Source organism: Sminthopsis crassicaudata, chromosome 3 (genome assembly GCF_048593235.1).
Source record: "Sminthopsis crassicaudata isolate SCR6 chromosome 3, ASM4859323v1, whole genome shotgun sequence".
In the NCBI taxonomy this organism is placed as follows: domain Eukaryota; kingdom Metazoa; phylum Chordata; class Mammalia; order Dasyuromorphia; family Dasyuridae; genus Sminthopsis; species Sminthopsis crassicaudata.
The window spans coordinates 57908875-58053053 of NC_133619.1; the positions used below are offsets into that span (position 1 = coordinate 57908875).

General features: G+C 35.3%; 1 protein-coding gene across 1 annotated transcript; it reads left to right on the forward strand.

Moving 5' to 3' along the window:
- Positions 1-20326: 20326 nt before the first annotated feature.
- Positions 20327-99443, forward strand: AP1S3 (adaptor related protein complex 1 subunit sigma 3). The gene is made up of 5 exons (XM_074298601.1): positions 20327-20484; positions 82606-82784; positions 84493-84601; positions 93553-93690; positions 98587-99443. Exons 1-5 carry the CDS (start codon positions 20482-20484, stop codon positions 98620-98622), a joined length of 465 nt encoding a protein of 154 aa, XP_074154702.1. The 5' UTR covers positions 20327-20481; the 3' UTR covers positions 98623-99443.
- Positions 99444-144179: the final 44736 nt, after the last annotated feature.

Genomic DNA, 144179 nt, shown 5'->3' on the forward strand with positions numbered 1-144179 from the left:
TCTGTGAGCTAGCCTTCTTTTTAGTTGCAAATTTCTTATATTTCCTGGTTTCATTTAAATTGAGAACATACATATTGATGGGTTTCAATTTGTCCAATATTTTGTGGAGTTTGGGGTCACTGAGCAAGGATCTCATATTTAGAGTATTGTTATTACTATTATTATAATATTATGTATTATTATGATTATAATAATAATCATAATAATACCTGTACTATAAAGTAATTTATTTATAGTATCTCATTTGAGCCTCACAACAACCCAGTAGGGTTGTTATTATCTGTCTGCAGATGAGGAAACTGAGGTTAAGTGACCTGCCCTTGCCCACAAAGCTGGAATGTGTTGGGGTGAGATGTGAGCCAGGCCTTTCTTATTCTAAGTTGGGCATTCCATACACTAATGTTTTAACAATGGCTAAATTATTGTTCATAGATGGTCTAAAAACTGTGATTCTTAGTATCTCTATGCACTTTTCTACTTGCTGCAGAATTAAAATGTGGGACTGAGGACCATTTCCTTCCTTTCTTTATTTGATGCTTTGTTAAGGATGAAAAAAAGTCCATCACCAAATTGTGGTTCTCCTGGCAACAACATTCTCCAGACTCTGGAATTAATTTTGAATTCTGTCTCAGGCAGTGACTAGCTGTGTAACTATTGGGTAAGTTTCTTCCCTTCTCTGTTTTCTCATCTATAAAATGGGAATATAACCCCTGCTTCCCCTTTATCTTCGATGTTTCACTGTGAAGTGGAGATGGCCAAGAATTTTTCTTTTTTTTTTTTTTCTTTTTATTATTATACCTTTTTATATACAAAGCATATGCATGGGTAATTTTTCAGTATTGACCCTTGCAAAACCTTCTGTTCCAACTTTTCCCCTCCTTCCCCATCCCCAACCCCTCCCCTAGATGGCAGATAGTCCAATACATGTTAAATATGTTAAAGTATATGTTAAATATAATATATGTGTACATATTTACACAGTTATCTTGATGCACAAGAAAGATGGGATTTAGAAAGAGGATAAAAATAACCTGAGAAGAAAAAACAAAAATACAGGCAAACAATAACAGAAAGAGTGGAAATGTATGTTGTGGTCCACACTCATTTCCCAGTGTTCTTTCTCTGGGTGTAGCTGATTGGCCAAGAACTTTTCAAAGTTACTCTTTCAGGTCCTACCAAGGACTTTAGGTACAATCCTGGCAAAGTTTGCAAAGTGCTTTCCGTGTTATTTCTTTGGATCCCAGCAAGATGAAATTCATTTGACCACTACTTCCAAATGCTTGCGTTTTTAATTCTAGAAATTGTTGCTCTTGACGGCATGTAAGTATTGAGGCAGCTAGGTGGCTCAGCAGATAGAGCATGGGGCCTGTAGTTGGACCCAACTGAATTACTGAACATCATCAAAAGTATTGTAAAGTCCAATGAAAAAAAAAAGCATTGGCTCTGGAGTTCGAAGATCTGTGTTTCAATCCTACCTCAGAGGCTTAGTCCCTGGGTGACTGTGCTGAGGCACTTATTTAACTCTCCAGGTTTTAATTTCCAGCTCTATAAAATGAGGGGGGTGCAGTAGCTAGCCACTGAGTCCTTTCCAGTTCTAAATCCAGTTTCCTATGAGCACAAATTGCATATATTACTATAAAGACTCAGAACCTCCTCAGGACAACGATAGGCAAACAAGCCCCAAAGTCTGAAGGTGTTCATGCTTTGTTCTGATTCTTCTACTTACTTAGATTGTTGACTAATATACTCACTTAACATTAGGTGGTTCAGGTCTTCCCCTAGGAGACTGCCAGCTCCTCAGGAGTCCCTATTACTAATAGTCATGTCCTCTGGTCATTTCCTTTAGCAAGTTACTCTCCTGGGATTTCTGCTCCAGGGGCTCTTATTAATCTAACTTGTTTGTTCTTTAGGGGCAGATACCTGGCTCCCATTCAAACTCCAGAATCTTTGCTGCCAAGAAAAAGGATCTTAAAAAAAAAAAAGCCTAGATAAAGAAAGTAAATTTCTGATGACACTAAGTTGGGGAAGAATTTTTCAAGGTTCTGTTCTGAGTTGCAAGGTCCTGGTAAGTAAAAAGCTATGAAAGTGATATTCATCATAGTGATAGTCATCATAACCTGGCTGTGCTGGAGAAAGTGTACAGAAAATCAGAGAAGTAAGTAGAATAACCAGGGAGATAAGGTGATATAGGAAAGCATTCAGCAGCAAGGGAATTTTTAGAATGCATGGTTTTGAGCAATGTGAGTTGTTGGGAAAATGACAGTAGTAAAAAACTGCTGTATGGCAATTAAAGATAGAGTGATTCCTTGTGAGAAAAGATGAGGTGGATGGGAAAGTTGGTCTAGGAGATGAAGTTAAAAACAATAACAACAAAACTGCAACAAATCAGAGAACAATTTGAGTGTAAATGGGAATATGGGGAGGCATTGTCTGATTTATGGCTAATCTGATAGCCAGCATACATTATCAATAATACATTCTTCAAATGAAGCTATTTCTTAAAGTCAGGACATGTAGTTGCAAGAACCAAAACCCCAGAAACTAGTCGTTAACTTTGTCCTGTTGTATTTCCATATTCATTTCTAAATATTTTCCTTACATATCCTTAATTGAAAATTAGAACTGGGTTTTACCAACAGGAACTTAACAATGTTTTTGCAGGGGAGTAACATTCAAAACTACCTACATCCCAGATCAGACTGAGCTTGTTACTTGTCAATTACAATCATATTTTCTCATTATCAACATAATTGCTGGCCTGTGTGGGGTATAGCTAATACCATTCTTTCCCTTCCTTTTCCCCTTTTTTTCCCTTTTTCCTTCCCTTCTCTTTTCCCTTCTTCTTCCCTTCTCTTCTTTTTTCACTCCTTCCTTCCTTCCTTCCTTCCTTCCTTCCTTCCTTCCTTCCTTCCTTCCTTCCTTCCTTCCTTCCTTCCTTCCTTCCTTCCTTCCTTCCTTCCTTCCTTCCTTCCTTCCTTCCTTCCTTCCTTCCTTCCTTCAATGCAGATAATCATCAGCAGTTTTTATTTATGTTATCCTTTAAATGATATTCAACAAGGGGTTATTCTTGCTGAACTTGACTTATCTCTAGTTTCTAGTTAATTTGTAACCAGACCTTTATTATTAGTAGTTTTTTGTCTTTTTTTTTTTTTTTAATTTGAGAATCATTGACCTGAAAGATACTTTTTCTTTGCTTCTTGATGCAAAATCTTATTTACTGAAGCTAAGGGACCTAACTGCCAACCAAACTCCAGCCTGAAGGCTTCACCAGCCTGCTGGGTTGGTTTTGCTCGTTCCTTTAAAACCATTTTTATTTACCTTTACCAGTCAGATTAGCCATAAATCAGTTTTCTCAAATACTGTTTACAGTTTAAGTATAGTACACAAACTCTTAATGCTATTAATTCAGTTACCAGTTCAGTTGTTTTTTCAGTCATATCTAACTCTTTCTGACCCATTTGGGGTTTTCTTGGTAAAGATACTGAAATAGTATGTCATTTCCTTCTTTAGGTCATTTTATAGATGAGGGACAAAAAAAGTTAAGTACTTGCCCAGTAAGTATCCAGGCACTTACATACAGCTAGTAAATGTCTGAGGCTAAATTTGAACTCATGAAGATGAGTCTTTTTCATTCCAAGCCCAGTGCTTAATCCACTCCATTACCTAACTGCCCTAATACTATTAATCAGTTTCTAACATATTAGGACATGGAGCTCTTGGAATCTCACTGTGTCTGAAGCAAGGATAAAAGCCTCCTGACTGAAAAGTTGGTTTTTTGTGTGTGGTTTTGCCAAAGGATAAGTTTTAGCCAGCAACTTGACAGTGCACTTGCCATGTCTATAAAACACTATTCTGGAGGCTAATTTAATTAAATCTTCACAAAGTAAAATTGACATATTTTGAAATATCTTTCAATATTCTTCAAGTATTTTAACTAGAAAGTAATATACTGTATATTTATATATAGTATAAAATAAAGTAATATAATATAATAAGTCCATCTAAAGTGATAAGTAGAGAGATGGAGCCAAAATGGTAGAGTGATAGAAAGCCATGTATTTGAGCTCCTATTCACAAATGTCTCCAAATAGACTTAGAAAATGTATTAGTCCAAATCCTGTTGGAGAAACTTAGAAGAAAGTCAGTGAATTCTTTCTCTGACCCACATCTATATAGGGAAACAGAAAGATCTACCGACATTGGAAACTGAGTCTAGATAGGAACAAGCTGGTATGGAGAGCATTCTTGCACTTGAAAAGAGGCTGAACATCAGGAAAAACAAGAAATTCCATTGCCAACTTGGTGTATCCTTATGCCCATGCTTGGATGGATGTCAACAGTTTTATTGCCTGCATTATTTAGTTCTGGGTCATTAATCTAGAGCATTCAGAAGGATACCCTGAATAGTGTACCAAGAAAAGGGGAAGTTCAGAAGCAAGCAGAAGCACTCTAGTTTAGACTCCAGGCATAGAGCAAGATGACCCAGTCTGAGGAAGAAAAATCAGTTCAAAGGGGAAACTATAATTATGTCATGCTGAATCAGCAAAACTTCCTAGTGGGCTGATAGGGGTTGAGTCCAACAGCATTCTCTTATTGCCTTGATTGAAACCTAAGTCAGGAACTTGTAGAACTCAGATGAGGGGAGTTAGGAATCAGACTTAGTTCTGGATCAGACCATTTAGGGGAACACTGAAACTGTGCAGAGAACCTAGCATAACACAGTGCTTGCTACTCCAAGTAAGCAACAAGACCACTCCACGCCCTAATATCAAATCCAAAATCAGGAATGAGGCTGGAAGAATAAGCAAAAAAACAAAAATCTATGATAAAGAACTATCATGACAGTAGAAAACCAGAAAGAAGACAGAAACCCTAAAGAAACCTCAGAGAAAAAAAACACAGTTTGGACCCAAACTTAACTAAAATTTCTGAAGGAGATGAATTAAGAATTTAAAATGTTTTTTGTAAATGAATTAAGATTGCTTGAAGAAAAGAATTTGAAAAAAAAATATTGAGCTATAGAAGAAAAAATCGGAAAGGGAATTTATAGCTTGGCAAAATAAGTTAGAATGGAGCGAACAGAAGCCAATGATGCCTTTTGAGACAACAAGAAATAAAATGAAATCAAAAGGCAGAAAAAAAAGTAGAAAAATTGAAGATATCTCATAGCAAAAAAACTTCTCTGGAAAACAGATCATGGGGAAAAACATTTAGGAATCACTGGACTTTTTATTTTGGGGGGAGGCATTTGGGGTTAAGTAACTTGCCTGGGCTCACACAGCTAGCAAGTGTTAAGTGTTTGAGGCTGGATTTGGACACCAGGACCAGTGTTCTTTCCAGTGTGCCATCTAGCGCCTAATCATTGGCCATTTTAAGCACCAAGACCAAAAAAAGAAAAAAAGAGCCTAGACCTTCTCTTTCAAACAGTTTTCAAAAAAAAACTCCCTAGAACTCTTAGAAGTAGAGAGCAAAGCAGAAATAGAAAGAATCCACTGGTCAGCTTCCTGAAAGAAATCTATAATGAAAATTCTTTAGCTTATCGTAGTTGAAATTCTGAACTTTCAGGTTAAAGAAAAAAAAAATCTGCAAACATCCAGAAAGAATTTAAGGATCAAAATGTCATAGTCAGGATCACACCTAATTTAATAGGTGCCATTGTAAAGGCAGAGACAACTTGGAATATGCTATTCCAGAAAGCAGAGAATACAGTTCTGTGGGGTTTATAGTCAAGAATAATTGACTCAACAAAACTGAATATGATGCCACAACGAAAGAAAATGGACCTTTCATGAAAGAGGACTTCCAGGCATTCCTGATGAAAAGAAAAGAGCAACAGAGAAACTCTGAAGTTAAAACAGTTAAGAGATCCCTCATATCTTAGAGCCAGGGAATTAAGAATAAAAAACCATGTGATCAATCATCAGCCTAGTGAATTTATTTGTCTGTAGACCCTAATGAAGAGCATCCATGAAATATTCAAATACTATCAGACTTGAACATTATGAGGTCAGGCATTGCTTATTGAATTGAAAGAAAGAATCCTAGGGAATAGACAGTATGACTTTAAACTGACTTCAGAGCTGAATGGTTTCTACTCATTGGACATTTACCACAACCAAATCTAAAAAACAAAGAATGGTCCAGTACTAAATTTAAATCAAAAATATGCAAATGCCATTTAGCCACATGATTAGTATTAGGCCAGTAGAGAAGGTTCTGGCTTTGAAGCCTGTAAATTCTAGGTTCTGGCTTTGGAGCCTGTAAATTCTGGGTTCAACTCTACCTCTTGAACCTATTAGTTCTCTGATCCTGGGTGTTATTTCACCATGGAAAATGGATTAATTGTAGCTGTAGAATAGACCTTAAGGAATGATTGGGAAGATCAAGTGAGATAGTATGTTTAATGTACTTTACATATCTTCAAGGGATAGTCAATAGATGTCAATTAGTCTACTAATCCAATAATCATCTCTATCTGGATTAATCTCAAATGTATTTAACCAGTATCTATATCAGTACTTCTAGTCTCACATTTTTAACTACTTCTTAGAGATCTAAAACTGGATGTCCCAAATGCATCTTAAACTCAATGTGTCCAATACTTAATTTATCAACTTCTATCAAGCCCTGCCCTTTTGAAGTTCCTTATTATTATTATTAGGCTACCACTATTTTCCCAATAACTCAAGATCACAATCTAGGAGTAATCCTCAAATTTTTATTCTCTTACACTCCTCCTATCCTCCGTCCCAATCTGTTGTGAAGTTCTGTTGATTCTTCTTTTGTATAGATATAGACATAGATATAGATAGTTTTGTATACTAAAACTGCCACCACCCTGATGCAATTCCTCTTTACTTCACTCCTAGACTTTTGCATTCGCTTCCTGGTTAATTTCCCACTCTTAAGTCTCTTCCTACTCCAATCCACCTACCACTTCCTTACCAAAGGATTTTTCTTTAAAAAAAAAAAAGGATTTTTAACAATGTCATTTCCCAATCAGTGACTGCTAGAGGCTTTCTATTTCTTTCACAACCAAATAATCCAAACTAATGTTAATGCTAATATTCAGAATTTTTCATTAAATTCTTGAAATTTTTATATCTTGGTTACTAAAACTGAAGTTAGAGTGACTTTCATAATTAAATAGATTCTGAAGATACCAACTGAATTGCATAATAACCAGTTGAAGGATTTTGTAAACTATCTTCTTTTATTGCCATATTAAATTAGTTATCTATAGGTATTAGTCTCTTGGAAATAAATCACAATGGAAAAACCTTCTAAGAAAACATATTTGATATGCCTCTGGATATTTAAATAAAAATTATGACTTTATTTTTGGTTGTATCCTCCTATCTGGTCATTTCTACATTAATAAGATTTCTCATATGAAGTCATATCTTCTTTTATTTGACTCTTTTAGCACCCTGCAGCTGGCTTTCATTAACTCATAAAAGGACTATTTCAATAGCTGATGGGTCTCCCTGGCTTAAGGTTCTTCTCACTCCAACTATCAAAATGATCTCCCTAATATGCACATCGGATCATGTCATTCCTCTACTCAATAATCTTCAGTGGCTCCCTACTATCCCCTGAATCAAATATAAAATCTGTTGATATATATAAACACAGAGAGAGAGACAGACAGACAGAGAAAGAGGGAAGGAGACAAGAGAGACAGAAAGATACACATACACACACAAAAAAAAAGAGAGAGAGGGAAAGATCCCTTCCTTCCTCTCTGCTTTGAGTCTGTGTGCCTTCAAATTCCCTAAACCTTAGTCACTAGGAGAACAGCTAATTTGGTTTCTTGGCTACTCTCCTCATTCCCTTCTGATTTAATCAAAAAAAGTGAACATACTTTATAAAGAGATCACCAGATGTTGCCATAATTTGACAGTTACTTTAATATCTTATTACCACATTAGAATATCATTTATGGCTAAAACCTATGACTATTTCTGAGTTGGGGATGAGAGGAAATGAAGTCACATCCCGCCATTTCTTAAATTTGAGTTGAGCGAGGTTACATGATTTACCTAAAGTCAAGCATTATGCAGTATCTAAGGCAGGACCCCTCTATTATTCTGACTCCGAGCTTCACACTTTCCCAACTATAGTACATTGCCTCCATTCTATTACACACCACATTATGGTTAGCCTATTAGCCTTTATTTCTTAATTCTTCACTTATATCATTAACATTAATGCCCCATTGTCTTCTTTTAGCTAACCTAGGGCTTTCTATTTTTTTGGTCCCCATCTACCTGGATTCTTCTTTTGGGCTAACTTCCCACTGTCCCTCTCCTCTCAGCTGCCTGTTTTCTAGGTGATAAAAGTGGCAATTGATCTGTTAATGACGAGGGGATGAAGAGGAAGAAAATGGAAAGGTTGGGAGTCCATCAGAGGTAAGCTCCATCTATCAAATCCCACTTTGGGCTCATGTCCAATGTCTCCTAAAGCTGAAAACGGCTTGGCCATATGCCAGTTGGTAACAAAGAAGCCGGATTATTTTTTGAGCCAAATAATTTAGGAACAGAACTGGATTATCCAAAGGTGTCACAATGGGATTAACTAAGTATCTCCACTGGAATCAATCAATGTCTTCTATAGAATGGTCATGAGCTTTCATGATAATAAAGATTTAGCATGAAAGTGAGTGCCTATCTATTAGAAGGGAGGCTCAGAAAAAAAAAAAAAAAGTGGTACATGGTGTAAGAAACAAGAGAATAGGGAATGTACAGAATTCCTGAATATATTTAGATGATATAAGGTGAAGAAAGCAGAACAATGTATACAACGGAAACAAGAACTAATACAATGAATTAAAAACACATTAAAAAGTAATTGAACCTATACACAGAATCATGAAATGCAATGTTTTGTTTAAGGAACAGCACTGAATCATGCAAAATGTGGAGAGAAGGGTGGAAAAGTAAGAGGAACTAGGTAATGATGGACCTTCAAGGAAAAGGGAAAATTTATATAATTTATATTTGATCCTTGAGGTTATTAGGGACCCAATGAAGTTTCCTGAATTGGTGATGATATGATTAAATATTCTCTTTGAAAAGATTGGACTTTAAACCTCTAAGATCTAACTCCATTGTCTATAATCCTCTGATTTTATCATTAGAAGTTAGGAGTCACAGATTAGGGGGTAGCTAGGTGGAGCAGTGGATAGAGCACCAGCCCTTTTTTTTTTTTTTTTTTTTTTTTTTTTCTGAGCCTCCCTTCTAATAGATAGGCACTCACTTTCATGCTAAATCTTTATTATCATGAAAGCTCATGACCATTCTATAGAAGACATTGATTGATTCCAGTGGAGATACTTAGTTAATCCCATTGTGACACCTTTGGATAATTCAGGAGGACCCAAGTTCAAATCTGGTCTCAGACACTTGACACTTCCTAGCTTTGTGATCCTGGGCAAGTCACTTAACCCCAGCTTCAGAAAAAGGAGGAAAAAAGAAAAAAAGAAAAAAAAAAAGGAGTGGCAGATTAATGAGAGATAAAGGAAATGAGCAAGTGATATGCAGCAAGTCCAGGATTAGATACAAAAAAGAGAAAGGCATTAAATGTCACACTTTTATGGAACAGTGGAGCATGAATTATTTTGTGATCTAATTAGATAGCAAAACACTGTGTTTACTATGAAATTATATCATATTTTTGCTAAATGAATACAATATACATAAATATTACTAGAACACTCATTACGATATTCTTAACTTATAGGAGAGCGACGGTCAGAAAAATTTTAAAAATGTAAAATAGTATCTCATCACAGCAGGATTTCTTGACAAAAATTTAAAAAAAATGAAAATGAGGCTGCAACCAAAATACATTTCTGAGCAGCTCATTTGTTAGCCAAGCAAAGAAACCTGTGTACCAATGGTGAATTAATTAAATCATATTTGATTGCAGTAGTTGAAGAAATGTATCCAAAGAAAATAAACTTAATAAGACTGTTAGCCTTTAGGCTCAATTAAAATCATATGCTCATGGACTGATATAATCATTTGGCACTATTTGTCTCTGAGAAAAGATATTTAAAAGATGAAGCATGTAAAATTTTATTATTTTCATTTATTGTTTTATTTATTTTTACTATTACAAAATCAGATTTGATTTTGTTGACAGGAAACCTTAATTTTTCTCTCAATAGTATCTTATTTTCCCAAATCCATGTAAATATAGGTTTCAACATTCATTTTTGCAAAATTTTGTGTTCCATTTTATTCTTCCTCCTCTTATCTCTCCCCTCTTCAAGAAAGCAAAAAATTTAATATAGGAAACCTAACTTTGAATCCCAATAAAATGATGTTACCTCCACTCCTTGAAACAATATTTCTTCTCATTAGTAGATCTGTTACAAAAAATGTATTCTATTATTATCATTATAGTTTGAAATTCATCAATAAAAATTTTGTGGGGGGAAAATCATCAGTGACATAAAGATAATCAGGAAGTCATGACAATTCTTAACTCATCTCTATTCTCCTGTCAAGTCCTGCTCCAAGAAAAGGACAGAATTGATAAGCTGAGCCATGTTAATCTAAACCACAAATGACTAATCTTTGTTAGCTTTTGCTAGGGCTGTTTGTGCATCAGCTTTTTTCAGAGTAAATTCTTTCTTAGTTATAAAATGAGTAGGTTGGGGTGGATGATCCCCAAAATGCTTTGGAGCTCTAACTTATGATCTTCTTTCCCCTTCATAATCTGAGTAAAGTATTGAGCATTGAGTTACTTTAGCACTTGCTCCTGTTGATTTCTTACTCAAAAGCCCATTGTTTTCAGCAATGGTTCTCAAACTTTAGGTCACATGATTCCTGTACATTCTTAAAAGTATTGAAGACTTTTTCTGTCCAAAGAATTCTTGTTCAGCTGGGTTCTAACAATCAACATGTACCATATTGGAAATTTAGCGTCTAGTATTTTTTTGAGAAGAGTTGGATCTTGTGGAACCCCTGAAAGGGTCTTGGGAATCCCCAGGAATCTCCAGATAACACTTGGAAAATGACTAGTTAACAGAATGAAACAGAAATTCCTTCACCCAGAAGTCAAAGTGTTTCATAATATACCACATTTCTCTAACAAATTACAGTTAAATCAGATGATTGACCATTCTGTGAACTTATATTATACTTTCCCATCTTCATGACTTTATTCAACCAATCATCAAGCTTTAGTAAGGACCTGCTTTAATGAGATGTATGGGTTTGAGGGGAAAAGATGAGTTCTGTTTTGGGCATGTTGAGTTGGAGATGCTTATCCAGTCTGAAATGTCTAATGCCCAGTTAGTGATATAGGACTGTAGGAAAGAGATTGGGGCTCAAAGTATGGAACTAGGAATTATCTGTCAACAGTTGAGGCATCTAGTGGCATATTGGGTAGAGTTGAACTTAACTCTGTACCTTCTCTGCCTTAAAGAATTGCTTGGAAAACTGAAAGGTTTGGTTTCTTGCTCCTGAATCACACAGCTCAGCAATGGACTTGAATTCAGGTCTCCATGACGTTCAGGTTCCCTTTATCCATTATACTCCATCTTATTTTTCAGGCTGGGGGAAAAATTATATCTTTATCTTCACTAACCTGTAACTGAAATGCAGCATTTTTTTCAAATACCTTTTTTTTTTTTTAAATTGTGTAAAGGGTTAAATAGATTTCACAAATTTGACAGAGGAACCTATGACCCAAAAAAGATCAAGACCCTTCCATTACATCATGATGCCTCTCTCTTTTCAATTGATTATGGATAATATTATGGACAATCCATGTAACATTTTATAATCCCGCCAAATAGGCTATGTATGCCTTAGTGAGAAATTCAAAATTCTAGATTTTGTGATTTTTTTTAGTAGAAGTTAGCACTATATTTATATGTATGTGTATATATTAGAACATAATATATAACCCTTTTCTCTCCTCTCTCTCTCCTTTTTTTTCCTCTCTCTCCTTCTCTTTCTCTCTCTCTCTCTCTCTCTCTCTCTCTCTCTCTCTCTCTCTCTCTCTCTCACTATGAAGTTGCAATCAAACAATAGAGATTTAAAATCTTTGCAGTTCTTCTTGGTTTTCTTTCAAGAGAATCACCTTGGATTTCCTTATTGCTTTCATAATTTATTTTTCTCCTTATGGCCCTTGTCCACTTGATCCCTGACTTTCCTATGATAGCTCACTCTCTGATGTAGTGACATTTCCATGAAATGGACTAAGGAATAAAACCAGGCTTGGCCAACCAAATATAAAAAAGTTTCACTTTGAGCAAAAACTAGAAGTATGTATGGATGGACTCCCTCTTCCATAGGCCCAGGAAACAAAATATGGAATTAAGACAAGGAATATATTTGGCTCCAGGGAACCAAACAAGGTTTTGGGTCTATGAAAGAAATAATAATAAAGCGTGTGGTACGGAAATGGTGAGGGGTCACCATTTAATAAAAAAGCTGGAGAGAGCTCTAGAGAAAAGCAAAGTTTATTGTACATTGTCTGGAGAAGGGCGTCCCACCCTTGGAGTAGACAATTGAAGAGAGGAAGCACCTCCTGTGGGCAGGACAGCACCTTTAATCCCTAATGCAAAATGCCCCCTCCCACCACTGACCCTCATCTTCATTGGCTGAGAGTCTTACATTCTAAACGCGAGATCTACCCTTGAAATTGAACTTAACCAATAAGTACATAGTTGCCCATATTTGGCTGAAATAGGGAGGAGATATCATGAGAGGGGAAGGCAATTATGCCCTTGACTAGAGGTTTAGAGTCCTTTAGGCCTACTCAAACTCTGAAGTAGATGAAGCTTTACTAGATTTTCACAACTGTCTTGATCTCACCTCATCTCATTCAAAAGGATTTTGCTTCTAGACTGTTTCAGTTCTTAAATCCTACTTAGTTCACCAACAGTTTAATGTTGCCACTCCAATTTAGCTAGGCTGTTGGCTTTTTGGATATTTCAGAGTATCATCAGGAAATATTTATGAAACCCTGTATAGGAAAAGTAGAAGATATCTCTTGTATTTTGGGGTTCTTAAACTCATAGGAGTTCCAAATATTATTTTGCAACTTCTAAGAGTGTATATACTTTTAGTCTGAGATTGACTATAGCATGTTTACAAAAGTATTTCCATGCCCTATCACCTAGAACCACATTTCTGGGCTAAGTACCAGTGAGAATAAGACACCCGTTGAACAAAATCATAAAGAAGAAAATTATTTTCTTAGGAATATTTCCTTGCATATGCCCTTCTGTCTTCCAATTCTTGTGGCTACTCTGTGATCTCTCCTTTCCTTCACTATGGAAAGGTGAAAATGGCTAATAAGGCTTAATATATTAAGCATAAGGTTTAATCTTATGGAAGGAACCTAGAAAGTGGCCTCATTCAACCCCTTCATTTTAGAGAGAAAGAAACTAAGACCAAGAAAAGGTAACCGAGTCCAGAGTCACAAAGGTAATGAATAATAAACCGAGAATTTGAACTCAATCTTCTGACTCTCCCTTCCTTTCCCACTCCTACAGGCTATCAATGTGTAATTGAGATTTCAGGCACTATTCAACAAATATTAGTTACTGCCCTACAGAAAGGGAGGATGGATATTTGTAATGTTCAATACCTATGAATTTTCCACTTATGGAAGAGAGTATCTTCCCATATCTCTTTTTTTGGGGCCTTGCTTATTCTCCGTAATTTTTCAACATTCACTTTTGATTTTTTTTGTAGTTCTTCTTTCCATTTTAGTCATTATATATATTGTTTCCTGGCTCTGTTTACTTCACTACAGCAGATGATATAGGTCTCTCCATGCTTCTCTGTATTCATTATATTTGCTGTTTCTTTTAACATAATAATTTCATTACATTCATGTACCACAGTTTACTTGGCCATCTTCCAGTCAATGGACATCTATTCTCCTCCTCAGTCCCCCAGTTCTTTGTTATTACATGCTATAATAAATAAATGTCATGAATATAAATATACTATACATATTTTAGTTATATGAGGACTTTCTTTTTATCAGTGACCTCAGAGTATAATCCTATTAGTGGAATCTCTAGGTCAAAGGTCATTTTAATCACTAACAAATTTCCTCATTTCTTTTTAGGGCACTGACATCCTAGTGAGTCTCTTATTGACTTCACAATAAATTAGTTGCCAGTTCTTGTTGATTGTACTTCTTCAACATCTCTCATTTTCCTCCTCCTTTCTACTTATAGTACTACTATCTTAAATCAGGCCTTCTTTTTATATAAACTATTATATAAGCAATTAACTGGTTATTCTCTATGGGCAACGAATGGCTCTTAAACGTAACTGTGAATTCTTCCTATATTGGGAGTCTTTTGCAGAAGTACAGAAAGAGGATACTGACCCAAGATAAGCTGAGTGTGAGAGTGGATTTTACAATTTCAGAGAGAATAGTCTGAGAAAGACAAGCCCCTCCAGGCCTTTTGCAGTGTCATGTCAGAAAAAATTCTTGGTTTTGTAGTATTGGTTCAAAATTATTCACATTCAAAATTGTCTGATTTTTTCACAACTGGAGCTGTGGACCATTGTGCTTTTTAAGATGCGCAAAAACTAGATAATATTAAACTTCCCTCTATTTTTTTCCTACCTTCAGAAGGCAAAGAATTACTTCCACATTTTCTCTGTATTTTTAAGTGGTTTCAACTTCCTGACATTTTTCATATAAAACCATGAACTGTCATTTATACTTTTGTAGGTTTTCAATTGCTCACAGAAGGAGTTTAATGGAAGGAACTAGTGAATGGCTGCTAGTACACAGCTTTAAATAAGATAGATGTTTGAAACTCAGGCTAAAATATTTAGGGTTTTAGCTTAGCTTGGAGCCTTTCAATTGCAATGTGAAAGAATTTGATTTTAGCCTCATAACTTTGGATATATTTCTCCTTAGCTGAATTTACTGGATTAAGTCTTATGTCGCTAGAGAACCAATCTATATATACTCTTGTCTATATTCCCTAATATATATATAATTCTTGTGGAGTGAGGGTGTTGACAGAACTGTAGCTCTTCCCAGCTGGAGGGCAGAGGTGTGGTCTGGAGAAAATTCAATCTGCCCACATTCTTAAAGTAGGGGGCCAGAACAGTAAGTTCCTCCTTATGCTTTCTGCTTATATATCCAAATCTTGCCAAATAATGCCATCTACCTACTGGTAACAGTCTCTTCTTTCTCTAATCCAACCTCCACATAGCTGTCATAATTATCTCTCTAAAGTCATTTCTCTAGTATGTAAGATCTCCCATAATTTGGCTTTAACCCCAACTTTTTCTGACTTAATTCACATGCCTTCTTTTCACACACGCTCTCCAAATCAGCCTTTGTATGTTGACATAAGATATCCCTCCTGTCTGAAAAACAAACCCACTTCAAATCTGCAGAATTCTTATTTTCTTTCAAGGCTCAGGTGCCACCTTGTCCAGGAAGTCTTTCCAGAGCCTCCCTATTTTAGTTCTCACTCCTTTCATCAATTAGCTCCAAATTAACATTTTTAATTTTTTGTACATGTTATGGCCCCAAGCAAAAGGTAAGTTTTCTGAGGGCAAAAATGGTTTTACATTAGTCTTTGCAACTTTGTAGTCTCAGTCTTTTATACATAATATCTCTCTACTTCATATGTGTTTGTTGAACTGAACTTGAATATATGACACTGAGTTAAGGTTTAAGGGTAAGAGGAGAAATAATATGTAATTTCAGGTGCAGAAATCTTAATTCCCAATCCTGTTCATATCCAGAAATGTCAGGAAGCAAACATTGAATCACATTGTCCAGCACTAGCTAATGGCAAGCTGTTTGTAACAGACTTTTTCCTACCTTTGATACTGAATTGAGACACAGGGACAAAGAAAGAAAAAATCTTATCATTGGATAGATTCCTTATTTATTTAACACAGCCAGTAAATCTATGGATTAGGAGCTAGAATTAATTTTATTTTCTGTAAGAAATATTACATAAGCATAGTATCAGTAATATTACTGTTCTTCAGACTACCAGATCTGTGTACTAGGTCTACATTAGCATGTGGGGAAAATGTCTGCAACTTAGGAAAATATTTTGAAGTAAAAAGACTTTTAAGACTTCTTCCTCACTCATTTCAGTGGGAACATGTCATTCCTCACCTCTACTTCTTGAAAGCCCTTCTTTCCTTTAAAACTCAACTTGAGTTTCTTCAAGAAGCCTTTCCTGGCTCCCCTAACTTCTACATGGCTTGAGTTTAGTAAAGGAATATCTTCCCCAAACTACATTTAATTTAGTTCATGCATGTGTACCCATATCCATACATACACAATACATGTTCTGTATCTACTTACATGTTGCATATTGGACCCAAGTTCCTTGCTTTTGCATTTGCATCTACAGTGCTTAGTATGGTGCCTGGCCTCATAATAGGCACTTAATAAATGCTAGTGCTAGGTCCATACAAAAATCCTCACATAATTCATTGTAAAGTTAGGAGAAAATGAGAAACCAAAGTGATCCGAGGAATTGCAGACTCATCTGTGTCCTCCACCAAAGCCCTATGCTGATGCCTCAGAGTTGAAGGAAGTTAAAAGTCCTTGGTTCTCAGCTTTGGCCCCGTATCTACCAAGCTGGGCCCTGGACAAATCACTTAACCCTGTTTGCCTCAATTTCTTAATCTATAAAATGAGCTGAAGGATTACCAGAAGGAAATGGTAAACCGCTCTAGTATCTTTGCCAAGAAAACACAGACAGGTCACGAAAAGTCAGACATGAAAAACAACTGAATGACTTTGGACTATATGTTTGTTGTCTGAATTTCTGCCCAAATGCAGAGAAAGAGGTTTAGTACTAGATCATTCTCAGGATGATGAAATTTTCATCATAGCAACCTTTGAAGAGATTTTATTAAGTTATGGGGTCTAAAGCTGAGGATCAAATGAAATAACATTTTTAAATAAAGCTTTTTATTTTCAAAACATATCCACAGATAATTTGACAATTTTGACCTTTGCATAGCCTTGTATTTCAGATTTTCTCCTTCCCTCTACCCCCTCTCCTAGATAGTAAGCAATCCAGTATATCTTAAACATGTTAAAATATATGTCAAATCCAATATGTATAAACATATTTATACAATTCTCTTGCTGCACAAGAAAAGTCAGATCAAAAAAAGAAAGTAAATGAGTAAGAAAAAATGCAAGTGAACAACAGCAAAAAGAGTGGGAATGTTATATTGTGATCCACATTCAGTTCCCATAGTTCTCTAGAGTCTAGATGGCTTTCTACATTGCAAGATCACTGGAATTGCCATCAATCATAAGATAACATTTTTAAAGTGCTTAGCACATAGTAGGTGATTAATAAATGCTGTTCCTTTCCTCATCTTCCCTGGAATATTAAGCAACTATGATCTTTGTTGGTGGAAGGAGATTCCATTCAGATAAATTTAATCTTGAAGTACTGAAATATATTTGTTACAACTTCTGACCAGCAATTGGATTAAACTATATGGAAATTTAGCAACAACAGTAATTATTCCTTAACCTAAAAAATCAGTATTATTGGAGGGGGTGTTCCTTTGAGAACTTAGTTACCAAAATTAGATTATGCCTATATCCTCTTGATTACAGATCGAGTCTTCTGTGAACTTTTAAAAACAATAACTTAGAAACTATATTTCAAAATAATTGGTTTCCTTTGGAATCCTATGTATTTTATTTTTTACATTTGCAAATTTTATTATGAAAAGGGGTGTATATAGCCTTCACCAAAGGATCCTCACAAAAAAAGTTTAGCATGTTCTGAGCTATTAAAAGTAACCTAGGGAAACAAAATAAATGTGGGCATAATGGATCACTTTAAGCCTCCAGTCTTAGTTAAGTCTTGACTATCTTTAAATATACAAATTGAGATCTGTTGATCAATTCATGCAGCCAGACCCGTCAAACGCCCCCACATTTTTTGATTATTCAGAGATAAATCTTTTCCTTTTATAAGCTTCTCTCTGCAATATGTGACAGTTTTATTCTCTTTAGCTCTGTGTCAAGGCTGCCAACTAAATGGCCCTGAGGCCTGGGATTATCTGTATTTTTCCTCTGTGTGTGTTTCTTTTTACCTGTTGGAAACACAGAATATGCATTTTCCCTATTACCCTTAAGCAAGTGAGGAGGATTTCAGAAAAGTTTCTGAAACCACTTTCATGACCTGTTTTAATTTGTGAAAGATCCTTGCAAGTGTTAATTAATCATATTTTTAAATAGTAAAAGTAATGAAACATTTGTATATTTATGTAGCAAAGTGTTTTTAGAAGAGCCTTCCTGTTTATTACTTTATTAGCTCTGAAGAGCTTTATAGCAACTGTGTGGGAGGCAGAAATGGTATTATTATCCTTAAGTAAGTCACCTGCCCAAGCTTACACAATAGATAAACTGAAAATACAAGGGAGGTACCTTCATGGACCTTAATTTCAAGTTCTGCAAAGTGAGTGGATTGGACTAGATTCAGGGGTTCTTTACCTAGGGTCCATTGACCCCCAAAGTGTTTATAAATTTAGGAAAAATTACATATTTATTTTCACTAATCTTTTAATTGAAATTTAGCATTTCCTTAAGTTATTTAAAAACATGATTTATAGGTTTCCCCAGACTGTGAAAGGGGTTAACACAAAAAAAGTTAAGAATCCCTAAGAATATCAATATTTAGACTATGAGACACTGAGATTTTATACTTGTACGGCCCTGAGCAAGACACAACTTTTCTCTGACTTGGTTTCCTTAGTAGCCAAGTAGGGATAATAAACATAGCAGCACCCAACTCCAGTGTAGTTGTGGAGATAAAATGAGATGATAAGTGTCCCAAGTCTTTGTGAAGTTTTAAATTTTACTAGGTCACCTTGCACTTTTGTAAATTGCTCTGCAAACCTTAAAGTAGTATATCAATGCTAGCCCAAATCCACTTTATTCTCAGCTCTATGTGGTAGTGTGCCAAATTTGAAGTCACAGATCCTGGGTTCCAATCTTATTACTTCCTTGTGACTTTAGGCAGGTCATTTAGTGTCTGCACCTTGGATTGCTTATTTGTCCTATGACTTTAGTTCTGTGGTCTTTTGCACTCCTTTCTTTCATAACTCTTCTTCGCCACTTCTCCACACCCTGGGACATCATCCTTCCTTTTCACTTTCTTTGCTTGGTGGCCCATACTCTATGGCAACTTTCTTGGGATTTTCAAACTCAGGCTGGCTTCAGGGTACTCATTGGGGAACTGAAGGCAGGCAGGAGTGCTTGGGGAAACCGCCGCATTTAATCTGGGCTGATAATCTATTTTAAAAATGAGCCGTGCAGCAAAATGATTTACAAATGTAAACAGTCATTCCATGTAATATTCCCGTTGTGAGTAGGCTGCAGTGTATTTGTGATGGCCTCATCTAACAAGTAGCATAACAGAAATCCTAGAAGGTGAGCCGGTCACGTGAGAGCTGAGGATAGCAAGGTGGTGTTTCGCTGTTATCCCTGAAATATTCAAGGAGAGTTCTCTAGGACCCTCCTAAAGTCACTTCCACACCCACCTTGGTGCGAATCATTCCCCTCTCCAGTCTATCCCACGTTCAGCTGTCTAAGTGAATTTCACAAAGTGATGACTGACCAAGTTACCCTTATTTCAGTAAATTTCTGTGTTCCCTATTTAAATTGAAAATTCTGTTTGACCTTTGAGGCCCTGCGCATCCAGGCTTCTTCCGACCTTCCCAGTCTCCTAAAACCTTCTTCCCCCTCCCTTCCCCCAACACGCTCTTAGATCCAGACACAAAGACCTTATTGGCGTTCTCTAATACACACTCCATCCCATTCCCTCGCCTTTTCACGGGATTACACCTCCCACCCACACCCCCGCAAGCGGTCCCAGCGCATTTCCTCCTCTAGGCTTCCCAGTCCTCCCACTGACCTACTTCTAGAGGTCTTTCCCCGTCTCCCCCGTCTTTTGGTCTTTCTGTTTGAAACTCCAGTGCACGGCGCCGGGCCCGACAACATAGTAAATGCTGGTTGATTGCTTCCCTGATGCAGGAGATCCCCCTTCGTCCTCTCGGCCTTGGTACCCGGGAGGCCCAGAGCTCTCTCCTTACTCCGCCCACCTGTTAGATTCCGCCCCAACCTGCAGCCCCGAGGGCCGGGCCGGCCGGTGCACCCCCCGCCTTCCCCCACTTCCAGCTTCGGACAGCCCGGGAACCTGAGCAGGGGGAACCTGCAGGGGCCGGGGCGTGGAGGTGGGGATGTTAGAGTGGGAGGAGGAGGAGGAGAAAAAGGAGGAGGCGGAGGAAGGGAAGAGGTAGCGCGGGGAGGAGTTTGCTAACTTTCAGTTTAAGGGCATTGTGGGAAACAACTATGGTCTGAGACGGCTTCACCTGTCACCTCGGCAGCTTGCTGCTCCTGGAGGGGCGGCGGCCGTCGGCGCGTCCCGCTTCTCGTCCGTTCTGTCCGGCAGCCCCGCAGGAGGTGGCCCCTGCCAACATGGTAAGGGACCGGGAGGCTCTGCCGGAGGGAAGGGGTGCGAGGAGGGAAGTGCCGCCTCCTTCCCCAGGCACCTGCTGCTGCAGCCGGGGGACAGCGAGCGCGGCGCGGGGAGGCGCGTCCAGGCGAGCGCGAGCGTCGGGCCCCGGCTCCGCGCACCTGCCGGGGACTACGGGGCGGGCAGGCAACTTGCGCTCCGGGGTCCCTGGGGACTGGCGGGGGGCGGCCTCCCAGGGAGGTCAGCCCCCGAAGGGAGGTTTGGGAACCCGGCCTGGCCACAGAAGTTGTGGGTTCCTCGGGAAGGGTGCTGAAAGTGGTGGGAAGGAGCCCAGAGGGTAAAGCAAAGAACACTCCACTGGGCGGCTGCCGGTTCAGATTCTCCCCAATCCTTACTACTTTGTGACATTGCTGGGACGGAGTTTCTCTATTTGTAATTTCCATGGTTTCTGAGATGCCTTCCTGCTCCAGATCTAGAATCTTACCCGGTGAGAAACGAAATTTGAGTGGCATGGTCTGCCTGGCCACACACTCACTTTCTCCATCTCTCCGTAAGTCTCCTGAAGAACTGGTGAAGGTAGCGTGCCAAAGGAAGCCTGTGGAGTTCAAATAGAAATTGGGTAGGGGTGAATCTTGCTGGTGATAGAGGCTGTGGAAAGAATGTAAAGACTCCCGGATTTTGCCAAAGAGACTACTGGTCGTAGATAAGAAAGATTTATCTGCCCCATTTACACATCATTTAGAAGCTGAAGGCTTCCTTATTTCTGGGGTCTATTCTGCTTTAGCAGCACAAACTTTGGGGTTTGACTTTGCCCCTGGGCCTTAGAATGTACATAATGAAGACTTTCCCCGTCTCCTGCTTAAATTTTCTTTGGAATTTGTGGCGGGGCTTTCTTTTGGTAACGAGCTCGACTTTGAATTTTTGTTTATGCAAAGGTGAATTTAATGCTGATCAGAAAAAGAAATCAGCATCACTGAAGATCTACTGTCTTATTTGTTGGTGAAATTGGAAGATTAAAAGAGGCTACTGAGATCTAATTTGGCCTCTGACACTTTCGCCAGCTTTGTGACCCCAAGCAAGGTACTTTATCCTGGCCTTGGAAATATTTAGGTGGTTCAGTAGATAGGTCAGAAGTCTGGAAGTCCTGAGCTGAAATCTGGCCAATGACACTTACTAGTTCTGTGAGCCTGAGAACTCACTTAACCATCATCTCAATCCACTGGAAAAAAGAAATGGCAAACCCTTCCACTATCTTTGCTAAGAAAACCCCCTGCCCACTATTCCATTCTGTGGCCCACAAAGATTTGGACACTCCTAAACAACTAGGCCAAAAGTTGCCCAAGAAAGCCATCTGTTGCCAAAAAGGTCCTTCAATCTCAGGGAAACTACCCTAGCGGGCTAATGCCCTTTTATTCTTCTCTTTTTCCTGATTGTCTACTCCTGACTCAATCTTCAATTCCATCCCATTCCTTTTCTCTTTCATCTGAAGCATGTCAAATGTTCTTTACATAGTTCCACGTTTATAAACAAAAGTTTGATCAATTGGACTAATGAACTCAGATTTTTGATGGCTCAAATAGCTTGCAAACCTCAGTTATGTGTGTCTGGGTTCTGTAGATTGCAGCAAGTTTGAAGCAAGCTTGAGAATTTCTGTGGTTTTCAATGATAGGTTTATTTGGACAGTTTATTTGGCTCTTCCTGCCAAGTGCTTCAAGCCTTCCTGTAGATTTGCTTTTGATAGGTTGTTGAGGTGAAAAAAATCTTAGGGGTCATCTAATTACTCATTTTGCAGATGGGGAAATTGAAGCTTATGGAGATAAAGGTAATAAGTAGCAGAGCAGAAATTTGCACACAAGCTTTCTGAATCCAAATATCTGACTCTTCACTCTACCACACTTCCCTAAGGAAACCCACAAAGTTTGGGGGGCTAAGGTTTCACAGGTTTGGACAATAATTTTGTTGTTGCTCATATGGCGTTCAACTCTTTTTGACTCCAATTTGGGGTTTTCATGGCAAAGATACTGGAATGTTTGTCATTTCATTCTCCAGTTTATTTTACAGATGAGGAATTGAGGCAAATAGGTATAAGTGATTTGCCCAGGATTACCCTGTCATTACATGTTCAAAGGCCAGAGTTGAACTAAAAAAAAGGCGAGTCCTCTGACTCCAGACCTGATACCCTGTACTGTGCCCTTAACACTTTTTAGCTGAGTATATATTCAGTAGGTGCTTCTGAAAAGTTTGAGGGGAAAATTGATTTTTTAAAAAATCATTGTATATAAACACAGAGAAATCAACTGGGAGTCCTTTTTAAAGTGAATACTTAAATCCTTTGGGTTTGGAAACTTAGTTTTCATATTGTATATGATTTATGGAAAGTAAGGTGCCTCTGTGCTAAAAAGGAGAGGAAATTGTTTCTTTTAAGCATTTAAGGTTTGAATCTAATGAAATATAAACTCTCATATTTAAACATGAGTGCATTTATTTATAAGAATCTTCCTGCACTGCACTCTGGGTAATTTGTAGCTGTATTTCCCACCTTGATAATAATTCAGTTTTATTTCAAATATGTTTCTGAGGTAGGAAAATTACCACCTTCCATGAAAATGCAGTTATAGTTACCAGGAAGAAACCATGACTCTCAGTCTGTTGATATTCTCTCTCTTCAATTTATTTTCAAAATCTTAACCATAATCTACATTACCAAAATGTTCAGGGTAGTTATTTTTACTTTTTTAGGGAAATGTGAGGTTTGATTGTAGTATATTGAATGCTGAGGTATTATTCTCCAAATGATTTTTTCATGTACAGATAACCTTGAATTATTATGGCTGGCTGCCTTTTGGATGTACCTGGAATGCTAATAGTGGTACTTATGTGGGGCCATTTTTCTGAAATTTTCTTTAATGGTTTATCAGCAAATGTTTTCTGGCTTTCATTCATGGGATCCTGGAAGGTTAGTGGTCTAGTCCTCTGTGATTTTATCCTTAGTCCAAATTTGGAAATCATGGTTTAAATTCAAGGTCAAGGCAGTATTAATCTAGTAAGTAGTTCCTTTTTTCTCTGATGTCAGGCAGGTACTGGCTGTTTGCCAGTAAACTGTGTGATACTGAAGCTGGGAGGCAGGGGGGAGCTGACCTCTGCTCTTGGTGGTATTCTACTGCCACTGACTTATGACAAGAGGGGAAGCCTGGTCTTTGGCATTCCCACTAATCTAAAAACATCAACACAGGAATGATTTGTGTACACCCTTCATTTTGATGTTATCAGGTTACTATGTTCATTTCCATGTACAGAGCTGTGCAATGTTAACAATTTATGTGTGGTGTCTTAGTAACAGCTGGGAGCATTCTTGAGGGAATTCCTAGGAAATATTCTAAAAACTGAATATTTGCCCTATTGTATTTGTGATGATCATTTTTGACTGACCACATCGAATGTTTTATTGAGAAATAAGTGGGAAAAAATGAACCTGATTACCTGTATCTTCCCATCAACAAATAAGCGAAATTCTTTGAATGTTCCCAAGGACAGTATCTTTGACATATTCCCTTGTGCCAGTGTTTAAATTAAAAAAAAAAAAAAAATGTTCCTACTGTAGCAACAGGTTATTCCCCAGAGACTCCCTAAACTTCCTTACAGGTTACATTTTCTCTTGGGCTAGGGTGTGTCTGGAGGGTATGTGTGATATTCCTTTTGATGTTTTATTTCAAACCTCCTCTAGGATTTGTCTTTATGTCATAGTTATTCTTACCTTTCTAACTCCCTTCCCATCTTTCATTAGGAGGAAGTAAAACAGTTGAATAAAAATCATCTGATATAGAATGTTGAAAGATTCTACATTGGATGATTTTTTTTTATATAATAATGTATTATTACAATATAATTGTTATAACATGTGTATACATATCTATGTGAAATATTCTGTAATCCATCTACTTCTCTATCATGAGGGAGAAAGTGTAATTCTTTCTTTTTCAAGTTTTTGGTTTTTCCATTACTCTGAGTTAACTTCTTTTTGGTGATATATTTCATTGTTGTCAACCTGCTTATTGTTCCTTAACTCTATTAGTTTACTGGATTTGCCTTATATTTTTCTAAATCCTTTACATTCCTCATTAGTGCACAGTAGAAATGTTTTTAAAGAAGTTTTTTGTTTTTAGTGCTTCTTTAGTCAGTGGATACTCATTCTAGCTTTTGCCTATCAGAAAGTGTTGCTTTGAATATTTTGGTGTATATATTAGATCTTTATTTCTGTCTTTGATATGGCCTGCTGTGTGATTATTGGGTCAAAAGATATGAATGGTTTAGCTACTTTTCTTGCAAAATAGAAAGTTGAAATTCAGATCTACTGCATCAACAAACTGCTTATCTTCCCATCTCTTCTCTACAATGTCTGTTTTCCTCTTTATTTTAATTTACATGTTCTTTGTTTTTATAACTTGGAACTTCTTTCTTTTATAATTGTATTTATAATTGTAATTCATCCTTTGCATTTCTTTTTACTATTTATCTGTTGAAGATTGGCACTTGATGTTATGCATTTGAATCAATTCCCTTGTATTTTAGATCAATAGTTTTTAAGATATGGCCCAGGGACCCATGAGAGCTCTCAAGACCTTTTCATAGGATCCACAAAGTCAAGTCAAAACTATTTTCATAATAAATAATGCTAAGATTCTTTGCCTATTAAAATACTCCTCTCTTTCCCAAGAAAACCCCAGAAGAGCTCATGAATAATTGGGCACTACTGAAACAATTGAACAGCAACAATCTCTGTGAGGTCAGTTTTAAACAACATCATAATAGGTAAAATGCAAAAGTAAATGAGAATCCATTTGTCTTCCCTTAAGCTAGATATTTGTGGGATATGTAAAACTGCACCTCTGTTCTCATTAATTTTTTTGTTTTGGAATAATATAATAATTTTCTAAAATAAAAAATGCTTATATTAGTTTATAATGAGTTTATTAATTTAAATATTTTAAAAAATTATTAGTTGTATTTCTTTTTTCTTTTCTTTTTTTTGCTGAGGCAATTGGAGTTAAGTGACTTGTCCAGAGTCACACAGCTAGGAAGTGTTAAGTGTCTTGAGACCTGATTTGAAATCAGGTCTTCCTGACTTCAGGGCTGGTGCTCTAACCATTGTGTTACCTAGCTGCTCCTATCTATATTACTAATATTATAAATAATGACAGACAATACCAAAATAAACAAAAGCTCTTTGGGGGAGCCTCAACAAATTTTAAGAGAACAAAGGGATCCTGAGGCCAAAAATTTCAAAACCACTGTTTTAGATGTGAAACTTTTCAATTATGTTAGTACTTTCCCTGCTCTTTGGTTCTGCATTAAAATCTCCTTTCATTGAGTTTATTCATGTAAAATCTTTTAATTTATAAATTCTAATTGTTTTATTCTTCTATTATCCCCTATTAGATTTTTTTTCCCTTAGCTGTAATTGTGAAAGTTTTTGACATAATTTTCCATGATTCCTCATGGTTGACAGTATCAAAGGCTTTGGTCAACTCTGCAAATGTGAACAAATCTCTGTTTTTCTGGCATTTCTCCTAGAGTTGTAGGGCAGCAAGCATTATATCAGTTTCACCCTTTCATAAGCCATACTGGCTCTCAGGTAGATGAACATCTTCCAGGTGAAGGGTGAACCTATTAAGGAGGCTTCAGGCCAGAATCTTGTCAAAAATGATTGAGAGAGACCACACTGTGATTGTCACAGGACAATCTATTTCCTTTACCTTTGTAGAGATCACAGTGGAGATATCCTTGAACTCCAGAGGGATAACCTCCTTTTGCAATATAACCCAGAAAATTTCAGTCAGCTTTTGTATGAGCACTTCCTTCCCCCACTTTCCCTTGTAAGTCTTAGCTGGAATAGAATCAGAACCAGGTGCTTTGCTGCATGAAAAGGAGCCTAATGGCATTCTTCCTTTGGAACTTCAGCTACCAACGGTTTGACTTTAACCTGATGTAAATGGTCAGTGGTTTCAGCATTCATTGATGTTGGGTCTTGCATTGAAAATGAGGTTGACATACCTATCTGGGTGTTTAGGAGGCTCCAAAGGAAAGCACGGGAGAGAAGAGATTAACTTCCAGACTGAAGGTCTACAAAGCTGTTGTGCTGACCTTGTATCCCTGTGAAACCTGGACAGTCTATCCATGCCGTGCTAGGAAACGGAATCACTTCTGTTTGAATTGTCTTAGGAAGATTTTGAGGATCATGTGGCAGGATAAGGTACTGGATACTGAGGTCCTTTCTCAAACTAAATTGCCAAGCATTCAAACTATTGCAGAGAGCACAACTCTGTTGGACTAGTCACACTGTTCGAATGTTTGATTGCCAAATGTACAGTTTCCAAAAAGTTTATTTTATGGAGAATCCACACAGAGCAAAAACTCACAAGGTAGCCAGAAAAAAGCGATACAAGGACACTCTCAGATCTTTCCTATGAATTTTGAATTGATTGTGTGACATAGGAGACATTGGCACAGGACCACTCAGCATGATGTGCCCTCATCAGAGAAGGAACTGAGCTCTAAGTCTGATCAACCACAGCCTGACACACTCTAATTCTACTGTAACATAATGATGTCATTTTGGTCCTCTGAAGTTGTGAAATTTACCTGAAATTTCTCTTTTTTCTAATTAAAAAAAAAAAAGTCTTGGCCTTTTACTCTTCAGGTTCAATGACATTTTATTGTCTTGAATAGGAAATATGCATTCTTCACCTTAATATTTATTTTTAATAAAGCTTTTTATTTTCAAAACATATGCATGGATAATTTGACAACATAGATCCTTGCATGGCCTTGTGTTTCAGATTTTCTCCTCCTTCCTCTTACCTCCTCCCCTAGATAGCAAGCAATATGACATATGTTAAACATGTTACAATATATGTTAAATCCAATATGTACAATTCTCTTGCTGCACGAAAAAAAATCAGATCAAAAAAAGAAAGTAAATGAGTAAGAAAACAAAATGCAAGCAAACAACAAAAAGAGTGAAAATGTTATGTTGTTATCCACATTCGGTTCCCACAGCCCTCTCTCTGAGTGTAGATGGCTCTCTTCATCACAAGATCACCAGAGCATCAATCATATCATTGTTGGAAAGAGTCATGTTCATCAGAATTGATCATCATATAATATTGATGTTGCCGTGTACCACCTTAATATTTATATCTAACACCTGATTGAATCATATCTATACTAACTTCATATACTATATCTTCTCTTCCCCTGGCACTGGATTGCCAACTTCTTTCTGCACAAGGTGGTACAGCGGCTAGAGAACTGAAAGACCTGAATTCAAATACGGCTTCAGTGATGTATTAGCTGTGAGCCCTTGAGCAAGTCACTTAACCTGTTTGCCTTAGTTTTTGCAACTATAAAATGGGGACAATAAGAAAACCTGCCTCACCAAGTTATAATAAGTATTAAATGAGATAATCTTTGTAAAAACACTTACCATGGAGTATCACACGTGTTGATTAAAAATAAATTATGATTCTTTTCCTCCCTTCCCTTCCTCTTCCTGCCTCCAGAGTCCATTACCTTTTGTTTTGAAGTCTCAGCTCAGAGACTTCACTCCTGTGAAACCTTCTCTCATCTAGACTCCCTTCCATCTCCAGCCCAAAGTGGTCTTTCTCCCTCATTAAATTTGCCTACTACACTTTGTTTATTGCTCCTTCCCACGTGTCATAGTCCCTCTGGTAGAATGTAAACTCATGGAAGCCAGAAACTGTAGGATTCTAGTTTTAGCTAATAGATTTAGGGTTGGAAGGCTTTTAGAGATTATTTAATTCAGTTTGTCTATTATATAGATGAGAAAGTAAAATGTATAAAATTTAGTGGCTTGCCTAAAGTCACATAGATGGTGAAATAGTGAGACATATTTGTTTTTAAAGTGCCTAACAATTCTGTTATCAGAGCAGGTATTTAATAAACATTTGCTGAATTAAAAATACCTTTTTTGTTGTTGAGTTGTTTAGTCATGCTCCATTCTTCCTGACTCCACTTTTATAGGGTTTTCTTGGCAGATACTGGAGTGGTTTTCCTTTTCTGAAGTCCCGATTTTACAGATGAAGAAACAAATATACTTTTTAAAAAAGCAACAAATTTAAATGTTATTGTTTCAGAATTTAATTATACAAAAGAACTTTTCTGTGATTTCTCCCTCCTGAAAGTTATTTGATTAAACATATCCCAAGGCTAGTGAAAATACATTCTAATTTCTTCTTTTGATAGGCTTTTATTTTTCTATTCTATCTCTGGATGTGAAGGTCACTCCAGAAAGACTTTTTTTTTTTTTTTTTTTTCTCCTACTTGCTTTATTTCTGTTTTGTTTTGGAATTAGGATGGGGAGAAGATGTAGTGAAAGTATTTCCATTCCTTTTACCCACTTCTTAAATTAAAGAAAAAATGAGGAGTAAGGGCAGAAAAATAGAAAGTCTTCCTTATTCTTCTGGTTGAAACTAGTACTGGTAAGAAAGGTTGTAATGTATTTTCTTCTGCATCAAATTTGTGAAGAGCTTTTTGTTGGCTAAACAAAATAATATTTTGACAGATTAGCAATTATGTGATAGAATGATCATTCATACTTTTTTGCTTTCCAAAATATTCTTAGAGCTTTTCTACTTTTGTGTTTTGGAACTGATCTCATCATTATGTATGTATATGTAAGATCTACCCAGACCTTTTCATACCTGGTTTGATTTTATCCATTTCCTTCCATGAAGCCTTTACTAAAAACTTAGCATTTCAATGAATTTCGGCCTTAGCAGGGATCTTAGTGACCATTCCATTGAAATACCTGAAAAAAAGGTATGCATGGTATTTCAGCCATACCTAAAAAACAAATGAACAGCAGCCAGGTGACCAGGTGGTAGAGGATATTATGCTATACTTGAAAATCCGGAAGACCCGAATTAAAGTCTAGTCTCAGATACATGTTACAGAATTGAGCAAGTCATTTGCCTAAGTTTCCTTATCTGAAAAATGAGAGGGTTGGGCTAAATCACCTTCGAGGTCCCTTTCTGCTCTATATGCACTTGTGAGGTCTAATAAGTAGTGATCCAACTTTAGCTTGAAGGCTTCAAGTAAGGAGTTCTGCACCTTCAGAGATAGCTTATTTCACTTGGGATAACTCTAATTGCTTAGAAATTGTTGTTTGGATCACTTTTAAATTTGCCTCTGTAGTTGCTCATCATTCTTCCTTGGGCAGAAGAGAAAATTAAATGAGTACCAGAACTGTTGTAACAGCATTATCCTTTACCATCCTTTATCCCAGCTGACCTTGGGATATTATTATTATTGGGAATATCTTCTAGGGGCATAGGTTCATAGATATATAGCAAGAAGGGACTTTAAGGTCACCTTGTCCTAATCTTTCATTTTACAGAAGAGGAAGCAAGGCTAGAGAGTTTAGGTGATTATAAGAGATGAAGCAGCTTGCTGAAAATCTTAGGGGTGAGAAGTGACAAAGTTGGGATTCTCCATCAGTCAATTAGCAGCCATTTGTGAAGCACCTATTCAACTTGCACATTCGTTTTCAGGCCCAGATCTAACAAATTGGTCCCTTTGCTTCTTATAAGTGTAAATCATAAGTAATGATAGAGCCCCAGCACAGGACAAGGAAATCACCAATTTGAAAAAATATATAGTATTAGAAATATTTTGTGAACTGGCCAACTCTGGTTCCAAATTCCCTAGATTACTTAAAGGAAGTGGTTAAAATCCTAGATGGCCTGCTGCTGGTCAGTCACCCTCTGGCAGGTTATTCTCATGATAAACATCAAGTAGCCTCATGACTTTTTGAAATAATTTAATTTTCAATTGAAGAGTAGATATAGCAAAAGTGCTGACAGAATCAGGAAATATGAGCCGAATTTTTCCTTTGTCAAATACAGTCACAGTCAGTAAAGATTTCTGATTTATGTCTTGCCAACTGGTCCTAGATGACTCTGAAGGAGAAAGTAAATCTGGTGACTTTGCACAGCCTTCCCTCACTTCAGTCCACATCACTTGAAGTCATAGCATCACCCCCCCTGATGTTGGGGTTCTCTTCAAGAATGAAGGATAAACAACCTATTCCACATTCCCCTTTTTACCACTCACATGACCCTCACCCTAGTTCAGACTCTTTTCTATCACCCCTAGGATTATTCCAGTGAGCTTCTAATTGACTTACTTCCCCCCCTTTGCTTGAGCCATACATATGTCCAGGTGATTTTCCATAATCAGAAATCTGTTCATACTTTTCTCCAATCTAGTAAATGCCAGTGAGTATGATAATATTGTGCTCTGATTTGGGTGCTACATTTTTAGAAAGGAATTTGATAAGCTAGATCCAGAAAGCTATTAGGTTGGTAAAGAGCTTTGAGTTCATGTCATATGAGGGTCAGAAGAAAGACCATTATCCTGGAACAGATATGACTTTGGAAGGATAGGATAATTTTCTTCTATTATTTGAAATATGGGAGAAGGGTTAGATTATTTTTTTTTCTCAATAATATTTTATTTTTTCAGTTATGTATAAAGATAGTTTTCAACATTCATCCCCCCCCACCCTGAGACTGGGGTTAAGTGACTTGCCCAGGGTCACACAGCTAGGCAGTGTTAAGTGTCTGAGACCAGATTTGAACTTGGGTCCTCCTGCAACATTCATTTTTTAAAGATTGAATTCCCAATTTTTTTTTCTTCCCTTGCTCCTAAGAGCAAGCAATCTGATATAGATTATATTTATACAATTATTTTAAACATATTTCCATATTAGTCATGTTATGAAAGAAAAATCAGAATAAAAGGGAAAAATACAAGAAAGGAAAAAGCAAGCAAGAAAAAAAAGGTGAAAATACTGTGTTTCTATCCACATTCAGTTCTCCTTCAGGATATAGATGGCATTATCTCAGACTTGGTCTTTTTGACCCCACGGGCTAGGACCAGAAACAGTAGCTAGAAGCTGCAAAGAAACAAGAGAAATAAGTTCTGTCTAGAGGAAATGGGTTACTTTTTCATGGGTTGCTTTTTCTTGTAGATAGGCAAGTAAAAGTTCAAAAATTCCCACTTGTTGGAATATTGTGGGAGAGATTCCTGTTTACTAGGACCAAGATGCCCTTTGATGAAATCTTGTGATCCAGTGTTAATTTGTTTTCCAGTATTTCTTTGAATTCTTTTGTATTGTCTTTAACATTTGATATATCACTGTTGATTCAGAGACTGTAAATAGTAGAAACATAGTTTTAAGTTGTTAAAAATGGTGATGTTATGCATATTTTTATATAATTTTTTTTCCTCATTCATCTATAAGTTCCTGAGAAAGGGAAGATAAATCTCACAATGGGGATCACAGGGTCAAAGAGGATGAAGAAGGTTATAAATTTTATTGTATAATTCTACATTGCTTATTAAGATGTTTAAACCTTTCACAGCCTTGCTTTGCCACTGTGAATTTTATGCTCTCTTTCCCATAGTCTCAACAATAAAGAGTCATTCAGTCTTTGACAATCTTTGTCAGCTATAAGTAATCTATGTAGAGCATGGTCTGGGTGGGCATTTGTGTGGTAGAAGATGAGAATCTCGATCTTCTATTAAGTTGAACTTCTCTGTTTTTCTGTATCTGTCTTTCTCTCGCTCTTTTTTTCCTTTTTGATAAGTAATTGTTATTTGAAGCATTTTTAGATGGTTTGGTATATTTCTTTTTTTGAAAACTTCCCACTCCTAGCCAGTTGGGTCTTTTGATCATTCTGCTTAACCCATTTGATTCTATGACTGATAATCCTCTATTCCCAGTCATTTTCATTTTGGGTGGGGAGCACCCAGGTCACTGAAAAACTTTAAGTTATGGATCTTGAACATAATGTGTGTAATAAATATTTATATGAATTAAGTGAATCGGGGGAGAAAACGCATCTCATGCAATGTTATTAGCGAAGAAAAGATGTAAAATAGAATGATTAGGAAGCTAAGGGGATTCACTCAATTGAGTCAGGAAGACTCTTCCGAGTTTAAATCTGAACAATGACATTTATTAGCTGTGTGACCCTTAAGACTAAGGCTAGTCCCTTAAGCCTTATTTGCCTCAATTTCTTCATCTGTAAAATAAATTGTAGAAGGAAATGGCAAACCACTCCAGCATTTTTTGCCAAAAAAAACCCAAATTGTAGTCATAAAACATTGGACACGATTGAAACAAATTCACAAAAAGACATCACATTTGCACCCACAAAGTAGTTGAAGCTGTTAAGGGATGGAAGAGAGAGGATGTGAAGGACTGATATGCTTTAACATACCTTAAGAGGACACAAGGGCACAAGAACATGGCTCCTTAGCCACCTAGTCCATTTGTATGTCTCTTCTTAACGAGTCTCCTTGGGTAGAGCACCAGCCTTGAATTCAGGAGGACCCAAGTTCAAATCTGGTCTCAGACACTTAACACTTCTAGCTGTGTGACCCTGGGCAAGTCACTTAACCCCAGCCTCAGGGGGAAAAAAAAAGTCTCCTTGCCTATCATGTAGAATATAGATTGTGAGATCCTTAACATGGGACCCAAATTTTAGTCTATTTCCCTAGCACCTAACACAGAGTAGGGGCTTATTAAAGCTTGCTGGATTAGATAATACTATGCTTACATGTGCTGTTCTCACTCCCCTTCCCTGGAAAAAAGCACTTAAGAGCTGAGCATGTCTCTAGAGAATGGGAGGGGACCTATGTTCACTTCCTCATTTATAGGTACTAGTCTCCTGACTGTACTCTTAGAGTATCTTGAGATTAATAGGCTCAGATATTTGTACTGTTCTTCTCATTTCCAGCTCACCTTCTCCATTATCTTTATTAAGTCTTCAACCTCGTATTCTTAAATTTGGGGGCATATTTAGGCACTGTACACTTGTCTTGAGACTCTACCCAGAATCCTGAGAACAATTGTGCACATCCCAGAGGGCAGGAAATGGTCTTCATGGATGTTCTACTAATAGAGGAAGTTAAGGAACACACCGATCATTTCTTGAGACTCTGTCCTAAAACTGGAATGAAAGTCTAACAATCCATGCCCTCTAGAGACTTAGATTCTAATGGAAGAGATTATTTGCACTCCTATGACTGCAGAATGTATGCTAGGTAATTTGGGGAGGGATTGCCTTAGGATGATCAATTGTGACAGATTTGAATCTTTCAGCAATGAGGTGCTTCAAGGTAATTGCAATAAATTTGATGGAAAGTGTTATTTGCATCCAGAGAAAGAGCTATGGAGTCTGAATGGGGGTCAAAAATAGTATTTTCACCATTTTTTGTTGTTTGTTTGCTTGTTTTTTCTCCCTTTTGATCTGATACTGTTGATATCAGATATCTGATAAATAAGGCATGGAAATATATTTAGAAGAATTGCATGTGTTTAATCTAAAAAAAAAAAAAAAGAATATTGATGTTCTTGAAATTGATAGGGAAGTTTGGGAAAAAAGGTGGGGGGAAGACCATTTTCTTGTTTGGGACGTGAGTTCAAGATTTCTCTGGGATAGCCACTTTAAATTTTCAAAAGCCAGTTTTATTGGAAGAACCAGTGAACATCAGAACTGCAAGGGATTCAGAAAAATTAAGAATCCAAAGATACTCTCTTTGGCAGTCTCATTGAACTCCCTAGTAGGAGGTATGTTCCTGGGACCTTTGTGACATGTCGCATGCTTCCCTCTTACCTACTGATCTACTATCTTTTTTATTGGTAAACATGTTCTTCTAGTTAGTATCCTTTCTCTACGATTCAGTGCACTCACAACATTTTTGGGTACTTCCAGACCCTAATCAGAGAAGCCTGAATGCTCTTCATGTTTGGCTACTACTGATTGCTCTTTGGGAGCCAAGCTCTGATAGAGAAATGTAGAGATTTCCTTTCTTTGAGGCTTATCTACTTTGAAAGTTAGGGTGTGTCTGGAGGGAGGGCCGAGGGCCTTTGGAGTCAAGAACTGAGTTCAACTATTCCCTGGTTCATACTAACTTTGAGACCACTAATAAGTCACTTAAATTCTTAGTCACCTCCGGCAAAAGTTAGACTTGAGTTTATTGAATTGGTGTAAGAAGTACACACAGATGATTTCATAGTTCTGGATCTTCCCCCAACTCCAATCCTCTCTAGTATTTCTTTGCCTTTCTCTATATACACAAATTCCTTTATCTACCCTAGACCAAACAATGCATTCCTCTTAGCATTCCAGCTTAGTCCTCTTATCTTGTTGCTGAATAGATTATCTTGGACTCTGATCCTATACTTTATTATTTAATTTTTTTTTTCCAATTTCAATTCAATTCAGTGTACCACCTAGTTGCTACTTAACCGGCTTTGCAATGATCTATTATTGTCTCTATCTCTAAAATCTGAGGATGAGAGTCATTTGTATCTCATTTTTCTTTTTTTTTTTCTTTTATTTTTAATAAAAATTGGTTTATGAATAACGTCAGGAGAGAAAAATCCGAACAAAAGGGAAAATCCATGGGAGAGAAAAAAAACAACTGGAAAAAAGAAGTGAACATAACATTTGTTGATTTTCATTCAATTTCCATAGTTCTTTTTCTGGATGCAGACGGCATTTTCTGTCCAAAGTCTATTGGGATTGCCTTGAATCACTGAGCTGCTGAGAAGAATCAAGTCTTTCATAGCTGATTATCGCAATTCTTGCTGTTATTGTGTACAATATTGAATGAGATGAGGTGAAATCTCTCAGGACAGTTGTGAAAATTGAGTAAGGTTTCATCTACTCCAGAGCTGGAGTAGGCCTGAAGGTCCTTGAGCATCGATTCAAGGACATACCTAAGTTCCCTTCCTGCTATCCTCCCATGACATCATTTTCTCCCTACTTCAATCAAATATGGGCAACTATGTACTTATTGACCAAGTTAAATTTCTTGGGTAGTTTCCGAATTTAGAATGTAAGACCCTCAGCCTATGAGGATGATGGTCAGTGCTGGGAGGGGTGTTTGCCTTAGGGACTATTTAAAGTGTAAAACCTGTCCCAAAAGGTACCCCCTCCTTTGGATTGCTTGTTTGATGGGAGGGAGCTTCTTGCCAGAACGTACAACAAATTTTTGCTTTGCTCCTAGAGATCTCTCCAGCATTTTATTAAATGGTGACCTCTCACTATTCTGAGCCACACAGTATATTCCTGGTTCTGCTTGTTTCGCTCAGCATCATTTCCTGTAAATCTTTCCAGGCCATTCTAAAATTAGCTTGTTCATCATTTTTTATAGAACAATACTATCCCATTACCTTTATATACCACAACTTATTCGGCAGTTCCCCAATTGTTGGGCATCTATCCGCTCTTTTTCCAGGTCTTTGCAACCACAAAAAGAGCTGCCACAAACATTTTTGCACATGTGGGTTCTTTTCCCTCCCTTATGATTTCCTTGAGATACAGACCCAGTAATGGCATTGCTGGGTCAAAGGGTATGCACAGTTTGATAGCTCTTTAGGTATAATTCCGAATTGCTCTTCAGAATGATTGGATCAGTTTACAAATCCACCAGCAATGTATCAGAGTCCCAGTTTTCCCACATCCCCTCCAATATTTATCTTTATTTTTTCCTGTTATTTTAACCAATTTGACAGGTGTGTAGTGGTATCTCAGAGTTGTCTTAATTTGCATTTCTCTGATCAATAGTGACTTAGAGGTTTCATATGGCTACAGATGGCTTTAATTTTGTTATCTGAAAATTATTCACATCCTTTTACCATTTATTAATTGAGGAATGACTTGTATTATAAATTTGACACAATTCTTTGCATATTTTAGAAATAAGACCTTTATCAGAAACATATAGCCTTGTATCTGTCAATGTTATCTTCCTCTTTCTTCTTAGTGTCTAGTTAAGTTCTGTCTTTAGATTTTAAAAAGAGGTTTAGTTTGAGGATTATTCCACACTCTTTAACACCACAGATAGCCTAAGTATTCTTCCACTTGGAATCCTGTTACTATAAGCATTAAAGGAGAAGCACGATGGTAATAAGGTCAAGCCAGGAAATTACCATGAGTTAATTGGTGGAGAACCAAAACACCCTTAATGATTCTAGAGTAGGGAGGAGCTGAGTAAAAATGTACCCTCAGACATTTTATTAGCTCTATGACACTGGGTAAGTCACTTCACTCTGTTTGCCTCAGTTTCCTCATCTACAATGAGCTGGAGAAGGAAATGGCAAACCATTCCAGTATCTCTGCTAAGAAAATCCCATATTGGACACAACTGAAAAACAACCCAGCAACAATCACAAGACACGGGGAACAAGTTCCCTCTCTCTTCCTCCCTTTCCAGAAGTCAGACAGCATACTGAGGGAATGCTTCAATGGCAACCTCACTCGATGTCCACTAAGACTGCAATCCAGTTCAGTTAAATTTTCTTGATGTATTCCTTTTTTTTAAATTATTTTTTAAAATTTTATAATTATAAAATTTTTTTGACAGTATATATGCATAAGTAATTTTTTTTATAATATTATCCCTTGTATTCATTTTTCCAAATTATCCCCTCCCTCCCTCTACTCCCTCCCCTAGATGAGACAATCCCATGCATTTTACATGTGTTAACAGTTTAACTTAGATACAATATATGTGTGTAAATCCAATTTTCCTGTTGCACATTAAGTATTAGATTCCGAAGGTATAAGTAACCTGGGTAGATAGACAGTAGTGCTAATAGTTTATATTCACTTCCCAGTGTTCCTTCTCTGGGTGTAGTTGTTTCTGACCATCTTGATGTATTCCTTGGCAATAGTTTCTGTATTGTTTGCATTATATTAATCTCCTTTGATGTTGCTATAATGCAAAATTCAAATCTCCCTGATAACAATGGTATAAACTCAAATTTATTTAATGCTTTATGTTTCCCAAGGTACTTTTTCCCCCAATAACCCTGAAAGGAAAGCATCTGTGAGCTACTTTCTAGGTCCTGGTTTTTTGTTTTGTTTTGTTTTGTTTTTTTTTTTGCTTTGGTAATTTTGCTGTGATTTGGGTTTTCTGTGCTAGTAGGGGGCGTTCTCCATCTGCTTTTGGCTCTGCCACATTAATTCTCCTGGTTATATACTATCAGCTGTTTTCATTCTTGAAGCATTTACCCATTAATACTGTTTAAATCCCCCAGGCAACAAGGTGGTTCACTGGACCTGAAATTAGGAAGATATGAGTTCAAATTTTAACCTAGACACTTAGTAACTGTGTGATTGTAGTCAAATCATTTAACCTCTGCCTCAGTATTCTCAGCTGTAAAGTAATAATGATGATGATAATGATATTTATATAGTACTTATTATATACCAGGCACTTTGTGAAATGTTTTACCATTATGTCATTTGAGCTTCACAACAATCCTGGGAGGTAGGGGCTATAATTATTATCCCCATTTTACAGAGGAGGATAAAATGGAGATAGTAATGCTTATCTTCCAGGGTTGCTATGAGGATCAAAGGAGATAATATTTGTGAAGTAATTATCACAATAGCATAGGATAAGTACTTAACAAATATTTGTTCCTTCTGCTTCCTCTAGGCTCCCCCAACTTACATTCATCCTGGCAGATTGGGTCTCTAGAGGGGTGATTACTATTCAGGATTCCAGAGGGTGACCGTGTAAGGGCTTTGTCAAAAATAAGCTCCATGCATTTTTATCAGTTGTTTCCCATGCTACAAATGTTATCCCTCATCTCCAACTCCTGGCCTCCAGAGGGAAGGTGGGGGAAGAGAAGCAGAGGTTCTCCCTTTTTTCTGTAGACCCCTTTGTCCTCAGTTTGTCAGCTTCTGTTCTTAGCTGGGTGCTTGTCTCCTGCTGGTCCAGTTTCTTGAGGAATGTGGTCAATGGGGGCAGAATGGGGAGGAGAGGGAAAAAAAAAATATCAAAGTTTTCATTTCTCTCTCCAGTAATTCCTTTGAACTTTGAGTTCCTTCATCAATAAGTTGATCCAAGGCTCAACTGATTTACTGTCAAATTTAAATAATAAGATATATGAAGATTTTTTTTTTTTTTTTTTTTTATGTCTCCTGCCTTTCATTCAATGGCCTAGGTCAATTTCATCAAATTGATGAAAGTTTTGTTCACACATTGTGATGAGGTTATGGGAAAATTCCTTAATACCTTAATTAATACCTTAATATTACTGATTAGGTAGCTAAGTGGCCCATTGGAAAGAGCACTGCACTTGGAATCAGAAAACTTATCTTTTTGAATTCATAACCAACTTCAGGTATTTATTTGCTGTGTAACTCTGGGCAAGCCACATAACCCTGTTTGTTTCCTCATCTGTAAACTGAGCTGGAGAAGGAATTGGCAAAACCAGTTCAATATCTTTGCCAAGAAAACCCCCAAAGGGATCATAAAGATTCAGACATGGCTATAAAATAACTCAACCATAAAAAAGAATAGTATCAACATTTAAAATACTATCAATATTATCAGTTGCTTATTTGAAATTCTCCAAAAGCTTTCAGATTCTGCTATCAGTGGCTTCTCTAGATGCCTGTTATAATTTCTATATTGTATTTATATGTGTGTTTAAAATTTTTTTTCTTCTTTGTTAAGCTTATCGTACTTGAATTTTCTTTTATTGCTTATGTTAGTATTTTTCTGTTGTGAGCACAGGTAGGAAAACTTTTACAGCAAAATTCTGCTCTGCTTGTGATTGTAATTGTGGAAGTGAACTTTTAATGTAAGTCTATATTAGTGGAGTTCATCAAGCAACAAAAATATTTATTTTAAAAATTCAATTTTATTCTCATCTCAGAATTCTCTCTATTAACCTTCCTTGACCCTGAATTGGAAGAAAAAAAAACCCTAAAAAACATTAAAAACTCATTATAAACATGTATAGTCAAGCAAAACATTCTCACCTTAGCTATGTGCAAAAAAAATAAAATACTCAACAAACTAAATGCCTCAGTGCTTTCAGAGGACCTCACCTCTCTGTCTACTGTGAAGAGTGCAAGAAAAATTAAGAACCTACCCTGTTCCTTCTCTTAAGGATTTATAAGAGAAAAACATGCATATGTAGAAATTAGACAAAATGCATACTAAGTACCTATAAAGACATGATGACTTTATTAGACTTATAAGAAGTGATACTTAAGTGGAATTTTGAAGGAAACCTGAGATTCTAGGGGCAGCTAGGTTGGTTCATGGTACACAGAGCACTGGGGCTGCAGTTAGAAAGATGCTCTTTTTGAATTCAAATCTGACCTCAGACACTGTGACCCTGGACAAGTCACTTAACCCTATTTGCCTCAGTTTTTTTCATTTGTAAGATGAGCTAGAAAAGAAAATAGCAAACCATTCCAGTATCTTTGCCAAGAAAACTTCAAATGGGCTTTCATGTCTGAAAAATAATTCGGCCACAAAGAGAGGTTCTAAGGGGCAGAGTTGAAGAGGGAGGGTGCAATCTAGGACACAACATATACAAAAACAAGGTGATAAGTAATGGAAAATCATGGACATATACAATATAGTATAAGGGACAGCAAGTTCCTGAAAGATCTTGGTTCCAAATATGGTCCAAGTGATATATTATGCATCTAAAGCTGAAATTAGTTAAATTCTAAGAAAGTCATCACCAGGAAATGGACTACTATGTAGTTATTATTATTTTAGTATAATTTTTAGTATTAAATTTTTTGGTGTTATTATTATTAGTAGTAGTGTTTTTAGTAAAAATTATTATTTTTAGTATGTACTACCAAAGTACACAGGGATGTAAGCCTGAATTTGTGGAGGTGCATTAACACCATCCTTCCCTCTCCTCTTCCCTGTACCCCCATGAAATCCCAATCTTTGAAGTATTAAAGTGAGCATGAAATAGGCAGTATGAGTAGTGAGTCACTTTCCCTTCTTCTGGAAGTTTAGGTAGTGGGTTTTTTTTTTTTTTGGTAATTCACTTATTTGTGGATTATCTGCACCATTGCTCTCTTCCATCAGTGCAAATGCTTGAAAATAAACTCAACTGTGACTCATCATTTATTTCATTTGCCCTTTTAAAAAAATCTTCTCTTTGTTCCCAAAACATGGAATATTCTAAGTTTTAAGAAAAGAAGAAAGTTTTGGAGTAATTTTGGTTCACAGATAAAAGGTTACTGTATAATTCCAAGTACCAAAACAATGCATCTTAACTTAGGGGAAGGAGCCCAATTTTTAAGAAATATAGCTACCCCTTTTCAGCAATTTTATGTGCATTTTTTCCCCCACTCTAGTTTAATTATAATTGGTCCTTGTGGAGAAATCTCTATTTTTTTAAAAAGCTTAATATGCTTTGTTTTTAGTGTGTTTCATAGAAGTTAAATGCTGTTAGCTTTGGGTCTGTGAACTTTTAAAAAATATTTTGATTATTATATTTCAGTATAACTAGTTTTTTTTTTTTTTAATCTGATTTAATTTGTTCATTTAAAACCATTATTCTGAGTAGTCCTTAGGTTTCACCGGACTGGTACATTTCAGCGAAATATATTTCTGTACCCAACTCTATATATGTATATTCTTACCTCCCTTTGACCAGATAGAATGAGGTGCAAGTGTCATGCTCTCTACCTGCCCTTTTTTCTTTGTATAAATGTCCACTTATATATTCAATTATGTGAGATAATTTCCTCCAATCTTCCTTTCCCTTCTCACTTTTCTTTCAATATATATGTGTATTTATATTTCTCCCTTTCAAAATCATTGAGATATAACAGAACCCAAACCAGACTTTCTAGTTAATTAGACTAATATCACCATTAATGATGATAGAGTTCTGAAGGGATATGTTTATTATCTTCCTAGAATTTAAACACTTTATTTTTGTTTAGTGCCTTCGTTTCTTTTGATTTCTGTGTTTATATTTCAAAGTTTCTGTGCAGCTCTGGCATTTTCATTGGGAATATTTACAAGTCAAATATTTACAGATGTCCATCTTTCCTTCAAGCTAAATATACCCACTTTTTCTTCAATATTTTAACAAAGAAAGAGGTTTTCTTTGATCTAATATATTAAGATTATTTAACAAGGATATAATGGCACTTAGTTTTTCTGGACATAGATTCCCTTGTCTCCTTCCAGGCACTTGCCAAATCTGAGAGACCCAAACTCCAAATGAATAGGATTTTTTATGCCCCTAAACTTTCATTTTCCACATCCTTCATCAATTGTATGTTCCTCTTTTTCTTTCATTCTTTAAAGGAACATATACTTCCTTCAACTGATCATCTCGTGGCATGATTTCTAGTTCCCCAATCAGTTTGGGTACCTTCTTTTTGAATCCTCCAGTTGGTTAGTGTCTTAACTGATTTAGTTTACAGACTCGGAAGCAGTTAAGTGGCCCAGTGGATAGAGTGCCAGGGCTGGAGTCAAGACTCATTTTCTTGAGTTCAAATATGGGCTCAGATACTTCATAGCTGTATGACCCCAGACAAACCACTTAAACCTATTTGCCTCAGTTTCTTTGTCTGTAAAATGAGCTGGAGAAGGAAATGGCAAACTACCCCAGTATCTTTGCCAAGAAAACTACAAATGGGTCATGAAGAGTCAGACATGAATGAAAACTGCTGAAGAATAAGAAGTTTTGAGAACTAGATGACTTCAGATATCATATAACCAGGGAGGGGGATCAGCAGCTCTATTATTTACCTAATTCTGGACACTCAACTTCTTTGTGTTATTATTATTTGGCATTTTCATGCTGGACTTCTCATTACATATAGTCCACTGAAATCTTTTACATATGAAATGTTTTCTAACCATTTAAATGGTTAGAAATAATTATATTCGTATTATATCTTATATATAGTATTATTATATAATATAATATTACAATATTATATTTATATAATTGTAAAATAAATTAATGGTTATATTATAACTATTTCTAATTATTCTAACTAAAAAAGCCATATGGCTTTTGCTTTGTACCTGTGAGGTCTTTGCAAATTCCAGTGTTTGAATTCTCACTAATTCCTATTAAATTTATTTCATCTTGCTACATTTGTTCTACCCATCCTTCTAAAGCCTGATGAACTCTTGGATCCTCTTTATGTTATATGTTGTCCATTCCCCTCACAAATTAGATGAACATTCCATTTCTGTCTCTTGACCAGGTCATTGATAATTATTTTGAAAGAGAGAGCCCTGTGAAATTCTTTTATAAACTTTTCTTCAGGTTAATATTGACTCATTAAGTATCACTTTTGGGGTCTAGTATGTTACCTTGTTCCAAATTTGTCTTTTATCATCTTGTCTTGTGTTCTTGATTTTATTCTCTGCCTTTGTGGGATTTTGTTTCTTTAATATCACCTCTCTTTATTCAATCTTCAACATTTCTCTTTCTAGTCACAATTATCTACAAATGTGCTCATGTTTCCATGCCTTTCAAACTCTTTAATTTCCCTATATTCTTGCAAGTAATCTTTTTTCCTTCCTTTACTTTGCTGCCATACTTCCAAAAGAATAGTTTATTTTCATGAGGATTGGGGACCATGTTTTAGGCATCTTTGCATTCCTCACTGTATCTTACACCAAGTAAGAACTCAAATAATATTTATCAAATAAATATATTTTCCATTTTTATAAAATGAAAAATGAAGATGGCAAAAATTATGTGAGGATTTAAAAAGACTACCAATGGATCATGGAAATTTATGTAGGACAGCAGATATGTGGCCTGAAAGAAATGATCAGACATAGAAGAAAGGAGGCTGATAAAAGCAAGTTTCTTTTAAAGATAAGAAACATGACCTGTATTATTTTGACTTTGATAACTGTAAGAGACAAGCAGTGATGGAGAACTTCCTTTCTGGTTCGTATCATGCTTACTGTAGAATGGCTGACTGGCCATTGTCTTTGATCTTTTGATCTTTTTGCCCTATGTCAGATATCCCATTGGCACTGTACCTCTAGTAGCACTGCTTGAACATAGACAAGACATTATGAAAACTCTTATGGACAATGTAGGTGAAGGAGGGGCTTTTTCCTTTTGATTATCCTTTTGTGCGCTTACTCTGTGACTTCTGTTGCCTTCCTAATATTCTGAGCTCCTATGTGATCCATTTAATAGCCGTGCAAAAGCCCTGGATTCTGGCCTAACACACAGAGTGATTGAGAATCTTCTTGATTTCACCATTTTGTACTTGCTTAGGTAAGGGCTGCCTTAAAAGACTAGCTAAATGAATTTATTTATGGTTTAGATCAAATATTAGCCCTATACCTATACACGGAAGTGCCAATACAATACATGCATTGTAGAGTGAATTGCTCTCCTTTTAATGTGCTATTAGTCTGCCACTTTAAAATTAATTTTAGTGGGATTCTCTATCTAAATATAAATATCCTAGTTCAAGTATGTACTATACTCACTATACCGTGGCATTCTCCTGCCCTTTTCCTTGAATTCTCAGTTCAGATATGCTGGAATGAATTTTAAAGCACTTAAAAATCCCTTACTGAGTGCCAAGCACTGTGCTAAATTCTGGGAATAAAGATAGGAAAGGGGAATAATTCCTGTCCTCAAGGAATTCACAACTCTAATTAGGAGAGACAACATATATAGCAAGATTTAGCTGTCTGGAAATCCCAAAGGTGCAAGAGAGAGAGGATGAATATTTAGTAGGTTTTTTTTTTTTTTCTTAATTAAAAATATTCTTCCTTGGAGGCATTGATCAAGTAATATGCAAAAGTATTTAACTATATTTTGTACTCCATTTGGACACCTTGTAGTATATAATAGCAAACATTATAATAGTGATCCAGTAATATTCAAATTTATTTAACTATTTTTTTTTACTCATTTGGATACCTTATGACATATAATAGCAAGCATTATAATAACTATTTTAATAAGTGCTTTAAGATTTGCAAATATGACCTTTTTTAATACCCACAATGACCCTGGAAGATAGTGCTGTTTTACAAGTGAGTAATAAGGCTGAAGAAGATTAAGTGACTTACCAGGTCACATAGCTAATAAGTGTCAGAAGTTGGACTTGAACTCACATCTTCTTGATTCCAAGTCCACCTAGCTGCCTCTCATACATCTAATTTTAATAGGAAAAAAAAATCATTGGTTAAATGAGATCTTAGGAATGAATGTTTATTTTGTAAATTTTTATTGAAACAGGGTGTGATGCTAAAATTATTTTAAAGTGAACAGAATCCTTTATCTGTAAGATCAGATTGAGATATGTTTGTTCAGATCTTCCCATTGGAAATATGAACAATCTCTAGCATATATATTGCCTTTTATATCAAAATGCACTTGTAAAAGTTACTTGTTTAAAAAAAAATATGCTGTATTATCTTGTCAGGGTAGAACATTTGTTAAAATACTTCTGTGCAGATTATGGATATAAAAGAAATCAGTGACATCTTGGATAAGGAAAGGGGTTGTTTGATCACTCAATCAGTTTGTTATAGGTGATAGGTTTCTGTCAGAACTTTCAAAAATCATCTCTGTGTAAACATTGTGAATATCCTCATTGATGCCTTGTTGAAATGACCAGAGACCTCTCATTTAGGTGCCAGTCACATAGGCTACTCCCAAAATAATTAGTTGGTTTGGAATATCTCCTTAGAGTACTAGAGATTGGCTTTCTGTACTGGGGGTGTTCTAAAAGATCAATCAGATGCCTTGTACTTTAGTGGGAAGAACTATCCATTACCACAATGATTAGACAGAGCTATTCATCTCTTTTTTTGCCTTCTCCTTTATTCTGGAGAGATCTTAAGGGTAAAGTAGCCATCCATTACTAAAATAATCAGACAGAACCAGACAGAACTATTTATATCTCTTTTTTTGCCTTCTGGAGAGATCTTGAGGGTACAGTAATTTCCATTCTTCTTTCCACAATACATCATTTTCTTACAATAGACATATACTTAGCCTGCATGGCCTGAGAGGGAATTCTTGGACAGTGAGCTCCCCCAACTCTAGCTTTCTGATTTAAGGATGGAGGGGTTTCCTAAATAACTGTAGCCTTTGGGTTTAAGGGAAACAGTCCTTCATGTAGTGGACAGTTATCAAGCCAGTTTGACAGGAATGTGATGGGAAGTGATATGAAATGGCAGAAGAAAGGATTCATGTTTGTACAAAAGGGCTTTAAAGACCAAGCTGAGAATTCTGTATTTTGTCCTACAGTTATTAGGAGCCACTGAAGAATTTTGATGGAGGAGTTTATCATGTGGATCATCTAATCCACCTCCATTTTACAGATGAGGAAACTGAGACCTAACTTGTTCAGAATAGTAAATGGCAGTGTTTTTAGCAGTATCAGTACTATTTGGGGAGACTGTCCTTTGATTATCTTTTACTCTTCCAACATTATAAGCCCATATCCTATTTTGATTATACACTTTCTGATGACATACATTATAACATTTCATTTTTGGAAGGAATATGCCACATCTATTTAAATTTACTTTGTATTTTTACAATGATTTTTGAGTGACTAGAACCTTGATTTTTAGTGGACTTTGTTATTCTCTGAGTCACAGTTAAAGGCCATAAATGGAAGAATACTAATTTTTAAAAGATAGAGTTATGGTTTATTGAAAGAATTTTGAGTCATTGAAAGAATTCCAACTTTTCTAAAAGACAATATCCTAATCCTGTTCAAAACAATACAGTGAAATGTTGATTAAAAATGATTGCCCAAACTACAAATCCTAATGGACCAGATATACAGGTTGTTCATCCAAGGATACTTCATAGCTGTACAACAGCTTTCTTCTTTCACTTGCTATATTTTTTCCCCAGGGAAAACCATTACAATAATTTTTTTAAAGGAATTAATTTTAGAAGCTCTAGAATATTGGGGGGCTCACAAAATTAATAAAATGTGACTCCAGTACTATTAAAAAAAAGCGGAAAAACCATTAGGATGCTATTGCAGTGCTCTTGGTTAATGGTTTTCAAAGTAAGTCCAGTGCCCTGAGCGTCGTGATAGTTTCACCTGAGGGCTTTGGCTTGCCCTTACTGGATCAACCAATTAGAGGGTGGTGAAAGAGATCGTATCTGCAGTAGCCAGTTGTGGTTCATCATAGTGCAGTGGATAGAAAACTCCTAGATCCAAGTTTCAGGATCCATCTCCAGCACATATGTGGCTTAGGTGACCACAACAACTTTCCTAAAACTACAGATTATGAGCCCTGCACTGGTAAAGGAAGTTTCTTTAGGGGGAATCCAATGATCTCAAATGTGGTTTTACTCAACTTTTCCAACCTTCCCCACCCTCCCCCCAAAATCACCAATAATCATCAATAAGTGTACAATTCAATTTAATGAGTATTTACTAAACTTACCATGTGGCAGGACCTGAACTACACAGAAGACAAACATAAGAAGTGGGATGTGGGGGGGAGGGATTATATTCTACTTCGATATTTTAAAAGTTCATCCCTTTTCTCTTCTTTTATTTGTCAGTTGCCCAATGGTTGTTTTGAGACACACACACTGACAAAAAGAAAACGATATAATATTTTAAAATCTTAGCCGGGTTAGGCTGGAATCTCCCTTTGTCTTGTGTATACAATTTGCAGCCAACATTTAAGGCAGATGTGTTCTGTGAAGTCAAATACTTACCATGCTCCTTAGTCACATCATGTTGAAGCAGTAGGAGGAGGGCCTGCCAGACAAGGCTGAAAACAGGATAAAGCTTGAAAGGGGAGCTACTTTCCTCCTTCAGGGTGTCTCAATTTCTAAGCCAGTTGAAAAAGGCAGGAGATGAAATGGGAGCTCTCCCAATTATTGATGCCCTCCTGAGACTTAATCACATTAGCCAGCCTCAGGACTAATTTAAAGTACATTGCTATACTTTATCTTGGAAGATGGGGGGGGGGTTCTTAACAGAGCCTTTGGAATCCCTTGCTCTATTCTAAGAAGATTCAGAAAGTGTCATCTCCCTTGATTCTCTCCTCTAATTTATCAATTGCTCCCTTCCAGAGAAAAATTACTTCAGACTTAATTTGTTTATAAATCATATATAATTCTATATAAATCCATTTTTCCTTCCTTCCAGTAGGATGTAATATTATCTGCCTGGATATATCTGTTGCTGTCATTGTGGGAACACACCTTTTCTACCCCTTAGATGATTTTGAAGTGTTTCTGTGGCTGAAAATTCAATTTCCTTTCAAAAAGCATTGGAAATAGCTCCTGTCTGTCAGGCACTGTATTAACCTAATATAAATATAGCACTAGTTTTGATGTCTGGAAGACCTGAATTCAAATGCTATCTTAGAATAAATAGCTGTGTTGAATTTCAGCTTGGGATAATAATTGTAGTTACCTCTCAGAGTTTTTCTGAGGATCAGTGAGATGACTTGTGTAAAATGCTTTGTAAAGCACTATTTAGTTGCTAGCTCTTATTATTTGTAGATTCTAGGACACAGGAAAACAAAAGTCCTTCCCTGCAAGCTTATGATATGCTATTGGAGTATGTATGGTGGTGGGAACAATATGTACACACAGATGTAAATAACAAGATATAAAAACCTCATAAATTTAAATTAATGTAAATTTAAATATATTTTATATTACAAAATCACAAAAAAATCATTTGTAGGAATAAATTTAAATAAGCATAAATATAAATTTTGACAGGAGGTGATTAGGACATTGTATGATCCTGGGCAAGTTCCTTAATTATGTTTGTCTCAGTTTTTTTATTGGTAAAGTGAACTAGAGAAGGAAATGGCAAAACACTGTAGCATCTTTGTCAAGAAAACCCCAAATGGGCTCAAGAAGGGTCAGATATGACTGAAAAATGCCTGAACAAAGAGCAAATTAGGAAAAGCGTGATATAAGCGATGGCATTGAAGATACCTTGAAGAGAGCTAGGAAATGACCAGAAGTGAAGATTGCTTTCCTGTATTAAGGCTGGAAATGAAGAAGTGGGTATAATCAACCTAGAAAGGTAGGCTGTTGGGAGGGGCTGTAAATTCCAAACAGAAGACTTCATTTTATCCTAGAGGCCACAGGCAGCCTCTAAAGTATCTTGAATGGGAGAGGAAAAGAGAGTCAATAGTCTGATTTGTTTCTTAGCTTATCAGGTGTGGCAGCTATATGGAGGAGGAGCAGGAAAGAGGAAAGGTTGGATGCTGGAAAATAGATTTCTGTGGGAGGTAATGATGGCTTGAAAAAGGGTGGAGAATTCATCATTTTGAGACTTTTTTTAAGAGATTTAGGCCGGTCCTTGACACTCTGTTCATCACTGTCTCATGCTTGAAATCTTTGAGCTTTGCAGGATGTGCTACAGTTTGTTATTTCCTTGGGAAAACCTTCTGCAGCCCAGGATTTTTAAATTTAACCAAAGAGTGTTTTGGTGGAAGTATAAAATGAATGCATTTAAAAATGTTTAAAAAGGAAAAAGTTTAGTATTTCATAACTTGGAAAAAATCTGTGATTATCCTTATAGACATAAACTTGACCTCTATGGTCTGGAAAAAGACTTAGTTTATATTTATAATAAGAATTTCATTCAAATACAGTGCCTAGCTGAAGAACACTGAGTATTAGAGTTAGATGACTTCTGAGAAACAGTACATCTAATTTTGTCTTTTATTTCTTTAGCAAGCCTTTAAGACCCAGAACAATGTTGGAAAGTATCTTTATATGTAATTAGAAAAATAAAATAGTATTGAAATTGAGAAAAAAAAGACAAGTGTATGTTTTTACTTGGGACTTTTCCTGTTTCCCTTAGTAACTAATGCCCCAACCCATGAAATAATTTTGTTTATTTTTCACATGGCCTGTATTTACTTATCTCAGAACATATATCAATTGTAACTCTTTTGAAAGCAGGTATTGTCTTACTAGCACTGTGTTTGAATATTTATTGAATTTTTAAATCACTTTTTAAAAATTTTATTTTTTTGGTTACATTTTAAATTCTGAATTGTTTCTCTCATTCTCTCTCCATTCCACACTAGAGAAGGCCACCATTTGATTTGTAAATACGTGTAAAACTATACTATGCATACTTCTATTTATTACTGATCTATCATTTTTAATCCTTTTATTGAACCCTATCTACTGAATATAACAGTGATAACCTTGGTTGGTGCCCAATGATAGATTCATAATATGAATTATTATGGTGGAGGGTAGAATCCTAAACTCCTCTCAAAGCTTTTTTTTATGGAGGGCTCACAGGCTTTCTAATAACTTCATTTTCACCAGTTTTTACTCTGGTATAAGCTCCTTGAGGTAGAGACTGACCCTTTTTCTTAGCCCTTGGCCCATATAGTAGGCACTTATTAAATGTTTATTGAATTTAATTTAATTAGATAAGCAATAACACAAAACACAAAAGAAGCTGTTTCCAGTAGGGCAATGTGTAGTTACAACATTTCATCTTCTTGAATAAATACTAGACTATAGACCTTCAAGAAGCATTTGAAAACCTCACTGGCCCCTTCCCCTCCACGATTACTTTCCATCCAATCTTCTTGTATGCATGTACATTCTCATAGGCAGCTTGGTGGCACAGTGGATAGAGTGTCGGACCTGGAGTCAGGAATTCATCTTCATGAATTCAGATCCTGCCTCAGACACTCTCTTGTGTGACCCTGACCAAGTCACTTAATCCTGTTTGCTTCAGTTTCCTCATCTGTACAATGAGCTGGAGAAGGAAATGGCCAACCTCTCCAGTATTTTTGCCAAGAAAATCTGAAATTGGGGGACATGAAGTTAGACATGACTCAAAGTAATTGAACAAATATAGCTGGTGGCTTTTATCTCCTGCATTAAAATGTGAATTCTCATTTTCAGGAAATATGTTTTTTTTTTTTCCCTTTCTTTGTCACACGTTGCTTGGCGCCATGCCCAATATAGCAATAAAAGGTTTCTTGACTGACTGATACAACAGTGGACAGCAAATGATAGGCACTGTAAAGTTATAACATGACACACATATCATTAGTTTCATAAGATCATGGATGTTGAGATAAACGGACTGTCTTAGATGACCCCAAAGGTTACCTGGTCCCGTTTTACACAGGAGGAATTTTAAATTTTTGAACCTAGGACCTTTGAATCTGTATATACTATTTCTACTGCCCTTTGAAGTATAAAGTATAAAAGCATAAAAATGTTAGTTGTTTTTGCTAAAATGCAGGTCTTCTTTATATTCCATTTTTGATTCCTTCTCTATGTTTAAATCTGTTTGTAACACTATTTATGTAATCTTGGGTGGGTCCTACACCATCCTTGGGCTTCAATGTCTTCAAGTGCTAAATAAGAAGGCTGGACTAGGTGGCCCCTGGGGTCCATTCCAGCATCAAATTTAAGATCCTATACTTTAGTTAAGGAAATACTCTGTTTAAGTTGTACTTAAGGATGATGTCCTATTATAGTGTGTAAGTGACACTAGGTCTTCTGAAGTTTCTCCCATCAAGCTATAATAAGCTTTAGCAGGCCCTACTAATCTGGGAAGGAAATGAGTACCGAACCAGCCTGTTTACAGGCTTCCTTTTGTTCAAAGACTCATGTAGGTAAATATGGAAAGGCTTGATAAGCAGATTTTTCTAATTTCTTTGTCCATGGTGATCTACTATAGGATCGAAGGGTTATTATCATAACCTTTCTGTAATCTACTAAGGCATAGAGATTATCAAATATAAGTGAAATCATACATCTTGTGACATATTTAAGGACAAAATAGGATAATAGTTCTCATTTTATAGATTAGGAAACTAAAGTGCAGAGAGAGTAGTTAAATGAGAGAAAGTGTCTCTGTATGTAGAGGGTACTTTTGTAATTTCTCAAGGTAAAAATGTTTTAACAATATCAACCCAGTAAGGAAATTTTTATTATATTTTAGACTAAAATTTAAAATAAAAATAATAGAATAAAAAGAAGTTGAATATTATAGGGATGCACATGCACATGTACACACTATATATGTATACATACATGCATATATGTGTGTGTAGAAAGGTAAATAGATATACTTCAGATAGATATACTTTGAAATCTTAGAGCAGGAATATACCTTAAAAGTCATCTAATCCATGCCCTTCTCTTAACATATCTAGAAACAGATCTATAGAAGTTGAGATCAGTCTGATACAGTGAATGGAAAGTTTACTAAGTTTCAATCTGGAATCTCATCTCTGCTACTTTTTCCATGTCTGAGCTTGGCCAGATGAGTGTCTTCTATTGATTTCAACTTTATTTGTTAAACAGGAGGGATCTTCTCAATTCCAACATTTTAGGATTCTAAGTAATTCATTCATCCAACTAATACAGATAGTGGCAGCAACAAAATCTGTTCACCCACCATCTTCTTGAGAGGTTGTGTATAAATTTAATAGTTATAAATAGAATTGAAGGGCCATGTTACACAGTGTATAGAGTGATGGCCTTGGAACTAGGAAGGTATGTAATCAGATATTGTTCTTTCCAAATGCTAATTGTGACCACAGGAAAGTCATAACCACTCAGTGCCCCTATATAATTCTCTAAAACTACAATTGATCTACATTATGGAAGGGGTTTCTAGACACTTAGCATAGTACTTGGCACATGGTAGTTACTAAATAAAATATTTATTGCTTAAATGAAATCACAAATCTGGATCCAAAAAATATATCTTGTTTGAGTGAATCAGGAGAAGCTACTATTTGAAGGAATGCTATGGGAAATTATAAGGAATTCTAATTTTAGTTTCTTTTTAAATGAGTGATGTATTAAATGCCTACTATCCATAGAGGTACACTCTATATTGTGAATTTTTAAGTAGAGCTTTTATACACATAGATCTTATTTTCATATGATTTTTTTAAAATAAAAAAGTAATTCATTGATTTTAGTCTAGACAAAAAATTATTGAAAACAGTATATTTTTCCCCCTCTTAATGACATTTTATTTTTTTCAATTACATGTAAAGGTAATTTTCAATATTTATTTTTGTAAGATTTTGGGAAAACTATGTTTTTACTTTAAAAAAAAATAAACACCGATGGACTGGATCTCCTTTAACTCTTTGTTTCTACAGAAAGTCACATAGCTGATTTTCTATTACTCAGAGTATATTTGATTTATTACTATTCATTATATATGCAAGTTCTAAAGCAAAACTCCAATTATTTAGCCCTCCCATCCTTTTATCCCTCCTGTGGCAACTCTGTCTCTTTAAAAGTTAAAGTAGAAAGAAAAATGTTCAAGAGCAATCATTGGTCTGTAATATAATCAGCAAGAAGAAATGGAATGCCAAAAATGTAGAAGGGAGGGGAGACCATCAGATAAACACATCAGATTTCCCTTAGATCTGCCTTGAGAGGAATGCTGTATGCAGCTTTTGAAAGCATTTCAATTTTAGAAGCTGCTCTGTAAATAGCAACTATATTATTATCAGTATTACTTTAGATGGTGGTAATGGTGGTAGTAGTGGTGGTTTCCTAATAGTATATCACCAGAATCTTGATCTCAGGACCCACTCTGCAGGTTGTAAATGGATGTTATTATGAAGCCATTGTCTCTTAAGCTTTTGCAATTGTCAGATTTTAGGTTGAGTTCCCCTCCTCCCCCCAGCATGATTAATAGATCATCAGATCATCATCAGACAAGCCTTTATTAAGCAATTAGATGCCAGTTATCTCTCTAGGTGGGCATACAAATACAGTGGATAAAATAATCTGTTCAAGCATCTTTTAATTTATTTATCTGAAAACAACCACAGAGGGCACCCTGACCTCCATGTCAAAAGTAAAACCTTCTACAACTCTTCCTTAGAGCAGGCTCTAGGTAGGTCCTGAGGGTTTAAAGGTACTTTTTTGTTAGGGAATCCCTAACACTTTTTCCCCTTAATGCTGTTGGCTTGAGTCACAGTTCTCAGGGTTTCCTTCTTGTTAACTTTAAGAAATCTAGTGCCTTAGTCCATTTAACCAACTTTTGCAAAGGGATATTTACTTTCAAAATACAGCAAGAACAGACACATATACATCCTCCCAGCACTTTGGGGGCACATTCTTTTCCTCAGCCACCTTGCTCTCTAGGGAAAGTGGGCTCAGACTTAGAGTAGTTTCTATAGCAGTAGTTCCACCAGGGAAACATTATTTATAATCCCCTGTTTAACCTTCTGCTGGACTAGGAAGGAGGCAGAGGAAAGGAGGTTAAAAGCATTTATTAAAAGTTAAGGATTGTGCTGTATGAGGATGTATTCTGATGGAAGTGGATTTCTTCAACATAAAGAAGATCCAACTCACTTCCAGTTGATCAATGATGGACAGAAACAACTACACCCAGAGAAGGAACACTGGGAAGTGAATGTAAATTGTTAGCACTACTGTCTATCTACCCAGGTTACTTATACCTTCGGAATCTAATACTTAACGTGCAACAAGAAAATGGGATTTACATACATATATTGTATCTAGGTTATACTGTAACACATGTAAAATGTATGGGATTGTCTGTCATCTGGGGGAGGGAGTGGAGGGAGGGAGGGGATAATTTGGAAAAATGAATACAAGGGATAATGTTATAAAAAAAAATTACTCATGCATATATACTGTGGGAAAAAAAATTCTAAATAAAAAAAAAAAGTTAAGGATTGTGCTAAGTGCTTTACAAATATCTCATTTGATCCTTGAAATAATCTTGGGAGATGATGCTCTTGTTATCCCCATTTTACAGTGGAGGAAACTGAGGCAAATGGGCTAAGTGACTTGTCCTGGATCACACAGCTAAATAAATATCCAAGCCTGCATTTGAACTCAAAACTGATTCCAGTCCCATTGGGCCATCTAGCTATTGGGCGGGGCCCCAAAAGTGGTCACTGCAAAACATACATAGACTTGACTTGTGGATCTACTGATAGTTTGATCTGTTTAGCACATTGACCAGCGTATAATATAATCAATGTTTATTTTTTAATATCTTTTGCAACTCAAGAGGTAATGAAGTCTGCATCCACAGGCTGCCAATGTACCTCATCTGGGGAAGACCAAGGATTCTCTCCTTAGGGCATTATCTGCTCTCACTGGGATGCCAAACAGCAGAATGGAAAAAGGGGCTCTAGACAGCTCTGGACAACTGGTGCCTTTTGGATTTCTCCCACATGACTAAAACAGCTCATCACCATATGGTTAGAAAGTTGGCACCGGTTACAAAATGTTTACCCATGCTTCACTGTGGGAATTGCAAATTCAACAAAGATTTATTTATTAAGTATCTGCAATATGATAAGCATTGTGCTAGGGAGGCGATGGAGCTTCCAGATAAAAATGAAATAGTTCCTTCACACATGGTGTTTATATTTTATTGGGTGTAAAAAAATCAAGTATATAGAAAATTAAATTTGTAACCACCTGTCCAAATCAATCATCTTTTGCAAATCCCTTTTCCTGTCCTCATGGAATTGATAATCTCTAGTATGATATAACCAGAACACAAATAACTGTAATAAGAAGCACAATATACTAGTAGGAACCAAGAACTAAGATAAATATTTGAGAGAAGGAGAATTTTTTTAAAATCTAGGTTTATGTGATTAGACATTATGAGAAATCAAACAATATTTTAAAAATATATGCAATGTTATGAAATAAAATATAAATATGTTAAAACAACTATTCTCATGTTTTGATATTTTATCTTGACTCTAATTAAAGATTTTGCATTACAAAGAACTTGAAAACATGAGTATGTTTCTACAGCGCCACATTAATTGATCTTCCTTTCCTTCATTCATGCAAAGTTCTAATATCAAACTGCATGAATAACCTATTGCTTTGAAGTCATTTAAAAATCACTTGCTGTTGCCCTTTAAATTGATCCAAAATAGCAAAATTAATCTCCTTTTTGTAAATTTTCCTACTGTGCTTCACAAACACCTTCCTTTCATGACTTTTGGATTTCCTGGATGCCATGAGTGAATTGTTAATTAATGAGCCACAGATTCTGGAAGGAACATTTATCAACTGACATTGATCATAGACATGGGGATTGAGAAGGGATCTTGGAGATCATCTAGCCTAATGAGGTCAAACTCATAGAAATGGAGGGCATTAAACTATATAAGGATCTCTGGGATTGCATATTTGTGGAATATTTCCCAATTACATTTTATCTAGTCTCTGCCATGTTTGACCTCTTGATCAGTATCAGCCACTTTTTTTTTTAAACCTGTGAAGAAACTAAAAGATGGATTCTAATTTGAATAATTGGATATACTCATTTAGAGTAATTGAGACATTCCCATTTTTTAACAGGTATAAAGACATTTTGTTCTCATTTCAAGTACATTCTAGCAATGCCATCTGCTCTCAAAGTATTGCCAAAGTGAAGACCTGCTTCACTCAGCTGATAAATCATTTAAAATTGGTTCTGTATCAGCACCACAGTTTCATATACCATAAAGCCTATTATTTGGATAGCTTTCTCCTAGTAATCTTCTTTATGCTCTTGACTTACTCTCATAGCAAACCATTTCTTCAAAAATCACAAAGTAATTTTCATTGTAGCTTCAAAAGAATTCTGAGTAACTAGGTTACAAACTAATGTGTTCTTGTTATATTTAAGAAGATAGGATCCTGGATTTTGAGCTTAAAGAAACTAGTCAGATCCCCTCCTCCATTTTATAAATGAGGAAATTGAGCTCCAGCAAAGGTCACAGATTTTAAGTAGCAGAATAAAGAATTTAAGCACAGGCTCCCTTGACACCAAATTCAATCTCTTCTCCACTCTACAGGATAGTATTGTGTACCTGTTGGCCATAAGAGTTAATACATTTTCCAAAAGTTCCTAACTTTATTTATTTACTTATTTATTTTTGTCAATTCATTGTTTTGTTTTTAATATCCTTAATCTTTTGATGAAATTTTCTTTGTTGAAACTCCCCCCCCCCCAACTTTATTTACAGTAAAAGTAACATCAAGTTAATTATTTCAAGTGAAGGAACAATGATATAGCTAATGTGCATACACAGCTAAAAAAAAGTGGCCCTGTGGTGCAGTACCTGGCACATGATGGGAATTTGGTGAATGTCAAACCAGAAAAATTATGGAAAAATGTTTTTGATATGATTTCCAACAGTATAAGAAGAGTATTCCCTGCTTAACTGTAAATTCTAGTTATTTTCCCCTTAACTTTAAGAAACTGACTTACAGACCCAAAACACTTTAAATTTTTTTCTTTTTTAAAAATAAATTTTTTACTTTTTCCCCCCCTTTGTATCACCAGTTTTCCTATTCTCTTTCTTTCTTCCCAGAGAGTCATCTCTTATAATAAATATTTTTAAATTAAATAATTTTTTAAAAAGCAAAAAAGGGAAAAGATGAAAAAAAAAAAAAAAAAAAGAACAAAGCCAATCAACATATTAGGAAAAAAGTCTGGAAATATATGCCATTTTCCACTGCTGTGAATCTCCCAGCTCTGCAAAGGAAGAGAGATAGAAAAGTGTCTTCTTAGATCTCCTATTTGAAACCATGATTGTTCTTTGTAATTTTGCTCCATTCTCTTTTGATTATTTTGTCCGCTTTCCATTTACATTGTAGTCATTGAGTGCATTGTTTTCTAGTCTTTGCTTGTTTCATTCGGTGTTCATCATGTAAGTCTTTTCATCTCATTTCATTTCTTATATTTCTGTTTGGTATTCTTCACATTTGTATTTCTTGTTCATTTGTTCAGTTGTGTCTGGTTCTCTGTGACTCCATGGACCATCTTTTATCCTCCACTATTTTTTAAAAGTCTGTCCTAGCTTATATTCCTTGTCATCTCATCCTCTACAATCAATCCTCTTCTCCTTTTGCCTTCAATCTTTCCCAATGCCAGTCTTTCCCAGTGATTCCTATTTTTTCATTATGTGGGCAAAGTATATAAGCTTCAGATTCAGTATTTGACATTCCAATGAATAGCTGAATTAATTTCTTTATATATATTGACTGATTTGATCTCCTTGCTGTGCAAATGGCTCTCAAAAGTCTTCTGCAGTGTCACAATTCAAAAATATCGATTCTGTGACAGCTTTCGTTATAGTCCAGTTCTGACAGCCATAAATTGCTAACTGGAAAATCTAAGCTTTCATTCTATGGACCTTTGTTGGCAAGGTGATGTCTCTGCTTCTTAGTATGCTGTCAAGAATTGCTATAGCTTTCCTTCCAAGGAATAAGCGTCTTTTAATTTCATGGTTGCAGTCCCTTGTCTGCAGCAATCTTTGAGCCCAATGATATAAAATCTGACATTTTTATCAGAAAAAGTATGGTGAGTACTTTTATGGTGAATATACAGAAAAGGCTGCTGTGAATATTTTGAGGTATATGAGGACTTATCAATGATTCTTTGAATTAGTAGTGGAAGTTCTAGGTCAAAAGGTATGGTTTATTTTAATTATTTTTGTTTGCATAATTCCAAGTTGCTTTCCCAAATGATTTCATTAAAGAATGATAATAAGAAAAACAGGAATGCATTTTTGGGCTTACTTATTGTCACTCTAATTTGCCCTGCTTTGATTGTGAAAGAACACTTTTCTAGATGTTTTTGTTGTCCATTCTGCCTAGTATAAGAACTCAGTGCTGGGAGGATCATTTAGTGTCCTTTTTTTGAGACATATCCCAATTTAGGTAAAGAGAGCCAGCTGTCTACAAGATTCTTTAAGACAGTGTAATCTTAATTCTTTTTTAGTCTTCTTACTTTGAAGAATGTTGAAGTTTCTTTCTTGAAGGTACTTTAATTTGTAAAGAAGGGAACAGCCAAATCAAACTGGTTATTGTTAGAATCAGACTCATGATTCAATCTTGGAGGTTATTTCATGTGATCTGGTGGAAAGATGACTAAATTTTGAAATAGAGAGCCTACCTAGATTCAGAGATTCTCATCATCTTCATAACATCAAGTAAGCCACTTTCCCTCTCTGTGAGCCTGTTTCCTTATCGGCCAATAAGGTTGTTGGAACAAATAATCTCTAAGATCTTCTTCCGGTTCAGAATTCTGATTCTACTTCAAGTCCCTATTGCATATAAGTACATCTACAAAATCCCTGATATGTGGTCATCTAGCTTTTTTTTTTATATAATAACTTTTTATTTTTCAAAACATTATATATATAGTTTTCAACATTTACCCTTGCAAAACCTTGTGCTCCATATTTTTCTCTCTCCCTCTTTCTCTCCCCCCTCTGCTAGGCAGCAAATAATCCAATATAGGTTAAATGTGTGCAGCTATTCTAAACATATTTCCACATTTATCATGCTGTGCAAGAAAAATCAAAACAAAAAGAAAAAGAGAGAGAAAAAACAAGCAAGTAAATAATAATAAAAAAATGAAAATACTATGTTGTGATCCATATAAAGTCCCTACAGTCCTCTCTCTGGATGCAGGTGGCTTTCTCCATCACAAGTCTATTGGAATGATCATCTAGCTTTCTGAACAAGTTCAATGATCATCAGCTTCCCACTCTGTGAGGAAACCCTTTCTAGTTTTGGACAACTTACTGAATTTTCCATACAGATCCAAATCTCTTCCTGTATTTCTATCCACTGGTTCTCTTACAGCTCTCTGTCGCTGCACAGAACAAACAAGGTTGGGTAAAATATGAACCCTGAGGACCCTTGCCCCATAGCAATTTTGTAGCTCAGAGGAATAACCAAGGGAAATCTAAGGGAAACAAAGTTATTGCATAAGGAGGGCTAAATTCCTGAAGGCTAAGGTGGATCCATCTCCCCTATTCTTCAAGGTGGATTTGTTTTAAAAACCTGGCACCTCCTATTTAAAGATGGCAGTAATTCCTGGCATTGTTTCAAGCCCCTGCCTTGCTGTCTTTAAGTTTTCCAGTTAAGAGCCAGTCCATAGACCATCCATTTGTCCCTCTTGCCATCCATCCTTGGCTGACTCATATATCAATCTCTTTCCACATCTAGACTGCCTACTCCTGGGAGGAGTGTCCCTGTCCCAGTTCTTGACCAATTTTCAGCCCATCTTTGACTCTCAGAATTAATTGTCAACTTAATTGGTCCAAGTCTTTCCAGCCCTGGTTGTTCTCTCTCCTTGCTTCATTTCAGCATAACCATTACCATCATTTGACAAGGAGATAACCCTCACCCTCCACCTGAACAGGAAAGTCTGAATACCAGCTTTATGATCTTGGGCAATTTACTGACCTTTGAAGCTTTTGTTTCCTCAATGTTGGAATGTGGATAAAAATACTTGTAGCTTGGTGACCCACAGGGTTGTTATTAGAGGCTCCAAAGAGATGATTTATATGTGTGTGCATATATATATATATATATTTTTTTTTCAATAATAGAAAAATTTTTGCAAACTTTAAAATGCTCTGGGCATTTAAGTTGTTATCATTATTATTTTAGTACAATGAATACCTTCTCCTTAACTCCTTTGTCTTTGGGGTTTTAATCAGCTATACTGTATAACAATAATTTGCTTCTTTTTTTAAAGCTTAGGGGACAATTTAATGACCCAATAGGTTATCATAGGCCTCCTTTCTGTTGCTTAATGGAGTCTATACTAAGCAAAGGATTACTTGCTATCTAAAGGAGGAGGAAGGTAGGGAGAAGAATTTGTATCATAAGGTTTTACAAGTGAATGTGGAAAAATTTTTGCATTTTATTTTGAAAAATAAGAAGCTATTATTATTCTAAAAAGTTAGGAGTAACACTGGAATAGTTTAAACCCCCCCAGTTAGGAAAATTCCTAATATTTATGTAGAGGCTTGGCTGTCTTGTCCCCATTTAAATTTATGTTTATCATTAGCTAATCTTTGGCCTCTTTATGGGTGAAACAATTTTAGTTTACTGTAAACATTGAGGTGGAGAAGTAAATAGAGTATGTGTCTATAAATGAACCAGAAGAGGAGGTTGGGAGAACAGCAGACTTTTTTTTTTTTAATTTTCTTCAGACTTTGAAGATGTGACTGGTAGCTTCAGCCTGAATCTTCTGTTTTAAAATGCTTGAAGGGACTAAAGAGCCTCCTTAATATCCCTCTTTTCTGCTGCACCCTATTCCTACTTTTCCTTTAACTTTTTACCCTCCCCTCCCCACCTCTATCAGTGATTATTCCCAATTACATTTTTCAGGCCATCTTAGTTTTTAACTCTAGGAGATGGCTCACAGGATCTTGATAATCCCAAACTTCTCAGGGTTGACAGACAATGTATATTGCTTTGAACCACAAATACCAGAACAGCAGTTTCTGTTCCTCATTATAGTACTATGATGATATTAATATGAACCATCAGTTTTAGAAGAGAATATAAAAATGTGTGCCCAACATTTGGATGTAAATTAAAATTTGACTGAAATAATAAAATTATTTGATTGAAATATTCAATTTTTATTTGACTATTATTGTTGAAGCTGATTTATTTTCAGCAAGACTAGACAGAGCCTTAGGGCAATCCTGGGAGATTGACAGAGTTGGAAGAAACACATTTCAGGAGCCAAGAAAGGATCCTACGAATTGGCCAAAAGACCTAAATTCCTACTCTTGTGGTGCCCGCTTAATTTTTAATCTTTACTAAAGTGATTTCCCCTCTGACAGATAGTCCAGTGTTGGAAAGGTTCTGGATAAAAGGCAATTTGAGTGATACTGCCATTCTAGGTACCATTTTACCTAGTGGCACCATTTTAGATTAATTGAGAGATTTTATCACCATTTGGACCTAATTTTTATTCATGATGACTCTTGACTAACTGGTACTTCTTACTATTGCTCATCATACATGATCTTTTTTCTTTTTACCTTGGCATAGATTGTCCCCATGACTAGAATGTTGGACTTCCTCATTTTCTTTTTGAGTCCATAATTTTCATCCACTTCCCATTTTTTCTGATCTCTTCTCTCACCCCCTTATCTTATCTCAAAAATAGTTACATCTGTTTTGTCTACATAAGCATATTATTGTTGTTTTTAAAGTGATATCACTGTGTAAGAGTTGAGTTATTGTTTAACTATGACTGATCAGACTAATACAAGTTTGAAATGCTCTGCCACCGGTCAGATGCAGATAGTCCCTATCAACATTTGGGGTGGATTCTCTAATTTTATGTAGTTTGCATTTCCTTTGGGCTAATTCATTCCTGATTTGCTCATAGAGCACAGCACCTTCTCTGATGAGAGCATACCATGGTGGGTGGTTCTGTGCCAGGGTCTCCCATTCATACAATCAATTCTTAAATTTTAAAAATGTACCTTGAGAGTGAGTGTGGTTTTTCTGACCATCTTGTGAGTGCTTGCCCTAAATGAATTCTCCATAAAATAATTATTTTGGCAAGTGTACACTTGGCATTTGAATAATATGGCCAGCCCACTGGAGTTGATGCTTTTTGTGGTAATTTAATTCAAGAAAGGACCTCAGTGTTTGCTATCTTATCCTGCCAGGTGATCTTCAAAATCTTCCTAAGAAATTCAAATGGAAGCAATTCAGTTTCCTAGCATGGCGTTGGTATATTGTCCAGGTTTCATAGGCTTAGGGGTCAGCACAATGTTTCTATAGACCTGGAAGAACAACTCTTGTGAGAGAACTCAACTGGTATTGCATCCAAATAGCAGCTCTGAGCGAAATGAGGCTGGCAAATGAAGCCCAGCTCACTGAAGTTTTTCTGGAGTGACTGCAGTGAAAGGGAGCACCATGAAGCTGGTGTAAGTCTTGCAGTCAAAACTAATCTATTAAACAAGCTCACTTACCTTCCAAAAGGAGTGAATGACAGGCTCATGGCAATGTGATTGCCACTTGCAGAAAAATGCCAGGTCATAATCATCAGTGACTGCTCCCACCATGGTGAACTCTGATAGTCAAAAAAAATTTATGAAGGCCTGGAAACTCTTATCATCAATGTGCCAAAAAGAACAAGCTTGCTTTGGTGACTTTAATGCTAGAATAGGCTCAGACTACGGGACATGGCAGGGAATTCTTGGGAGGAATGGAATTGGAAATAGCAACAGCAGTGGTCACTCACTACTGAAGACCTGTGCATCTCATGATCTTCTCATCAACCTAAATGCAATAAAACTTCATGGATGCACCCTTGCAGCAAACATTGGCATTTAATAGACTATGTGATTATTAGAAGATGTGAGAGTGATGAAGGCAATGTAATCATAGACTTATCTTCTCCAAGCTGAATATTCACATTCCATAAAAGTGTCAGCTCCAAGGCAAAAAGACTCTTAGAAGAATTAATGTCTCTGAGAGAAAAGTTTGTTTTGGGGTTTTTTTTTTTTGCTCACTTGGAGAGTAAGAGGAGGAAACATACAGTTGGCAACAGATGGCAGAAAAGTACTGCTTTTACTTATCTGGGTCAGAACACTTTCAAATATCAAGACTGGTTTGATAAAAATGATGGAGAAATTCAGAAGCTGCTAAATGAAAAATGAGAACTCCACAGGCTGTACCAGTAGGATGCTTCATCCATTTCTAAGAAGGCAGCATTTAATTCCATCAAAAGTAAAGTACAATCGAAACTTAAAAGAGATGCAGGATTCTTGGCTCAGTAAAAAGGCAGATGAAATTCAGTTTTATGCTGATAGCAACAATTCAAAGTGTTTTTGTGATACACTGAAGGCTATTAATGGGCCAAAGATTTATATAAGCATATATATCTATGTTGTCTCTTCTGGTCAGAATATAAGCTTTTTGAGGGCAAGGACTGACTTAACTTTTGCCTTTTTATATCCATTCCTGATAGATAGTAGTTGCTTATAAATGCTTATTAATTGTTGACTAACTAACTGAAAACTATCTAAGGCATAGAAGAGGAATAATTATATTCATTAAAGAATTTTCTTTTGAAAGAATCTTTTCATAAATTGCTAAATCTTTCATAGCTTTTATCTGATCTTTTGGTAAATATGAATTTCCATATATCATTTTTGCTTAAAGTGAAAATTTAAAGTTAAGTATATTTGGATCAAATTTCAGTCCCCGTCCTCAAGGGTAGGGTGGATAACTACATGTACACTGAAAAAATTGATACCAAATACATACCAAAAAAAATTCAAACTCATTTGCTTAGGGGTAAAGATGGGGGTGAGGAATTATTGAGTTGAGCCTTAAAAAGAATACCAATATAGAGAAAAAGAGGGATAGTATTGGTGTACGGAACTTGAATGGGTATAATGAGGAATTAGTCTGGAAAGAGAATGAGTTTGTTGATTTTTGTCTAAAGGGGAATGCCATGTACAAACAGATTTATGCTTTAGGAAAAATATGATTTTGGCAGCTTTGAGCAAGATGAGTGAGAATGTGGAGAGACAGGATGAAGGTTGACTAGTGAGGTCTAGAAATGATGAGGGTATTAATTACCTAAAGAGAATTTGAGAGATGTGGAAGTAATTCCTTGTTTGCAGAGATTTTAATTGGGATTATGTTCTTTGTAATGGTATTTGAATAGTGGTGAAACTTTGACTTCATTTAAGTATGTGGGTGTGGTTGGAGTATGTGTAAATATGCTTATGATATTTAGCTATATTTTGTAATTCCCCTGATGAAATCCCCTGGAATAAACATTCCCAGTTTACTGTTTAACTTTTATGATTTGTTATGCCATTTGCCAGTTTAAAAGTATCCCATGTTGGTAGGCCCCCTTTTAAATACAGTTCCACTTTGTTTTATTGAGCATTCATTATGCTAATTGCATATGTTGCAATGCTGACTATAGTTAAATAATATGAGACAAACTACCTGTGGTTGCTGGTTTTCATTTTCTTTAACTAAACTGGCTGGGGTTGGGACATGTGTATGTGGGGGGTAGGTGGGAGGACAGGTTTTCAAAATAATTTGACATTAGTACATTTTAATACCAAGCTAACATAATTCCATTTTGAAATTTATGTCTTATTTCGCAATGTTGTTGACATGTTTATTAATTACATGGCAGCTTTGAGGTAGGTAGCTTTGCCTTCCAAAAGATAGTTGCCACTATTTAATGTGTTGAATGACAGAGTTGGTATAGAATTAATTACATTTCAGTGTACATATTAACTGGTCAAATGATATGCTTTGTAGCTGACTCTACTGTTGCAGTTGTCATTAGTTTGTGAATTATCTGGGAACCTTGTTTCTCTCCCCACTAACTCTCTCCCACTTTCATTATTCTTCCAACTTTTAAAATATTTACTAATGAATAGTTAATTTAGTTATAATAGTTATCTTGTATTGTGCATACTTGGAAAGAAATGGGCAAACACGGACTCCGGTGGCTATTTGATATGAGCTATTTATACAGTGAAAAGATGAAGCTATTAGTTAATTGAGAATTTTGAATTATATATAGATTTTAATTGGAAAAGCAATCTGGTGTAATGGCAGGAGCACTAGTCCTGGGGTCAGGCTAAATTGGATTAAAATCTCTCCCCCGACCTACACTTGCTCTGTGATCCCCGGTAAGTCTTTAACACTATAATTTGCAGAGTACTAATGGATCTGCAATGGTAGAAGAGAACTCTACTGAGGAAGAGCTTTCATGATTTTTAGGCAGTTAAGTGGTATAGTGGCTAAGAGTGCCGAACTCACACTTAGCATGACCCAAATTCGAATCCGGATTCAGATGCTTATCTTGTGAGCAAACAATTTATCCCTCTGAGCATCATTCCTCACCTGGAACAGTGGAGGTAATAATTGGGTTGTTTTGAAGATCAAATGAAATAATATAAAGTGCTCTGTAAATTTTAAAGTTCTATTAATAATAAGAAGAATAGTAAGAATAATGATAATTGTATTTATAAAGTGCTATATTTTGCACAGAGCTTTACAAATATTATCTTAGTTTACAGCAACTTGGGAATTAGGTTCTCCTTATCCCAGTTTTGCAGATGAGAAAATTTGAGGAAATGATTTGTCCAGGTTACATAGCTAGTAAGGGAATGAGTCTGGATTTCAACTCAAGTTTTCAAATATCAAGTTCTATCCATGGTGCCACTTAACTGCCTATGTAAATGCTATCACTTTTTTTAAAAATTAAATTATTCATTCATATAACTTGTTATCCCTGCCCTTAATTTTTTTCTATTACTCTGCTAATAATGTCAATTGAGTGTAAATGTTAATAAGATTGAAAAAATTGCAAATTTCAAAAAATTGAGGAAGAACAGGGTCAGGATGCTTTGTTTATCCAATTATTCAATAATTCATCAAGACAACGGAATGTTGGATAAAAGTGTTACATCAGAAATGTAGTAATAGCTGTGTTATGTTAGCTAGTTAACCTCCTTAAGTCTCCATTTTCTTATCTTTAAAATGGAATCTACCTTACCTACTTATAAGTTGAATGAGATGAATAGATGTAAAATATTTGAAAAACTTTAATATGCTGTAAAAATGTGAGTTTTCTTTATTAGAACACATACATATATGACTACTTTCTAGAGTCATCACTCAATGGAAACATCTTTCCAGTTACCAAACTAACCTTAATTGCCAAATCTGATGGATTTTTCTCAGTCCTGATTTTTTTACACCTCTCTTCCATGTTATGATTCTATTGACCATTGTTTCCTGCTAGATGTTATCTCCTCTATGTGTTTTTCTGACATTACTGTCTCTAGGTACTCCTGTTTGACAACTTTTCCAATTCTTGCTGATTCATTATCCACATCGTGCCCCCTGACTGTGAATATTGCCCATGGTTCTGTCCAATGTTCTTTCTTGACCTCATCATTTCCTATGAGTTTAACATTATCATCTTTTATGCATATGATTGAGACTAGCCCCAGGCTTTCTCTGCCCCCATCTCTCCCTCTCAACTTCCTTCCTGCATAAGAATATACATTATTATTGACTTACTCTGTCTGGAATTTTCTCCTTTTTCATTTCCTAACTTTCTTTAAGTACCAACTTCTGTAAGAGCTCTTTTCCAATTTTCTGTACTACTGATGTCTTCTTACTATGATTTATCTCATATCTTTTTTTGTATTTATCTTATCTCCTCCATTAAACTGTGAGCTCTTTGAGAGCAGCATGATGGTCTTCCCCCTTCCCCTCTTTTTTTTTTTTTTTTTTTTGGTGCCATTCTGGGTGCATTGTTGTCATACCAGTGTCTGGATTATAATGAGTGCTTAGTAAATGCTTGTTGACTTATATTATATTATTTGATTTTTAAATTTTTTTTTTGGCATTTGATATTTTGATATATTTGATATTTAAAACTGGATCTCAGACTTCTCAAATTTAACATATATGATCAGAATTAGTTGATGCAGTGATTACTTTTATTATCTTTTATATTCAGTACTAGGTTGAATGGCTTACTTCTGGGGTAAAGGAGAGAGGAATAACATTTATATGATGTGATATAAACCCAAAAGACAGCAATTATAATTTTTAATTAACTAGATGTTATTAGTAAGCATCTTAGAAAAAAAAAATTCCTTCCTGTAATTCTCTAAAATCATAATGTATACTGTGAACAGAGCAGCTTGCTTTACCTCTTACAATGGATCAGGAAAGGGTTGTGAGAGTAGCTACTGAAATGATCTGAGGCTAGAAAAATGGCCATTGAAAGATGGATTCAAAAGACTTGGATGTTTCCATTTTCTTTCCCCCTAAACCTCCCCTTCCTTCTACTTTTGAGGGCAACACCATGGCGCCAGTCCTCCAGACTTAAAACCAAGAAGTCATTTTGGATTCCTCACTGTCACCCTCCTTCCTATCCCCCTCCCCCAATATCCAATATCCAAACTATTATCATGACCTGCCAATTTCATCTTTGCAATATCTTTCTAATAGAACCTCTTTTTATCTCTGACACCGTCACCACTTTAGTGAAGACTCATATCTTTTCCCACTTTGATTATATTGCAGTAGTTTGCTGGTGGGTCTTCATCAGCCACCAAAGGGATTTCTTAAAACACACATCCAATTAAAACACCCTACTATTCAACAAATAATAGTGGCTTAGCCTTCTTACACCATACTTCCTGCCATGTACTCTTTGACCCAATCACCCTGGATTTCTGGTTGTTCCAGGAATAAGGTACTCCATCTCTTCCCTTCTGAAATTCTCTCTGACTTGTAGACCATGTCTGGAACACTTTCCCTTCTCTCTGACTCCTGAACTCCTTGGTTTTCTTTGAGTTTCAACTAAAATTTTACCTTTTACAGAAAGCTTTCTGAACTTCTTTTACTTCTGGTTCCTTACCTCTGTCCACTATTTTCTATTTATTCTGTATATAGCTTGCTTCATATATATTTACTTGCATTAGTTACTTTTCCCATTACATCATAAGCTCCTTAGGGACAGGGACTATCATTTGCCTCTTTTTTCTTTAAATCCCTAGCACTTAGCATAGTGCCAGGCACATAGAAGAGCTTACTAATTGTTTATTGATTTATATTGATTGATGATTGAAATCAAATGCAACATGAAGTCTGTGGGTACGGAGAAAATAGGTATTTGTAAAATCACCAGACCCTAGCTATTAGCAGTATGCCTTGAAATATAAGATATAAAATTGAGAAATAATTTTAAAACAAAATTTTTTCCTGAAGCTATTGATGAATGTTTTCTTTTAGGTCCTTTGTATCTTCCTCTTCCTCAAGGCACATAAATCATCTTAAAGTCTTAAAGAATGACAAGTTTTGGCAGATCCTGGTTAGCTTAGAAAGATTCGATTATAGGCCCCACAATGGACTGCATAGTTTTTTTGAGGACCAACCAGCAATGCAGGGAAATTCACCTACCAGAATGTTGGCCACAAAATGATGACATTTGGTTTTGAGTTAAGAGAGATACTCAGAACAAAAGCATAAAATGGCCCCTAGTCCTTTATGACAGTCTGGGAGACTTTTGAAGGTCATGTTCAGGAAGACAACATAACCTTCCCATAATACATACTTTGGTGCCACTATTGGAGACAGATTCCTGGACTGGATGTACCATGGTCATTCTTTTGATAGTATGGAAAATCTTACAATTGATTGATTGTACTGAAAAGGCAGTAGTATAAGGAGCTGTGTGTGACCATTTAATTTTAAAGGAAATAAAAGATAAAAGAATTCATTTCACTTATAGTACGTGTCCTTTATTTTACAGAATCTTCCAATCGTAGGCTTTTTGAATTGAAATGGAACTCAGTCATCAGTCTATCTAACTTCTACTTTAAAGGAATCCCCCACTACAACAAACTGGATAAAAGATTGCCCAGGTCCTGCTTGGCTTGGACTATTATATAATAGTTGGGTTTAGCTTTAATTGTTAGTTGTTTTTTTTTTTTTTTTTCCATCTGACATCTATTGTAAATTTTTACTTCTTTCACAATTTTTATGCATTGTTCTTGGCTACCATTGTCATAATGTCATAATTAGTTCATAATCAGAGGTGATGGATTGTACCATAGAAAACCTGAGTTCAGTGAACAATGGAAATCAGTGAGACAAAAATCAGTACTGCCTCTGAACATTACAAATGAAAGAAACCTACTTTATGTTTAGCCTGTGGACCACTGTGTAGTCATTTAAACCAGGGGTTCTCAAACTAAGCCCCGTGGGCCAGATGCACCCATTGAGGACATTTATGCGGCCCTCTGGGTTATGGCAAATGGGCTGAGGGGTGGAGACAGAGTGAGAGCTTTTGTTTTTACTATCGTCTGGCCCTCCCACAGTCTGAGGGACAGTGAACTGGCCCCTATTTAAAAAGTTTGAGGACCACTGACTATCTGAAGAATTTTGTTTCATTTATTTGTATATGTGCATATTTTGGCTTGTGCCTTTGATTTTATTGGGAGATGTTCAATGTAGAAATTTGTCACCAATGCAAATCTGTAACTTAGAGTTTTAGAGTTTTATCTGGGTTATTTAGAAATTTAAGAATTTGTCCAAGATCACACACACACACACACACACACACACACACACACACAATCAGAGGCAAGGATATCTATTTGTTGATTGCCATGCTAATTTTTATGGTTCTTACTGCTTCATTATAGAGCAAGGGTATATATTGTCAATTTAGGATTGCTGAATAACTCTGATGTTTATAAAGATCCCCAGGGATATATAAGGGAATTTGTCTATGTTAGTTTAAGGGGTTTGTCCACAACACTAGAGGCCAAGATGTAACTTTCACAGACAATGTATGATTCCTTAAGATCTGTCATATTCTAATTTTTTTTTTACTAGACCCTTCTATTATATGAGATATTGTAGGGGAAAAGATGCTCAGTGTTTTTCTTGGTTAATGATAATGACATTTTTAGGTCTGTTAAGAAAGTTAAAACGATTTAGATTCTAATGCATCCTTGTCTCTGCGTTCACTTCTGAAAACTCTTAGAATGAACTTTGGTTACAACTGATAGTGGAGAGAAGATCATAGAAGGTGAGGATATCATATAAGTTGATTGAGTCTCAGATACTGTACAATGAGTTGTTTAAATGTGGACTTAAGTCAGAAGATCCTGACTCTAATTCTAGCCCAAGTATCTATTATATATGCACTCTTCCAACTCTCTGAACCTGTTTCCTGATCTTTAAAATCAAGATAGAATAGTAATGTGATATTGGGGATAGAGGCTTGTTGTTGAGTCAATTTTTTAACTGAGTCCAATTATTTGTAACTCCCCCTTTGGGGGTTGTTTTTTGGCAAATGTACTAGAGTAGTTTGCCATTTCCTTCTCTAGCTTATTTTACAGATGAGGAAATTGAGGCAAAAAAGGTTAAGTGACCAGGATCATATAATTAGTAAGCATCTGAGGCTGGATTTGAAGTCGGGAGGATGAGTCTTCCTGACTCCAAACATGGCACTCTATCCACTGTGCAACTTAGCTGCTCATGGGATGAGGCTAAAATTTGAAATTGAGGTTGTCAAGTCCTGTCTCTGACACATATCAGCTATGTAATGATGGATGTCATAGTAACCTCTCAAGGTCTTAGGCAACTGTTTAAGAGTATAAATTGCCATCTTTCAGATTACAGGTGAGTACTTTCACGTTATTTTACTTTTCAGTAAAAGTGACCCAATAGATGTTTCCTATACATGCCAGACTACCATCCCCAAAAAATTCTTAGGGAGTTTTGCACAAGGGTCTTCCCTGTGTGGGATGTACTCCCTCCTCATCTTCAATTCATAGAATTCCTATTTTCCTGAAGAGCCTACCTGTGATGTCCCCCACTACCCCAGGAGGCCTTTCTCCAGACCTCCATTAATTAATAATTGAATGTTTATTTATTCAATATCTTGAATATTTAATCTATTTTGTATTTCCTTCATTGTGCAAATGTAATCCCCCTCCCCCCCCTCATAGAATGTAAACTCTTTGAGGGCATGGATTGTTTAATTTTCTTCTTTTTTTCTTTTTTTGGTCTTTAGATCTCCTACCATAATATCCTAGCATAATACTTTATGTTTATTGAGTTAATAATAACTAACATTTACACTGAAGATTTACCAAACACTGTATCAATATTATCTCAGTTTATCCTCATAAAACAAACCCTGGGAAATGGGAAGAAGGTGCAATTATCACTATTATGTTTTTGTTGTTATTTTCACTATCATCTTCATTTTATATATGAGGAATTGGACTAACTTGGCAAGGTTTATACAACTGTTAAGTGTCTGAGACTATATTGAATGCCTGCTTGACAGCTAGGTGCACAATACACAGAATGCATGGCCTAAAACTGGGAAAACTTGTCTTCCTGAGTTCAAATCTGGCCCTAGACAATTACTAGCTATGTGATCCTGAACAAGGCCCTAAACTCTATTAGCCTCAGTTTCCTTATCTATAAAACAGCCTGGAGAAGGAAATGGCAAACATTCCCGTATCTCTGCCAAGAAAAGCCTAGGTCTGCTAAAAAGTTATACGAGAGAATGTAAAGTACTGATATGTATAAAAACACCTTAAGAGGAGGAAAAAAAAAAAAAAAAAACAGGTGAACAAAACCGCAGGTACCTACTATGTGCCAGGTACTGGGCTGAGTGCTGGATTTTCACAAAAAAGGCAAAAAGCAATCCCTGTCCTGTAAGAACTCATAACCTAATAGAAGAGATAATAAGCAAACAAATTTAAGTGCAAATAAGCTATGTAGAAGATAAATGGGGGGCAGTAGGATTAAGAGAGAAGATGGAGGTTTAGCTAGGATTTGAAGGTTAACAGGATGTAGAAATGAGGAATGAGAATGTTTCAGGCATGGGGGACAACTAGAGAAAATGGGGGAGGAGAGAGAGAGAGAGAGAGAGAGAGAGAGAGAGAGAGAGAGAGAGAGAGAGAGAGAGAGAGTCTGCATATATGCTCCTTAAGGAAAATATATTTTAATGAAGGAGAAAATAGAAAGTGGGGAATAAGTTTATGCAGATGGAGTTCCTGATACCGATGGAATCCTTTTCTGGTTGCCTGAGAAGTCTGGAATGACCCCATCTGCCTATTTTACAGGCTTGTCTTAAGCATCAGGGGATTGTGACCCTGGGTTTAGAAGGTCATATAGAAGGACTTTGTCTTGTAGACAACCCAATCATTTTGAAAGATAAGAAAACTGAGTCCCAGGGAAGTTAGATGATTTGCCCAAACTCAAACAATTTGCAAATGAGATAGTGAACAAGAAAATAATTTGAAAACCATCAAATGTAACATAAATATAGTGAGACTTTACCAGTTAAATTGGTATCTTCTTGGACAGGGCAGCTTTTGGGGTTGTATCCCAGTTAATGCTGATTTTTCTTCTGGCATTCAAACCTCTCACCTGTGACCCACCCCAGTCCTGCTCGGCCGAGTCCTGCACCATGTAAGACAAAACTTCCTGATACCAATCACTCCCTAAGAGATTAAACATTAACGCTAAATACAATGTTACTGATCTCTGAATACCTGTTATTATTTTCCTTTTGCTTATATTGACTAACCAGGGTTTAAGCTTTTCCTGGCTTGATAGCTACTGTCTCGATGGCGATTCACCTGTGTCTGGTTAATTAAACTGTAACAGAACTCTTGAGGGATAGCCAGGATTCTTATCATATTTAACATTTCTGATTGTATAGCTGCTCAAAAAAGTGGGTTTGTGTGTGTTCCTATGGGGAAGGGGACGGGCAAATAGAGTTTTTTGTGGCAGCATTTGTTTATTTATTTGGCAAATATTATTGATTACCCACTATATGAAAGCCCTTTTCTAAATGTGAATAGCACATCTTTTTCTTATGGAAGACAGTTAATGTAAATATTTATTAAATACAAGCTATGTGCCATCTACCTGGCCTGGAGTCAGGAATTCTCATCTTCTTGAGTTTAAATCTGGACTCAGAAACTTATTAGCCATGTAACTCTCTTTGCCTTAGTTTCCTCATCTGTAAAATGAGCTGGAAAAGGAAATGGCAAATGCTCCAATAGCTCTACAAGAAAACTCCAAATAGGATCATGAAGAGTTGGACACAAAACTGAAACAATTGGATCACTTCAAGAACTGCCTAAGGGCTGGGAACATGACTAGCACAAATTAAGACTCTGGTTTCCTCACGTGTGAATTAAGGCAATGGAGCTAGATGTTTTTATAGTCCTGCTAAAAATTTCCCGAGTTCTACGGCACAGTAGTTCTTAAGGTTTTTTGTTTCTTAGACCTCATTGAAAGTCTGGTAAAGCCTTCTTACAGTAATGTTGGTTGTCTACATTCATAAATAAAAGGAGTTGAATAATTGTCCATGCATATGTTTAGAAAAATAAGAGGTTTAATGAAGGGGGAAAAAGAAAAGCCATTAAAACATTTTAAAAATTAAATAAAGAACGAGAGAGAGAGAGAGACAGAGAGACAGAGACAGAGAAAGGGAGGGAAATGCCATGTTTCAGTTACAGGTTAGTGAAAAGAAAGCTGTATTTTTAGCCATATTTAAGGTCGTGGACTCCCTGAATCTAAGAGGGCATCCCAGATAATATTCAAAAAAGGTAGGAAAGTGAGTGGCAAGTTACTAAGGAAACTAAAATAAAAGCTGATAGATAAGAACAGGGACCCTAGTTCTAGGAGCCATAGCATTCATATTAACATGACAAATATGAATTGAGGTTTCTAAGGTTTTATCCAGATAATGTCCAAGATATTGTTTAGTTGTTTTTCAGTTGTGTCTAGCTCTTTGTGACCCCATTTGGGGTTTTCTTGGCAAAGATACTGCAGTGGTTTGCTATTTCCTCCTCTAGTTCATTTTACTGATGAGGAAACTGAGGCAAATAGAGTTAACTTATTTGCCCAGGGTCACACAGCTAATAAGTGTCTGAGGTCAGAACTTTTTTGACTCTAGTTCTAGGTATTCTATCTTTACTATCTGCTCCTATTAAAACAAACCAACAAACTAACAACAACAGTACACTTCAAATAAAGGAAAAATATTTTTAAATTGTCAGTTTCTGTTCAGAATAATTCACATTTATTTATTTCACATTATTTTATTCTAAATACATTTTATACATAAGATATCTTATTTAGAGCTTTGATAAACCTTAACTAATAACCTGTAATCTTGTATTTAAGAAATATTCAGGTTAGAGTATGCACTGGGAGAATATACTTACTGGAAAATTTTATAGTCCAAAATCCCTCCCCAAAGAAATAGATAGGTAGTTGAGGTTTAGGAGATGGGATTGTAAAATCAAAGGATTTTCTAGCCCCACCTTGTTTCCACATTCATATTCTTCCCCTGCCTCCAACTTTAAGAAATTAAAAGAAGAGGCTTTTATTCTGATGTTGAAAATATCTCATTTTTGTGGCCAAATCTAAAATTGTGGTTCACAACCACATTGAACAGGATTCAGCCAATCATACTAAATATAGTGTTAATGGGACCAGAACTGAGAACAACAACTCATCAGGGAGGTATGAACAAATAACCCTTCCACTCTCTCAATAGTGGAAATGTTTTCACCTTGTATTGGCCAATCAGAATAAAGGTCTTACTTTTAACCTTGATAAATTGACCACTTTCCATTTGCTCATACCACCTCCATGAACATACATATTCTTATAAATCAAAAGTGACACAGAGCTAATGGGATACTCCCAAATTGGGAATTTTACAAGGAAACATTAATTTTCAGGTAACAATACTGCTAGCATTAATTATGATGGGGAATGGAACAAACAACCTAATACCTCTTTGTTAAAAGTTTAACTTCATGCAATGGAAAGGTTTTTTATATATCTTTGATATTTAAATTAGAAGTAAATTATAAAATGGGATTGTGTTTACAGAAATTAATTCAATAGTCATTGTTATGGGATGCTATCTATTGCCAGACATTTGTGTAATATCAACTTTCCAGAGCCCTACTTGGGGTTTTCTTATGGTTTTCCTTTTAAGGTTCTTATGGTTCTCCAGTTCATTTTACAGATAGGGAAACTGAGGCAAAAAGTGTTAAGTGAGTTATGCAAGGTCGTGAAGCTGCTAAGTGTCTGAGACTGGCTTTGAACTCAAGTCTTCCTGATTTCTACATTGGGTGTTCTATTCACCGCACTACTCAGCTACCCCATTCTCCCTTATATATGTGCCTTTGCTGAAAGTGCTCATTTCTCATAGGAAACCCTGTCTTTTTGTTTGTTTGTTTGTTTATTTCTTCTAGTCCTTTAAGGCAGAGCTTAACTTTTACTTCTAAAGAGTTCTGGGTTTTAAAAACCTATCTATGATTCTGCCATGAATCTGTTCTTTATTGCTCTAGCACAAATCCCTCTACTTTTTTTGAGCTCAAAGCACTTGAACCTTTAAACGTACCATTCATTTGTCACTTAGAGCATCTCATATTTTGAACTTGTCTGATTCTTTACCAATTTTTTGTTTTTCTTTTTCCATTTACTGCAGTGCAAATTCTTGAATGCAATTTCTTTTATCTCCTGCATCAAGATCATAAAAAACATATTTACACATGTACATATTATTATGTATTTTATTTTATTTTATTTTTTGAGGCAATTGGGATTAAGTGACTTGCCAAGTGTCACACAGCTAGGAAGTGTTAAGTGTTTGAGGTCAAATTTGAACCCAGGTCCTCCTGAATTCAGGGCCAGCAGTGCATTGATTGGAGGTAGATTGTTCTTACTCGAATTCATGAAGACCATTTTGGGGTCCAATCTTCTATAGGTGTGGTCCAGCATAAAAATCAGTTAAATTTAGTAATTTCTTGAATTGCTATTCATCTCTCTGTATTCTAAAGGTTAGCTTAGTTTCTATTTTAATATCTTGGGGTCCAGATTGGTATTGATTTAGCTTGTGGCTTTTCTGAAAGTTCATTTCTGTCAGTGGTGGCCATAAAGTTGATGTTCTAGAAAAAGACTTAATTCTGAGGGCCTCAGAAGTAGTATTGATTCTGAGCCACTATTGTGCAACCAGGATTAGGGTCTAATTTGGTTCAGGAACTTATGGAAATACTCAAAGCCAAAACAATCTTAATATACTGTTCTTGAGGGTACTTAGGATGACAGATCATTTAAAAAATTTCACCTATGTCTTTGCAAGTTGCTGATAATAGGAATGGCTTCCTCTAGGGATGATTTGATTCAACCATACGCCTAAATAAATTTGGGCAGAACTACACTTATCTAAGGAGTATTTTGTTCATTTACTGCATCAGATATAACCCATGAGGGTATTTATTGTCTTTTATAAAGGGATTTCTTGAAGTTTATTTTTGGAATAATTTCTCTAAGTTAAAAAAAATAATTTATTTTTATCATTAGTGTGAATTTAACCTCATTGAAAAAGTGTTAAATCAACTACAATTTTAAAAGAATTTAAATTTATTCTAGAGGAAAAAACCTCTCATTTTTAAATACTTCTGTAGAGAACTGCAAGCTGTGACTGCATACATTTTTGTGCTTCCTCCCTTAATGTTGATCAAATCATCTTTTTGTCTGTATCTTAATATGCGGTCTTTTGAGTTGCTATTTGCCAAAAAGAATAAATTATCACTGAATGGGGAGCATTCTGGGAAGATGCCAGAATAGGTCAGTAAATTTTAAGCTCTCCAGATTTCCTCCACAAACAAATTTGTGCCTCAGGGCGAACATAGACTGGTGAAACATAAAGAAGTTTTGGAGCAGAAAGGGGGACCTCCTGGTACAATCCAAGAAGAAGCAGGGCTCCAGGTTGGGGATTAACCCATATGAAGTACAGACACCTCTGGGCTAGCTCTGTAGAAACACCCTGGGGCTAGCTGGGTTTGGCTGGAGCCTCAGCAGGAACCACAGAAACTTTCACCTCCCACTCAGCTTGGAGTCAGAGTCTAAGTCCAGGAAGACTAAGAGAACCTTGGCTCAATAGGAATGCCAGGCCCAGAGATGTGACACTATGATGGACGGAGTCAGCATGATTAATGATGCTTATATTAATACTTCTCATTTAAAAAAAAAATGACCACTTCTGGCAAAGAAGAAAACACCTAAACACAGAAATTTTGTATGGGAGCAAGAAAGACCAGGGGTCATCATCAGAGGATAGTAAAGTACAAAGAGCTACCCCCAGAGAGAATTTCTAGAAGCATTCAAAAAAGAATTCAAAAATCAAATGAGAGACATTGAGGAAAAATTAAAAAAAAAAAAAGTCCCAAACAAGAAGATGATGGGGGGAAAAAGTTTACCAACTAGAAAAGAAGCTACAGAATCTTAAAGAAAATAATTCTTTGAAAATTAGAATTGGGCAAAGGGCACCCACTGAAGAAATAACAGGGCAGAATATAAAGAATGAAGAAAATAGAACAGAATGTGAAACATCTTTTAAGAAAAACAATAGTTCTGGAAAACAGATTAAGAAGATAAAATATAAGACTAATTGGACTACCTGAAAGCTGTGACCAAAGAACCTTAATACAATAATGCAAGAAACAATCAAAGAAAGTAGAAGTACAAGATAATTGTCCTGGAGTAATGGACCATGAGGGGAAAGTAGAAATAGAAAAAGACCACTGATCACCATCTCAAAAATGAATATAATTCCTACTACTATTATATATCCTTTCTTGAATGGAAATTTATTGTTATGTATTTTGAATCCTCCCTGATGTTCTGCCGGGCACATGACAATATTTTGTTTTGGTTTGTTTTCCTTTTCTGTCTTTATTTTTTTTAATAAACAAAAAATTGAAAAACAATTTTTACTGATAGTTTGAGTAGCCTAAGATTTGAAACAAAGTCATTGCCTATTAACTGAAGAAATGTTTAAATGGATCTTGATACCTGAATGTAATGGAACATTGCTCTGCTGTAATAATTGACTAGTTATTCTGAGCAGCATGGAAAAACTTAGACTGATACAGAGAAAGTTTTATCAGAAAAAAAAGTTACTTAATGTAAATGTATGTGATATTTGTAATAATGTAGTTCCTGATACATATTCGATTCTATATAAATGCTTATTCCTTTCTCATTTTCCACTAAATGGAAAGGCCCCAAAAAGGAAAATTAAATTCTTGTCAAATTTGGTCATGGATAAGTTGAAAAAAAAAATCTCCTTTATGGAGATTCAGTATTTTAAGATGAAGTACAAGGAAAAATGGACCATCACAAAATATAAGGCAGTAATGAGGAAAAAGAAAATAAAGGAAGCCAGCTGTGGGAAGGGAAATTTTAAGGTAATCAGGGAGGATGAGAAAAGGTGAGGTCAATTGAGAGATCTTTGGAAGGGGGAGCATGGAAGTATGGTAAAGAGAGTATGGAAGAGGGGAATAAAGAGGCTATATATATATATATATATTTTTTTTTTTTTTTTTTTTTTTTTAGTAGGATTCTTTTCTGTCAGGCAGAACCAAGCATGAGGGGCTGCGATGGGGAGCAAAGCAGGGAACCAGGATCAGATTGTGCACAGCCCAAATTTTGGGACTAGTGTGATTCATGGTAAAGAAAATTCATGATGAATTTGCCACTGGCTAGCTGATATTCAAAGGCAGGAAGAGCTGACTTTGGGCCATTGCTGCAGGCCTTCAGGAAGGTAACTCCCTAGATTTGAGATTTCTTCTGAAAGATAGGGAGGCTATTGGGATACTGAATAGTGTTGAATATATTGATTATATTGTCACTGCTATGGGAAAACTATCTAGTAGGAGAGCAGGCTTAACTGCTCATGTGATATTGCCCCCGACTCAACATGGGTAAACCTTCTTGTCTTGATATTCAAAGTTTGACTTCTTAGTTTGGGAGGCTTTGCCAAGGTTATCCAGAAGTAGTTTGGATGTCAAAACAATTTTTTTTTTATAAAAATGACTTGAGAGATTTTTGTGCCAGAACAGACTGAACAAGATGACCCCTTAAGATCTTGAAATTCTGTGATTCTTAGTGGAACTTAATATTTTGATCAAGTTTTGGAAAGCTATTCAAATATACTAACGAGTTATCGAAGAAAGTGCTTGGACTTAGGATATTTTTTTTTTTCTTCTTACATATGGTTATTCAGTTGTTTTTACTTCTGTATATTTAAGATTTCTCTTCCCAAGTTGTGAAATAGTTCAACTATTCTGGAGAACAGTTTGGAAATAAGGCCAAAGACCTATTTTTCATACTCTTGGATCCAGCAATACTAATTTTCAGTTTTTATTCCAATGAAATCAAAGAAAAGGGAAAAGGACTTGTTAATATGAAAATGCTTATAGCAGCTCTTTTAATGGTAAAGAATTGCAAATTGATGGGATGCTCATTAGTTGGGCATTGGCTGAACAAGTTGTGATGGAATACTTTTGTGTTATAAAAAGTGATTAGCATAATGATTTCAGAGCATAGGAACTGATACAAAGTGAAATGAGTAGAACAGGAGACTATTATACACAATAACAGCAATGTTGTAAGAATGATTAACTGTGACTTAGCCATTCTCAAGACAATGATCCAAGATGATTGCAAAGGACCCTTGATGAAAAATGCTATTCATCTCAAGAGAGAGAACTGATCTTATTCATGTCTGATTGCAGAGCAAAACATATTTTTCAAAGGAACTTTCTCTATTTTTTTCTTCTCCCCCCCTTCCCTCCCTTCCTTCCTTCCTTCCTTCCTTCCTTCCTTCCTTCCTTCCTTCCTTCCTTCCTTCCTTCCTTCCTTCCTTCCTTCCTTCCTTCCTTCCTTCCTTCCTTCCTTCCTTCCTTCCTTCCTTCCTTCCTTCCTTCCTTCCTTCCTTCCTTCCTTCCTTCCTTCCTTCCTTCCTTCCTTCCTTCCTTCCTTCCTTCCTTCCTTCCTTCCTTCCTTCCTTCCTTCCTTCCTTCCTTCCTTCCTTCCTTCCTTCCTTCCTTCCTTCCTTCCTTCCTTCCTTCCTTCCTGTCTTGTTTTCTATTGCAGCATAACTAATATGGAGATATATTTTGCATGACTTCACATGTATAATTGGTGTTATATTGCTTAACTTCTCAAGGGCTGGGGGGAGGGTTGAGGTGAGGAGAGAATTTGGAACTCAACATTTTAAAAAATGAATTTTAAAAAGTTTTTTTTACATGTAATTGAAAAAATATTTAACACATTTTAAAAAATATATATTTCTCTCCCCAGCTAGATTATCAGAGAGGAAGTATGAGTCTGTATATGAGATTTCATTTTATTCTCTGACAGAATTGATGAATATGTTTTCAGTACACTAAGGTCCATTTTACTAATGATCTTTCAGTTGAGTTAGTATGCTAATTGTTTGAAGAACTTACAGATTTCAAAAAATTTTATTATTTTTTTTATATATTTATTTATTTTTTCCTTCTGGACCAGACTGTATGCCCAGAATTCTGTTTTGTAGCAATTTAATCTATAAAATAAATAGCAAGCACATCTAAATATGGAACAAATTTTTATTTTTTCTTCCCCTTATAATTTACAGTTTGTATGTATGTATGTGCTAATGCTTTCTAATCATTCTTTTTAAATACATTTTGGTTAGGATAAATATTTCTGTTAATGTTCCCAGCCATGTGTAAGAATTAGTTTAAAATGGTTTGCTTCTTATTATACAATATTTTGAAAGTACCAAAGATTTACAGAGGGCCAGAGAAGAGCCACCATGAGGTAAGATTGCAAGAACTGGTATGATTTCATCTAGAAAAGGAAATTGAGGGCAGACTTATTCGTGTCTCCCTTTTCTATAGCAAAATGAGTGGGAAATTATTTTTTATATTTCCAGAGGACAAAATCCAGGGAAATAAGTTGAAACTGTATCATGAGAGATTTAGGTGAGCAATGTGGAAGATTTCCAACTAATAAAACTTGAGATTGGCTATTAACTAAAGTTGTAGACTCTGTTTTTATGGCAGAGACCTGACTAGCCTTTAAAAGAGTAAAAAATTAAGTTTTAAATAGATATCATTAATTCCCCTTTTCTTTTCCTGCATATCATTAATGTAATCAATAGAATGAAAGGATGATGACCAAGCCTTAAGAGTGTGGTTTTAGGGCCTTGGACTTTTGCTTTTATAGATTATCTGGTCCAATTTCTCCATTTTATGAAAAAGGTACTCAGTGCCTGGAGGTGAGATGATTTGTCTAAAATCAAACAAATATTCAATAGAATACAACAATTTTAACTTCAATTTAATAATTAACAATAGGGCAACATTATCTTTATTTCCAATGTTACAAAATGGATGCCTTACAACCTTTTCCTCTATACTCTTTGGAACCTGGGTTTTATTAACTTCAAAAAGAAATCAATTAATGATTGATTTTCTTTGCAATCCTATTTTATGTATTTTAAAACATTATTCTAGGGAGTCCCATTGGTTTCACCTGGCTACCAAAGGAGTCCAAGAAAGAAAATGTTCAGAATCTCTAAAACAAGAGAATGAATGAATGTAACTTTCCATCTCCAATATCTTGCTATCTCTAGACATTTCTACCATTCTACCTTAAAACCAATGTCTTGGTAGAAATGTTTCCTGTAGAATACTACCTCTTCCTAATTATATCCCACTCAGAGTTTCCCTAGAGTTTTGATTGCTTTAATAAGCCTTTTCATTTTAAAAAAAATAATAGGTTTTCATTTTCAAAATACATACAAAAATAGTTTTTTCATCATTCGCTCTTGCAAAACCTTGTGTTCCAAATTTTGGGAGATTTTTGGCCTTTCTAAACTAAGGTCTTTCCTGGATTTCAGTTTAATTGAAGCTCTGGCTCTGTCCAATCAATGATTTAGTCTAGGTAAGAAATAAGGCAGAAAATTGTCTCTTTTACCTAGTTAAAAAAAAAAAAAAAACAAGCTGAAAGGAAAAGACCATCAAAAGAGAAACAGTTGCTACTTATATTTATTCTGAACTAATGAGGGGAAACAATGACAAAATTGACCTATTATTGTTTGTGGATTTAGTAACTATCCCATCATATTTATAATCCTCCAAAGGTTTCATAAGAATAATTGAAGAAATAGTATTCTAAGAAGACTGTTTTACTAGATTGTTAAAGAAATCAACACAAAAAAAGAATAACAACACATTTTCTTCTTTCTTTTTGTTTTCTTAAGAGTACATTTTCAAAAACAAATCTATAGGCTTTAAAAAATCCCTTAGGAATGGGGAGAGAGAAGGACCCATAAAAAACTCTTTAAAATAAACTACCATATTTTAAATCTAACTGTTATTCCATTTCTACTTCTATTGTTTTAAAATTATAAAAACAAAACAAAACAAATTACAATATGATATTGTAATTGAACTTGATGCTTAATAGCCCAAATAAAGAATAGTATGTCATGTGCAATGAACATATAGGGCCTTTTTTCCTCTCCTTTTTTCTTTATGTTTGATTTCTTCTTTACCTTTCTCTTCTCCTCTTTCCTCTACATCTCTTTATATCCTGCCTTCTTTTCTTGTCCCTCTTAAGATATGAACCTTAAGCCATAATTTTTCTTTTAGTTGCTAAATTATAATTTGTAATTGTAATTTTAATTTTAAAAAGATGACTTGACCATTATATATTTCTCTCTTGAAAACATAGTATGAGGGAAGTACTTTTTATTTGTATATTGCTTTAATGAACATGTTTCTCCTAGTGGGTCAATGGGTTCTTAACCTGAAACAAACATTGCTACCCTTGCCATAGATAAATACTTAGAAATTGTATTTATTTTTATTTTTTTATATATATTTTCATATATATATAATACTGTTTTTTGAAGTGAGTTTCTATGCTGAATTGACAAGATAAACAATGCTTTTCTCAGTGTTTTGATTACTAGAAGAATTTCATGTGAATTCTACTTTCTGTAGTTTGCTGTTGAGAATTTGGTATTACCCATATGTGTTACTTTTTCTAGATCCATTTCATACTGCTGTTCAGTCGACAAGGGAAATTAAGGCTGCAGAAATGGTATACCACACTCCCTGATAAAGAGAGAAAAAAGATCATCCGAGAAATTGTACAGATGATTCTGTCTCGTGGTCAAAGAACAAGCAGTTTTGTTGACTGGAAGGATCTAAAACTTGTTTATAAAAGGTGTGAGTAACTTAATGAGAATTTTGGGGTTTTGTTCATGATTTTAATGATTTGTTCTAAATTTGAAATTTACTCGGTATTCCAAACCAATCCTACTTTTTGTTTAAAAACAGGAGTCAGATAGTTAAGCCATGGATAATGTTGTAGAAGTTAGAAAGAATGCTAAAGACTATTTAATTGCAGAACCCCATTTTGCAGATGAAAAAATTGAGGACAAAGAAGTTAAGTTGCTCTAGGTAGCAGAGCTAGACAGTGGAAGAACTAAGATTCACACATAATATTTCCAATCTCCCAGTTTAGTGCTATTTCCCTTAGATTAATATAGACCTTTCTTCTATCTTAAGAAGGAATGGTAGTCTAATTGCAAATAACCTTGAAAAAAATCTAAAATATGGAGGTGGTTGAGGGGAGATAGAGTAGGTGAGTTAATTCCAGCAGGATAACAAATAGATATCAGATAAGACCTACAAACTGAAAGACCTGCACTTGAAAGAATTCTAAAATCTCAGAGACTAATAAAGGAATTTTATAGGGCGTGTAGCACAGCCAACACCTCAATAGAAATTGGCACTAGAACATATTCAACAACTAGCCTTTGCTTGAAGAACTGGATAACCCATTTTCTATCAAGTTAGCCTATTCCACTTTGGAGAATTATTATTTTCCTCATGTGCTTCTTTGCAAATTTTTGCCCATTTTAAAAGAAAACACTGTCAAATAGAACTCGACTTTCCAGTTTTCCATAGCTGACTTGTTAAGGTCAGGTTGATAGACTATTGGTTTTTCTTCAGGGTCTCATTTTTAGTTGGGGGAGGGGGAGGAATAAAAAATAAAAGAAGAAATCACATTTCATTTTTCTGCTTCTCTTCCTTGTTACCTAGTAAAAAGTAGCATAGTACTTATCCATAATCCCCAAAGAGGTTATTAGCTCCAATAGAGTTTTATATTCTATAAGCCAAACTAGTAGAACAACCTTAAATTATGGGTACTGGGTGGGGCCTTGGAGCATATTTAAGTTGAACTGCTTTATTTTATTTGCTTTTATTTAAGACACATGACATACAAAGGTTAAGCTTAGGTTATGTACTGCTGGAATCAAATCATGTTCAGCATTTTAGTGCATGATGAATTTGAATGTATTGTAGACTTAGTTTCCTGGAGCAGAAAATATCCCCAAAAGAATGCTTTCCAATAGGAAATTTGCTTCATCTAGCTAGCCTCCCTAAAACTTTGGGTTTACTTGTGATGGATACAATTGTGTAAAACAGAAACACTCATTACCAGTGGAAATTCTGAAGGATTTCAACACTGTCATAGAATGTTAAAGACTATCTAATACAACTCCTTTATTTTAGAGATGAGGAAGGGGGGCCAACAGGGGTTAAATGATTTGCCATACTACTATTAAGTGGTCAAGTCAAGATTTGAAATCACCTATTATATGCACATGACAGCTACCTACATGATTGCAATTTTGCTCTATCTGAATTTGAACTCAAGTGTTATATCCACTCTGACACCTTACATACATAATTGAAATTTTGCTGGAAGGGTAGCGGGTAAACAAACAGTTCTTTGATTATGAGGGAAAGTTCCTTGGAAAGGAAGTAAAATATATGACCTTCCAGATTTTATTGGGAAGAAATTTTTTCAAGTTGTTCAAAATTTCAATGAATGAATTCTAATTTTTTTTCTTTCTCTATTCTAGATATGCTAGCTTATATTTTTGCTGTGCGGTAGAAAATCAGGACAATGAATTGTTGACACTAGAAATTGTACATCGCTATGTGGAATTACTAGATAAGTATTTTGGAAATGTAAGTTTTACTTTGTTATATTTGTGAAAATTAGTGGAATCTGTCTTATTTCTTTCTATTTTTGTCCTTATTTCCTCATCTTTGCATCTATTCATGAAAATGTCAAGCCCAGGAGTCATACATTCTAGCTTACATTTAAGCCATGATAGCCTAACACATGAGTGTTGTTCAGTCATGTCTGACTCTTACCCCATTAAGGATTTTCTTAGCAATAATATTGAAGTGATGTGCTATTTCCTTTAACAGCTCATTTTACAGATGGGGAAACTGAGGCAAACAGGATCACACAACTAGGCCAGTACTACTTTGGCACCATCTAGCTGCCTCAGAACAAGTATTATGAGTATTTTGTAACTTGATAGTTTTCCCCTAAATCCATTTCTTTTCCTAACTTCACTATTATTATCTAGGGCTTTGCCTTCCTTCAGTTATCCATGTTAATATTCTCAGTTTTCCCAACCCCTCATTCTCATTGCAAATATCCAGTCAGTTGCCATAATAATGAGAGTTAACATTTATTTATACTTACTATGTGCCAGGCACTATACTAAGCAGTTTACAATTATTTGATCCTTACAATGTTAATCCCAGAAAGTAGGTGCTGTTCTTATTTGAGAGTGACCATAACACAAGCTTCAGCTTAGTGGTGGAAAGTGGTCATAGAATCTCTGTATATGTTTGCCAAAAGAAAGTGCTATCTAAATAAAGATTATCTCCATACTATCAATCACAAAGCAAAACTTTAGATTTATTACTAGAAATACTTGAAAGGAAAAGACCATCATTTGTTTTTACTGTTTCTGAGCCTACTATTTTAAGCTGTTATCTGTATCTGCCACATAATAGGAGTTTAATAAATGTTTATTGACTTAATTATTGCAGTGGTTAGTGATAGGATAAGATTGCCTCCTATAGATCCACTTTTTCTCACACTTGTATAACCCAATGATTATGATTTGTCTCATAATTTATGCCTGAAAAGTTCAACATCACAATACCCCTCTTCCCCCCCCAAAAAAAAGGAATAAGAAAGAAAAAAAGAAACACTTGAAAATAATGCTGTATGAAGAAAGGCTAAATTTAAAATATAGCTTATTCAAAGTCATAGGTTATGCTAAATTATTTTTCCATGTAATATAAAGTAAGCTTCATATTGCTTCCCTGTTCTTCTTTTGTTCCTTTTGGAGGACTAGGGAATAATGTAAGACAGATTTCTATTTGTATAATTGCATTGATTATCCCTTGTAACTGCAGTTAAAAGATCTGGGAAGAAAGCTTAGAGTATGTATAACATAATTAGATCCCATCTTCACTTGGAAATAGAGGATTTCATATCCATTAACACATCCCATCCTTCTCTCATTTTCTTTTATGTTCACAGACTTGGACTCTCTCATATCCTTCCTCAAATGTCACTAAAACACTGGTTTCTGATGTCTTGTTTTTGTTGTCTATCTTTATAATATTGAAATTATATCACAATATAAATCATATCTGATTGGAAAAAAAAGAAGACATTTTAAGATTCAGCTGATTCAACTGAGCTTATTCTTTGTTAACTATAAATAAAATAACTTACATTTACGTAGTTATTGACATATATTATTTCATTTGATCCTCAAAACCGTCCTGTGAGCTCATTGATGTGGTCCTCCATCCAGTGATATAGAGATCAACCCTTCTATACACTCTTATCCTGCAGGGTGCTTCTTAATGTTTTTCCATATATCCTCCGTGGGAGGGCCATCCAAGATGTTCAGAATTCTCTATCTCTGTTGACATTGGCTCCTACCAGTGATCTCTCCATCACTTATCACTCACTCTTTCAATATACCAGCCTTTCTCCTTTTCCAGTCATACAACTCTTATATGATATTCTGTATGCATATTCTCCCTTATAATTTTTTCTGGGTCATATATTGCTGGGTTTTTATGTCTACCACATACTTCTTCATTTCCTTTTCCATTGATTTGCAACTTTAATTTCTAAAAGACTTGAAGCCTCACTAAATAAATATTGATGTTGAAAAGATTGGCCTTGTTTTCAAGAGGAGTCTGGGATCATTAAAAATTCTGTACTTTCTAAAAGATAATTCATCCTTTCTTTTCCCTCCTGTTTTATTCATCTTTACTGTCCATTGTATAGTCCAAAATAGACTGAGACTATGGGCTGTCTCCTTAACCTCATGTCTGAACAAGAGACAATTTTCCTAAATTTGGGTGGTTTTTTTTCCCTATTGTGGATTGTTAGACTAGCAATATTCTATTTTTTTAAAATAGCTTTTTATTTATAAGATATATGCTTTTCAGCATTGACAGTTGCAAAACCTTTTGTTCCAATTTTTCCCCTCCTTCTCCCCCCAGATGACAAGTAGTATATGTTAAATATACAGGTCCATACAGTTATTTTGCTGCACAAAAAGAATCAGAATTTGAAATAGTGTACAATTAACCTGTGAAGGAAATAAAAAATGCAGGCAGACAAAAATAGAGATATTGAGAATTCTATATAGTGGTTCATAGTCATCTCCCAGAGTTCTTTCTTGACCAGCAGTATTCTAGAGTCTGATACAGTCAACCCTATGTTGTCTCGTAATGGAAGACCCCTTCACTTGGGGCTTAGATGGGACTTTCCTTCATAACTGTGGCAAACACCTTTAAATATCCTTCTCCCTGTTTTATGCTTTGCTTGAACAATTTTATTTATTATGCTTTATGCATAATTTTTATTATGCTTTAATTGAACACTTATCTTAGTTAACATTTTTTTCAAGACATCTTATAGATTTTTTACATTCATAATATTCTAAGTAAAGGTTATTGTTATTGGTGATATCAATGGTTTTCAACTCTTTGTAACCCATTTAGTGTTTTCTTGACCAAGATGATGGAGTGGTTTACCATTTTCTTCTCCAGTTAATTTTAGACATGGGGAAACTGAGCAGACAGGATTAAGTGACTTCCTCAGGCTTACTCAGTTTCTAAATGTCTAAGGCTAGACACTTAACTAAATATTTTTTTTAAAAAAATAAGAATTTAATAGGGAACCAATTATTTTAAAATTCTTCCTTCCTACTCAAAATTCTTATATATTTTTACAATTAAAATACTGAAGTATTTGCATCAGTTTTATTTTTTTTGTGTTGAGTCCAATTAAAATGTACTCAAATGTACTCAAACAACAATTCCCCCCCCCCCCCCCCAAAATATATATATCATTGTTGGTCAGAGAACTATTGAGAATTATAAATGGAGCCTTTAGTAGCATGTATTAAAGTGAAATTCATGAACTTTACAAAAATTCTTTTGATAACTTTTTCAATATAATTGGTTTTCTTTATAATACTATGTATCTTGCATTTGAATGAACCTTATTCACTGAGAATCATTCTGAAAAAGAATGCATAGACTTTACAAGAATACTTAAAAAGAATTTCTGACTTAAAAATGGGTAAGAACCCTCACTTTAGATTTTGAAACATGACTCATCAAAACATTTTCCCTTGGTTTTCCCAACAAGGTAAAAATTTATTAGGTTCTTTACTTAGCGGGGGTGGGGAGGTTATTTTATGTCATTCCTCTTCCTTCTAATCCTCAAATACCAACATTTTGATATTTTCACTGACTGACCTATAGGTATTTTATATATAGATTTAATTGTGCTAATTTTGGACTATTGTTTAAAACTTTCTGGGCCTATTCCCAGTTATTCTTATTCATCTCCATCTTTTGGTCAGCACTTCATTTATTGGTATATTTGTCAAACACTTAGTAATTAATTACTTACTGTATGTAGACTATTGCTAGATACTGGGTGACCTACAGATAAAACAAACTTCAGACGCCCAAGGGCTTCATTCATAATCCTCTGCAATTTCTTTACAAAAAAAGTGCAAATGTTTTAGGAAAGTTTACTTGATGCTAACTGGATTAAGTCCCTGCCTTTGTGGAGTTTATAGTCTAGGAGGAGGATAAAATTTAAGAACATATTAGTTTCCTTACTGCTTAGTATTTTCTCCTTCCAAGATAAGCTTATTTTCAGAGACTGAGATTTCTTCAGCCTTGATATTCACATCTTATCAGTATCCTCACTTGCCTGTATTTTCTTTGTTTCCCTAAAAGGATCACGTTATCTGGGAGGGGATGCCATAACATGCAAATGAGTTGAATTTCAGTAAAGGGGTGTGCTCTGCAAAGTCACCTGCCTCACTCAACCTTCAAAGCTATCTGAGTACTAGGGCAAACTATCAGTCTGGATCACTGGAGACTATCCTCTGGAGGCTGAAGGCAAATCAAAAACAAAAACAAAAGGTGGACTCCCAAATCCTTTTAAATTGGGTTCAGAAGCTCAGCTAGTTCTTCCTTTCAATTCAGCTGCAGTGATTTGTTTTGACTTTACAATCACATTGCCTGATCACTGGGTACAATCTTGCAGGGCTCCATCCATCTCATCTTTCAATTTCCTTTTGTGTATTGTCTTTCCACATTACATTGTAAGCTCCATGAAAACGGGCTATCTTTTTTTTTTCTTATTTTTATATATTTTATATATATATTTTTTCTTATATTTATATCATATTTCTAATAGTACAGTTATTGGCACATAGAAGATACTTAATAAATGTTTATTATATTGTAAGTGATAACATAAATAATATGAAACTATATATGCATTAGATAGGTGAAAAATGTAGTTTAGTTTTGCCAGAGCACAGAATACTGCAAACTTGGAGAAAGTTTAAAAATTGTCATCTGTTCTCTACCTTGTTTTTGTCATATTACTTTGTCCCAAATTGACCTAGCTGTGCTAAATGTGAACTAGAATTGACTTTTAGTCTCTGCTTATCTGGAAAGATTTGAGTCAGAGTCCTCAAGACAATATGCTGGTTCTCAAGAGAACCTGACTCACTCTTTTTAACAGTAATGAATGTGAAAGCGCTAGAAGGGTCAGAGAAGAATGAACTCTTCTCTTGCTTTAATCTTCCATTTTATCTCCAAAGAATTCTAGCACTTTTTTCTTTTTTCTTTGTTTTGCTGAGCCAGATTTCAGAATGATAACAGTGTATTGGTGATTAAAGCCTGATATAAAGCTGCTTAATTTGATGCCTTTATGACCCTCAGATGTTCATTAATATTGTTGATGATGAGTAAAAGCTTCTGGCATTTCTCAACATTGCTCCATATCTGTAAAAATAAATTTCTTTTTTGTAGCCTTTTTCTCTAAAGGTTTCCTTTGAAACATTTCCTCCTTGTTTCCAAGAAAAAACTTTGCAGAAGCTTTTGGGACTTTTAAAAGCCTCAGAAATCTAATTAAATTATTAAGAATTAATAAAGAGTAAAAAATTAGCACCTTTGTCTGAGGGAGGGGAACATTGTTCTTTTTATAAATTATGTCTCAATATAGAGTATAAACATTCTAAGCAATTATATAAAAATTCAATTATTCCATCTTTACTAAATACTGACAAAATAAATCCTGGCCTCCTTTTGTAGAGGTTAAAATAATAAAATGTCTTAAAGTCATGAAGAAAGTGAAGGTTAGAACAGGGAAGAAGATTAGAGAATTAGAGCATCTGAAATGAATGTCAGCTGTATCATTTAGTGCCTATAGGCTTGTAGCAAGTTTACTTGATCTCTCTGGGGCTCCATTTCATCACTTGTAAAATTTAGGGGATTGGATTAAATGGTCTAATTCTGCATCTTTGATTGATACTCTGGGATCCCATGTGAGCTTTTAATCTATACTTTTAGTTATACCTAAGGTCTATGATTATGCATATAAGGGTTCAAAAATATTTTGGGGGATTTACCTTCTAGGTTCAATTCTATCATATTACTGTTGTAACCACCATAGTATTGATTCTGTACATTGAGCTTCTGTTATTATATACTGTTGGCTGAAAGGGACCCAAGAACACATCTAGTTTTACTCTTCCTGCCATCTTCCAGATGCAGAATCCAAAGCCAAGGGGTCACAATGATTGCTTTTGAGTCCTAAGAGAATGAGGCAGAATTATAACCCAGACCATCTAATTGCAAGTCTGAACTCTTTTCCTCTCCTTCATAATGGTTATCTCCTTATCTTGCCCAACCTTATTTTTTAGCTCTTTTGACTTTTGGTGATTGAAAATTTCTCAATTTTTTTTCTTTTTTCTAGTCTTTTGTTCTGTATATCTGCCTTGGTTTTAGATCCTTAGATACTCTGACTTCTATGAAGTGAGTTCATTAATTCATTTAAGAAATATTTATTAGGAACCTCCTATGTTCCAGATGGGCAGTTAGATGGTGCAGTGGATTGAGCTCAAAAGATTCCTCTTCCTGAGTTCAGATCCAGCCTCAGCCACTTAATTAACTGTGTGACCTAGACAGTTACTTCACCTTCTTTGCCTCAGTTTCCTCATCTGTAAAATCAGCTAGAGAAGCAAATGATGAACCACTCCAGTGTCTTTGCCAAGAAAATCCCTAATGGAGTCATGAAAAATCATACACAATTGAGATGACTGAACAACACCAACAAGTTCAAGATGTCCCAAGTTCAGAGAAAAGATTTTAGCTTTTATTTGTTTTCTGTACTATGCTTTTGCTTTAAGGACAGCCAAGTAACTGTTAATACAGTTTGTAGACTCAAGACTTGCCTGGGGCATTGAGTAGCTGAGTGACCTCATTGCCTGGGGGCAGTCTGCATCTTAAGGTAGAGATCCAGAGTAAATAAAATGGTCCCTACCTAGGAGGAATTTATATACTGTGTTGGGGCTATTTGACTTTTACCTTAGCTATCTATGAGCTCTGATAGCTCACAGTTCTGGTTATGGCTCTCTTCACCCTAGAATGTGGTAAAGACCCCAGCCCTGCCCCTGCATCCTGTGTCAGAGGGCTACACTGCCCTAGTCAGGAGGCAGGTAGACAGTGCCCCATGGCAGCTGAAAGAGCTGGATTTGGGATTCAGAGGGCTTCCTTTCCATTACTACTTGTACCCAATTTCCTCAGCTATAACATGTGGGATCAGATGATCTTTTAAGGTCTCTGCCTTATCTAGAATCCTGATTGATGATTCATCTGGCAGATGATAATGAAACAAGGAGCCTCAGAATGAGGATATTGCAGCCCCACTTAATCTTGTGGGTTAGAAGTAGTTCTTCCATTTTAAAAACCCTTGGTAAATGGAAAAATGCTATGGAAATATGAGGTGTCATTAAAATAGTAATTGTCAGTGACAAGCAGGTGGCCTAGCAGATAGAGGGCCAGTCTTAGAATAAAGCTTAGCTGAGTCCAGTTGCTGCTTATCACACATATTAATACTGGGACCATGGGCAAAACATTTAATTTGCCATTGCCCAAAGCAAATCAATTGCTAATCTATATCATAGAAAAGGATGTTCCCTACCAAGATTCCCATGGCTGATGAAAATAAAGGCTTGACAAAAAGAAGGGGGGAGTGGGAGAAGTGGGGGGGAGGGAGGAAGGGTAAGAGAGAAAGGAAAAAACAGGAAGGGAGGGAGAGGAGAGAGAGAAGGAGGGGAATAGAAAAACATGGGACAGACAGAAAGGAAGGGAGGGAGAGAGAAAAGAAAAAGGGGAGGAGGAGGAGGAGAAGGGAGGGGAATGGAGAGAGAGTGAGAGAAGGGAAGAAAAGAAAGTGGGAAGGAAGGAAAGAAAAGAAGAAAGGAACAAACAGGCCCCAAACAACTTTGAAAATAAATTTCCTATAGTTAAATAATGGGTCCTTATATTCCTCTTGAGCCTCTGTCAACTTGTTTCATTATATTTATGGTACATTCTATTCCCCATTGTTGTGAGGATCTTGGGTAGGAAGAATATTTTAAATATTTGTGGGCAGGCAGAGAGTCCCTGCACATTACACAAGCCTCCTCCTGTCAGTGATGAATAAAGAGGCAATAATACCAGCAACCAAGTTTTGCTGAAATGGCTGTTTGTTGTCATGGCCTTCTGTTAATTTTTTTAGCTGCTCTTTGATTCAATTGAATCTGTCAATGAAAAACAGCTTCCTCTTGGAGCATGTAAATTTATGGACTCAAATCTTTAAAATATTGAGCCATTTGCGGAAATATCTGTATCTAGTAATGCAACTTAATATGCTTTTGGAATCAGGAAACCATTTTTCTTGGAAACCATTTATTCTGTGTTACTGTGTAGATTTTGTTTCACTTATGTGGGCTTAGATGCCTGATGCCTGTGAAAATTTTCTGTCTGGTAGAATTTTAAATGAGAAGAATTGATGTTAGAGGAAATGACCCTACCTGCCATGCTATACTTTAGCAAGGAATTATGTCAGCCGTTTTAAGTGAATCCAAGTTTGCTTCAGCCCATTAGAGGACATAAGAAAAAATTAGTAATATGGGAATGACCTACTTCTGAAAGAAAATCAGTATTATTTTTCTTACCTATTTGATTTTAGGCAAATCCCAAAAACCTGCCCTTTTACCTAATGAAGATTAGGTGGCCTCTGGGGTCCCTTTCTGGCTCTGAATTTGTGATCTTGAGACAGGGGAGCAGAAAATATCAATCTAGGAAATATGTTGAGACAAGTTGATTCCCAGAGGAGAAATGAACATTTTTTTTGATCAAAAAAGTTCTCTAAACGTATCAGAAATGGTTTCAGTGGCAGTTTGAACCATGTCAGGAGGATGTCTGAGATGACAAAAACCTGTATAATTTATGATTTCCTGAGGGAATGTAAAGGAATAGCATTACCCCTAAGTGGGAGCTGCTGCAGAATTTTTTTTTTTTTTTTTTTTTTTTTTGCATTCATCCAAGGCCTGAAAGGCTGAAGGACTGCGTTTGACTGGTTTTGGAATGCTGTATTATTTTATAACCTCAATCTGCCACAAGGGTGCATCCGTTGAATAGGTTTGGTATTTGGATGCATGCTAACATGTGAATGTTGATGATGTTACTGCAGGTTTGTTTTATGTTTGTTTTCATTCCACCAGGTCTGTGAGCTGGATATTATATTTAATTTCGAAAAGGCATATTTTATCCTTGATGAGTTTATAATGGGTGGAGAAATCCAGGAAACCTCAAAGAAAATTGCTGTCAAGGCTATAGAAGAATCTGATATGTTACAAGAGGTATGTAAGGGCATAGAAACATGAAAAGCTTTCCTTATGTTGAGGAGGAGTGGGGAAAAGAGAAAAGAAGCTTAATTATCCCAGGCTCTGTTGTTTAAAGACAGGTTTTTGTTTGTGAATAAGGAGGCCTTGTAAACCAGGGGAAAATGCTGTCAAAGGTATAGCAGTTCTTTAGTGCTATTTTTAATAAAACCTATTTTAACAGCTTGAAAAATTAATCTTGGAAAAATGTCTTCTGCCCTGGGGAAAGAGAGTCATCATAAATCACCACGCCGTTTGTCAGAGGTATTAGGGCTTTATTATTAAAGGTGGAGTTTATCATTTTAATTAAAAATTTTCAGCACCTCCTAGAGAGAGCCAGTATGATTGTTCCTATTTTTAAATAAATTGGGAACCGAGTGGCTTAAGTGCCAAGGTATAAATAAACAGGGATCTGCACCCAAGCTTCTATTTCTACTCCTGTGGCTGACTCCACAGTGGCTCAGATGGAATATCGAGAAACCGATTTTAGAAGCTTGATGGGAAATACTCAAGTTCCTGACATTTCCCAATCTCAAGGCAGAGATGGCCACAAGGTGATGCCTTCTTTTGTGATTTACTTTTGGAGACAATTAGTGCCTTTTAAAACATCTTCCTGGGGTAGCTCTGCACTGTGTAGAGCATAGTTCCTGAAGCCAGGGGGACCTGAGTTCAAAGACACTTAATACTTCGTAGTTGTGTGACTATGAGCAAGGCATTTAATCTCAATTGCCTTGCCCCCCAAAAAAGGTACCTTCCCAGATATTTCTGTGCCAGGCTGTTTTTTCAACCTTCTCCCTACCAGAACTTTGGGCTCCTCACCTTGAACTACCCTGGGCTCAATTAGGTCAGTTTTGTCCTTAATACTGTCCAGATCCACTTAAAGTGCTATTTCTACTTCCAGCTCCCTTTTAGATCTAATCCCCCATTAGAATATAAGCTTCTCATGGGCAAGGACTGCCTCATTTGCTTGTATTTAATTGTATCCTTAGTACTTAGCTTAACTGTAGGAGGCGACTGTTGAATATTGAATTTATATCCTCCCAGCCTGGCATAGTGACTAGTACATAGTGGGTTCTTAAGAAATTGATTTGGAAGCAGGAAACCAATTTAGTTAATTGTCTCTTGAGAACTATGAGAAAGGAACCATTATTAGGCAAGGTCTTCCTAGGAAATAAATTTATAAATCACTGAGCTGACCATCAGTGATTTCCTGTCTTTTTAGTGTATCTATCCCAGGGTATAGTTATATCTAGCCTAAAGAAGGTTACTAAGTTGTAAATGCCCTGAAGGGATTGTTGTGTTCCCTAAGGAGGCAGTATAAAGTATACCTGATTTAGGTTTAGACCCAGTTTTGAGTTCTAACTCTTCCCCACTACATCTGTGGCCTTCGATTTCATTTTATTTGTTATCTCCTTAAGTAATAATAATATCTGTATTACTTAACTTATAGGACCATTGTGAATATCAGATGAGATAACGAATATAGGTAAAATGCTTTGAAAACCTTAAAGTGACTGGTATACATGCTACTTTATTGTTTTTTTTTCTCCCTACAAACAATTTCTAGAAACCTTAGCAAATATTTTGAAACATATCTTCTTTGTATTTATGCATATGCTATAAGAAAATAATTATAAAGGATGTTTCATGAACCATTTGGAAATCCATTGATTGTAGCCTTCCCTGAAACATGATGCTCTTGGGGTCCATCCTGTAGTATTTTTTAAAGGTGAGGTGAGCTTATTGAGGTGAATTGAGCCTTAGATGAGATTGGGCCAATTTTTTTCTGAGTGGCGTCCTGTAGGAAAAAAATAACCTTGTAGGATATTTGATAGTTTCACTTCCAGGTTAAAGTTAAAGATGAATTCTTTTAAGAGGTTACTTTTTTTTTTTTTTTTTTTTTTTTAAAGAGGTTACTTTCAGAGTTTTGTATTCAGGTTCCTAATCAAAATCCTATGTCTAGCAAACATTTGTTAGAGTCAGTAACAGTTTCCTGGGTTTTTTTTTTTTTTTTTTTTTCTTTTCCCTTTCCCTATCCTTGCTGTTGGAAGAGTCAATGAATTCATGCATTGACCTAAAAGGACTGGCTTTTCTCCAAGGCTGTGGACCCATGGAAAATATCTGGGTTGGGAGTTGAAAGAACTGAAGAGGATGGAGATGGGATTTTTGGTAAATGGGGCAATGAAGGAAGCCATAGCAGATGAGTAATCAAAAATGGCTGAGGCACATTGGGCAATGGCAGTTTGATGGTAACCAAGAATTGAAGTAAAGGTCTACAGTGAACTGGCCTTTGGACTCACCCTGCCACTGCCTCTATGCTCTTGGGACTTCACTTATTGCTGTCCCATCTTTTGGCAAGATTGTGATCTGAACTCACTGGCTCATTTGTGAATCTATTACCTGTATTTCTTTCCTTTTCTATTTCTTTTTTTTTTTTTTTTTTAATTTTTAATTTTATTTTATAATTATAACATTTTTTGACAGTACATATGCATGGGTAATTTTTTACAACATTATCCCTTGCACTTACTTCTATTCAGATTTTTTCCCTTCCTCCCCCAACCCCCTCCCCCTGATGGCAAGCAGTCTTATATATGTTAAATATATTACAGTATAATTTAGATACAATATATGTGTGTACCTTTTCTATTTCTTAGGGATTTTGTAATAAAGTAAACGAAACTGTTGAGATAACTGGTGATTTCAGAACATGAGCCAAATTTAGGTTTTAGAGGTGACTTCTGGAGTAGTAAAGGGTAATATTTATTAAGGAGCCTTTAAGATTGAATTTCAGTCTGTAGGTCAGTTTCTCCCCCCCACCCCAATTTGTGTCATGAGGCAATATATACTTAATTGTAACCAAATGTAATCTAATACACTTAAATTTCAAAATTAGTAAGTTTGAAGGAATTCATGTAAGGATTAAAAGAAACCTTTGAGCTGCCCCTTTCCCCCCCCCAAAAAAAAGAAAGAAAGGGCTTCAAAAGAATGGTCAATGGTAATAAAATCAGCATAGTGAAGTACCATTGGCTATGGAGATAGAGGACCTGAGTTAATCATATAAATTTGGCCTTCCCCCAACTTCTCTTTCTCTCTCTCTCTCTCTGTTTGTTTGTCTGTCTGTGTCTGTTTCTGTCTCTCTCTTTCTCTCTCATTGTCTCATTTCTGTTTCTCTCTCTTTCCATTATCTTTCCCCTCCATCCTGAGTCAGGTTTTTTTTGCACATATATTAAAAGATCATTGTAAAACCATAGGCTGCTTGAACATACTACTTACTCTATGAACAGGCAACTGTTTAATTCAGAGGAAGCAGAGTTAATATCAGAGAATATTTTTGTCACTTTTTTTTTTTACCACTTCTCCCCCTAACCCACAGCTCAAATCCTAAGTTGATTCAATCTGTGGATCAAGATATTAGTCAAAATATAAAATGGTCTTACAAAAGTTAGGTATTAAGGAGAATTTGGAGAAAATTATGACCCAGGGTCCATTTCAGCAGAAGTCTGCTCTCCTGAAAATAGGAGTGATGCTGATGAAGATTAGTAGTCCCTAGACTTTGGAGTAAGCTCTCCCTCAAAATTTTAGCATAAATTCTCATCATAGATTTTTTTTTCACACTCTTTGAGCAAGCTCTGAAAATGAGATAGAAGTATGGGTACAGACCTACAAGAAACTGTTGGTGATGCACAAGCCATAGGTACCATTTGAAGAATACTGACAAAGCAGAGGACTCTGATTATAGCAACAAAGATAACAGTTTTTTGAGGGTGAAAAAAAATTCCCTGGGAAGAAAGGCTGAAGGAGCTAAGGAAATTGTCACCTACAACCCAAGAGGTCAGGAAGCTGAACATGCTTTAAAATTTCAACTCAATTAAAAGTAAATAAAAGCAAAAACAAAACCCCAATAACTTCAATATGGTTTCAGGAACTTTTTCTAGGAATGTTGCTGGGATCAGTATCCATTCAGACTTTTGTCCCATGTCATTCACATTTTCATCTACATCTGTAATCATAATTTCAACCCTTGCTTGTGAAGAGGAAGACTCAAAAATAAAATTAAAATATGTTCAGTATCTGCCATTTAAAAAAGGAAAAGAAGAATATCACACCTTTTCAAAGTTTGGCATGATGGTGGGAAGTAGAGAGAGCTGAAAATTTTGTCATTTTTAAAGAGCCCTCAGTTATCTGCCAATTCCGGAGGTGTTTGAATAGCGAAGGTTTTACTATTTCAAAGTCCCTTGTTTGGATATGTCAGATTGTTGCCATGATGCAGGGCTGTGGGCTGAGTGTAGTTTATAGCAAAGTCCACCTACTCCTGCTCTTCCTCTTGAGTCCCCTTCTGCATTGTACTTTTATCATCATTATGTACATTCAGAGATCTGAATGATGGGAGAAAAAGTCAGGGTGTAATATCCTGAATGGTAGCAGGAATACCATTTTCATTAGAAACTTGCACTAGATGGTCTGTTATATATAGGTGATGACAGTTGTATGAATACCTTTGTGGCCTTCCTATTCAATATTCTTGGATGGGTCCCTCAAGAACACCTTAGATGAGATGATGGTAATAACATTACTACTAAAATTGATGTTGTAGCCCGCACATTGCTCATTAGTTGTTTATTTCTTGACTGTATTCAGAATGTATGATCTGGGAACATTACAGAGTTACTAATAAACTATTTCACCTCACATTTTTACATCCTTCTGTGTGTGTATGTGTGTAACTTAAATTTATAAACATGTCATCTCTTTATTTGAATAGAATGTTATCTTTTAAAATAGCAAGTTACCTTTTAGAATTTTTTTTAATAGTGCAAATTGAACTGAAAATTGTGATTTTTCTAATTTTGTTGACTTCATTTTCTTTTTCAGACAATGGAAGAATACATGAGCAAGCCTGCGTTTTAACTTAAAAATCTACTTGACAACCCCATAATGCTGCATGTCATAAACTATAATACTTCAACTGGATGTGGTTATTTTCTTATGTGCCAGAGCCTTATGCCAAAAATAACTTAAATGGATTGTGTGTGAAACTTCTTGGATACTTTGGGATACTGTGCTCCGCTAGCAAGATTTAAAACTATAGTATACTTGTAACAGGTGCATATTTCTATTTTTCTCTGTATATGGATTCTCTCAACTGTGGAACTTAAAACAACCATCATTTAGTAGACTACATATTTTGTTTCTACAATGATCTTTACCAGCAAAGCAATAATTTTAAAATATTTTTGAGAAATGAGCTGTGCTATATTTTTGCTAGTATTGTCAAAGAACAAGTTGGCAACTATTTTGTAAAAAATATTATGAATGTACTGCCTATTTTGGACTAAAATAATACTTTTTTCTCCTAACTAAATAGTTCTTTTTTAAAATTATGATTTCATAAGTATGTCAAAGTAATAGGAAAGGACAGTCATTAGACAACTGTAGGTATGTTATAGATATGTATGTGGGGTATATAACACATACATGTATAGATCCCTTCCCCCCATGTATGTATGTATGTATAGATATGTTTATATGTAAGATTTCAGCAAATTTTCAGCCCCTTGTGGCAGCAAACTTGATTTTCTTATCCTGAATTTCTTTTTTGGGTTGACTTTGGGGAAATAAAAGCAAAAGAGCACAGCTACCTATCATTAAAAACAAAAATGAAAATCTTCAAGAGCAGCTGTCTAGGATGAAATTATTCTAATAAAATTGTGAAAATCAGAATTGTAAAATATATGAAGTATCCCAATTTGTATTTTCATAAAAATCACAGAATTTCAGATTAGAAAGGAGTTAGCTGACCATTTAGTCCCACCTATACTCCAAACTTACCCATTTATAAGAATGTTTTTTATAACTTATTTTTTTTAACTATTCAGATCATTTGTATGACAATGTCTATGGCTTCTCTTGAGATGTGATAAGGTGATTGAGCTGGCTTCCCTAATGCACACAGTATAATACCCTGGGACTCCAATCAATTCTTGCTGTTGACTGTGGTGTCAACACTTGTCTCTTTGGATGCATAGAGAATTCATGTCCATCAAAATAAGACACCTGCATACCCATGGGTAGGAAAAGTCTCTAGTTAGTGAATATTTTGTAATTTTCAATCACAATTTTCTAACATCTTAAGATATTTCTGCCTTTTAATTTGTACCAAGTGTTTTCCTTAATACCTGGACAGTGTTAGTCTGGAGGTCTAAGTTCACTCATATTGCAGTGATAAGAGGGACAATCATGGTCAGTTTTCCTGGGAGATGAATCTACCTACTATGTGGGTGTCTTAGAAAATTTTCGATGGGATGACTTCTAAAAGAATTTACTAACACTATAAATTACTTTTTGTCTGCCTTAGTAGACATGCACACACATTTATTACACAAATTCCTGGTTGATAAAACAAAAACAGTAGGTAATATAAATTAATAGTTTGTTTCCCCCTTGCCCCCAAATTAATACCATTTATAAATAATAGCTCTAGAAATGCTTACTGATTTTCATATGTTTCCTTGAGTAATCACTTAACCTCAATCAACATATCAAGCTGAGGGGCAGCTAGGTGGTGCAGTGGATAGAGCACCAGCCCTGAATTCAGGAGGACCCAAGTTCAAATCTGGTCTCAGACACTTAACATTTCCTAGCTGTGTGACCCTGGGCAAGTCACTTAACCCCAGCCTTAGGAAAAAAAAAGAAAAAAAAACAAAAGACATATCAAGCTGAGATTCTGCTTGATCTGTTTTTCATCACTTGGTGTACTTGGAGTATTTGTTGTTCAGTTTTATAGTTAAAAAAAAATCATCATCCAGGGTTTTACTATTTAAAGAAAATAAAGATGAAATTTTGCAAAGATGGTCTCTCTGTAAATCCTTTATCCAACACAACTTTCCAGATTCCTGAGGAGGGAAGGAGGAATGGAGAGCGAGAGGAGAAAACAGTGAGCATTTATTAACTACCTTCTATGAACAAGGTACTGTTCTATGAGATAAGTAACTTTAAAGAGAGAAAGCTTAGCAATCAGAGTAATTATGGAATGCTTTGCAAAGAAGTTAAGTCTTGAGCTTAATGAACAAAAAATGTTAAATTTCTTTTGAAGGAAAAGTAGCATGGAAAAAATAATTCTTGCCCTCATAATAAAAAAAAAAAGGGGGGGGGTTGTGTTAAATCACTATAAAACTAAATGTTTAAAACCAAGAATTGAGAGTGCTATAATACTCTGCAATGGCCAGGCCAAAACTGGAATAGTGAGTTTGATTCTATGAATGGTATTTAAGAGGCACATTGACAAACCAGCAGGCTCAAAGTAGATGACCAGAATTGGGAAGAGTTGGAACCTATGTCATAAAAGGAAAGATCGAAGGAATTTGGAATGTTTAGTCTGGGAAAGAGAAGACTTCAGGGGAATGAGATAGAAGTTTTTAAATATTTAAAGGATTGTCAAATGGAAGAGGAATGAGATTCACTTAATCTCTCAGTTAACATAATTTTCTGACCATCCCAAGGGCCAATCTGTTTCTGTTATGTAATGGTTATAGAAATACAAGATGACTCCACTTCAGCAAGGAGAATGGAAAGGTACCTCTTGCCTCTTTTCCTTTGGTCTGGTGAGTGTAGACAAAAGCACCGTCACCTTATGAACAAAAAATATCTTTTTTCATAGTTAATCACCATATCTGCTCTTGGACTTTTATGACACAAATATGGCTGCACTATTTTTGTTATAATAGCTCGAGATTTCTCTTGTTCTATTTTTTTTTTCCAGCAAAAACCTGTAAAAATAAACTGAGGAACAACTCTAATACATTCTTGGTTGTGCTCTGTGGAAATGAGGAGCATACTAAATGACTACTGACTTGTCCTTATTCTAGCTCTAAGTTTATATGAAGATGGGCCAGACAGTATTTTTTTTTTTTAAGCAATGCTGATTCCTCTTGCAATTACAATGGGCTCAAATTCTGATGCTTTGTTGTTTCCATATGCCTGAATTCTTTCTGTCTTTATCTTTGCCTCCTGGCTTCTGTTTTGTGCATAATATCTTCCATTTCTTTTCTTTTGGGGGGGAGGGGAGGGGATTTTTTATTGCTATCTTCCATTTCTTACATTACCATCACCAGTATCTTTCCTCTTATCTTGCCAGAGATAGATCAAGTATTTTTTTTAAAGAGGAAAAAAAAGTCAGCACAACTAATCATTACATTGAAAAGGTCTGAAAACAAGTGCAATGTGTAAACCTATTAAAGGGTATATTGGAGATTTCTATTTATCTTTCTTCACTAATCTTTGTAATTTTGTTATATTTACTACTTTTTTGTCAGAATTTTTTTTTACATTTACATTGTAATTATTATGTATATTATGTAATTCTTTTCTGCTTATTTTACTTTGTGTCAATTCATGTAGCTCTTTCCATGCTTTTCTCTATTCATCACATATACCATTTACAGCACAATAATTCATTACTTTCATATGTCACAGTTTTCCCCTAATTGATGGGGATCTATCTTGCTATTATAAAACATTTTGCTACAAATATATTTATGTAGATGGGAACTTTCTTTTATTGATGGATTCCTTGGGTATTGTGTGGTACGGAAATAATAAAATAAAAAAAGCTGGAGAGATCTCTAAAGTAAAGCAAAGTTTATTGTACATTCTCAAGAGAAGGGCGGCCCACCTGTAAAGCAGACAATTGAAAGGAGGAAGTGCCTTCAGTGGTCAGGATCAGCACCTTTAATCCCTAACACAAAACACTCTCTCCTACCCATTCCACAACTCTTCCAACATTGATTATTGCCATTTTTGTCATCTTTTATCAATCAAGAATGGGAGGTGATACCTCAGAATTATTTTAATTTGCATTTCTCTTATTATTAATGATTTAGAGAAATGGTGTTAAATAATAACAGGGACCACTAACTTTTATATAAGGATTCCTGTAGCCCTCACATTGATGTAGAAAACCACATTATTTATCTTCTATTGCACTTAAATAATTTTGTTAAATATTTTCCAATGACATTTTAATCTGGTTACTATATTTAACTATATTTGGTTACTGGGTACTATATTTGACACCCCTGATTTAAAACATTCTTGCACGTGATTGTGAATATTTGGTAATTCTTTTTAGATCTGTTGATATCCTTTGACTTTTTATCTATTGGGGAATGGATCTCATCTCTTGCAATGCTGTTATTATATGAATTGTTCTGATTCTGCTCACATTGCTTTGCATCATAGTCTAAGGATAAGGATTAGTCTTCAGACTAGACCCAGTAGTCTGTCATAAACCATGGTATCATAAATTCGCAGAGTTGGAAGATATGTTTGACATGACCTATAGTGCAATCCATAGCTATATATAAAAAACCTTTCCTATTACTGCCCCATAAAAATAGCTATTCAGTCTTTCAGTGATAGGGCATTAATATCCTTTCAAAGATGCTCTTTGAAATTTTGGACATCTCTAAATGTTAGGAATTTATTATTTACTAAAACCTGCCTCCTTGCTAGCCCATTGGTCTTAGTTCTTCTGGTCAAGCAGAATAATCCAAATTAAAAAATAAAAACATCTTTAATATTTGAAGTCTTCCCTCTCCTCTTGCAAGTCTTGTTTTTTCAACTTTTCTTTAATTGTCCTCATATTAATTTTAGTTACCTCATCTTGATCACCTTCCTCTGGAGTCACAACAGTTTGTCAATATCTCTTTTATAACATAGGCCAAATGTGGCCTGATAAGGAAAGAGTAAAATGGGATAATGTGTGCCAGTCAGTCACAAGCATTAAATACCTATTGTGTACTGTGCAAATTGCTGTGGATATACATAGGAAAGAGAAAGGTAGTTTTTGTCCTCAATCTAATCGGTAAGACAATATAGAAAAGGAAACTAAAAAGCTGGAGTGGGGGAGGCCTGGGTACTTGAAAGTTAAAGAAGTCCCAAAATGTGGCCAGGTGAGAAATGAAATGTTTTGAGAGCTGAGCTCCTTCCTTTAAGGCAGCCCATGGTTTCATACTCCAATTACTGAGGTGGAGGGTAGTATTGAGATGAAGAACTAAGACTGATGGCATCTTACAGGATAATAAGATTTTCCCAACGAGAGGAGAACAGAAGATGGCATTAGTGCCTGGAAATTGAGAGTTACCCTAGCTACATTAAAAAATTTTTTTTTATTAATTATAATTATATATTAATTATATAATGTTATAATTGTATAATATAAATGTTATAATTATAACATTTTTGACAGTATATATGTATAGGTAACTCTTTACAACATTATCCCTTGTACTCTTTCTGTTCCGAATTTTTCCCCTCCTTCCTTCCACCCCCTGTCCTAGATGGCAGGCATTCCCATACATATTAAATATGTTATAGTATATCCTAGGTACAATATATATGCACAGAACCGATTTTTGTTGTTGTTGTTGCAAAGGAAGAATTGAATTCGGAAGGTAAAAATAACCTGGGGAGAAAAACAAAAAATGCTAACAGTTTACAATAATTTCCCAGTGTTCCTTCTCTGGGTGTAGTTATTTCTGTCCATCATTGATCAATTGGAATTGGATTAGCTCTTCTCTATGTTGAAGATTTCCACTTCCATCAGAATACATCCTCATATAGTATTGTCGTTGAAGTGTATAATGATCTTCTAGTTCTGCTCGTTTCACTCAGCATCAGTTCATGTAAGTCTCTCCAAGCCTCTTTCATCCTGTTGGTCATTTCTTACAGAACAATAATATTCCATAACTTTCATATACCATAATTTACCCAACCATTCTCCAGTTGACGGACATCCATTCATTTTCCAGTTTCTAGCCACTACAAAAAGAGCTGCCACAAACATTCTTGCACATACAGCTCCCTTTCCCTTCTTTAGTATTTCCTTGGGATATAAGCCCAGATCACTGCCAGATCAAAGGGTATGCACAGTTAAATAATTTTTTGAGCATAATTCTAAATTGCTCTCCAGAATTTGTTGGATCCGTTCACAACTCCACCAATAATGCATCAGTGTCCCAGTTTTCCTCGCATCCCCTTCAACATTCATCATTATCTTTTCCTGTCATATTAACCAATCTAACAGATGTGTAGTGGTATCTCAGACTTGTCTTAATTTGCATTTTTCTGATCAATAATGATTTGTAACACTTTCATATAAGTAGAAATAGTTTCAATTTCATCATCTGAAAATTGTCTGTTCATATCCTTTGACCATTTATCAATTGGAGAATGGCTTGATTTCTTATAAGCCATTAGAGTCAATTCTCTGTATATTTTAGAGATGAGGCCGTTATCAGAACCTTTAAACTATCCTATGTTCCTCTAATTTATTTATGATCTCGTTCTTTATGCCTAAATCATGGACCCATTTTGATCTTATTTTAGTATGTGGTGCTAAGTGTGGGTCCATGCCTAGTTTGTGCCATACTAATTTCCAGTTTTCCCAGCAGTTTTTGTTGAATAATGAATTCTTATATCCAAAGTTGGGATTTTGGGTTTGTCAAACACTAGATTGCTATTTTTATTTACTGTCTTGTCCTGTGAACCTAACCTATTCCACTGATAAACTAGTCTAATTTTTAGCCAATACGAAATGGTTTTGGTGACTACTGCTTTATAATATAGTTCTAGATCAGGTATAGCTAGGCCATCTTTATTTGATTTTTTTTTCATTACTTCCTTTGAAATTCTCGACCTTTTGTTCTTCTATATGAATTCTGTTATTTTTTCTAGGTCATTAAAATAGATTCTTGGGAGTCTGATTGGTATAGCACTAAATAAATAGATTAGTTTAGGGAGTATTGTCATCTTGATTATATTCGCTAGGCCTATCCAAGAGTACTTAATGTCTTTCCAATTATTTAAATCTGACTTTATTTTTGTGGCAAGTGTTTTGTAATTTTGCTCATATAATTCCTGACTTTCCTTTGGTAGATGGATTCCCAAATATTTTATACTATAGACAGTTATTTTGAATGGAATTTCTCTTTGTATTTCTTGCTCTTGGATTGTGTTGGTAATGTATAAAAATGCTGAGGATTTATGTGGATTTATTTTGTATCCTGCAACTTTGCCTTAGCTACATTTTAAAAGTCAGTCATGAAGAGTCCATTATGGAAGGAGTACTCAATACATAGATTTGTTACTTCAGTCAAATTGAAGGAAAAAAAAGGTAGTTTTTGCCTCAGTCTAATGAGGGAAAACAATATAGCCTAATGAGGGAAAACTAAAAAGCTGGGATGGGGGAGACCTTAGCTTAAAAAGGCCAACATCTCCTGTTACATCCAAGACCATCTCTACCTGTCCTGATCTATCTCTGGCTCCTGGACCCAAATGGTTCTGGAGAGGAAAGTGAGGCTGGTGAGTTTGCATAGTCTCCCTCACTTAAATCCAATTCATTTGCATTCCATGGAATCACCTCCCTGATGTCATGGCCTTCTTTAAGAATGAACAAAGTACCACAAACCATAGTGGTCAATAACAGAATGAATAGAGCAGAACTTAGTAGGTACTTATCATTATGGTTATGACATATATAGTACAACTTATATTTATGATTATAATTAGGAGGCAATATTCCATAGGACCATAGACTTAGATCTGGAGGAACCTTAAAGACCATCTAGTTCAATCCCCTTATTTTACAGATGAGGAAATTGAGGCTGATAGATGCTTGGGATCACACAGTGAGTGTCTTCTGCAGGACTTGGATTCAAATCCTACCTGACTTAAAATCTAATACTCAATCTACTTATCCTAGCTGCCTCATCAGAGCATTAAGTCAACAAGTCAAGCTAACAAGCATTTATTAAGGGCTTATTCTGTGCCAGATACTGCCAGACACTGGTATCATATAAATAGAAAAAAAAGACAGTCCCCGCTTTTGAGGAGCATGCATTCTAATGGGAGAAAGAAAACTTTAAAAAGGAATCTGAAAAATGTAGGGGAGATACTAATAATTTTTACTTTTTGTTATTTTAAATTTGACAAGTACCAAAAAATCCATATCCATACAAATAAAAGAACAATTATATATGAAACTGTGAATCAATGTTATGCACAGGATACTTTCTTCTTCAAAATAGTCACCTTGGGAAACTTGGTGCTTATTCTCATGAAGCTGCCATTAATTAAAACACAGCATAGCCTTCTCTTTTGGAATTTCTTTCAGAGACTATAGCATTATCTTTTGATCAGACTCATTAATAGCAGATCTTGGTCTTTTGTGCTTGAGTTTGATTTTTATAAATAGCCCCAAATCACTTGGACTGTAATAGCACTTTTGGTTTAAAAAAAAAAAAAAAAAAAAAGGTGTGATTGTAATGTGACTTTGTGTGTCTTGTGGCAGTTTTGTAAAGAAGAGTGTGAAAAATTTTGGGGGCTAACTATTTAGAAAAACTTGCCACTTGTAAATCCAAGCCTAAATATAAAAAGATTTAATGGGGAAAAACAATAAAATTTCAACTATCTTTTTTAAAAGGAGAGATGGATTGAGTTCTCTTTTGTTTAAATCTTAAATTTAGAAAAAGCAAGCCAAAACAAACATTTCCAAGCATAGTCACTGATTTCTCAAGTAATCATAGAATGGTAGGACTAAAGAACTTTGGTGGCCATTTAATTCCATTTCCTCATGTTTCAAAAAAGAAAATGAGGCTCATGGAGGTAAAGTTACTTGTCCAAGGTGACATAATAAATTAATGACTAGAGCCCCATTTTCAAGCCCAGACCAGAACTCATTTCACTATACATCTATTATCATGGATGCTTTTGTGAATGGAACTGAGCTAATTTGCTACAGTCGGGTGCTTTTCTCTAGCATAAATACCTGATATATAATTAGATGAAGGGTGGTGAGGGGGTAGGCAACAAGAGGGTGAAGGAAGTTTGCCAAACAGCTGGGGAGAAATATGTCTTTGCAAAATAGACTCCTATATAGACATGATGCAAAGAAAATGCTACAGACTCAGGTATGGAGAAGCAAGCAGGAAGAAGGAAGACGAGAAAGGAAGTGCTGAATTTGGAGTCCTGATTGCTGATCTAAATTAATTCCAATACCAAGAATAGATTTGAATGAATTAAGGGGGTAATAGGTCTGATTGGGCAATGGGTAGATAAGAAAGACTTAGATTTTTCACTTATTGAGTGTCCTGTATCAAATTTTTCTATGAATTTATTGTTAGCCAGGGAACATCACAATTTCCAAAGAATTGAATACTAGTGTCACCTCTGAGGACATTGGAAAGCTGCATTGTGGGTATAATTAAACTGCAACATACAACAAATAAATAGCTAAGAAGAAGTACTGGAGTGAAGGCTATAGTCAAAGAAGTATATGATTCTGAACAAAAGAGAGACAGGTTGCACATGTAGAATGAGAAAAGGATAAGCAATGAACAATCAGTGTGGATCACTGATATCTTCCCTATATTAGGAGAAATCAAGGAAGGCTGGCAGTGTGCAAGGTGGACCTTGTAGTGAATTTATGTGAAGATCATAGACTTACAGCTGGCATGATTTCTGGGGCCATTAGTCTAAAGCCCCCATTTTACAAATGAGGAAACAGGCTTAGGAAAATTAAATGGTTTGACTAAAGTCATACAGATAGTAAGTATCAAAGGGAGTATTTGGACCCACATCCTTCAGTGGGTTTTTCATTGTGCCACAATGAGTCACCCAGGATAAGCAGGCAGGTCTGGGTGGATTGCAACTTGTATGACTGGAGGAACCATTTATAGCAATGAAATTAAAGATCTATTCAAATTTTTGAGTAGTTGGAGAGCTTTAGCTCAAAACTTCCTTAGAACAATATGATGCTAGCACTGAAAGAGACTTTATAATCACATTCAACACAATTCATCTGCTTTGTACAAAGTACTGCTCAATCCCCTTATTTTACAGGAAGCAGAGACATGGAAAGTGATGATCCAGGCCATCAAGCATTCTGATGACAAAGACAGCCTTAGTTTCCTGACTCTCAGATCAGTGTCTAATTTTCTACACCATGTACAAACTAGCATTTACTGTTAAACAAAGATAGCCTTCTGCAATGGGAAAAATAAATACTTTATTTTTGGTCCTATGTCTTTACCACCTTCAGATTTTTTTTTTTTTTTTTTGGTGTTCCTCCTTTTGGGTTCATAGGTCCTGCTACATGTTCCTTACTTTTTCCATCTGTTCACTTCTGATCAAAACTTACCTGTTTCTGAGTCTCATTTATAGTTAATTTTCTAACGTGGTAATGGATATTCTTGTGATAGCTGATGCTAAACATAACATGATTTTGGAAATAGTGCCTTATTTCAATCAGGAATGAATCTTGTGATGAAAATTTTAGGCATATTGGTAGATCAAAAGGGGAGATTTTGGGGGGAATCCCTCAAATCATACCACCTAAAGAACTGGCTATCTCACTTAAATGCAAAGCTGGCTATAAGAGGGAACTCTGAGAGGGAGCGTCTGTGGTTGTTGCCAAGCACAATTTACCAACCTCTGAGGAAATAAGATTATAATGATATTATCTGGAAGTTATTTGGAATTTTATAGTTACATACCTTACCTCATTTGTTCCATACAATAACCCTGTAAGGTAGGTAAAACAAGTATTATTATACCCAAAGAAAGATGCAGCACTACTATTTAAATTCTAAGAACTATGGTCATTTGGTTGTTCCCATGTTCAGTTTCATCTGGGTATAAGTTATCACTGGGCTTTTGTCTTTGGGCTTGATATTTTAATGACTCATTATGGCAAGGTGTCACACCTTCATTTTCTGAGGAGAGCCTATGTAAAGTTGGAGAAGTTAATAACTGTTTCCTTGTAGGGAATCTCTCTCTAGATAAATGGTAAATAAATGGTTGGGCAATTGGCCCAGCCATGTCCTTTCTTGTGATAAAGTGGGAAGAGCATTTTAAAGTCAGAAAGCTTGGCTGAGTCATGTTTTCCAGCTATGTGAACCAAGACAGATCACTTTTCTGGGGCCTTTGTTTGCTCATTTAGAAAATGAATATAATATTAATGCTACTTACCTCACAGAAATGTAAGGAGTAAATTAAATAATAGTATATTTAAAGAACTCTGAGGTTGTAAAATTCCAAATAAATTTCAGATAACATCATTATTATTTTTTTTCCTTAGTGTTAGATCTAGTGTCAAGGAAACTCAGTTGACATTTTGAGTCTTTCTGTTACTACTTATATAATCCTGGGCATATTATTTAATTTTCTGGGTCTCAGTTTCCCCATTTATAAAATGTCAGAAGGCTTAAGAAAAAACTAGATTTGGTCTAGATGGCCCATGAGGTCCTTAATTACTGAATTTATGATCTTTAGGTCCTTTGAAAGATTTTAGAAAGAAAAAAGGAAAGAAATAAGATATTGAGAGGACAATATGGGGCATTTATAATCTTCAAATTTGTTCATTCATTTGATGAGCATTTATTATTTATTTAATTTTTATTTTATTTTATAATTATAACTTTTTTTTTTGACAGTACATATGCATGGGTAATTTTTTACAACATTATCCCTTGCACTTACTTCTGTTCAGATTTTTTCCCTTCCTCTCCCAACCCCCTCCCCCAGATGGCAGGCAGTCTTATATATGTTAAATATATTACAGTATATTCTAGATACAATATATGTGTGTAGAACCGAATTTTTTGTTGCACAGGAAGAATTGGATTCAGAAGGTAAAAATAACAGTTTACACTCATTTCCCAGTGTTCCTTTTCTGGATGTAGCTGATTCTGTCCATCATTAATCAATTGCAATTGGATTAGCTCTTCTCTATGTTGAAGATATCCACTTCCATCAGCATACATCCTCGTACAGTATCATTGTTGAAGTGTATAATGATCTTCTGGTTCTGCTCGTTTCACTCAGCATCAGTTGATGTAAGTCTCTCCAAGCCTCTCTGTATTTCTCCTGTTGGTCATTTCTTACAGAACAATAATATTCCATAACATTCATATACCATAATTTACCCAACCATTCTCCAATTGATGGACATCCATTCATCTTCCAGCTTCTAGCCACTACGAAAAGGGCTGCCACAAACATTTTGGCACATACAGGTCCCTTTCCCTTCTTTAGTATTTCCTTGGGGTATAAGCCCAGTAGTAGTACTGCTGGGTCAAAGGGTATGCACATTTTGATAACTTTTTGGGCATAATTCCAGATTGCTCTCCAGAATGGTTGGATTCTTTCACAACTCCACCAACAATGCATCAGTGTCCCAGTTTTCCCACAGCCCCTCCAACATTCATTGTTATTTGTTCCTGTCATTTTAGCCAATCTGACAGGTGTGTAATGATATCTCAGAGTTGTCTTAATTTGCATTTCTCTGATCAATAGTGATTTGGAACACTTTCATATGAGCAGAAATAGTTTTAATTTCATCATCTGAAAATTGTCTGTTCATATCCTTTGACCATTTATCAATTGGAGAATGGCTTGATTTCTTATAAATTAAAATCAATTCTCTGTATATTTTGGAGATGAGGCCTTTATCAGAACCTTTAACTGTAAAAATGTTTTCCCAATTTGTTACTTCCCTTCTAATCTTGTTTGCATTAGTTTTGTTTGTGCAGAAACTTTTTAATTTGATGGAATCAAAATTTTCTATTTTGTGATCAATAATGGTCTCTAGTTCTCCCTTGGACACAAACTCCTTCCTCCTCCACAAGTCTGAGAGGCAAACCAAATGAGCATTTATTATTAAAAATTTCCAATGTGCAAGGCATTTTGTTAGCCTTAGAGATGAAAAGACAAAAATAAAACAATCCTAACTTTCAAAGAATATATATTTTATTGGGAAAAACCACTTTTATGTAGAAAATTAAATATCATCCTTAGTTTAAATGCCAATATAATTTATAGGGGAGCATTAACAGTTTTGAGGCTCAGAATAAGCTTCCTATAGGAAATGGCACTTGAGTTTTGAAAGTAGGCAACAATTCTGAGAAACTGCAGTGAGGAAATTTCCATACATTCTAGCATGGAGAATGGGTCAGCCTGGATAAAGATGGAGGTGGGAAATGGAATTTGCTTATGAAGAGCGGCAAGATGGCTAGTTTGCTGTACTAGGGTTTTGTGCAACAAAGCTAAAAGGTGAAATCAGATTGTGAATGGTGTTAGAAGCCAAACAAAGGAGTTACTTTTTTTCCTTAGATGTGTGAAGGATGCTCTCAGGACAATTCCTCCCATTTTATCTTTGATTATAATCCTATATTCCATATGGCAAACTCCTAAGAGGCAAAGATTTGTTTAATATCTTTGTTTCTACAGTACTTAGCATCTTCACTATAGGTTATAGTTTTGGATTAAATGTTTGTTGAATTCAAGATGCAATGTAGAAAATGATCAGCAAATTGTAAACTATTGCCAGAAAAAAAAAAAAGTCACAGCACATACTGTTATGTTGCAACCCATCTTTTTGATTGCCAGAAACTTCCTGCAATTTTAATTGGCTTTTTACTTCCCAATTGCTGGCTTCCAAATTTGTTCTATAATCATTCCATCTGAATTTTGGCCTACCTACCTGTCAGAACCCAGCTTTCTTGCCATTGGCTCCTGTCTGTTTCCTTGGTTCCAGTGTCTGGCCCTCCCCCTTTCCTATTGGATTTCCTGGTTACTGGCAGAGGGCTATACTAACCTTGCCCACTGGTCACAGCAGCTGGTAACGGTTAATCTATCCCTTTCTCTGCATAGCAGAGGAGCTTGACAACAAGGACTAGATGGAAAGATCCATCTGGCCTCATCATAAAATAATTTTAAATTTGAAACCTCAGGCAAGACTCTAGTTCACTCAAATCAGATTCTTGCTTATTTATCTGATGTACTTATTCAGTACTATTTGGACTTTTAGTTGGATAACAGGACAGAGGATGGAAAGGGGAATTTCCACCAATAGCCTGCCTCTTAGCAAATAGAGTCTCTGACCATCATTCTAAAGAAAGAAACAAACAAATCATTGGAAAGAAAAAGACAAAAGAAAAAAATAAAAGAAACGAAACAGTGACCAATTTACTAATTTACTTTATATTTATTTTGTGAGGTAATTGGTTTAAGTGACTAGCCTAGAGTCACCCAGCTAGTATGTGTCAAATGTCTGAGATGGAATTTGAAGTTGGATCCTCTGATTCCAGGATTGGTGCTCTATCCACTATGCCATCTAGCTGCCCTACTACTTTTATTTGTGCAAGGTTTATTTCAGGAAAGGAGGAAATCTAGTTTTAGGAAGCTTAATTGTCTTTTTCAGAAAATGGTTTAAACTGTCCTATAAGAGTGACTTCTACTGGTAAAGTGTGATTGATGTGTATATTGTAAGTGAAAGCCCCTCAAAAACCAGAAGATTATATAGTGGATGCCATCTTACACCACATTTTTTTTTTTTTTTTTTTTTTTTTTTTGCATTTTTTATTAAGAATTTGAAGATTCTCATCAGTATTCAGAGCTACTAGACCTTGTTTTAGATCTGGGGCAGGAGTCTTTAATATGGGGTCCACAAATCTCTTAAGAGTCTATGGATAGATTTTAGGAAGGTTGTGAACTTAATGGGAAAAAATTATATCATTATTTTCACTGACCTCATTTTCTACAATTATAAATTAAAAAAAAGAAAAAGATATTCTGAGAAGTCCAAGAACTTTAGCAGATTACCAAGGTGACTATGATATATAAAGGGTCAAGAGTCTTTGACCAAAGGTTTGCCTCCTGTTCTATATCAAGTTTTCATTTCAGTCAATTCCTATTGTGCTTGCTTCTCTGAGCAGGCTTTATCTGACTAAACCAGGAACAAGAAACATTTTATTCAAGATTTTCTTGTTTCAGATAAAATACTTCACCTGTGATGTTGTATGCCTCCAGCAAATTCAAAGAAAGATCTTTTCAGTCTTCTTTAAATGGAAAATGTGCCTCATTAGCAGTGGGGGAGGAGAATATTCTCTATGACCCACGGGGCAGTAATTAAATCTGCTAATAATGTGATAGAACTGTTGCTAGGTCTTCCGTTTTTCAAAAAGAGATCCTTTGTCATGCTAAATGGGAAATTTTTCCTCTGTGGAATCTAAAAGTCTTGTGGACTGACTTGCTAAAGTCATAGTCAATAATTTATCCTGAGAGTTTTTTTTTTTTTTTTTGAGGCTAGATTTTGTTTTGAGGGAAGAATTGGTATGGGGAAAGAGGTCACTAAATCAAGAACATTTGAAACTTTGACCCTCAACAATCATACTGGTTTTAGGGTATCCAGTAAGAAGCAGGATGGATCAGTAGTCATACAATGAAGTGAACATAATTCTGACTTGATGCATCAGACTGAGTGGATCAGTTACATTTTTCCACCTTTAGTTTTTCAACCATTAAAATAAGTATGGTAGGAATGCTGCAGATAGTAGAAGAGAAAACTAATGGAAAGTGAATAAATAATCATGCAACTCCTTGCAGATAAGGATCAATATCCTGGTTAGCCTATTTCTTAAATATTTTACTAAAAATTTAACATTGAACTAAATTCAACCAACTAAACATTATCAGTAGCTATTAACATAGAAGTTAACCAACACATAATATCATGAAAATTTTCCAATTTCTCTCTCTAGTTTCCATCAGGATTCATGGTCTACCCATTTTCTTATGCTCTACGTGGTGCATAGTCTGCACTTTTCCTTCCATTTGATTTGGGAGGAGTAAAGCTAAAAGTCCATTTTATTACACACCTGCAGTAGCAGTATCCTAATACAATAAGCACATTTGAAATCAAAAGATACATCTTTTCATATTCTGTCACCTACAATACAAATGTTTCCCCTGATTCCCCCTAGACTGGATACTGAAGAAGTTATAACTTATGCACAGCACCTACACCCCCCCACACACACCTGAGAATGAATCCCCACCTCTATTTACATCCCCCATTGATGTTCACCTTATTTGGACATCGTTTAGTTTTTTCCCTGATTCTCTATTGGTTGGCTACTACAAAGATTACAGCTTAATACAAAGTAACTCATTCTCCCATATGAATTTTCACTCCTTATTACATCATTACATCTTCCTCCAGTAGTTCCACCTCTGATTCTATCTTCTCACCTCAGTATGAGTGCTTAATTACATCTTCCCTCCACTAAGTCTGAGTCTCCACCCTAATTACATTTTCTCTTTATTTGTAAGTCTGAGTCTTTACCCCATTACATTTTATAACCTGCTTCTTATTTTAATTTATTGCTTCCCTCCATAAGTTTTTGTTTCCTCTTTTTGGCCTAATATTTAGATTTCTTTTATTAGGTTTCAATTTCATTTTTTTCTGATTTAAGTTTAATTTCTCTAATTTAAGTTTTGTAACTGTGGAAATGAAACTCTCATCCAATTCTCACGATATGCATACGGTGAGACTAGACATTTATCCCAGTTCACTTAAAGTGTTTTAGATACTTTTACTATCTAAACTGAGAACACATCTTAATTGTATATTTATTTGATATGAGCCAAAGCTCAGATACCTCAACTAAATTATTTGATCAATTTATCATAGGCAGTAAGCTAAATTAAAAAAAAATCCTTTATCAGTTTAAATGTCTTTGAAGTTTATTGAATGAACTGGAGTAATGTCGATCAGGAAGTGTTAAGGTTTTTTGGTACTGCTGTGGGACCCCTGCATGAAGTAGCAAGACACTTATGAATGGAGAGATTCAAACAAATGATGAGCTAGAAAAGAGAAGTTCTTACTAGCCCCTGAGAAGGAGCTATTTTGGCTTAGGGATAAGTCCCTGACTCATTTTCTTCTCCCTACCCTACTGATCAGAGAAGGGGCTGGTGATCTTCAGAGGACAAGAAAATTTGGACTTTTTCATTGACATCTTAACTTCTTCAGTACACAAAGATTGATGGCATTTTCTGCGCTGAGAGTTACAGTCAGGAAAAGCAGTCAGTTTCTACCAGGAATCTAGTAGAAAAGAAAAAGTCAAATTTAATATTTAAGGCAAACATTTCGAGGACTCCAGCAAACACTCTTACTTTGTAAACAAGGAGGTAAGGTGACTTACTTAAGGTCACACAGGTAGTAAGTGATAGTGCTGGGTTTTAACCCCAGGGCTTTTTAGTACCTTCTTCTCTTTTCCCATCACTCTACCAAAAGTGGAAGGATGTGGTATAGGACTAAGAGCCATTTGACATTTTCCTATGGTTCATGGATTGCCATGTCCAAAAATAAGTCAACAACATAATGATGATGTGACTCTCCATAATTAGTGGGACTGTTTCTTAGAAAATAGACTTGGTCTGTTCCTGGTGCCATGCTACAGAAGTATATATGAAATAGATACAAAGAGGAAATAAATACATAGGTCACCATAAGGATACTAAAAATTTTGTTCTTTCTACCAGTTTCTCTTATAAATGTTCTTGGAATAATTTGACTTAGCTGGCTCACAGGCTTGTTCTCCCTTCAAATGTTTTTCAGTGTTGTCTGATGTAATCTTATAGCAATCATTTTTCATTTTCTTCCTTTATGCTTTAAAAACAGCTTACATATTTCTCTGTTTGGTAAACAGATACAATTTTTGCTGGTTAAGGTAGTTTTCTAACTCTTTCATCTGATTCATTATGAAAGCTATTTTGAATCCACTAGAGTATTCTAGAGAGGATACAAATACTTATAAAAATTAACAGATTTTATTATTACAAAAAAGTGCTGGTAGATTTTCAACAAATATTAACCCAAATGTTGGATTTCCAACTTCTGGAAAAATCTTACAAGAATATTATACATAAATATTGATGAGGACCCGATAACAGGAAAGGTAGTTTCTGCAAGTGATATTTTATGGTAGACCATATTTTCATACTTACACAAATAAGTCAAAAGTATGAAGGATATAAAATCCCATTGTGATTTTATTCTATAAAGCCTTATTCTGATGCTTTATCTTGATGAGGTCAGAGGTATGATTTTAAGAGACAGAAATAAATGGATGGTGAGGAAATGGAGGCAATGAGTGTAGGCAAATACTTTAAAGAAGTTTGGCCATGAAAAGAAAGAATGATATAATGCAATAGCTAAAGAATATGGCATGGTCAAGTAAAGGTTTTTTTAGGATAGAAGAAACTCAGGGATGTTTGTAGGCAGCCAGGGAGCCAGTAGTAGAAAGGGAATGAAGTGATGTGCAAAGAAATGAATGATTTCTGGGGAAACCTCTTAGCAAAAATGGGGGAGGTGGACACAACAGTGAAAATAGGGAATTTAGTTTTGACAAGGAGAAGGGTTACCTCTTCCTCAAAGACTTGAACAAAGAAGAGAATGAGTGGACATGTCAAGACTGTGAATGCAGGAAAAAAGGTCAAAGCAGTAATGAAAAACTTGAAATACAGGGAAAAAGGAAGAGACTACAGATCACAATGAGAATGAAGCACAGGTTTAGAAGGAATGAAGCAGACAGTGGAAAGACAGGATCAAGAAGAATTTCACAATTAGAGACCTAAGAAGAGGTATTGTTAAGGATGATCCAATGTATGATCATCCTTATTGAGTAGAGAGAAGTGAAGCGTATATAATTAGATAGATAGATAGATAGAGATATGTGTATATATTTATTTTGCAATTTGAGATTCATGATGTTCAAGGGGTTATCAGCAAGTATATTGAAAATTTCTAGTTTGAGGACAGGAATAAATGTAGAGAGACAGTGAGTCAGGTACTGAGAATGAAGGGAAAGTGATCTAGATGCTGGTATTTTTTGGTAACATTATTACTATCTATTAAGATACTATCTTCTAAGGTCTCAGTCATATAGGCTGGACCAGCTTTTCCTAAGGCTCTCTACTATGCAGGCTAGGTTTATTTTTCTGTAAAAGGTATTGAAATCATCCCCAATTAATTGGTCCAGAAGATTAGGTCTTGAACTATTGATGTAGTTTCTTAATGGCCTGAGTACAAAAGGCAGTACATAAGAAATCAGAGACTCCTCATTGAGACGGTACACAGACTTCTGACCAGTGTGGCAACATTGCTTACTTCAAGGCAGAGAAACCAACTGATTCAGACCAACTGAATCAATGCTGTGTCATTGCTGAATATCCTTTCTATGTCACTGTTAAAGTTCTTTTAATTAACTTTTTGATGGTTTCTGAGAATGTCAATTCATGGATTCCTAGATCTAGAGAACCTCAGAGATCAGCTGGTCTAACCGCCTATTTTAATAATTAAGAAAATCAAAGCCTAGGGAAATTTAGTGGCTTGTTTGAGGATACACAGGATGTAATCTTAGTTTCTTTGACTTCAAAGCCATTGCATTCTTATAACAGCCCAAGTCAGAGGTATAATAAAAAATGTGAAAAAATCAGGTTTATTACAAGAGAAATGATATAGACAAATGGAGAGAACTTTGAAGGAGGAAAGGATGTGGAGTTGTAAGCCCAATTCATTGATCTTCTCTTTTTCTATTTTATCTAGAGATATAAAATTTCCCCTAATAACCACTTTGGCTGCATCCCATAAATTTTGGTACGTTGTCTCATTATTGTCATTCTCTTGGATGAAGTTGTTGATATGTTGTTTCACCCATTCATTCCTTAGGGTTAGATTATTTAATTTCTAATTAATTTTTGCTCTATTTTCTCCTGGCCTTATATTGCATGTGATTTTTATTATAACATGACTTGGAAAAGTTCTTTTATTATTTCTGCCTTTCTGCATTTGATTTTGATGTTTTTATGCCCTAATACATGGTCAGTTTTTGGGTAGGCTCCATGAACCACCAAGAAAAAAGTAAACTATTTTCTGTCAAGGATGTGGAATAATGCTGGCAGGAAGAAAGTCTGGAATGGATGGTTTCTCCTTGCCTGGTATATTGAGGAGCATAAAAAGAGAAGATAGCCAAATATTTTTTAGAGAGTGCTGGAGCAAAAGTATTGTGAAAGACAGTTTCTTAGCAATTGATCAGGAGTCGTATAAGAGACAATGGAATAGAGGAAATCATGAACTTTGGAAGATAGAGTTGAGTGAAATAAAGATGAGAAGGATGGAGAGAGATAGCAGGAAGATTTCTGACTCAGCATGTAGTGATTTTGAATCATAGTTTCATGCTAGTTTATAAGAAATACTTTCTTTGGAGAGAATCAGAAGGTACTGAAAATACTAAACAGGAAACAATATCACAAAATATGAAACTGGCTCTAAGAGCAGGCAGGAAATGATTATTTACAGACAGTATTAGCTGCTTGAGTGCAGTCAGATCATCAATTGGTTAGTAAAGGTAAAAAAAATCAATAGTGAATTAGGAGAAAAAGGAAAATAATGAGACGAAAACACTATGTAATTACAGCAGTTCCAATTCAACTTATTTAAATAAGCTTTTGCTTTTAAAAAATGAGAAATGGACACAGGTAAAGGTCCCACACAATCAAATTAATTTGTTTGATATAGTGATTGCCATAGGATTTAAATAAAGGAGAAACAGATAGAAATTGGAGTCAGAATAGAAGATCAAAGTCTTGAGGTGGGTCAGTCAGTCAGCAAGCATTTATTAAGCTCTTATTTTGTTCCAAGCTCTTTGCTAATAGTTGAAAATAGGAATGAATTAGTCCCTACCTTAAAGGAGTTTACATTCTAAAGGGGGCTAGGAGGAGAATATCATGTAAATGACTAAGCACAGACAAGATATATAAGGGAAGGTGGAAGATCATCTCAGAGAGAAGCACAATAGCAACTGGGGAAGTTCAGAAAGGATGCCTCCAGAAGATGGGTGAAGTGATCCTCCCACCCAAAAGTTCCTCCCTTGTCTTTGTCCCTCAGTCTTTGTTTTCCCATCTGCACATCCCTCCCCCCTTATTTCTTTCTAGATTTTGGTCTCTCATAACTTCACTGGTTTCCCATGCCCAATTCTAATTTTCAAAAAAATATTTTAATCTTTGAGACTCTATACCTCCTTTTCTAGTTGGTTACTTCCCCCTCCCCCCCCATAAGCTTCTTATTTTTCTTGGATAGTCTTTATTTGTTTGTTTGTTTATAAAGTTTCCCCTCAATGTCTCTTATTTGATTTTTAAAATTCTTTTTTGAGTTCTATAAATTCAGGGGGCAGCTAGGTGGCGCAGTGGATAAAGCACCAGCCCTGAATTCAGGAGGACCTGAGTTCAAATGTAGTCTCAGACACTTAACACTTCCTAGCTGTGTGACCCTGGGCAAGTCACTTAACCCCAGCCTCAAAAATTAAAAAAAAAAAAGAGTTCTATAAATTCTCTCTGGGCAGGAATCCATTTCACATTACTCTTTGGGGTAGAAGCCTTTTTTTTTTTTTTTTTTTTTTTTTAAACTAAAGTGTCTTCCTCTGAAGATGAGTCCTGGTCTTCCCTTTTCCCATATTATGTTTCAGTGATGGGGTTCTTTCTTCTTTGCTGGTTTATAATAAGAGGTATTAATGTAAAAACCTCTGATCATAGGGTGGAGGGGATGGTGGTGTTTCAAGCTTTCCTTCAGCTGAATACTCTGATCAGGAACCCCAAATCAAATGTTCCATCCTCCTTCAAGTGCCCACAGCCAGCAGTGTCCCACTGCCTCTGCACTCATCAGGTGCTGGTTCTTTCTGGCCAACCACTGGGTCTCAGCAGCATAGCTGAGTCCAGAGATCCCAATCAGCCAAGATCACACTGTCTTCCCAGACTCAGACCCCAACTCAACAAATAGTCTAAGAGGTGGAAGTCTCTGTGGTTCCTGCTGAGGCTCTAGACCTACCCAACTAGCCTGAAAGGTCTTTACTAGATGTTTCTGTGGAGTTAGCCTAGAGGTGTTTGCACTTCAGAGAGGTTAATCCCCAGTCTGGGGTCTTTCCTTAGATCTTCTCAGATTGTATTAGGGAGACCCCTATTCTGCCCCAAGTTGATGTTCCACCAGTCTATGTTTGCCCTGAGGTACAAATTTGTTCTATTTTTTGGAGGGAAATCTGGAGAGCTTGAAATTTGCCAACTTACTCTGTCATCATCCCAGAATCCTTCTCATCAAACATTTATTGAGGGCCCATTATGGAAGCAAAGACATTCTCTATCATCAATCAATCAAACAAGATTTAGTCAAGTCCTACTATGTGTCAGGCACTGTGCTAGGGGATATCTAGCCATCTAGCTATCAATTCATCTATCTATTCTGACATCAAAGTGACACTCCATGTATGGAAAGCCTACCTGCTGTCTTTCCTTGATGTGGTAGTCAATTATAATTTCTTAAACTAGGCATTCCGAAACAATAAATCAAGCCTTACTTTGAAGTGACTGTAGATTTCTGAGATATAAATGCTCACACTGAAAATTTAATAATTCACTATCACAATTAGAACTGGCTCTAGCACATTTCTGTTTTAGAAGCAGTAGGAAGCCACTAGAGTTTATTGATTAGGGAAGTGACATGAAAGCTTCTTACCCAATTAGTTTATAATCTTGATAGTATTGCCTTCTTTCTGTTGGTAGACTTTGTTATTAGAATCTCTTCTCTTGTTCTTCCTTAAATACTAAGTTAGCAGGCTTAACTGTCTCATTTCATCCATGATGCTTACTCTGAACCCTGACATCATAATATATTTACTATGGATACTTGGAAATCAATACGAATAATTATGAATATCAGCAGGTTGGTAAATAACTTGGTTACTCTAAGGATAGGATGATAAAATGAAAGATAATCTTTTTTAGTCTAATGCTTAAGTCCCAAAATTAATTCTACTATTTACAAGTTTATGATACTAAAAGAAAACCATACCTAAAAATGGTAAATGATAAACTTTGGTTTCCTTCTTATGCCACTTTTCTGCACATGATGACCTCAAAGGTCTCAAATAATAATACAAAAAGTGGAATTTTATATTGGATTCCATCAAATCCATTTATCACAATTACACTAAATGTTCCATACAGATGAAGAAACAGTTGTCAGGAGACTTGGGATCTAGTCTTTGTTCTGCTACTAAGTCAGGACTTCTTTACCATTTTTGTCTTTAAGATCCCTTTGGTGGTTTGGTGAAGTGTATGGATTCATTCTTAAAGTAATGTTTTTTGTTTTTTTTTAATGCAGAGGATAAAACACATAGGATTACAAACAAAACCAAATATATTGAAATACAATTATTAAAATGTTTTTATTTTATTTATTTATTTATTTATTTATTTATTGAGAATTTTCATATATTATAAAAATCTTTTCTTTTAACAAATATTGTTTAAATGATGAAATTTACTAATTTTTGTGATAGTGACATCATAGTCCAGTCCCATAAATTGTACTTCTGGTTCTGGTGATTTTGCTCTGTAAAAGTTCATATAAATCTTCCCAGGTTTCTCTGAAAATGCCTCCTCATTTCTTATGTCACAACAGTAATACATTACATTCATATATTATAATTTGTCTAATCATTCCCCAATTGATGAGCACCTCTTCAGTTTCCAGGTCTTTGCTGCCACAAAAAGTTTTGTATATATAGGACATTTTTCTTTTTCATTAATTTTTTTGGATTATAGGTATCATAGTGATACCCAGTTTAGTAACTTTAAAGGGCATTATTCTAAAAAGCTTTGTCTAATGGTTAGAATAGTTTACAATTGGAACTGTGTGTCAGTGTGTCCTTCCACCATCTTTCAATTTTTTTTTTTACTTTTTAAAAAAGCTTTGCCAATCTGATGGGTGTGAGATGGAACCTCAGAATTGCTTTGATTTGCATTTCTTTAGTTATTAATGATTTGAAGTATTCTAAAAAATATACAGATACCTTGCCTTTTTTTCTTGAGAAATCTCTATATATTTAGAATATTTATCAATTGGAGAATGGTTCTTATAAATTTGAATAAGTTCCTTATATGTCTTATAATAGGACTTTTATCAGAGAAATTTAACTACAAAGTCGCCCCCCCTCCCCTTTAAGTGTTTCACTTCAAATCTTAGCTATATTGGATTTCTTTGTGCAAAGTCTTTTAATTTTTTGTAATTTAAATTGTCCATTTTATCTTCTGTGATCCTCTATATCCAAAAAGGAATATGAATTATTTATTGATCAGGAACTCTTTCTCATTTGTAGATTGAAAAAGTAATTCTCTTTTTTTTTTTTTTTTTTTTTTGGTGTGTGTGCCTCTAATGTTTAAATGATGTGACCTTTTATTTCTACTTAGTATTTTGGAAGTTTCTTTGGAGTTTATTTTGGTATAAGATGTGAGAGGTTGGTTTAAGCCTAATTTTTGCTATCCAGTCTTCACAATAGTTTTTATAAAATCATGAGCACTTACCCCACTAATAGGAGTAAGAGTTTATTGTATACCAGTCTATTAGGTTAATATTTGTTTATATTTTGTACTGAATCTGATTCATTAATTGAATTACTCTTACCTCCCTTTTTAGCTAGTACCAAATTATTTTGAGAATTGTTGCTTTGTATTATAATTTTGAGATATGTTACTGCTAGGCCTTCTTCCTTCTCATTTTTTATATTATATCTCCTTGAGATTCTTGACTTTTTGTGCCTCCAGATCAATTTTATTATATCCTGCAGTACTATGAAGTAATCTTTAGGAGTCTGATTGGTATGTCATTAAATAAGTACATTAAGTAGCATTATCATTTTTATTATACTAGTTCAGCCTATTCATGCTTATAACTAATGTCTCCCTAAATCTACCCTTTTTAATTCCCATTTTTCTTTTTCCTGTTCTCTCCTATATTCTATTGAGTAGACTGTACTTTTAAAATCAAATTCTTTGGTTATATATTTGTGGGTATGTATTCTTACTTCTTTTAGCAAGTTTGCATGAAAGTGAGATTCACTTTTACCCTTTCAACATTTGTATAGATTTCTACTTGTTTCTATATCTGATAAATGAGATAGTAATTTCCTTTATCCTCCCCCTTCTCTCTTCTAGAGTATACTCCCTTCTCCCATTACCTTTTCTTTCTTCTTCCAACAACATAAAAATACAGAAAGCTTCTGACTCATTTGATTCCTTTCATGACTCTTGATGATATTAGTTTTTTGAAAGGACCCCTGTATCATGTTTCCTTCCTCCATCCATTAGAATATAAACAATATATCCATATAGAGTTCATTCTATTATCTTTTAATGTTTCTCTTGACTCCTATATTTGTATTTCAAAGTTTCTAGTCAACTCTTGTTTTTTCATCAGGAATACATGAAAGTTCTTTATTTCATAGAAGATTCATTTTTCCTTTTCTAGAGAAATATACTCAATTGATTAGGGTAAATTATTTTTGGTTATGGCCTATATCTTTTGCTTTTTGATATATTGTATCCTATGCTTTTTATTCTTTTTAGAATAGTAATTGCTAAATTTTGTATGATCCTTATTGTGTTTCCTCTGTTTTTAACTCCCCCCCCCCCATGCTGTTTGTATTATTATTTATTTTTCTTAGATCTGCCTGCTCTGGATTTTAGCAGTGACGTTCTTAGACATTTTTATTTTGGGGTTTCTTCTAGTTGGTAACTGGTGGGTTTTTTCTATTTTCTCAATGCCCTCTTATTTTAACATGTCTAGCCACTTTTATTTTGTTTCCTTGAAATATCATCTCCAGGTTTTATGTATTTTTGTTTTGGTCTTTCATTACAGGTAGTCCAAAAGATTTTTAAGTTACCTTTCCTTATTCTTTTTTCTAGATCTTTTTTTTTTTTTTTAATATGAGATGCCTCTTTTCTTCTATTTTCTCAATATTTTGATTTTGTTTGAATATTTCTCATTGTCTATTGCAGTTATTAACTCCTATTTAGCTCATTCTAATTTTTAAGGAGTTTGTTTCTTGATTAAGGTTTTGTGCCTGTTGTGGTAAGTTGTTACTTCTCTTTTCAAATCTCTTCTTAATAGATTTTATTTCTTTTACAATTGTTTTCTCAATTGCTTTTCTTTAACTTACATTATCAATTTAAACTCCAATCATTTCTTATAGGGATTCAAACTTACCTCGTGGGCAAATTGCTTTTCTTTCTGATTTTGCCTAGTGACATTTTAAAGTTATTCTCTTCTGAGTTTGCGTCTTGTGCATTCCTGGCTTCTTAATGTATTTTCTCCTTTTTAAAAAAAATGTCTCATTTTTGATATTGATTTGCGTCTTCTGGGGAGTCCAATGGCTCCCTCTTGCCAAAAGGATCAAAAAGAAAACTCTCTGGCTTTTAAAATTCTTCATAATCCAGACTCCTTCCTACCAATCCAGTGTTCTTACATTTTAATCCACTCCCTATGTTCTGTGACCCCATTGATATTAGACTCCTTGCTGTATTACCAACATGTGGTAATCCATCTTCCTGGCCTAAGCATTTTTACTGGCTGTGCCCATTCCTGGAATTCTCTCCTTCCTTCTCTCTACTTCTTTGTTTCCCTGGATTCCTGGAGACTTATGCAAAATCTCACTTTATACAAAAATCATTCCCTATTCCTCTTTAATATTGATGCCTTCTTTCTGAGATTATATGCAATTTAGCCTGCACATGTCATTTATTAATAGTTACTTGAATATTGTCTTTTTCATTAGACTATAAATTTCTTGAAAGAAGGGATGTTTTTGTTTGTTTGTTTTGTTTTGTTTTTTAATGTCCTAAGTGCTTAGCATAGTGCCTGGTACTTATTAGGCACTTGGCTTAACTAAATATAACTAAGCTAATACCACTCTTATAGCTCCAAATTGATGTTTCTAAAGCCTAGTCTCACCATATTACTCAGGAAACTCCTTATTACTTATGAGATTGAATGCAAACTCCTTTGGGGCATTTAAAGTCCTTCCCAGTCTGTTTTCAGCCTAACTCCCTCCCATTGTCAGAGCCATGCCAGTTTATTTGGTGCCCATCATGCATAGCATTCCGTCCCACCCATTTATGCCTTTCAGTGGCTATCTTTCTTGTATTTCTTTATGATCTCTTCCTTTCAGAATTTTTATCTTCTTTCAAAGCTAGAATGAAACTTAGCTAATTTTATAGAATTTATAATTTATTCTCTCATTTTATAAATTAGGAACCTGAGACCCAGAGAGATAAAATCATTTGATTAAGGCCAAAGAATGAGTAAATGTCAGAATCAAGATTTGAACCCAGGCCTTTGGGGATCTAAAACTCATACTTTTTTGACTTCATTATGCTGCTGGACACCAACACTTGATCTAGGCTCATTTTTTGGCAGAATGAAAGGCTGTCTTTTGTGGCAGTCAATCAGCCAGCTAAATATTAGTTTTTGCAGTGAAAATTTCTTTGTATGAAACTCACGTTAAGAAGGTGGAAGCAGCTAAGACCCAAGGGGGGCCTGAGGTATATGGCATGAAGGCCATTTTCTATTCTCTTCCTCTGCGTCTGAATAGAGCTAAGGCTTTGACGTCAGCTACTGATGAGTCACTGTTCCTCATAGGGCTAATAGCAGGGATTTCTAACTGGAGCTATAGCAGCTGTTCTGTTAGTCATTCATTAAAAAAAAAAAAAAAAATGAATTGAAAAAGTTCTAGGAAGATACTTGAGTGAATAAGTTTCTATTTTCATGACAGAGAATTCCATTGCCTTTTGAAAAAAGTGATGTCTTCCAGTTTTGAGGGGCTTCCAGAGGCTCAAAAATACTTGTTGACTGATGGACTGACAGGTTAAAAAAAAAAAAAACCCTGCAGGTCTTTGATCCTTGGTGTGTTGTTATAGAACTCTCATATTTGTCTCTATATGGCTGATTATCTATGGCTTTGGGCATATTACTCTGTGCCAATGAAGTGTACTTGTTGATTGGACAAAGTCCCATAAAGAGATTATGTAATCTCACTAGGTTCACCTATTATGAGCTCTGTTTTGGCAGTTGGAAGAGAAAATGCAGAAAGCTATTTGTAGTATTGATTGGATTTCATTGAGAGGAAACTTGGAAGCCAGGAAGTGCCTTAGGTTTTGCTCGTGAAGTTCCAGATGATCTTGGACAAATTTCCTGACCTCTTTCTGACCCTGCTAAGAGGAGGACAAAAATGTGTCTTTACCAGCCTAGAATTTGAGAATACACAGGTATAATGGAGCCAGATTCATTCTTGTCCTGCAATCCCTCAGCAACACGGTGAGGATGGGGAGGATATAGTCCTTTCTGGCACCTTGGTGTAACACAGGGAAACTGATGCACCCAAGAGACAGCAAGATTTCCCAAACAGTCAGTTATGGAACCCAGAAATCATTATTTTCCAATTTTCCAGCAAATTCATTATTCTGTCTAGGGATTCTATTTGGAAAATGAATGAATCAATCAAACAACAATCATTTATTTAGCACATACTCTGTGTCAGATAACATGCTAAGCCTTGGGGATACAAGGACAAAGTAAAGGAGTATTGATGCAGCTTCTGAGAGAGAGAACAAATGACAATAGGATTTAATGAAAAGATTTGGCAGAAAGTCAGAAGTGGGTTCTATTAGGTTTTGCCATTAACTAAATGCAAGAATGTGATCCTCATTTTTGAAATGAGAAAATTGGACTAAGTAATTTCTAAAATCCTATCTACTTTTTTAAAAATTATGATTCTACTTAAAAACATGCATAACCTCAGTGGGACTAAGACATATTGTTCATTTTGGAGTTTAGTTTTACTCTTTTCAAGTTAATAAGGTAAACTAGAGGTGATAACTTATTGAAAAGGACATTTAAAAAAAATTACCTATGCATATGTACTGTCAAAAAAAGTTATAATTATAAAATTAATTAAAAAAAAAAAAGAAAGTACATTGTTGTACAAATTGAATTGACAATGGAGTTTTTACCTCATACCCAGTAAATTGGAAAAGTTGGCAAAAGATGGAAACAGGCATCATTAGAGAGGCAGCAGGACAGGCCCACTAGTATGATGATTGTGGAACTATGAGTTGGTCTAACTATTCTTGAGAGTAATTTGGAATTATAGTTACACATTCCAAATTGCCTGCTGTGGGTGTGGGTTTAGGTATGGGGAAGAAAAGGTGGGGGAATTAGGGGTGCTTTGCCCCTGCAATCTGAAAAATCCATGTAAAATTTTTTGGCCTTCCTTTTGTACCAGCAAAGAAATCTGGATTTTTTCTTTTTCTTTTATGGGGTATTTACAGCACCTTATTGTAAAACTTGGGTTAAGTATTTGATCATAGATTCTATGTCATCTGTTAACCTTCATTTGTCATCCTCAATTTCTGCAAACCCCACCCTCCTACCCCACTCCCCAAAATTCCCATTTAATTTCTTATGTTGAAACTGCAATGGGGAAAGGCACGATGTGAAAGGGATAACTATATCTAAGAAAGTGATTAAAATGTCCATGCCCTTTGACCCATGGATTTTATTTCTGGGAGCATACTCTCAAGGAGGTCAAAAAGAAAAAGAGAATCACATAAATATCAATAAGGTCACTTTTTTTTTTTTTTTCCTGAGGCAATAGGGGTTAAGTGACCAGTGTCTGAGGTCAGATTTGAACTCAGATCCTCTTGACTTCAGATCTGGTCCTCTATCCACTGCACCACCTAGCTGTTCCAATAAGAACACTTTTTGTGGGAGCAAAGAATTAAAAACAAATTAAATGCCCATTAATTAGAGTGAGGCTTAACAAATTGCATCGTGTGAATATAATGGAATATTGCTGCCATATAAAAAATTGATGAATCTGAAGAACTCAAAGAAGCATGGGAAGACACAAGAATGAGGAAAACACATAATGACCCTAACAAAATGAGTGAAAAAAAAAACAAAAACTTGAGATTGTATGCTAGATAATAATAACAAACAAAGCAGCTTTGGAGAAGAGATGAGAACATCCTCCTTTTCTTTATGGAGTTTTGGTATTATGAATGTGGAATATTACCTATATTTTTAAACTTGATTAATGGTTGTGTTTGCCAAAATTTTCCCTCTCTTTTAAAAATTCTTCATGACAAGAGGAAAGGCTATTTGAAAATGCAGGTGACATAAAAGCAAAAAGCATCAAAATTTTGTTGTTGTTGTTTAAAAAAATATCTTGGGGACTTCTGGGGGCAGAGCCAAGAGGGTAGAGTAGAGAAAGTGCATAGCTAAGTCCTCCCAACATTCTTCCAAACAACTTTAAAATAGCACCTCAAATTAAATTTTGGAATGAGGCAGCCAGCAGAAGCTTAGAGTTTGACATTCTTCCAGTCTTGTGACATGGGTGAAGAGGTTGGTCCAGAGCTCATGTGGATGAAACACTAGTGGTGGGACTAGGTGGTGACAACAGAACCAACAGCAGCTGTGGGAGCTCCTAAGCCAAAGATGGTAAAAGGATTTGGCAACTGGTCAAAAAGAAACTAAAGGGGACCTTTGCACTAGCACTAGATATCAAATGCTTTTGACAACTCTATTACCTGTCCCCCACTTCTAGGTCAAAGTTCAAAGGCAGGGAGGAGCACTTTCAGGCAAAAGGGAGTAGAAACCCTAAGGGACAGTATCATGTTTAGTCCCAAAGAGTCAGGGACTATGAGGAGAAGTATCTATTGAAATACAAATACTTTAGGGGCCCTTCCTGGATAATGAATGAATAAAAGAACCAGAGGGCATATCGGGAGAGCAGTGACCAACCTCTCCTAAGATCATACTATCTTGGAAACACTGAAAACCTCTAAACCTTCAGAACTATACCTGTACATAGCAGAGTAAAAAAAGGCCTGAAACTTGAACCAGTATACCTCTATCTCCCATGATTGGAACAGAGCCTAACATTAATATAAAGTTCCAAATCAAGAAAAAAAAGGTAGAAAAATGAGCAAATAACAACAAAAAAAAGAACATTACCATAAAAATCAAGAAGAGCAACACACAAAGTCAGAAGACAATGAAATTAAAACAGCTAAAATCAAAGTCTCAAAGAAACGTGTCTCCAGTTGATAAATGGCCAAAGGATATGAATAGTTGGTTTTCAGATGAAGAAATCAAAGCTATCAATATTTTTCTGATTAGAAAAATGCAAATTAAAGCAACTTTGAAGTACTACCTCATACCTGTTAGATCGACTAATATGGTTAAAAAAAAAAAAAAAGGAAAGTGATAAGTGTTAGAGAAGGTGAGGGGAAAATTGGGATATTAATTCACTGTTGGTGGAATTGTGAACTGATTCAATCATTCTGGAAAACAATTTAAAACCATACTTAAAGGACAACCACATTGTGGATAGCTTTTGATTCAGCAATACTGTTAGAGATCATTAAAAAAGGGAAAAAGACCTACATGTGCAAACATTTTTATCACAGCTCTTTTTGTGGTGGCAAAAAAATTAGAAATTGAGGGCCTGCCCATTAATTGGGAACAAGTTGCTAGGTATATGAATGTAAGGGAATACTATTGTGCAATAAGAATAATGAGCAGGCAGATTTCAGAAAAACTGGGCAGGCTTGTATGAATTGAAGTAAAGTAAAATGAGCAGAGCTAGGAAAACATTGTATACAGTAACAACAATATTGAGGGATGATCAACTATGAATGACTTAGCTCTTCTCAGAAATACAATGACCCAAGACAATTACAAAGGACTCATGATGGAAAGTGCTACCCAAATTCAAAGAAAGAACTGATGGATTCTGCATAAGGATCAAGACATACTATTTTCACTTTATTTTTTTTCCTTTGGTCTGTTTCTTATTTCACAACTATGACAAATATAGAAATTTTTATATGATTGCACATACATAACATATATCAAATTGCTTACTGTTTAAGAAGTGAGGAAAGGATTGAGGGAGGGAAAAAATTGGAACTCAAAATTGTGTAAAACTAAAATTGTCTTTATATAAAACTGTGAATGTTTTATGAACTCATGTAAAATGAAGTGAGAAAATTGTACCAGAATAATGTGGTATATAGTAACAGTAATATTGTAAAAATGATCAGTTATGAAATACTTAGCTACTTTGATCAAGATGATCCAAGATAATTCCAAAGAACCTATGATAAAAGATACTTCCAGAAAGAGAACTGATGAGCTCTGAATTCAGAGTGAAGTGTGCTTTAATTGCTTTATTTTGTTTGAGTGTTTTTTTTTGTTTTTTTTACAAAATGTCTAATATACAAAATCTGCTTTTCATGGCTTCACATGTATGATCAATATACAATTGTTTTCCTTTTTAAGGGGGGAAGAATGGGATGGAGGAAAGGAATTTAGATCTCAAAAATTTTTTAAAAAGCTAGTTAAATTTTTTTTACATGAAATTGAAAAATAGTTAACAAAATAAACAAATAATTAAAATATTAAATAATAGCTTGGTGATTCACAATGAATTAAGATTGACCAAGAACATTAGAATGTAAGATTTAGAAGAGACCTTAGTCCAATCATTTTTTTGGTAAAGATGAAGAAATTGTGATCCTGGAGATGTACTTGATCAAGGCCATCTATCTGGTGGGGGATTCAACTTCAGGTAATCTGATGAGATTTCATTTACCTTCTTACTAATAAGATGTACCCCACAGCCTAAAAAGACTTTTGATCACTCTTAATTTTAAGTGAAGGGATGAATTAAAAAAAAACACAACATATTTAATGATGCAGATTGTGGTCCCTTTGAGATTCCTTTCTGATTCCCAACCTCCCATGGCTGAAGAAGCTAGGACCTTTGATTCATAAATCCTGGTCAAAAGCACCCTTCTGAATTCTAATGGGAGATATCCGGGCTCTCCCAGCCCCCATCAGATCTGAGCCAGCTTGGGCTGTCCCAGCCCCCATTCTAATGATCTGCTCAGGTTTTCCAACCCTTACCTAGCAAATTCTAACCCTGGTTGGAACTCAGGCCAGAAGCCAACCTGGGACTCTACTCATGAGCCCCTTCAGATTATAAAAAGGGCCAAATTGGAGTCTACTCTTTGCAGAGATCCCAAACATGGCATCCTTATGCTGGCCATATCAGGATTTCTGCCCACTGGACCTGTAGCTCCGGTGCCCTTTTATCTCTACCCTCAACTTTACTAACTAAACTTTACTTCCAAACCCCACAATAAACCTCTTTTATCAATCTAAGTTTTTGGGTTTGTAAATTCCTTTACAGCGGACTCTTGTGCTGCTACTAGACCTCATTTAACTCTGTATCCTTGCACCGAATTTAAAGGGGTTGCAAGGAAGCTCTATTTGACTCCCTGTTCTCCAAACCTGCCACTAGACCTCAATTAAACCTAATTTCATTTAGGTACCTCTTATCTAGTTCTCATCATTTAGTCTTCTTTGGAAAGAGATTCCCTATAATTTCTACTGAAGCACGTCATAAATCTAGGAGCCAATTAAGGATCTGTTTCTGAAGTTCAATGAGGGTAATAATCGAAGCTTGACTCATAGCTATTTTTTCTGAAAACTTTAGCTTTGGATCATAGGATCATCATTGGTTCTAGAATGGGAAGGGCTGACTTTCCCAAGTTCTCACAGTTTTCCTGAATGATGCATAATGAATAGGCATGGTTTTGTTGAGATTTCTGGAAATGAAATTGCATCTCTTTACTTTCAAATGGTTCAAGCAAGACTATTTAAGAATTTTATTTCCTAAACAATCTCAACAGTGTTATCAGATCACTCATGTCAGAAAGTACTTAATTCCCCCATCCTCCTCACCCTTAGAAGTTCTTATCTGTCTGTGCTTTCTATTTCTCCTCTCTCCCCTAGTCTTTAGGTCATTATTATGATGGTATTTGAACCTACGCCCTCTGTCTCAAAACCCAGTGATCTTTCCATTGTACCATGCATGTGTGTTAATTTAAAATTGTGATCTTGAGATTGTCCTTTACCTTTTCTGAAATTGAATTTCATTATTTGTAAAATGGAGACATTAGACTTTAAAGTTTCTTCCTGACATTCTTTTTTCTAATGTTTCTTCCTGTGCCAATGGTCTATGTTTTAAGGTCCTTTCAGATCTCACATCTTATGATAATGTAATTGATATTATTGATATCACTCAATCCGTGAGCATTTATTAAACACTTAATATGTGTCAGGCATTGTGAAAAGTATTGGGGATACAGTACTGCTCCAAATAGCAATTGGCTTCAAGGCACTTACATTTTAATAAGGGATGCAATATATATGCTAATTGGTACATCCAAGATAAATAAATAGAAGAGAGAGAAAATAGTCTTGGAAAGGAATTTACTATAAATTGGGGATAGGAAGATTGGCATTTTAGCTCAATCTTAAAGAAAGCTGGGGATTCAAAGGAAGCATCATGAATGGAATGAGACAGTTAAGCATGCTAACTTAATATTTAAGGGAAGAATTCTATTAGTTAAAGATTTACATTCCAGGCATGGGAGATTGCTAATGGAAAGGCCCAGATTTGAGAGACCAGGATTATGTATAGGGAACAGAATATAAATGTTAGGATTATTACTAGGTGCTAAATCGGTTGTCTGGTATTTAATTCTCTAGCTCAGAGTTCACACCTTTAAAGGAGTTCAAACCTTTAAAGGAGTTTACACCTAAAGGAGCTTGCTCATTGGTTCTGTAAGGAGTTCCCACAAGCCCATGGAGTACCCACAAGCCCATATCCTGGGAGGATATAAGGAGCCAACATTGATTGAGTGGGGAAGTCAGTCTGGATTGGGTCAAGGAGAAGACTTCCCAGGAGAACTTCTGGGAAGCTCAAGGAGATTCAGAGCCAGGATTCAGTGAATTCACAAGTCTAAAGGAAAATTCTGCTCATGGACTTCCAGGAGATTCACATTTAGGATTGAATTCTGGGAAACCAACAATCCCACACTCTAGGAGATTCAGAGTCAAGATTTCATTCCCCCATCTACCTTCGTGCTGGCTGGAGGCTTTGGATTCAGAGGGAGCTAGAGACTGAAGCTGGCTGGAGACATTCTGACAGGAAAAGATTCAAGACTTTGAAGGATACAATATAGGAAAAGGACTTTAACTCCTGGCTGCATTTTGGGATTATTGAACTGAAACTAAAACTAAGGCTGGCTCCAGAAGCTACCCCAAGAAACCTGCCCCCCAAGAGAATGATTACAATCTAGAGAAACACAACATCACATATAAACCCAACTCAACAGCAGAATTTGGGGAGGGGGACTGTGGAGGGGAATAAATGCAATTGTACAATAGTTTAAAGTATTCAGCAGAATGAAACTTAAGACTGTGTATTACAACTTAAAAATTACAGTATCAAAAATCTAGTATATTGTATTTTAAGTTTTAAAAAGTGCATAAAGTTAAATTCAGTTGTGAAGGAAGTGTAGGTTGTTGGGATGATAATCACATAAATCTAACACCAAAAATAATAATGACCTAAAGACTGTGGGAAAAAAGGAAGTACAGACAGATAAGAACCTCTAAGAGTGGGGAGGATGGGGCAATTGGATACTTTCTGACATGACTGATCACATATACTGTTGAGATTAGTTAAGAAATAAAATTCTTAAATAGCCTTGCTTGTACCATTTGAAAAGAAACAGACGCAATTTCATTTCCAGAAACCTCAACAAAATCATGCCCACTCATTATGCCTCATCCAGGAAAACTGTATTTGATTTTCTTCTAAATTTGAAATGGCAAAAATGAGAATTTCCATTTCCCTTCACCCACTGGCACTATCAAGCTGACACATGAGGCAATATCAGTCTGATTAGCATTATTTGCTGACAGTATGTCTGGCACCATAAAAGCCAAAGAAGGTCAAGGTAAAAGAAACACTGAATGTCATTATTTGGTAATAAAATCCATTTAGCACTTTTCATGATATCTCAATTTTATTAAATTATTAATAAAATAATAATAGCTTTCATTCATCATGAACAAACCAAATGACATCATTAAACTGGCAAGATGTTATATTTTATTATTTATACAAATGATTTCTCCTTGTATTCATGAGGAAAGTAAGTCAGTTGCAGTGCAGTATGTATATTAGCTAAAAAGATGCTGACTCTAATCCATGATGGGATGTTTCTTTCATGAACATAGATTGCATCCCTTTCCTGCCATACTTAATGTGATTTTTGTCTATGTTTTCCTATAATTCTTCATAAGGATTCCTTCAAAGACTGTTGGATAAAGGGCTAGATTTGGACTTAAAAAAACGTGAATTGGAATCCTGTCTCAGCAAGTCACTTAATGTGTTTCAGTCTTAATTTCCTCATCTTAGATGGGGATAATAATAGCAACTACTTCATAGGGTTGTTGTAAAGATCAAAGGAGATTTATATATGCAAATTTTGCAAACATTTCAATGTGATACAGGATATCCCAAAAGCCTTAGTGTTAAAGTTATTGAGGAATTTTTTATACCATACACAAATTGGTACATATAAGATAAATAAAGAATATGTGGGAGATAGCCTTAAAAGGGAAATCAAAAGAATCTTTAATAGCTTAAAATTATATGAAGGTTTTAAGGACACTCAGTAGAAATATTAGTTATTATTATTTTAAATTTATAGAAGTATCTGCATCATTTGTATCTCATTTCCAAATGGTTAGACCTCCTTTCTTTTTGAGTTATTCATATTGTCAGTAATTTATTTTTCTATCATTTCTCCTTTACAGGAAAAAAAAAACAACAACCCATAGTTCTATATGGGGTATTCAACCACAAATTCAGTGTTTATTTTCTGAGTTTCCTAAGAACCTCTATCAGTGGAAAAATTGTTGAGAAATATGAGAGAGATCACAGTCACTGAGAATATAAAGACAGGAGGTCAGTCATCTCTGATGTCAGCATTGGTGTCATATACTGATTTCTAGAGATTTATTTTTTAAAAATTAAGACCAGACCTACTTAAGAGTAATCACATTTAGAATTAAGTCCTCTGCCAATTATTCAAAACATTTTCAGTTTTTAAAACATGAATGTTATAATTTTGAATGTGATTATTTTTTCCTGGAGTCCTTCCATTACGTTCAACAAACATCAAGTGGTTACTAGGTATTAGACAGAGAGGCAGTGAAATACATAAATAAATAGAAAGATTAGAAAGTGAATAGAAAGCCATCTTCTCAGTAAAGAAAACCTTAGTTCAAATATAATTTCTAACACCATTAGTTATGTGACTATTGGCAAGTGATTTAACCTGTCACTACTGAAGGCAATTCTCTTAGCTTATTTGTTGTAGAGAAGGAGCTGATCTGCACTGGTAGAAGGAATTTCCCTATCATGAGTTCCTATACGAAAGAAATCACAAGTTTTGTGGAATTAAAAAAAGAAGAAATCCAACACAACAAAATTAGATACAAAGCTCTGGTTATATAAAGACAAATGAAATATTCCCTGCCCTCAGAGAACTTAAATATTGGAGTTGGGAATACAAATGTAGATCAATAAAAAAAAAAATCTACGAATTGTGCGCAGAAAACCAAAGTATAAAATATTCTTCATTCAAGGATTGTGACACTTAAAAATATTTTGGGTAAGGTGAAATCCTGAGAAGGAAAGTAAATACCTTTGCAAATAGTTGGCATTTGTTTTCTGTATTACCATTCATTAAAAGTAGGGCCTTTAGAAGAGAAAGCTAGAATATGAGGAACTGATGAGAAAATATTTTAAAAATGGGATTTTGATTTCTGAGCTATAGAATTCTTTGACGTAAATAAGTTAATATACTCTGACCTCACATGTATAACCAACATAAAATTGCTTGCCTTCTTAAAGAGAGGGGAGGGACTGGAAGACAGAAAAAATTTGGAACTTGAAATTTTTTAAAAAAGGAATGTTAAAATTATTTTTTACATATTTTTGTTGTTTTGAGTAATTTTTCAGTCATGTCCAATTCTTTGTGACTCTATTTGGGGTTTTTTTTGGCAAAGATACTGGAGTGGTTTGCAATTTCCTTCTTTACCTCATTTTACAGATAAGGAATTGAGGGAACAGAGTTTGCCCAGTCACAATGGGTACTAAAAGTGTCTGAAGCTAGATTTGAACTCAGATCTTTCTGATGTTACATCCAGCACTCTTTTTACTGCATCATCTAGCTTACCATGCATTTGGGAACATTTAACAAAATAAAAAATATATTTAATAAAGAAATTAATGTTCATGGATAGGGATCACTATAACTGGTAAAGTATAAAAAGAATTAAAGACTTATGAACTGAGCTTCAAACAAATAGGGTCATGCACAATTACTAAATTGCTATTGAGAATATCAAGTATGGCATGGAAAAATATATGGTGCACAGGCTTCTGTGAATTCATAGGAGACATTATCCAGTAAGAGGGTAGTATTAATTGTTTAAAATATGTATGTAATATAATGAATTATAGACATGAACACCTTTCTATATTTCATTGGAATAATTAATGTGATCAATGATGATACCAACAAATGTAAAAATATGGCATTGACTTGGAATTCTTGTTCAAGGTCAAGTGAATCTGCTAAGTAACCATAAGTACAGAATTCCAACACAAGGACTATGTGAAGAACAACTCGAAAAATGGAGGCAATTAGGTAAAGTAGAAAAAAGCAATGGATTTGGAGGTTCAAATCTTGTGTGTTTCACTTACCACTTGTGTGACCTTTGGAGCACCAGTTAAACTCTCGAAGTCTGGGTTTTCTCCTCTGAAAAATAATAAGGTGGGAGGCTACGCAGCTTCTGATGTCTCTTACAGTTCTAAATTATAATTCTTTAGTCTCTTTGAACCTGTTTTATCAACCATACAATGAGATTTGGATTAGGTAATCCCCAGCTTTACATTTATGATCATATGATTAATAAATTCTCTTTGTATAGATTGCATTGAGGTTACATTATAATGTATTTCAAAGAAAGCATTAATAAAGTTCCCAAATAGTTGTATACTTCTCTAAAAGAGTCACACTAGATGTGTGACTTAAGGCAAGTTACTAATGATATCATTTACTTCTGGTAACATTTTCTTCTTTGCATCATTTATCATTGCATCTTCATTGCATCATTTTAGAGTGTTGCATTACATCTCTTGGATTTCTTCTAGCTCTATCATTCTATGGATTTTATTTCATTTTCTAACTTTGCCTTTCCATGTCTTCTCTGAGACATCTCAAGCAGGATAAGACTGGTGATATCACAACAGTCTTTTAAATAACTAATCCTAACTGAAATGTTACTTTGACTATAATAGGATGCATTTTTCCAACAAATTCAGATCTAGAAAGATCTTATAGAAAGAAATATAGAAAGATCTAGAAAGAAATTATAGAAAAATGATCTTAGAGACTTTCTGGCCCATTCCTTTATTTTACAGATGAGTTCACCCTGAGGAAACTTGCCCAAAATCACCCAAATTGTTAGTGGTAGAACCAAGACTAAAGCCCAGGTTTTTGACCTTTTTGGTTCCATGTTCTTTCCACTAGATCATGTTTTGGTCTTATTCAGTTGTATATAATTCTTCATGACCACATTTGGGGAGTAGTTTGCCATTTCCTTTTCCAGATCATTTTACAGATGAGGAAACTGAGGCACACAGTTTCCTGTGGTCACACAGCTTGCCTGGAGTCACACAGCTAAGTAATGTCTAAGGTCAGATTTAAACTCAGGAAGATGAGTCTTATTGACTTCAGATCTGGCACTCCATCCAGTTAGTCACCTAGCCGGATCATATTCCTTCTCATTTGTCTCTGTTTCATTGAGAAAAAAAACAACCTAAAATAGGTTTTGATGTATGGAAAAAGTTGGGAGCCCCCAAATTTTGCCCAGAAGGATACAAATTTCTTTTTTCAAAGGGCTCCTTAACCTGATGAATTATTCATTAGATTTTGGTTGCTATGTCCATAGATAAGGATTGGCTAATGTACTTCTATCATAAATAACTCCTCTTTTCAGAGAGAGAGAAAAAAAGAAAAAAGAGAGACAGAGAGACAGACTCACACACAGAAACAGAGACAAAGAGAGGGACAGAGAGACATAAAGAAAAAGAGATATTGAGAGAAACAGAGGGAGGTAAGGAGGGGGGAACAGAAGGGAAGAAATTCCCAAACCCTTAAGTGCTACATAGTTATCATCATCATTATCATCATCATCATCACCATCATCACCATATATTCACATTCAGTCAGTCTAGGATAGAGGCTATTAAACTTTTTAATATTCCTTTGGTAGTCTGGTGAAACCTATGGGACCCTTTCTCCAGACAATGTTTTTAAATGCATAAAATAAAATATATGATTATCAAGGAAAAAATTGCATTAAAATTCAGTGATTAAGATGTATTAAAAAACAGCATTCATGGACTCCAAGTTAAGAACTCTTGATCTAGAACATAATAACTGCTCTGGGGAACATATCTATTAGAGTTTTCCATCGGTCATTTTGGTTGGATGATTCCTTCCTTTTAATAAAGGAAGCCTTTATTGACTGCTTGCCTCCCGACTATTCAGTTCCAAAATACTGATGAAGATTAATTGGATAGCAGGGTTGCCAGGCAATTTGGCTTCCAAATGGGGGTATTGAATTCCCCAATCAAAGATGGAGTTCCTCTACTTTTGTCAAGGTCATAATTAGCTTCCTGTTCCCACTTTCATAATTTGTATTGGGGTGATGGAGGGAGGGATGAATTCTATTCCAGACAATGTTCTTGGCTTGAATATTTTTTCTATGTTGGCACATGCCTTCAGTTAACATTTTAGTATAGCTACAACTTTACCCAACATCTATTTTGGAGAATCACTGCCTTTCATTTCATTTCTCATTATGGGTTTTATGGAGTTTTTTATTGATCCCATAAAGCAATTTCATATTTCTTTGCCCTCTACTTGAATTTGGAATTATATTGTCTTGAATCTCAGAGGAAACTCAATGGTTGGCCCAATTTTGAAGGCATTTAGCTGACACTAGCACCCTGTAACAAAAACTCCTTTGTAAGTGTTTCAGATGCCAAAAAATAGAACACAGAAATTAAGAGGAGATTGTAGCCTGGGGCTGGAGGGGCTTCTAGAAATATAGTCTTTCTGGAATGCATGTTCTTCAAGACAATGACTTCTCAAGGTCCCATCAATCTTTACATAAGTTATTGTCATTTCTGAATATGAGGGAAAATGCTTTTCTCTTTTGTGAATAGATCCCGGTTTTTCTTCAAGACTCATCTAAGTATCACTCTTTGCAAGAAACCTCTCCCTTAATTTCCTCCTTCCTAAAAATCTCTTTGTTTTCATTTTGTGTATGTGTTTGCATATGTATATAGATTTTATTTTTAAAACATTTAATAGTATCTTATCTTTTCAAATACATGCAAAGATAGTTTCAACATTCATTCACTTTTGCAAAACCTTGTAATCCAAATTTTTTCCCCTTCCTTTTCCCAAGACATCAAGCAATTCAATCAAAATGATCATTGGAAAACTCTGAAAAGTATTCAGGCATATTCACCAGAAGCAGTTATGTCTTAGATCAAGAGTTCTTAACTTGGAGTCCAAAAATGCTGTTGTTGTTTTTTTTTTTTTTAATATATCTTGATCATTGAATTTCATACAATTGTTTTCCTTTATAATCTTGTTTCATTTTTGCCTTTGTTTTCTCAGGTTTAACAATGTCTGGTACTTAACAGGTATTCAATGAGCGCTCATTGACCAACTGACATATCAATCTTGTGTTTTTATATGAATACAAATATATTTGCCATATGAAGATTAATTGAACACAATTTGGGGAGGCTCAACAATAGGTTGGTTACAAGTTGGTAAATTTTTCAACCCCACAACTCTGGGAAAACTTTTACCAAGTCATAGAAAGACTTTGTATTAATAGAATTTTCAGGCATACAAATGATGTCACAGATCCTTGACCTGGTCTTTCTCTTCCCAGTATTTAGTGCATTACTTAATAAGTGCTTGATAAATATTTACTGAACTATTGGAATATTATGAGTATATTCTGTTTTAAGAAAGCTCTCACCTTTTCAGTCACATTTCATCTCATTTCCCTTCATATGTAGTCTCTTGTGGTCAGACTAATTTGTACATGACATTCCATCTTATATGTCTTTGCCTTTACAAAAGTGATTTTCAGTTCTGGAATGCACTTCCTTATCACCTCTGGCTCTTTGAATATCAAGCTTCCTTCAAGACTCAGTTTACTATCATCTCCTTTGTGAATGAAATTTCTCCTGATTCTCCAAATTGTTAATGGTATCCTTGAAATCACTTTCTATGACTTCATCTATAGATTCTATTTTCTAATTGATTGGTTATTGTGTCTCTTCTGTAGGTTATAAGCTCCTTGAGGCAGAGATAATTTCAATTTTATTTAGCTTAGTGACTGGAACAAATGAGCTGTTTGATATATGTTCATTGAATAGAATTGAGTTAAAAAATTCAATATGAAATCTTTTTTAAAAATCTTAGCAAGAATTTATAAAACATACAGAAGTATAATCATTTGATATACAAAATTATATTTTTCTTGAAGAATAATCATTGCATAGTTACTTAAAAAGTAAGTTTCCCTTATGTATTAAAATATTAATTTATTTTAAAAATCAAGTTACAGATGCTTTTTAGGACCATGTCATTTGACCATCATCAGTTTTCTAATGCTTCTGATCTTCAACTTCAGAAACAAAGCAAAGCAAACAAAAACACAAACAAGATGGTGACCTGGGAGCTTGTTGGGAAATCATGATTTATACATATGAAACTATTACAGAACAAAGTAAAAAAGGCATAGAAAGTAAAATAAATATGTTGATCAGACTTCGAATGCTTTAGAAGATAGAAAAGGATATTTAGAGAAAGCATCCTAGAGGAAATGGAAATTTTACCAGGTCTTGAAAGAATGGTTGTGATTTGGATAGGTAGAGAGGATGGTTGTTATTATTCTAGGGAGGGAAAGCCATGTGATCTAAAAGCATAAAAAGAAGAATGGGTGTTCAATGCTCTGAGCTTAATTTGAATCTAACATCTAAAAAGGGTCATATTCTAAAATGCTTTTATGATCAATTTCCAGTGATTGTATTTGAGTTACTTTGTGATGTGTTCCCATTACTACTCAGAGAGGAAGAGTCTAAAACGAAGTTGGCGTCATGGTTCCTCTGCTCATTTGGGATTCCCATTTGGATCAATGCAGGCTTAGTGTACATGAAAATGTAGAGGTCACAATAATTGGTCTGACAATCAATATGAGGTCTATTCTGGTATATAATTTCAACAGCCTCAGAGAAAGAATGACAATATAATGCACCTGGCTAATTAGCAATACTTTGTGGCACAAAAAAGAATATCTGTTTTAGAACTCAGCAAGTCTATCTTCTGCCTGGAGCTCCCCTTTTCATCCTAGCTTGCCACTTCTGAGTCCCAGAAATCACCACTAACCACAGGAAAGAGAAAAGTAAAAAGCAGTTGGATTTGAAAACATCTCCAGTGTCCTTTTATAAAAATGAGAGAACCTTAGTGGGAAAATTTGTGATATTTCCAAAAGGACCCTATTCCTAATTGAGTTTTAAAATAAAATTGAAGAGGAAGAGGTAAAAAAGGGCTCCCAATTTCAAAAGAAATCTCTTTGCCTCTACCCTTAAATATGTCTATCAAATTAGATTCCAAGTATTTTGAAATAATTGGTATAGCAAACTATATGCCTTTTTTTTTTTTTCCTAAAAGGAATCTATTGCAGCTTTTTGAGAGCAAGGGGAAGGAAGTTAAGGAGAAGAAAAATAACAAGGCTGAATTGTTTGAGAAGGAAAGGAGGGGAAAGGAGGTGTGGGAAAGGAAAGGGAAGGAACAAAATGCCAATTTTTTCCTATTAGGTTAGGTGAGAAAATAGTGATTAATTCTGCCATCCCCTGGGACATAAACAAATAGAACAATTTTGATACACTGGATAGACACTGCATATGCAATCAGAAACTTGAGTTCAAATGTGACCTTGGACATTTGCTGACCATGTGACTCTGGACAAGATAGCTATGCTACAGTTTCCTCATCTGTAAAATGGAAATAATAATAACATCTATTGCCCAGAATCATGAGAAAAAAGAATAATGTTTATAAAGAATTTTGTAAGTCTTAAACATATAAATATAATGAAAATGATTTTATATGTATGTATAGGGTGGTTCAAAGTTTTAGTTCAGTTTTAATATTTATAATTGCACACAAATACACAAATGCACAAAATGAATATGTGCACAGTAATATACATATCATATAAGATTGTGTGTGATGAACACATATGCCCACACTTGCATGCACACATGATGGATTTGTATGTATATAAGCATGCATATTCACATATGAGGTAGCTCGGTGGTTCAGTGAATAGAACACTGGGCTTGGAGTCCGAAGAGCAGAGTTCCAATCCAGCCTTAGACACTAGTAACTCTGTGACTCTGGGCAAGCCAGTAAACAGAGGAGAAGGAAATGACAAATAACTCTAGCATTTTTGCCAAGAAAACTCCATGGACAGAATTAGCATGGTATCATCCTTGGTATCACTAAGAGTTGAATATAATTGAACAAAATATTCATATATAAACACATGCAAAAACTTCTCTGTCTGCTTTGGGCTAAACATGTATGAATTATTATTGAAGGGCAATCTGCTTATTGGCCATCAAAGAGAAAAGCTGCTGTCTCAATGGATATTTGAAAAGAGAGTGATTTTCCCTATGCTCTTTCTTCTCTTAGTTTCAGATCTTCTCACCTAGCTTTTTTTTCTTTTTAGACACCACGCATCCATGCCATGCATATGGCAGTAAAGCCCATGTCCTCACTAAGCAAGATTGATTTTAGATTTGAATATACCTTCTCTTGTTTATTATTTTCTGAACTTAAGAGAACAAACATCCCTTCTTCAATAGATTTGTCTAGCCTTGGCTACAACCTTATAAAGATATTCCTTGATTATTAGTTAATTCATAGATATATAAAAGGAATATTGTGAGGTTGCTTACCTTGATTTCAGGAAAGCATTTGACATAGTCCTTTATGTTATCTTTGTGACTATGATGATGAAATATGGGCAGAATGATTAGTGGAGTCCCTGGCAGCTATTTCAATGCTTAATACTCTTGAAGACCACTGGCTGGAAGATGACACCCATCTGGTTCAATTTGCCTGAAAACATTTGCTGTGAATGACAATGAAAAGTCAAAATGAAATGTAGAATATTTACTCAGTAGTTCCACCAACTATTTATATATAGAAATATATATCTATATATACATTATAGAATTTCACAATTTGTTATATAATCTTTACGTTCTTGTAATTGAAATATATGTTTATTAATGATTAAGTTCACAATGAACAAATTTAAAAATATTTTCTATAAATGGAAAGACAAATCTGTAAAAAGATCTAGTACATAGACACTTTCTCCAACCCATTCAATGGAATATTCTGTCTCCAAAGAGTTTCTTTTTAATATTATTCCAATAAAATCAAATTATACCTGCACTCTCTAAGTATACCCATTCTAGAGATATAGTTCTCAAAAGTTCTTTCCTTTTTACTTTTTTATGCTTCTCTTGAGTTCTGTATTTGAAGATCAATTATTTTTGTTCAACTTTGGTCTTTTCATCAGAAATAAATGAAATAATTGAATATCCTTCTTTTTCACTGAAAGATAATGCTTA

Coding starts and splice junctions, on each gene's coding strand:
- AP1S3 (XM_074298601.1), top strand. Junction 82,785..84,492: donor CTAAAACTTGTTTATAAAAG/GTGTGAGTAACT, acceptor TCTCTATTCTAG/ATATGCTAGCTTATATTTTT. Junction 84,602..93,552: donor TAGATAAGTATTTTGGAAAT/GTAAGTTTTACT, acceptor TCATTCCACCAG/GTCTGTGAGCTGGATATTAT.